The sequence below is a fragment of the Armigeres subalbatus genome, chromosome 3, assembly GCF_024139115.2.
Source record: "Armigeres subalbatus isolate Guangzhou_Male chromosome 3, GZ_Asu_2, whole genome shotgun sequence".
NCBI lineage: Eukaryota > Metazoa > Arthropoda > Insecta > Diptera > Culicidae > Armigeres > Armigeres subalbatus.
Window position 1 is genome coordinate 23,857,780 of NC_085141.1, and position 109,141 is coordinate 23,966,920.

Consider the following 109,141-nt stretch of genomic DNA (forward strand, 5'->3'; position numbering starts at 1 on the left):
GATCGGAAGTGGGGATGGGTCAGCCACACACTACGTAGGGGCCGAAACAAAAACTGTTAACAAGCATTAGACTGGAACCCAGCGGGACATCGCAGCAGAGGTAGACCCAGAGGCTCATGGCGGCGAAGCCTCAATAAATAAATAAAAGAAGTCGACCGAAATCTTACCTGGCAACAGGTTAAAGCGATAGCTGGACATCGCTCAAGATAGAGATCTTTCAAGTCGGCTCCTTGCACCACCGGAGGTTTACAGGACCCATAAGTAAGTAAGATAAAAACTATGCTTCGGATAAAAGTAAAACATATTGTTTTTTTTTTCTTAGAGCTTTATTTTTCGATATTTTCCTTTTTCTGCTTGCATGTATGTTGTTGCTGTTTTTGTTGGATGATTTTTTTTTGTTTCTGTCGATTCCGCGTAAATGTATATTAATTTATTCACTATTGTGGTTTTCATCATGCTCAACCCTCTTTTATCTTGCTTCGTAACTTGTATATTGTTGTTGCCGTTAATTGTTTACGCCATTATTTTATCCTTGCTTTTGTTTCTGCGGATAATGAAAATGCTCTTTCTTTCTCTAAATTTGTGTGTAATCTCTTGATTTTTTTTATTAACTGGCTCCGATTTCATGTTCTTCGTCGAATTAAATTACGTTTTCTGTTGCTGATGCTGTGTGAATTCTTTTTATTTTATACCGATTATAGCATTTTTTCCATGTACATTGATTTTATTTTATTAAATTTCTTCGAATAGTAAAACTTAAAACGAAAAAATAAAACCTTTTTCTCTTCGCGCGCGCAAAATACTTTCGTTAATTGGATGTTTCCTTCCGTGTTAGTCTTTCATTGTGTGTATGTGTTTCACGTTTTTTGTTTTCATGAGAAATTTGATTAACTGCTGTTCGTGGTGAATTGCGAGCGTTTTTTTTTTACTTTATCTGGTGGAAACCTAAAAAGGAACATAAGATTACCAAAACAAAACCTGTACCGAACATTGAAGAGGAAACAAAAGTTTTTTTTTTGTTTTCGATTGTTTTTATATGCTCTGAAACCGATCGAATTGTGCGACTTAACAAACATCGCCAGATTCCGGATCAATAGAAACAAACGAGAAGAATAAGTTGGAAAATGTCGAGATTCTACTAAACGTTTTGGAAGTGCTGATTCGTTTCTAATGGTTATAACGTTTTGTGTATGGATGTTTCATCTAAGTAATTCACTTACTAGCGCATTTTGTTCTGTACTTGTAGGATTCAGTTGTTTTTGCTTCAAGTTTAAGTAGTTTTGCATGGGTCTCTTTATTTCAATTAAGTTATCTTTAAATTTATACCTCTACTCATAATAATCAATAGGTTTTTCTTGTTTTCTTTTAATAATTATTATTCTGTTATTTTTACCGCCTTAAATTTAATTCGGAAATTGATACGTCGGGTGTTTGCTATCTCTTGCGTTTGGTTTCCTTGTGAATGAAAATGGAAGTAGGAACGGACAACTGAAAGAGGAAAGTAATTCTGTAGGTGTACCCTGGGAAAAGAAATAGGATTTTATTGAGGTTGGGTGTGGGTGAGGATCAAGATGGATTTGGGAACATCAAGTATAGTTTAGGCTATGAGAAAAACACACGTAAATACAGATTTAGTAGCAATTCAAAAGCTGCATCCAATGGCTACTACTAGAAACATTTTTTTCCAATATAATTTGCTGATTAAAACATAGCTTGCATTTCTTCAAAAGACGTGATCAATGATCATTCGTTTATTTTGTTGTTGATTCGTCATTAGTTGGTGTGTAGTTCTCGTCATAAATGTTATCCTTCTTGTTCAAAATCGTCAGAATGTGTAAGTCGTCGAGAGTGTGATAATAAATGCAATGACTTTGTTTATGTTCGATAATTCCCTAGACTGATGGTTCCGTAATTTCCTAGTTAATCGGTCAGATTCGACAAACACTTTTTCGCACTTTTCCCTTAAGTTGTTCTCGAAGGATATTTATACGTTCGAAGTGAAAGGATTGTGCCGATTTTATCCGCTTCATTTTCCCTTTCTCCTTGTGTTATGAAGGTTTGTGCTCCTTTTTACCGCGTTACCCAATGGAACGGATAATATCGGCGTCTCCCAACACGTGGAAGGTAATTAATATTCATCACACTCATTTCCCTGCATTAGTTAGAGTTTGGTACGTTCACTTTCAGCCTTGAAAGGTTCAATGAAATGGCAGGCAATACAATAAAAAATGGGAAAAGCAACAGTGTGCGATAAAAGAAACCAGCGGCCAAGTGTTTTGTGATGATATATTTTTATGGTTAACATCTATAGATAACGCTAACGTTAAAGGATTGGTTTTCAAGCCATGCGCGGGGCGGAAGGCATCGAATGAATGGAAACATAAAAATGTGTTTCGACTTCAAAGACTGGGGATATTCGAAATGCAGGATTTCACGCAATACCACAAACAATGGAAAACCGGCGACTACCAACCCCACCGAGTCAATTCCCTTGTCTAGCAGCAGAACACAGAATACTCTAGGGAATTGATGAAATCGGAATACTGATAATACTTACACAAGACTCCCGCAAAAACATTGCATCGACTCCGGTGGGGAACCGCCAGGTCATTTTCCTGGAAATTCGCTTTCACAATTAAAGGAATGTTTAGCAAATATAACAATTTGAAATTTGCTACTTTCCTGCCCTGCCCTCTCCCTGAACCACGACTTTTCCCAAAGTCGAAACACCGCACAAGACGAATGCAAGTTGAAAACGGTTAAAGACACTCCTCCGTTAATAATATAGCTTCCCCTATTATACTTCCTCCTCCTCTTTTATCTGCTGCTGCTCTTTTGTTACCTTCTTTTAATTTAGATTCCATTTTTATTCTTTTTTGCGGATTGCTCCTTTTTATTTTTTATTAATATATATTGACAAAAACAATACACATTCAATGGATGATGATTTTCTGTTTTCTCTTTATACACCACTCAGCTGATTTTTTGTAGCTTTTTTACTAGTAGTAGTTGTAGTAATCAATATGCTCTAATACGCTGCTTTTGTTTCTTTTTTGATGTAGTAGTAGTAAGTATCTGTGTCTGCTTGTTTGTGTGTAATTTGGTGTGCAAATTGCCATTTATTGGTCATTCAAACTCCTAAATCCAGATGTTGCCAGAGAGAAAGATGAGTGACGTGCGACGGATATTGAACAGGGGGACACTTTCCCTCTGTACCGAATTTTGTTTCTTCTTAATTGCGTTTTCCCAGTAAGATTTCGACATTTTGTAGCTGCTTTTGTTTCACTCTCTCGCTCATCGCGTACTTGTTGCTCTCTTCGGTTCTATTTGGGGTGTGTTTGTCTGCTTCCTGTTTTGTTGTGGAGTGTGTTTATGTGTATGCTGTAGTATTTTCTTTTTTTCTTTGTTGTTTTCTTATGTATAGCTTATTTAATAATGCTTAATCTTATTTTCTTTAATTAATAAAATAAATTCACACATAAAAGGGGTCGCGTAACAAATTACGAAACGTCCTGATCTTCGACGTCCTGAACCACTTGTTCTCGCTGTTCACCCCCTTCACCTGTAAAAAAGTAAGAAAAATAGTAATAATTAGAATATATATTGTTCCCACGAAAACTAAGTGTTGATGAGAGGGAAACAGAATATAATTATGAATGTTGTACGTAAAACAAATAACTAAAAATGGCTTAAAAAACGAATCATAGTTCAATTTTATATTTTCAAATTAATTATTTCCAGAAACTAGTATAAGCATATCGTTTATGGAACGTTGGCAGATCTCACACAGAACGAGGTATAAATATCAATTGGGATACAAAAAGTAGTAAAAATCAATGGAATAATAGAAACTTTCAAATCTGAACTGTAAGACAATCTTCAACCATACATTTGCATTCAATTCCATGACTTTCTGATCTGTATCGGAACTGGCACATAGTAGTCTATATATGCTAATCCACCCATGCCTATTCGTCATTGTATTCTTATCTTATCTCGAACCTAATAATTACACGGTATAGCCAGAACGCTTAACAAGCTCGTTCACGCGCGGCTTTTTACAATTACCTACCTAAAACCAACAAAGCGAAGTGGTAATCATACTGCATAACAGCTGTTGAATCCTTCGTTTCAGCAGTGCCCGCTCTCATAATATTGATGAAGCAACAAACGCACGAGGAAAATTATATAGATCATATGGAGTAGCATCTTAATTACAGTTCATAATTTATATTTACATGATCGAGAATCAATTGAACCCACTCTATTGGGATTACAGTAATTACTTTTTGACTTGCAGTTGTTTTCAAACCAACGATGTTTTTTTTCCTTTCTCGTATACTAAATATACATAAAGGCTATAATGATCACTCCAAAACAAAATATTTGATAGAAGGCGCAGATATCCATAGTGTTATATACCAATCGACTCAGCTCGACGAATTGAGGTGATGTCTGTTATGTGTGTGTCGAATTTCTCGTATTAAGTTCCATTAGACGGGGAGTTTGCTATTGATAGTTGGCCAGATTGGGCTGAGAGATCAGAAGTTATGGCCAAAATACTATTTTTAATACGTATTTTTATACGTTTTTTTTGCACGAAAAAGGCACCAACACCGCTAGGAGGATAGATCGATTTTTTTTTCATTGATAGCTTTACGTTTCTCTATTTGTAAAGATAACAATGCTATTGAAGCGTGGTTGACGCTTTGAATTTGATCGTCGAAGATACGCTGTATGTGTGGTCAAACCTCCATGAGTCGATATCGACTCATGGAAGCAAATTGTCATATTTTAACAAATCTGGGTGACTGTGATGGTCCCGCCAAAGAGCTTCCAATGATTTTCTACTCGATATTACCAGAGTCGTTGGTCCCTTCAATGTCGACTCATGGAGGTTTGAGTGTAGTTGAATACACTTTTTGTTTTTGGGACAATTTAGATAACTCCTTGCGGTATCGCCGAGATGAGCCGACCTAGGATGCTGGGTCATTAGGCCGAATGAGAACCGGGGAGTGAGAAATGAAAAACGAAAAAAGGAAGAAGGAAGAATGAAGAAGAAAGATAGAAGAAAGAGGGAAGACGGGAGAAAGAAGGTAGAATGAAGAAGAAAGAAGTAAGAGGGAAGAAGAAAGATGGAAGGAAGAAGAAGGAAGAATGAAGAAGGAAGATGGAAAAATGAATAAGGAAGAATGAAAAAAGAAGAAGGAAGAAGAATGAAGAAGGATGAAGGAAGAATGAAAATTGAAGAAGGAAGAATGCTGAGGGAAGGAGTAAGAAAGAAGAAAGGAAGGAATACAGAAGAAGGAAGAAGGCAGAAGGAAAAAGGAAGAAGGTGGAAGGAAGAAGGCTGGAGGAAGGAGGAAAGAACAATGAAGCAGGAAGAAAGAAGAAGGGAGAAGAAATGAAGAATAAGGAATAAGGAAGAATATAGAAGGGGGAAAAAGGTGAAGAATGAAAATCGAAGAAGAAAGAAGGAATAATTGAGAAAGAAGTAGAATAAAAGGAAGAAACAAGAAGAAAGCAAGAAGCAACAGAAAGAAAGAAGCAACAAGGAAGGAAGAAAAAAAAGAAGGATAAACAAAGAAGGAAGAATGAAAACAGGAAAAAAGAAGAAGAAAGTAGAAAGAGGAAAGGTGGGGAAAAGAAGAAAAAAGAAAGAAAAGCGGAAGAAGGAAGAAGAAAGAAGGAAAAACAAAGAAGAAGAATGAAAGAGGAAGAAGAAGGAAGCGCGAAAAAGAAAAAAAATGGAAGGAAGCGCTTATGTCAAATGGCCTTCGTCCTAATGGCCTGGCACCCCAGCCTAGGGCTGCAAGTTTCGTTAATAAAGACAAAATACTCCTTGTGGAAGATTATTAGCAAGACGGCGACCCAGGTCACAAAGCAAATATTTTTCAGTCCCCTCCCGATATGAACCCATTAGATTTTTTTTGTTTGATCATAGGGGAACTGTTCCATTTTCCATCTCACTGAACATATATTCATCTCATCGCAAAACAAAGAAACACAGCACCAATCTCGTCGCTTCTTTTTGCTAACATACGTGCTCACTGGTGAAAAAATCACAAAAATAAGAAACAAACCAAATTTCTTTTCATTGGTTTGTTTTCGATGTTATGGAAATAGGAGCTATGGGATGAAGTGCCGAACCGTTCCCCTACATGTTATCAACTCGGAAGGACTGTAAAATCAATATTTATGATTTTTTTTCTTGGAGATAACACAAGATTTTGACGTTTCAAGCATTTCTAAGACATTTGGCATAAAAAAAGATTTCCCCCCCTTGGAAAATTTTTTCGTGTTCCGAAACATTCAAATTTTAACCGGTTAAACACTTAACGAAGTCCGATTGAGCTGAAATTTTGCATAGGAACTTGTTTCGAAGAGATGAAACTTTTGAGCACTACCCGGTTTTCAAATTCGAAAAGTCGATTTTTGTTGGCACTCAATTGGCATATAGGCACTCTATTGGATATAGTTGATTGGATCAATTTGGTGAGATTGTTTCAATATGTTTTTTATATGATTCCAAAATTAAATGCGCGCTGGATTAAAAAAATCCGGAAGTTTGTTTATGGATCCATTATCCAATTGATACATAAACAGGCGGGGCTTATTGCTAGTGAAAGTGACCTCGGACTGGACGTGAGTTACCAGGCAGTCTGAAATGGGTCACTGGAGCTGCAGTAGAGCTAGCACCTTCTAACTCCCGGGCTAAAGCTGACTTTATTAAAGACAGCTTTCTTCCATAATACCACTGCCGGACAGTGGGGGTTAGATTGAAGATACACACACACTCTATTGGATATAGTTGACACATGACGCTATGAGGAACCTCGACCCCGCAGGTGGTTAAGGCGTGATTTTTGCAAAAGTTGGAACAGCTTGGATGTGGCAGAGTGGGGGATGCGTCTCTGGATGCGATCCCGGAGGACCGAGTTTGCCCATTAGTTTGTTAAAATGGAACACGAGGCAATTCGAAAACTTCACTTGTGACTACCACAACCTTCGCGGTTGAATAATTTTTTTTCTTTCTTACTTTTTCTGGCAACATAAATGTTCCAAATGTGTTGCCTAAATCGAATGGGGTCTGTTTCAAAAACATTTTTTCTAAAATTTCAGATAATTTAAGAACATAACGGCGTAGTCGAAAAATGGCTACCCTTGTTGGCATTGGTAAAGTCACGAGAAGGACATAAAGAAGTGAGAAAACGAGCAAATCAACTTTTCAAGACACTGACAGTGAGGGAAAAATAGTTATCGTCAAACGGGGTGACTTGCAACAGCTTCAAGTTTCTCTCTCAATAATTCTGAATTAAAAGGATTTATTCATTCTACTAGTACATGATACTTTGAATGTGCCCTAATATTAGTGATTAGACATATAATCAGACATATAACAATAAAAATATGAAAATAATATCAAAATGATGGGTGTTGTAAGCCACCCCTACTGCGGGGTGACTTGCAACACTTCATCGAATTCAATCATAACATGTTTTAGAACAACTTAAGGTGGTTATACAACAAAGCCACAAATCAGCCACAAACAATTTTTTTAGTGATTTTTCAAGAGCACGAATTGAGAAAACCTCAATGCCCATAGGTATGAAACATCCGTAGATCGTTTGCTTACTCATGCTTAACAATCGACTTTAATTTCAGCATTGTACAAAAATTATAACGCTAGATTTGAACTTTTGACAATAGGAGTAGAAAATCGTGTGGTGAATTTGAAATTCACCACATGGCTTGATTGTATAATCACCTTAATCATAGTAATTTTTCATGCTGGGTCATTCTTCATCACTGCACTGTCAATGCAGGGGCCTTACTTGAGGGATCCCCTCCTTTTATTCGGATTTTTGTACGATTTCTACGGATCGATTGATATTTTTAAGTCATCGGTTTGAAAGTGCTTTATGTCGGTTTAAGAATGGTGTGCACCATCACCATTCCCTGGATAGTTGTTTTTAAAACGGTTATCCTTTCTTTCCCCGCCATCTAAATTACCACGATTATGTTAAGATCATTATTTTGAAAAGGCATTTCCGCAGCAAGCAGCAAAACATCCACAAGTGTTGGATCTTCTTGGGGATTCAACACTGTTTGACCACCGTAAGTCTTAGTTTTACTGTTTTCTGTATAAGGATAATGTAAAATTGTTGTTAGGGACAAATCGTACCGCCAAGCAGCTTCCTGGCTAAACAATTTGTTTATAACTTCTACCGCTGCCTTCATCAAAGTTTTCTTTGAAAATTAACATACATGTGACTTCCTGCAAGTTTCTTGTAGTTTCGCGGCGTGGTGAAGGAATTCTGTAACATAAATTCAATGCTACTTTGAAAGAAAAAATGTTTGAATCAGCAGTTTTCGAAAAATAAAACTATCGTGTATCAGCTGTTGCAAGTCACCCCGCAGGGGGACAAATTAAAAAAAAGTTGATATTTCAAAAACAAACAATTTTCTTATTTTATAGTTTTTACGGAATTACATACATAGTTAGGTACTGTTACTGGAGAGGGGATCGATTTTGGTGAAATAATTTTCAGTTTGCTACACGAACTTTCGATTTACGACGTTCGACTTTCAATTAACAAAACAGTTTCACAAAATAATACAAAAAAAACAACAGTGAGCGATATTTTCACCTAAATACCAACTAGGCACAACAAATACAGTGTAAACTAGGGATGCGTGATGACATAGGTCAATGTTTAGGTATATTTTTATTGTAAAAAAACAAAAACTTGTGGAAAACCCAAGTGTTGCAAGTCACCCCGTTTGACGGTACTGCAACGCTGCAAATATTGAAAATTAGTTGTCCCTGGTTTCTGTATCTTGCTTTTTGAAATATGTGCTTATGTTCTGATAGCGTGGTGTAGTTTAAGAGCATCCATAAATTACGTAACGCTCAGAGGGGGAAGGAGGGTTTCCCGGAGTGTGACCGGGGTTGTAAATATTCGGCAGCACTGGATGAATAAATGGCCAATTTCTGCGTTACGTAATTAATGGATCTTCCCTTTCGAAATTGGATTCAAACGGATTTCACTTTAAAGCAAATACACGATTCTAGTAAAACGACATGGAAACAGGTTCTACCTACCTACAGAGAAAGGTAATAACACCGCTGAATTGATGAATTAGAGCTTTTACTATGCTACAAGTAGGGTCCCACTTTCTGCTAATGTTGAATAGAAGTAATTGATTGATATCTTTTACCTATGATATGCAACAATTTGAACAGCTTTGCATTAAGACTATAGCTAATTGATATTGAACACCAAAATGTTCCACAGCGTCATGTGGTTTGTATGAATTCAGTTTCTGTTTGATTAAGTAATAAAAAAACATGATAGTACGATGTACGAGTAATTGCAAGCGACGTAATTCCATTTATCGAATTCGTTATCATATATTTGTACATTTGTGGCGACTACGAAAGTTGTGCCGCATAGCTGTTGTTGTTCGCATAACAGTTCTATGTAAATAGGAAGTCAAGCGAATCATGAGACGTTTATTCAAATAGAGCCGCCAATGTTTGCTGTGTCGTCGAGTTTTGGGAGTTCGGTTGACGTAACTAATTTATATCCACATAGTAAATGTGCAAGACGTCATATTGTTAATTACATAGACGTTCAGAATCAACTTACAACAGCGGAACAGCTTGTAACACCTTAAAACAAACTTCCTATTTTCTGAGTTTAACAAATACTATTTCGAAAATTTGTATTAGGCTGCACATTTAGTTTGTTAAACAAGGTGGCGAAAAGTAAAACGAATGAGAAGTTGTTTAAATTGTGTTAGAAATCTAATGTTGATTTCTAGTTTACATATAAAACTACCACAAATAGCTTGCACCACTACATTTTCATTTAGTCTCTTGAAAATGCCTTTGTTTTCGCTGCCGTTCACGAAAACCAAGTCCTATCCAAGTCGAGTCATGTACGAGACACTGAAGACGGCCTTACTGTTGAGGTCGAAATACGTATCAGTCAAGATACAATTAAGTGGTAGAATTCAATGGGATTGTACAAACTCGTCTTATGACAGATGAAGACATTCCACTAAAAAGCTCAAAATAATTTTCTTAATCCTATCCAATGTTGGCAACATGTCCGATATTTTCATGTTGTCAAAATCAAATGATTTTGTCTTTCTTATACAACAAGGTTTTTATGATACTCCATATTTGTTAGTGATTCATCAGTGCATCTGTTATTTAAAGTTTCTAAACATGACTCATCGCCCAAGTGACGAAACGTAGTTACCACTAGCTTGATTATGTAAAATAAAAAGTAATGAACCATCACGTACTGTTAATTTGAAACCTCTTTATGACAACAAAGACGTCTAAAAATCAATTCGAACACTCACCGTCACCCTGCATATCGGATGTCCATAATGTAAGGTTGTCCCGCAACAGCTGCATGATTAACGTAGAGTCTTTGTAGCTTTCCTCGCTGAGGGTGTCCAGCTCCGCAATTGCATCGTCGAACGCTGCTTTCGCTAGGCGGCAGGCACGGTCCGGCGAGTTCAGGATTTCGTAGTAGAATACCTGAAGTAATACAAAAGAAATGGCATTCTTATCGTTTTTCCCGACGCAAAAGATGCCCGCGAGATACTCACTGAAAAGTTGAGAGCGAGTCCCAGCCGGATGGGGTGCGTCGGTGGAAGGTCAGTCATTGCGATGTCACTGGCGGCCTTGTACGCGACAAGCGAATTTTCGGCGGCGTCTTTACGGTCGTTTCCGGTGGCGAACTCGGCTAGGTAGCGGTGATAGTCACCCTTCATTTTGTAATAGAATACTTTACTCTCGCCGGTCGTCGCACACGGGATCAGATGTTTGTCGAGCACTTCCAGAATGTCGGAGCAGATGTCGCGCAATTCCTTCTCGACCTGTGAGCGGTAGTTTTTGATCATCTCCAGCTTCTCCTCGACGCCCTGCGGGAAAAAAATCACGGTTATTGAATACACAGAATATATTTATTTTCAGGGTAGCAAAAATCCAACCTTGTTCTCTTCCTTTTGTTCAATGGAGGAGATTATCCGCCAGGAGGCGCGTCGTGCTCCGATAACATTTTTGTAGGCAACCGACAGGAGATTCCTCTCCTCAACTGTGAGTTCAACATCCATGGAAGCAACCTTCTTCATTGCTTCCACCATTTCTGCAGAAAAAAGGAGAAATAAATCGATCAGTTTGATATATTTATTATGTGTTTGGGAAAAAATTGTATGGCATCGTTTTCTATATGAGTTTAGCTGTTCATCTTTTCTACCCGTTTGTGAAAATATGTGGCGGAATGTTGACGGAATTTGCCTTCAGGGAATGTCGAGGCAACCACCGTATGGCAAGTAGAGATGATATATATCTAGGAACTTTTTTCAAATAGGCGTAACTGTATTTGACCTTGAAATTTGAAACGACTCCTACTCTCTCCATTCAGCAGATTTCGTTCAACTGACGTTACTACGTGATAGATCGCAATCTATTCTTTCTGTTCGGTACAATAGCTGACCAAAATAGCTTGAATTAAGAGCAGAATCGGAATTCTAAAAATCAAGGTCAGAATCAATTACGCCCATTTGAAAAAAGTTCCTAGATATGTTTGTTCTGAAGAACGGTATGCGAGGAAAATACGTGGACAGTAAGTTTACTCAACCAATGTCGAATTTTGTTACATAGCATATTATGTATGTTTTCTTGCACTGGTATAGCCAAATGTTTATGGGACCTTGCTTTCAGATTATTAAATAATTCCGGTAGAGACCAATTCATTTTATATGAGCAGTCATAATAGCATTACTTGCCTTGCAAAAATAAATGTTCAGTAATAGATGAGGATTGAAGAACCCCTTATTTCATCTAGCTCTTTCTTTAAGAGCCGTATCAAAATTATTTAATGGATCGGAAACAATGACTTATTAACCAATAAGTACGGTACTGGAGAATAAAAGGCATTTTTTTAAGGTTTACTGGCGGGACTCTGAATAGAGTAGAAACCTCTGCACCAGGCCTTTGATGATACCGTAGCATAATTCCATTCGAAGCAGTTTGCCAGCCGTACACGGAACATGTCGTCCAAGAAGACGCTGTTGCAACTGAATCAGAGGGATTTACGTTCATAAATAGTCAGAGAGGTCTCATGCTAACTAACATCGTAATAGTTTAAAGTCATTTTTGTCATTTTCTTGTCAGATTCAAGTTATTGAGCCAGTTTTTATGCTATTTATACGTCTATTGTCATTGTACGCGCTCAAAATCGACCGAAGCAGTTTATCCGATTTACATGTTGCCCAATGCTTCATCGTAGAAACTGAGCCGGAAGTTTTTATTTTCATCAAGGGCCCGTACACATATTACGTAAGCATTTATGGGGGGAGGGGGGGTCCGTCATTTTCTTACGCACCATATAAATAAAAAATCATTTGTATGAAAAAAAATCTTACATGGCGGGAGGGGGGGTCGAAAAACCCAGAAAAAATGCTTACGTAATATGTGTACGACCCCCAAGGATAAGAAAGTGTTCAATCTCCGATTTATAAAAAATGACAAGTTAATAACTTCTGAAGCAGTTTTCCAGCCGTACAAGGATCATGTCGTCCATTAAGACACTGTTGAACTGGCTTAAAAGACATTACATTTACAACTCTTATAGATACTCTCTCCCATTATCTCATTCCTAATCATATAGATTTTTTTAAATCTAGATTAATTACACATGAATTAATGAAATGAACATCTGATGACATTTTTCCAGATTTTTTTTTGTATAATTTCAAGAAATTCCCGACTTTTTCCCGCATTTCCCGATTTACTCACTGACCACCCTGATTTAGCGACCAAGGCTGATAAAAAAAGGCCCTAGCGTGACCTTCAGTCCAAACTCTTGGACGAATCGAATCAAATACGCGTCAAAGACGCCAAACTCATCTCCCGTCTCCCAGATTAATTACGTCCAGATATACTTTTTAGTAAGAGAATGGTTAGGTATGAAACCAATAAAAGAATAACATTTCCCGGTGCTCATCGGAGTGAGGAGGTGGATAACCGCAAAAATGTATTTGTGAGCCGTTAAGGCAGCCATTGGGGCCCTCCTTAGCCGTGCGACAAAGCAAGACCATGCTGAGGGTGGCTGGGTTCGATTCCCGGGGCCTCGGGTAAATTGCCTCGACTTCCCTGGGCATAAAAGTATCATCGTGTTAGCCTCATGATATACGAATGCAAAAATGGTAACCTGGCTTAGAAACCTCGCAGTTAATAACTGTGGAAGTGCTTAATGAACACTAAGCTGCGAGACGGCTCTGTCCCGGTGTGAGGATGTAATGCCAATAAGAAGAAGAAGAAGGCAGCCATTCGTAGACGTATGATTGCCAATCCGGAGATGGCGAGTTCAATTTTCGGTCCGGTGTAGGATGTTTTCGGGTTGGAAACTTTCTCGACACCCTGGGCACAGTGTATCCATTGTAGCTACTTGCCACACAAGATACATTCTCATGCAATGGCGCGCATTGAAAAGCTTTCAATTAATAACTGAGGCAGTGCTAAGTGCTAAGTTCAAAAGCCGACCAAGTTCCAGATGGAATGTAGAGCCATTGAAGAAGAAGAAGAAGACATTTTTATTCTTAAGGTATAAGGTTTTACATCAAATAAACATAACCTCAAAAACTCAATCGAATGAACTCATTTTGACATTTATCGGTGGTAGGTTCATGTGGTTCATCCTATCTCCCGCAGCAAGCGGATGAACCTTTGTTTATATACAAACCACCGATACCTGTCACATATGGAAGGAATTCATCAGAACGCAGCCGTGGATTCATACGTGTGACGTCACGCTGTGAAACCAAATTCTTCTTCTTCTTGATTCTGGGTGACAAGTTTCACAGTTTCACTTGCCAGGAGTAAGGGCCAGTTGCCAAGACTATATCAGGGTGGCCACTGAAATTCGATTTTCAAATTCCCGGTTTTTCCCGCTTTTCCCGATAAATTTTGTCAAATTTTCCCGGTTTTTATTTTACTTGAAAACTTTTTGAACTTTAATTAGGTGTTTTATTTTCTGACCAAACCGGGGGTCAATTTTATATCGAAGCAACTGATAAGATTTGTAACGAACCTTTGAAATAAATTCATTAAATTATCAACAATGTGTTATGCGAAATGCTTTGATCAACAGTCACACTGAATTGTGTGCTTGGTTTATATGTAATGTAGTTAGTGTCAACTGGCCCTTTATCAATGTACCACCATCGGGGGTGACAATGGGTCATCGCTCTTACCGGCAGTCTGGAGGTCGTACAGCAAAATCGTGCAAAAAGGTCTCTTATATTTTATTATTCTTGCCCTCGGATACATTCAATATATTTTACAAGCATTCTAAGTAGTTGAAACAGTGACCCATTCTCACCCCCATTTGGCCCATTGTCACCCCCGATGACGGTACTAATACCACATTAGCACCTAATTACAATTTATTTTTTCCTCAGTTACAAAACATTCGTACTTTTTTTTCTTGATTGAAATTCTGACAGATCCAATGGACATTTCAAGGTAGTCTAGTGTGGTTCTGTTTTCTTTGAGCATAATGTTCACAAAAAGCATTGAAATTTGAATTCATGATACCTATTTAGATGGCAACTTTTCGTTTATTTTTTTTTTTTTATTATTTTTCTTTAGAAAATCAAAAATCCAAAGTAGCCCGGAGTCAAAACAAACGACGGTATCTTAAAGTATAGTCGAAATATTTTTAATGTTCAGCTCTCGGTTTGATCTTATACAGACTACATATTTAAAAACATATATTTCTGGATAACTGATGTGGCTTTTCAAATTATCGCACAATTATGTGAGCAAATACGGTTGCGCATAATCATGCGCGTCAATTTGAACATTATTTAAAAGATAAAATCATTTGTAACTTGAGCAATCCTAAGTATACTACGATACTGCTTTATGATAGCGTGCATTGGATATGCGACCCACCTAGCACAATCCCATAATGCTTGCGACCCACCAGCACCATTGGTATCCATTGATTTTGTAAAATTGGATAAAAATGAGTTCGCGTTAGATTGGACAAATTATAATAAATTTCTTTATATCATTGTATTTGTCAAAAATCTGCCATTTTTTTGGATTGGATATGGGTTGTATTTGAATTGAAATTGAATTGAATTGGGATTGGATTTGGATTGGATTTGAAATTTATTCAGATTGAATTTGAATTGGATTTCGATTTGATGAGGATTGGATTTGGATTGGATTTGAATTAGATTTGGATTGGATTTGAATTAGATTTGGATTGGATTTTAAATAGATTTGGATTTGATTTAGATCGGATTCGAATTGGATTAGGATTGGTTTTGGATTGGGTTTGGGGGCTTACATTTGGATTGTATAAGACTTCTTTCCACTTGCCCAAATATCGTATAACAAAAAAGGCCGTTGACCTCGTCATGTTTGTTGTTCTTTAATCATCCAATCATTGGTTAGATCCTAATTCAAAATCTTCTATATAATAAAAATGAAATGGTCTGTGTTCGTATCCGCATAACTCGAGAACGCCTGGATGGATTTTATTCATTATTTCAGCAACTACATTCGTTATAGTTTCCGACAGGTTTATATGATATTTCCTTAGTCGAAAATCATAAGTAAAGTTAAGTAAATCGTGAAAAACTAAAATAAAGATTCGTATACAAATTTTGCATGGGCACTTCACGACGCGCATTTTCGTCTACTATGCAGGACAACGTCTGCCGGGTCAACTAGTATGGAATAGATTTGTGGGACGAAATAGTAACAAAATTATAAATTAAGATTTGTCTTTCGCGACCCACCTCTGAACAGCCCACGACCCCCCTGGGGGTCGCGACCCACAGTTTGGGAACCTTTGGACTAGACAGAACAAGAAATGAATTGCGATAATGAGGAGGTGCATGCATTGCAGAAAATGTATATTTATTACATTCTGTCACCTAATTAGTGAGTAGTATTGTATTTATTTTATTTGTTTGTATAATACCTAAATCTTTATTTTAAAGCTTTGTAGCTGACCCTCAGGCAAATATGTGTCTCATTGTGTCTGCTGAAAGAATCGGGTCTATCGGCACCTTCCGCAATCGCAACAAAGACATAATTCACTCTTATAAAATAAATAAAATTAAATCGATGTTTTTAACTTAGAGAACTTAGAAATGAAAAAGTAAAGCAGTGTATAACCTCATCGAAGTTAGTGGCACTGATTTTCTAGAAAAATCACACAATTATGAAACAACTTATTTGAACACAGGTTTCACTCGAAGACTTGTTTGTGATCTACATACCTAATTATTTTGTTTTCTAAACAAAAATTAAGCACATTTCGAGCAATCAGAACATACGATTAGTAATTGATTCAATTTTACATGTTAGCTTTCTAGGATATTATTTTCTTTTTTCAGTGTTCTATCCATTAAAATAAAATATTGAATTTATTATTGAAAAGTTTGAAAGTTTCCCCATTTTCAAAGAATTGGATCATATGTAACAAGTCTTTCACCATCATAAACTTTTATTACATTAGGTTGGTTGTGGAAAACAACAAATCAGCTTAAATCATATAATTCAGATGGAATGCGACTGAGTAATTATTATTGAATACTTAATCTTTTTGTTATCCCAACTACATTAAAAACTTTGAAGAGTTTTGAATGTAACTTAACGAAAATTTATTTTTTCCCGGTACATGTCCTGAATTCCCGGTTTTTCCCGCTTTTTTTCCCGGTGACTTCAATTTCCCGTCTTTTTCCCGCTTTTCCCGTTTTTCCCGGTTCGGTGGCCACCCTGCTATATGCCCTGTTGCTTCGATCGTCTGACCACAGCTGAGGGTTCCTATAAATCCAAAGCTGCATCCTTCACGAACTCCACGATTTTCTGATATTCGCGTACGCTGTTCGTTTTGAATATTTCGATCACGTTGTTGTATTGTTGTATGGAGTATTTTACGCGTACGTTTCGGTATTTTTCGCAGTGCAGAATTAAGTGTTCTGCTGTTTCAATCTGATTGCATTCGTCGCAGGTTGGGTTGTCTACTAATTTCATTTTGTATCTCCATGCTTTTGACCAGTCATGACCGGTTATCAGGCGATTAAGTAATCGAACTTGTTGTCCGTTTAGCTTTAGACCACTAAACCATGGTTTTGATCTGAAATCTTGTTGGATTTGGATTTTGTCCCTTTTCAATAGCAGGGCTGGTAGTGATCAATGCTGCTCAAAATAGTGACCTTAGTGACCAACACTGGTGAAAAAAGGGACCAAATAGTGACTTTCATCTGCAGAAAAAGTGACCAAATAGTGACTTTTAATCGCATTTGCAGTGATAGAAATGGACTTTTATTTAAAGTTAAAAAGGCTGAAACAAATAATTTTCAAAAATTATGTCTCCCCCTAATATCTTTTGGTCGAAAATTTCAATTTGAATGGGCAATAAATTCCAAAAAAATATGAATTGCCAAAACATTATTCAACAAATCCGATGAAAAGGAAATTGACAAGTGAAATTTGATAAGTTTGTTTTATTTGATTCTTTTTAATATTTTTTTAAATTTTCCACTCCCTTCACCTCTGGAAAAGCACAACTTTGAGGCAAGTCATACAGAATAATGTGCAATAATGTTTATTATGGATTCGAACTTATTCGGAAAATCTTCGCTTGTGTTCAAAAATAGCACTTTTTTATGGCAGAAATTTATATATAAATTTATTTTTAGACATAGATTTAATTCGACTCACATAGTTTATAAATCTGAAACCCAAAAATTATTTCAAACCCTAAAGAATTTTTTCAGAACTTTAAAAATCCTAAACAAGAAGTCCGAACTACCAACCAATAAATTACCGATTTTCCTCGATAGAATATCCTAAGTTTATGCAGTTTCAAATGCTTAAATCAGAATATATTTTGAAAAATTCATAAGTATTTATCTGAGCAGATGTCGATTCATTTTGCTCCTTACAGAAACAATAATCTTTCTATGGGGATCCCTTACACACTAAGTTTTTATTTCTGCAGCTCGGCAAAAATTCGCGCAGCCGTGTGCCCAGCACGTACTGATGCAGAGTGGCAAATTTTTCCGTTTTGATTTAAAAATGAATATTTTTATTTTATTTTTCAAAATATATAGGTGTATGTTATAAAAAAAACTGAAAAGCTTGTTTGTTTTGGGTATGCACTAATGAGCATTAGAGCAAGCCCTCGCTCACTAATGATTTCCCCGAAACAACAGGAAATGTGTCTAAAATTAAAAAGATCAATCTGAATGATCAACAGTTTAAAACCTCTATTAAAAACTGTTAAACTCTACACTTTATCAATTAATAAAGTGTAGAGTTTAACAGTTTTTAAAAGAGGTTTTTAAAACTCAGCCGAGTCAGCTATTGGCTTTGTGAATATATTTAGATCCTCAATCCGCTGTGCCCATTCTGCGTTCATTACTATATACCCAATCATAAACTGTGACACAAAACCTCTTCAATTGATTGCTGTTGAAAATCTAATGACAACACCGAGATTCACAGCGAAAAAAAGCCAAAAAGTACTAAAACCACTTGACCACTTAGGTCATTTTTTTAAATTCGTCATTTCGTGTCCGTCGTGAATAAAGCATCTTTCGACGAATAAAGTTTCAATTTTTCAACATTTTTTCTTATTTCACGACGTTGCTCACGGAACATAGTCAAAAGTATCAAAATAGTTAAAAATAGTTACTTTTTCCCAGAAAAAGTGACTTTAGTGACTTGAGGTCGAAAAAAGAGACTTTTTAGTGACTGACCCGAAAAAAGTGACCAAGTCACTAAAAAGTGACCCGCTACCAGGCCTGCAATAGCGTAATCCTTGCACCTTTTGTCTATTTTTAATGATTTTCGGCGTTTCAGGATACAGTACACATCCTTGTATGATATTATATTATCCGGTATCGGCTGATCGTTCGTAGTGCTTTCCTTTACCAGTTGATCTGCGATCTCGTTACCACTCACTCCTATGTGGTCGGTATCCACTGCATCGAAACACTCCACTCTGCTGTTAATTGTTTTAACCATTGTTAACCCTTTCCCGCCCACGACTTTTTTCAAAGATTTCAATAGGAAGGAATCATCTTTGAGAAAAATGCTAGAACAAAAGTTATTTGGCATAGCCAAAATTAGTGGAAAACGAAAAAAAGTTTTTGATTGTAAATCAATAGTTAATTGATTGTTTTCAATAGTTTCACTATTTGTACTCAAAATTGATTATATTTCCAGTCTAATGGAACCATAAAGATGTGTCCAATATTCCTTTTTGTTGTTGAAACAATTCGATGAAGGTTAGAAGGTGCAAAATTTGATGGTGCACCACAGACACCATGGGCGGGAGAAGGTTAAAACTTCGTCTAGTAATTCTTCTCGTTCCTGTTGATCTCTCGCTGCTTCCAGAATCTCACAAGCCGATTGCGAGTCCGTGTAGATTACAGAACCCGACAATTGTTCTTTCGATATAATATCCATATCCTCCAATTCCACATGACTGTCATGTCTTCGAGGCGTCCGTGAAGACTGTTCTGCGTCCCTTGTAGGTGCCGTTAAATGCAAACAGAACTAGTTTTTTCAAGTGTTTAGGGTTCGTGTTTCCTTAAGGTCTGAGCGAAGGGTTTTCCGTTAAAAAAGCAGACTGGCAACAATGGAGAAGAAACTCATCACTCGTGCAGTGGATCAACGAGAGAAAAACATCAGCGTCGACCAATCACGGAATAGGGAGATTAAAATTAAAAACCCGACTTAATCCACCTACAGTGAACGCAACCCTTCTTACACTTTTGAATGATTGTGTGTGCCCAGTGCATATTACAATTTCTATGCATATGACCTTCAATTGAATGTAAAATAACTGATATTATCATGCTTTTAACGATTTCAAAATAAAAACCCAGATTAATCCACCTAACGGTGATGGCGCCTTTCTCGCGCAAAAAGGTAATAAATGTAGCCTTTACGCTTACACCTCGATGATGTACAAGAAAGGCAAAACAGTTACACCGTCTAATGTTATGATAGAAAATTTACACTACTAGACGACAGATGGCGCTGCCAAAAGTTTCTCGAATTTCCTATGTTCGAAGTTTGACTTTCGGACAATTTCATAGTACTATGAAACTGAACGAAGAGCATACTTACGCCTAAATGCGTGCAACACGAGCATCTTTATAGTGCGATGAAACTCTTAATGGGAAGCCACGGATAAAATATTCATAGATGCAAGGCATTTTTATTGTTCTATGTGACTATGTCTCATCACTATTTTAATATTATATATTTTTTGCAATTTGCAATTATTATGAAATTCAATAGTGATCAACAGCGTTTTAGTCTCTGTCGGATGCAACTTGTTGCAAGAAAATCGTTCAAGAGTTTCTATGTGAAAATTTGGCTAATGTTTTTTATGGCATTTTGTGCACACACACACGCACACACATACACACACACACATACGCACACACGGACAGACAGCAGCAGGGGGGGCAGCAGGGACAGCAGGAACAGCATGATGTCCAAGGGCTTGACGACCCCTCCCCAGCTGTCTGCGAGTCAGGGAGAACTGCCTAGGGCGTGGTGGGATTTAGCAGTGGGCTCTGCTAAAATCCTCCCAAAAACCACAAGTGCCCGTAAGCGGACTCTATCAAAGCGACTGTGTGCCGCTTCAAAAGCACAAGCCCAGGGAGGGAGTGCCAACTGGCATGTGGAGTGTCCCTACTTCGGTAGGGTAGTGCGTGAGCTGCTTCGGCAGGGAGCGAGTGATCTGTTTGTGCTGAGGCAGGAGTGTCATAGCGAGTCGCCGCCGCTATGGCCACCTCGAAGCGCAGCAGAAGTCTGAGTATGGACTGCACATGCTAAGGTAAGAGTGTCGTAGCGTAGTATCGTTGATTAGTCCCCACATACCGCTATCGACACCTCGAGGCATGGCAGTGGAGTGTTAGAATAAGTTGTGGAGTGTACCTACTTCGGTAGGGTAGCGCGTGAGCTGCTTCGGCAGGAGTGAGTGATCTGGTTGTGCTGAGGCAGGAGTGTCATAGCGTGTCTCCGCCGCTATTGTCACCTCAAAGCGCAGCAGAAGTCTGAGTATGGACTGCACATGCTGAGGCAGGAGTCGAGGTATCCCATCGACACCTCGAGGCATTGCAGTGGAGTGTTAGAGTGAGCACCCGAAAAGGGTCACATGGAGCGAATGGTCTTTGGAGAAGCTGCTTCGGCGGCAGGGTAGCAGTGGGTTGTACCCACACACCTACAGTTGTGCACATGTGGTGCATGGGGAGTGTCCCTGCTTCGGCAGGGTAGCGTATGGTCTGCTTCGGCAGTGGTGTGATTGATCTGCTCGTGCTGAGGCAGAGTGTCGTAGCGCAATATCTGTAGGCACAGGCAGTTACCGCTATTGACACCTCGAGGCATGGCAGCGGAGCGTCCGGGAGAGCATCCAAGTAAGACTCAAATGGAGTGAATGGGGTGCGAGCACCCAAGTCAGTCTCGCGTGGGACGAGTGCCTGTGTGAGCGATAATGAGTGAGTACGCTTAGTACTGCCGTCCCCCCAGAAGTAGTACTGCGAGGTAGTTCCTGGGGGAAACGATGGTGGAGCCCAAGGGAGTTTAGTCGGTATTACCGGTATGGTCGAGTCCGACACTCCAGTACACTTCCGTGTGGTAGTTTGGCAACTACAATGCACGTGTACTGGGTTAGTGTGTAAATGCATTCTCCCTTGTAAAAAAAAAAAAACACACACACACACGCACACACGGACAGACAGACATCGTACAGCACATCGAGCTGAGTCGAATGGTATATAACACTATGGATCTCCGGGACTTCTATCAAAAGTTCGAATTTGGAGTGAAATGATAGCCTTTCGGTACAACTTAGTTGTACGAGAAAGGCAAAAAGGGATATTTCTGGAAATTTAATAATTTTTAAAAAATACAAAAAGACTGCAGATTTGATTTGCCGCCTTAAATGGCAATATTACAGCTTCTGTTTAAGCCCAAAAGAGTTCAAATCGGGTCATTGACGGCTGAGATATTGGTGTGACAATTCTTCATTAGTAGTCTGGAAATATGTCTCATATTCGTATTTCACAGATATCTCTGAAACCGAATTTCCGATTGCAGAAAAAAATTAATGAGTCCAATGACAAAAACATAGCTTTCGTTTAAAGATAAAATCGCACAAATCGGTCCAAGGACGATTGAGATCTTGTTGGGACATATTTTACCAATGTGTGAAGTTGATACGTCTAATGCTTTATCTTCGTATTTCAGAGATATCTCCGGAACCCAATGTCTAATTGCAAAAACAAAATACAATGGGTTCAATGGCAAAGTCATAGCTTTCGTTTAAAGATAAAATCGTGCAAATTGGTTTACAGACGGCTGAGATATTCATGTGACATTATTCTGTTAGTTTTCTGAAAATGCACTTCATGTTCGTATTTCTCACATATCTCTGGAACCAAATGTCCGATTGCAAAAAAAAATGAACTCGTACAATGACAAAGTCATAGCTTTCGTTTAGTGTTAAAATCGTGCAAATCGGTCCACGGACGGCTGAGATCTTGATGTGAGATTTTTGTAACGCACACACATACGCACACACGCACACACACACACACATACATACATGTGCTCAGTTCGTCGAGCTGAGTTGATTGGTATATACGACTTGGGTCTCCGAGCCTCGGATAAAAAGTCGGTTTTTCAAGCGATCTTTATACCCTTCTTAGGGTGTAAGAAGGGTAAAAAACAGATGATTTAGGAATATGAAAACATGTGCGTTTTCTGGAACAACATTGGAAAATATCATAAAAGATGTATTGTACGAAGGTTACAAATAAGTAGGATTCGAGTGATGATCGTGGTGCTGATGAAGTAAGCATGTGAAATATAAAAGACAAATAAGACATATAAGTCAAATAAGACAAATAAGACAATTGAGATAAATAAGAGAAATAAGACATATAAGTCAAATAAGACATATAAGACAAATGAGATAAATAAGATAAATAAGAGAAATAAGTCAAAAAAAAACAAATGAGACAAATAATACAAAGACAAATGAGACAAATAAGACAAATGAGGCAAGTAAGACAGTTAAAACAAATAAGACAAATAATCCAAAGGAATTCTTGGAGTAATATCTGGACAAATCCTTGGACGAATATGCGGACGAATTCCTTGAAGACTATCCGGAGGAATATGTTTTTGCTGCTAAAAATATCATAAACCTGCGAAATGGGAATTGAAATTGTGATGCATTTTGAGCGGTATTTCCTCAATGCTTACGTTATGGATGTAGGCCCTTTTCACATGTCAGGCGAGAATCGGTGAATCCAACGCGGCTTTTCAATCCAAAACCAATGTTTGTATAGAGTTTGCATGGTCAGTCTGGAAGAAGTTGTTAAGTATCGAAAATTTCTCATAAATTTCTTCTAGTGCTTCAAGATGCAACCAAAATTAACTATGAAACATTGAAGACGGCCTTTCTGTTGGGGTCGATATACGTGTCTGTAAAATTACAATCATGTGATGGAATTAAATGGGATAGTAATAACCCATCTGTGTGTTCCAAGGCTCCCACCTTCTCCTATCGTGTGTCAGAGAAAAACTATTTTCTCCTAGTTCCAGTAGCATAGCACGACTATAACTCACCGCTCTACCCTTCATAAATGAGCACAAGTACATATTTCATTCCTCATTATTGTTACAATCTACTACAAAACAGTAGTGCCTGAGTGACTGGTCAGCCTCGGCGACAGTTTTTCATTTCATTCATACACCCATACAAGGAATTCTGAACTCGGTCATTGCTGCTACGTTCGCCATCATAGCCATCCCTCCAGCGAGGAAACACCCACTTGGGGGCAAAAGGAACTATCGTGTCGTTCAACGCGCACCGTAGTAGAACTCCCCGTTCCTGAGCAACGGTTCTATTCACCTATCTTCGAAACAAGCATGATTTGAGGGCATTGGAAAAGGATCACAAACTTGAGAATATTATGCAGCGTTCAGATCGACTTTTAAGCCCTACAGATCAGAAATCCCTTTGATTTTGTTGGAAATGTTGCTTTTTAACGGGATCTGTTAGGCATGTCAATTAACAGTTAAAATTCAATAACCCACTAAAACATTTTCAAAAAATTACGTAACATTGTGGAATATTTTGTTTGGCAATAACCACTGTATGTTACACGTGTTTGCGTGAGTATCCTGTATTCGATCAAAAAATGCATTCAAACAAACAACCTTTAAATCTGGGGAAAAAGTAATCAATTTGTAAAATAACTGTACTGCCCGTAAAAGCATAATTGTCCCATACAGATAGGAAATCAAGCCAGTATGAGTCAGTTATGCTGGCAGCGGTAGTCTAGCTATCCATCATTTCATCACCGCTTCCCTTACCACACCTTAGATATAGATACAGCTACTGCTTGATTTGCCTTATCGATAGCCGAGAAGCACATAAAGATATTGGAAGCATTCAATCAAGTGCATCAAATTTCGTGTTTAGATTTTACTCGCCGAACCATACGGACGACGACGACGACGGGCATGGTGGGCTTTTTTTCAGGTTCAGTAGTGCGATGATAGCAATTTTGAGTGCAGCAGAGCAAAGCAATTATCGGCGCAGTTCTGCCGTCACAAATTTCCTCTATCGGCACCACTCCCCGTTGATGCCTTATTCACACTATTGTTTGGCGCAGCAGCTAGTGGTTGTTGTTTGCTCAATGGAGCGGAAAATTGAGTGCAGAAAACGAGGGAAACAGTCTACATTATGCCGTTTGCCTAAAACTCGCTGGGTGAATTGCTAGAAACCCAAGATACTTAACAGCACCCATCAGAACACACGTCGTGTTCTCGATGACGGTTTGTAAAACAAGAAAAAAAATGTGCAGCTCATGTCAACGTTTGTTTCTCGACTAATCAATCGAAATAATGCATTGCTTCTCCAACCAAACAACAGGTGCATGGTGCACCTACAATACGCCGGTCGTCGCCGTACGAGTCTGAATTAATCATCAGCGTCAGCTGGATCAGATAACCTTGACGGCGACCTTGAACTTGCTTCCTGTAGTGCCATTAATTTGAGACATCGTCGATCTGTAGTTTCATTGTGCGAACAGATTGCAGATGAAATTGCTTAGATTAGGGTCGTGTGCGGGCACCAGGTCTCGTAAACTGAAGCGCCAAACCACTCAACAGTATCTACTATGTACCGCGACTGAACCGGTTGTTCGGGGTTCAAGTTGCGAATCAAGTTTTTGCTCTGCCCATCAGCGCGCTGCTACTGCCTGAGCACTCACACTCCGTGGACAGTTCGATTTGATTGCTTTCTAACCAAGGCGAAAGGAACGAGGAGCTATAGAAGAAACAGGGTAACAGATCTATCCCACTAGGTGGAAACCGTTCTTGTTTCACTAATCTTCTTATATGAGTGGAGAACGGTATTGTTTGAATAGCATAGGCCGATCACTTGGGAGCACGATGCCACCCGCTCCCGTTTGTGACTGTAGTGTGCAATTTGACATTATTGCACAAGAGTGTAGTGGTTGTATCTAGTTGACGTACAGCCGGAAGAATCGATATTACGAATACTAATCACTAGAGAAATGGCACCAACACAGAGACGATATTATGGAAAAAATACCTGTGTTGGAGTTTCTAGAGTAGGTGGAAGTGTAAGACTGCGAGGAAACCTTCTTCGAATAAAGCCCCTTCGAACGAATCGTGGGGAATAGCATGTAGAAGCCAGTATAAAATTATGAATGGCGTTGGGTTTGTTCATACACAACTTGAGGGCATTAATTTATGTTTTCAATTATTTAAAGAAAAGTATTGATTTCATCATTCCGGTAATAGTGGGAATTAATGATAGCAACACTGTTGTTGACGCAGTTTGCAGGAATATACCCGCGGAGCTGAATGCGCGGCAACCGATACACCCACCAACACATTTGTGATAAAACTACATCAACGGGTGGCATTCGGAAACCACGTTTTCAAATATTTTGGATATTTGGTTCTCAGGCTGTTTTTTTTTTTTTCAAATAGAAATGCAAACGAAAATATTTTGAGCATAATTAATAATCATACGAAACACACCCAATCCCCCCTTCCACCAAATAAATACGTAATTTAATTATTGCCCCATGATAGTCTTCTGGCATAATTGATTGACTGGACCTGAACCTATCGGTAGAATGCCATTCAAGAGTTGGTATTCGATAAGGACATAATACTAATACATGTCGATGACTCTTCTACATTGACGCATTAACAAGCGAAACAAGATTTTATGCAAATTTCTAGGATTTAGAGCTCTGCATGTTTCCGCAGTATTTTGTGAACCTGAACATGTCTCATCGCAACAATGAACCAGAATGTAAATTCTCGAGTATCAAGTTCATTGACTAGATCGATGATAATACCGTACGTAGCACCAAAGTAAACATCAAAGAGTGAATTCATCGTTGTCACATGAACATGTAGAAGACAGTTCCACTGTCTCCAAGTGCTCATTGAGATGTTCATCTTTTCATAATTACGTAATCGCAACCACTCCGTTCATGACATAGAGAATAATGAATGGACGAGTAGTAGTGGGTGGACCCCTCGTCAGGCTTGACCTCTTCAATCATGTGACTAAGCGATCGAATGAACGGTTAAAGTAAAAAGCGGGTGCAAATCTCGCCCGGTCATAGACTGCACTTCAATATAGGATTTCAAAAGCCATAAAAATTCCAGAGCAAATTGTCACGCTCCAACGGTTCCCTGCAACCTTCCACGCTCCTCTGGTCATCTCCTCGCTATAACTACTCCACACCCCCCCTTGCATTTTCATGGGATTGCAATCAATGAGATCATGTGTACCACCGACGTATTATGAAACCACGCGTGTTTGGTTTGCGATTTTTCTCACAAATATTTACATTTACGTTGGCTGATGCGAATAGATTAGGAGCACACAGAACGCCGCTTTTTGTCGAATTCCAATTGCGAGTCGTTCGCTGCATTAGATAATGCTTTCGATCCGGTCGCAGGCGCGCTGTGCTTCTGCCTACAATATACATAGTAGGGTATCTGTGCCAATTATTAACGACACGCTGCCTCAATCTCTTAGTCGTATGCATTAGTTTGTGAACAAACGATTTGGGACCATGAATGCTCCCTGCTAACAAAAAGTTACCGATACACACTTAAAATAAATCGCCGAATTCGGTAAAATTTTACCGAAATCTCAACAGCAGAACTGTTCGGTAAATAATTTTAATAAGAAAATTATTTTGAGCTTTTTAATTTTACTGATTTTTGGTTGTTTTGACAGTTGAACAATGGAGAAAAATACAAAAAATCTGTAAAATAATTACCGAACAGATCTGCTGTTGAGATTTCGGTAAAATTTACCGAAAACTGTAAAATGAGTTAAGTGTGTAGGAAACACATCATTTAGCGCTTCTGTTATCTGTTCTTGGATGAAGAATCATGGGTAAAAGGTGAACCACAAAGAAACAGACGTGCCACTTGATATATCGCTCAATTTTTGCCTTTCTCGTACACTAAGTGTAGGTAGAGGCATGTTTAGCATTTGCATTAGCATTTAGCAGTTCGCACAAATTCGTAAGTGGTACAAGCCAAGACTATTGTATGAGAGTAGCATCGCTTTCATCCGTTACCACAGATATTGATTTGGGACTAATCACTAACTCTTAGATGGAAGCAATGTACTCTCCAATAGTCTAGATCTGTCCTGGCCACGTCCTTGCGAATGCTGAGGAAGGGGAAGGATGGTTTGTTGGACACCTACTAAAGAAAGATGCAGAGAACTTTGGGATTGTGTGGAAGGTTATAACAGTAGGAATCGTTTTGGTATAACGTGAAACACCGAGAGAACTAAGATAGAAATACAAAGTAGGAAAGGGACGAGCCTGGAATTGAACCCACGACCTCCTGCTTATTAGGCAGAAGCGATAGAGACTAGACCACTGAGCTCGTCTAAGTGTAGGTAGAGGCATGTTTATTCCAAAAATGAACTTTTTATAGGAGACCCAAAACCATAGTTTAGTCCTCTTTTTGGACACTAACCATTAATTGATTTACTTACAACAGGTTTGATGGGGAATCCAGTCCCATTTTTTTTCTATTGAAAATTGGTGTTTGGTGTTCATTTTCACGTATAACCCGGCAAGCTCTTACTTTGCTCAAGCGTCGATATCGAACCGTAGTTTTTTTTGCCTTTTTCCTTTTTGAATCTACCCACTGTTTTGACTAAAATTCCGAACATGACTCACATTCCAAACACTCGCTTTTAAATGGCCACTTCAGCATTATTCGCGTTGTTCTACCCAAAGAATATTGAATTCGTTCGTAATCTTGATCCCCTGTACTACAAACCGAAAGAAAATTTAGTTTACGAGTGCTAAAACGCCAGTGTTCGAAATAGGAATTAGGAATATTCCTTCAGGAGTTCCTTCGGAAATATTTCCACGAGTTTCTCCAGAAATGCCTTCAGGAGTTCTTTCGGAAGTACGTCCTAGAATTCCTCCGGAAAGTCCTCTAAGAGTTCCTACGAAAAGTCCGTCAGGAGTGCCTTCAGAAATTTCTCCAAAAGTTCGCCTTTCGGAAGTTGATCGAAATTCATCCAGAAATTTCTCCAAAAAATCCTTCAAGAGTTCCTACGGAAAGTCTGCCAGGAGTACCTTCAGAAATTCCTCATGAATTTTTCCGGAAATTACTCGATAAACTGTTTCGGAAATACCTCTGCAAATTCCTCCAGATTTGTCCACAAATTACTCCAAGAGCTCTTCCGGAAATTCCTTAAGAAGTTCCTTCGGAAATTTATACAAGGGTTACTTAAGAAAATCTGCACGGAGCTCCTTCGGAAATATCTTGCGATATTCTTTCAGAAGTTCCTCCTTCAAAAGTTCCAATAGAAAGTCCGCTAAGTTTTTTTTTAGAAATTTCTCCAGGGTGTATCAGTTACTTCAAAAACCTTCCGAAATACCTCTGCAAGTTCCTCCAGAAGTTTCTGTGGAAATTCCTACAGTTTATACGTAAATTACTCTAAAAACTCTTTCAAAAATTGCTCCAGGAGTTCTTCTACAATTCCTGCAGGAGTTCTTTCAGAAAATCCTCCGAAAATATCTCTAATAGCTGTTCAGAAAACTCGTTCAAGAGCCTCTCCGGAAATTCCTCGAGTACTTCCTTCAAAAATTTTATCAAGAATACCTCCAGACATTCCTTCAGGAGCTCCTCCAAAAATTTCTCCGGGAGCTCATCCCGAAATTCCTCAAAAAGACCCCTAGAAATTACTCCGAATACAACCTCGAGATTCCTCCAAGAGTTCCTTCGGAAATTCATACAGAAGTTTCTCCAGAGATTCGTATAAAAGTTACTCCAGAAAATCTGCCCGGAGTTCCTCTGAAAATTCCTGCAAGAGTTTCTCTGGAAAGTTCTCCAGGACATTCTTCGGAAATTTCTCCAAAAGCTCCAATGGGAGGTCTACCGGGATTTCATTCAGAAATTACTTCCTCTTCTCCTTAAATGGCTCTACATTCCACCTGGAACTTGGCCTGCTTTTAGGCTTAGTATTCTTAGTAGTAGCAATTCATCAGTTATTATTTGAAAGCTTTTCTATGCCCACCATTGCATGAGTACCGCCATCGGGGGTGACAATGGGTCTGGGGGGTGAGAATGGGTCATCGCTCTCACTGGCGTCCTGGAGGTCGGATAGCAAAATCGTTCAAAAAGGTCTCTTTAGCCTTCTTGCCCTCAGATACATTCAATCTAATCTACAAGCATTCTATGTAGTTGAAACAGTGACCCATTCTCACCCCCATTTGACCCATTGTCACCCCCGACGACGGTATGTATCTTGTGTGGCAAGTACAATGGATAATCCCGAAAACCCGAAAACATCCTAGACCGGACCGAGAATCGAACTCGCCATCTCCGGATTGGCAATCATACGCCTTTGCTCTCAAGGCTAGCGGAGACCCCAGAAATTACTACAAAAGTTTTTTCCGGGAGTAACTTCAAACAATGTTTCCGACATACCTCTGCAAGTTCCTCCAGGAGTTTTTCAGAAAATTCCTCCAAGAATTCTTCCAGTAATTCCTCCACGAGTTTTTCCGGAAATCCCTCCAAGAGTTCACTCGAATATTCCTCCAGGAGTTCCTTCGAATATTCCTTCACGAGTTCCTGCGGTAATTCCTCCTGGAAATAGAATTTCCTATAGGAGTTTTACCAAAAATCCTCCAGGAGTTCCTTCAAAAATTCTTCCGAAAGTACCTCTAAGAGTTATTCCGAAAATTCCTTCAGGGTTTCTCCGACAATTTCATTAAGACAGAAGGTCATCACCACCTCGGCATGATCTGCCAAGGATTCGACGTATAACACGCGTCAATACCGAAGCTCCATCACTGCTAGAGATTCAAACAGCCATCCAAAGCATGAAATCGAATAAAGCCCCAGGGGTCGATCGCATATCAGCCGAGATGCTTAAAGCTGACCCCATGACATCCGCTCAACTACTGCATCGTTTATTTCGTAATATCTGGGACACCGCAACTTTCCCGGTCGACTGGATGCAAGGTATCTTAGTGAAGGTGCCCAAAAAGGGTGACCTGACTGTATGCGATAACTGGCGAGGCATTATGTTGCTGTGTACCGTTCTCAAAGTTCTGTGCAAAATTATACTAGCCCGGATTCAAGATCGATGCAACTCTCCGGCGGCAGCAAACTGGATTCCGTGCCGGAAGATCCTGTGTGGACCATATTGTCACGCTCCGCATCATTCTGGAGCAGGTCAACGAATTCCAAGAGTCCCTTTACTTGTTATTCATTGACTACGAAAAAGCTTTCGACTGTCTCAATCACGAGAATATGTCGGGCGCCCTGAGACGCAAGGGAGTTCCTGAGAAAATCATCGGTCTCATCGAGGCACAGTACGAGGCCTTCTCGTGTAGAGTGCTGCACAATGGGGTCTTGTCCGACCCTATCCGGGTCGTAGCTGATGTGAGGCAAGGATGTATTCTATCACCGTTACTGTTCCTCATCGTAATCGACGAGATTCTGGTAGATGCGATTGACCGTGAACCAAACCGCGGGCTGTTATGGCAGCCTATAACCATGGAGCACCTAAACGACTTCGAATTGGCTGATGAAGTTGCACTCCTCGCGCAACGGCGCTCTGATATGCAGAGTAAGCTTAACGACCTTGCCGAGCGCTCCTCTTCGGCAGGTTTAGTCATCAACGTCAACAAAACCAAATCGTTGGATGTAAACACGGTGACTCCTTCCAGTTTCACAGTAACCGGGCAACCAGTGGAGAATGTTGAAAGCTTCCAATATCTTGGTAGCCAAATGGCGTCAGACGGCGGTACCAAGATCGACATAGGCGCATGGATCAAGAAAGCAAGGGCTGCCTTTGCGAGTTTAAGAAATATCTGGAAAAACAGGCAGATAAGTGAACGCACCAAAATACGAATTTTCAACTCTAAAGTGAAATCTGTGCTGTTATACGCTAGCGAAACATGGTGTGTATCAGTGGAGAACACTCAACGGCTGCAGGTGTTCATTAACAGATTTTTTTTCTCCAGGAGTTCCTCCAAAAAATCATCCAGAAATTATTCCGGAAATTCCTCTAGGAGTTCCGATGGAAAGTCCACCAGTAGATCCTCCATAAATTCCTCCCGAAATTCTTCCAGGAGCTCGTCCGAACACTACACTAATAATGCGTCCATGGTATATGTTCATAGTCATCCGAGAAATCCCTGGAGTAAATCATCTGATCTACACACGTAACCTTTCGGCTTATTTCAAAAGTGGTACATGTCCTTTGTGGTACATAGAATAGAATGTGACCATTGTACATGTTCATGATCATCCTAGAAACCCTTGGAAAAGGCATCAAGAACTGCACGCGTAACTAAAGATTTTAATTATAATTATACAATATGGTCTATGTATATGTAAACAAATTTTCTACCATTATTGTTTCACCCCTAATGCGAATTTTGAGTCTCTCAGCTCGTGCTCTTAAAAAATATTTGGAAAAAGCATGTAGTTCCAAGATGTTGCATCAAAGTTAACATAAATATACAAAATATTTCTAGCTGTGCACAGACATCATGGCTGTTGTATGAGTGAATATTTATTATCTTTTCTAGTGCAAAGCGTAAAGCAAATTTTGCTCAAACTACACTTAGCTAAAATGCTAATAACTTTGCCGGGAAAACTTCAATCTTCTCGCGGTTTTCAGCATAACATTCTGTATTAAATTATACAAGACTGAATAAGTGTCACAGTTTTTCATCGTAAATGCTGCATTCTAACTGCAAATCACCGTTTTTCGATTATTCTCCATATTTTTTTCATATAAACTTCCAACGAGTTTAGCATCGCCCAAACGTTGACCAATTTGGCTGAAATTGGGTGCAGAGCATCAGGTCATCAAACGGAACGGGATAAGAGTGCGGCTCCTAAACTAAAAAGTTATTTTTATACTAATTTGGGCCACCCTAATATCAACAAACAAAAAATGATTGTATTAAAATCTTCCGAAATTGTAGATGCCAAAATTTTATACAGTTTCTTTGAATTTCTTATGCAGAACTGTATTGAAATCTACCATCCGCTCTTTAGGTGTACATATTAACTTCGTTGACTGCAGATTATGAGACCATGTTTGGATATTGAAAGATATTCAGAGTCAGAGACTGTAACCCATCTGTTTGGGTGGCTAATGTCGCTCCAAAAATTGATTTCACGACAAGTATTCGAATTGATATGATATGCACTAAATGTTAATCGAATTCAAGTGTTTGCTGCTATCAATTCAATGGACAGCAGCTTCTCAGTTGAGATGTCTAACACTTCTTGACAGATCAATTAACAGAACTGTAGCGTCCTACTGGATAAGTGCCGAATGACGGTTGAGCAATGATAGTGACACGTTGTCTGCTATCATTTTGGCACTGAGTAGACTGTATTGATTGTGCAACTTTTATACATAGGGAGAAGGACCATATATTCCCGTCTGCAACGTTTTTGACTCAATCAAATTTCAACTAAATGACTTATTTTTTTTATACATCATAAGAAATCTATAGATACTAATCATCACCGTGTACACCCAGGTTTTTTTACACGGTTTGGTTTTGGTCGTTTAAGACCTTCAGGGTCAATGAAGCAATGAGTTAACCCCACCAAAAAATTCACAAAAAATCAAAGAAAATTCAGGGGGTATTTGAAAAGCTGTAAAAGTTCTGATTAACCGTGAAATTAATGAATTCCAACCGCGTAAAAAAAAACCTGGGTGTACGTAAATTATTCGGCTGTAATACGCCCGAGTGATAAACATTGGGGACGAAAAAAGGGGGTTTGACCTTAATGGTCCCTCTCTTCCTATGTTCATTGTTCGTACAACACTGGGACAAGGGTTTGTCGCTTTTCCTCCAAGCGAATCGCATTTGCTTATAGGGTTGCTCTATATAAAGTCCTATAGCTCATAGTCTGAACACCCTATAAGGCTCGTGATACATTACACCTGAACCTGACGATACGGCAGAAAGAAAGAAAGCTAACAAAGCTAGACTGTGTATGTGTCGCGGGAGACACTCGCAAAGCAAAATTATTGCGATAGCACCCCAAGGGGGAACACAGCTAAATGTGTGTAATTAGGGATCGCAGGAGTGTTTTGTGTGGTTGCGTAATGATGTGCGAAATGACGGAGATAGTCGGTTCGGTCGTATATGACGGTCGGTTCAACATAACGACCGACTGATAATGGCCGTGCTCGAAGTGAACAAAGTTTGAGCTAGCTGACACCGAACGGTTGAGTCACACCAGCATCAACAGCTGTTGCAATTGCTTGACTATATGAAAATAAGTAGCATTGCAAGATGCGCTTTATGATTGCTAGAAGATGCACTGCAATGTTATATTTTCTTAGAAATCAAGATCTGAACTGGTTTTAAAAAACTTTTTGCAGTCATTCGTAAAAAAAATAGAAAAGCATTTTTTGCTCAGCGGCGAATAATCAAGTTATGTTGTTTATGTTGCACCTAGTAGTCATTTATACATTTGAGCATGTGGCTAGTATTCTATCATTCATTACTTTCACGTGGGTGTCATTCACATATCTGCCTAACAACAACTTCTTAAAGAATGTAGAAAAAAAGGGTGGTGGCATTCCAACCCCAATATATTCCGGACGCGACAGTGACACCGGAGGGTCTAGAAGCGATCCGTGTCGAAGTGTCATTTTTTTATCCATGCTGAAGCTACCCAACTGGGTAGAAAAGCAATGGAGAGCTATTTTTAGATTTAGTTCAAGCTTACAATAACGGCTATGATAAATAACAGCATCTGGAAGCTCTGGCTGGAGAAACCGAGAGCTAAATAAAAGCGGACCCAGCAGAAATAAAGGACCGAAAGATTTACTCGCACTAAGTCCGACTACCAGTGACAAAGTTGAAGCTGATTTCATTAAAGCTTATTTCAATTTTATTGGTGTGCTGTTTGTATTTCAACATCCCTATCGGAGACAGCAAAGTGTACATGAGGATACGTCCTGTTACAACTCCGGACTGATTTGAAAATCGGGAAGGGGTGATTTAGTTAACCATGTGCATTATCGTCGTCTTAGCACACTGTAGCGGTAGCTAAAAAAAGCATTAGGCACTGCAGTCGATTGTTGTCAAATACTTAACGCTTAAATCACTTCTGAATTCGAAAAGACAATACACAAGACAAGCTTGACACAAGATCTATCAATCTAATGGTCGATTTCTTCACCTCCGCTTAGGGCCTAAACCAGGTTTAAGCGTAGGTGAAGAAATCGGCCCTTAAACCAGAAACGACTAGCAAATTCTTCATTGGTTTTACCTTACAAAATAGAGACAGTAACATAAATAAAAACCCAGATTAATCCACCTAGTGTTGGTGGCGGCTTTCCCACGCATTATAAAGAGAGGTCCAAATAGCTCTTTAGGGGGATTTTACTATGTATTTTCATCAATTCATATCTGTTTATGATCATTTGAATAAATCGCAGCAGTTTCTGCAAAAAAGTAGATTTTGTTCTATCAGCCTTCTATCAAATGTTCGATTTGAAGTGATCCTATAGCCTTTACTTATACTTTGTATACAAGAAAGGAAAAAACAGATTAATTCATCTAGTGGTGTTATTACCATTCTCGTCTGTTTTTCGTCACTCTCTCAATCGATACTACTAAGATGATGTCCTTTTTTTCTTCTGTTGGCATTATACCATCACTAGAATATGTATTGCCATTTCACAGTTTAGTATGTTGAGCTTTTTAGTGAAATGTCTTCACTTGTCATAAGACGAGTTTGTACCATCCTATTTAATTCCACCACTTGATTGTAGCTTGACAGATACGTATTTCGACCTCAACAGTAAGGTCGTCTTCAGTGTCTCGCACTTGACTCGATTATTCTTTATTATAGTGATTTTTAAGTGATCACTTCGTTGAATTGTGTGGTTTCTAGGACAAGTTACAATTTCTAAATGTGTATATCATAAATTCCGAACTAAGATTTGCTAGTCAGGTACAGTCAAGCGTATCCAGCCACCTTAAGTATGGTCTTGTTTTGTAGCCACGCATTTTACCACAAGGCTGAGGCAGTATTATGCTGGAAGTTGCTGAAAAAATAATGTTTTTTTTTTGTCGGAAACGTTACGCAGGAGCAAAAACATTTTTTAAATTTTAAAGTGATATTATAATCTTTTTCTCTGTGTACGCGAAAGGTAAAAAGCGAATGGGGTTTAGTTAACATCTACAATCGGGTCAACCTCCCATCACTATATTTCTATTAAAAATGTGCACGACGACGCGGTCGTCACCACGGTTGTTTATTCCAAAAGGCAACTACCCTTAGGGAAAAAAGTTTTTCCTTCTCCAGCAACCTCCATTGTTCATTTTAATTAGCGGGGGATTTCTTATAAATCCTAAGTAATTGGTTCCTATCAAATGGAAAGCTTTATTTTTCCGAATGAAATCGATAACATCGTTCCGTTCGCTATAACAACAGTTGCTTATTTCTTGGGTTCATCTTAAGGGTGTAACTATATACATACCCACGCAGATGGAACGAAAGACAGTGGGTTTTGGACTTCATTTAGCTTAATTGTAGGAAATTAGTGCAACTTTACAACTTTACATGGGGATGCGTTTCATGTAAGTTCAGTTCAGTTCAGAATTTGAAAATTCATGTAAAACAAATTTCGGCGAATGGAATCACTTTGTAAAAAAATGTTTGAGATTGTTTTCAAAGATCGTGTTAAAAAATCGTTTAAAAACAAAATCGGGCGTATAATGCTTGACCTTCTGGTCATCTGCCTTTCAGGACTATCGAAATAAAAAAGTATTAACTTTATAGAAAAAAAAAACAAATAACATACTTTGAAACTCCACCTCTGGAGTGAGTTATTGACAAACGACTAAATGTTCGTACCTGAGAGAGCCAGCTTAATGACAGACACATCGATTTTCAGATTCCCGATTTTTTCCAGGTTGAAAAATCTTACAGTGAAATTATCATATTAGCAGAATTGAAAAGAAAATTATGCAGGCTTGGGCATTAAAGGGTTTATGAAGTAGCCTACAAAGACTTGTTTAGCTTTTCTCAGAGAAGCTTGAGCTTGATTGACTGTCCGTAGTTGCTACTCCATTATGACCAGATCAGCTGTTCTTCCACAGAGAACCAACAGATGTTTGATTGGAACTAGGCACCCATCTTCAGTGTACAAGTACTGGTGATCTCATTTGTTAGGCCACACTGGCGCCTATCACGTCAGAATACAAGTCAATGTAGGGAAGTGGGAGGAAAAGATGATGCAATCACTTGCCCACTGCAAGCCGGATATACCTGTGCACTTGCCACGACCTCATGCGTCAATTTTTGGGAATTTTGGTTAGGTTCGAGGGGCAGAGGTTCGTCTTGGTTAAGGTCACTCCTGACGGAATCCAAGTTTCAAAGTGCTCGCGTTTTCGGGAGCACACTACTCGATTCAGAGGCGGCGCACAACTGTCATTTTTGTTGATTTAGCTTTGCTGCGTCGCAGCATGCGTGAAATAATAAAAATGACAGTTTTGCGTTGCTTCCTTATCGAGTGGTGTGCCTTCGAAAACGCGAGCACTTTTAAATTTGGATTCCGTCAGGAGTGACCTTAACGAGCTGCTATAATGTGACAGATAGGAGAAAGCAACTGATGGATTTTCTTATTGGATGTAGAGGAAATGAGCTTTTTTCGTTCATTTCCAATTCTAGCAGTTTCTACTAGAATAGTTAAGTTGAAGGTATAGTATTGTAAATCCAGTTAAACACCGAACTGAGCTCTCGCGACAATCCCCTTTTCTTCCATTTCCGGATGTCGCAACTGAATCGCGAGTAGTACGCATCTATGCAGCCGTGCGCCATCATGCGCACCACTCGCGATGCAGTTTTGAAATGGAAGAAAATGCTATTGTCGCGAGAGCTCAGTTCGGGTTTCAACTGGATCTACAATATAGAAATGGAAACGGTATGGAAGTCCATTTCCAGTTCTAGCGATTGCTAGAACATGAGAAATATAGAAAAAGATATAAAGTAGAATAATGTAACTGCCCTGGCATTGAACCCACAACCTTTTTCGTGTGAGGCATAAACAGTAGCCATATGGCTACCAAGTCCGATTTTGTTTAGTTTTTATCAGATAAATCCAAAAACTCCTATTGCAGTCCCATTTAATGTTTCTTTATTTCCTCCTGGCCTTTCTCTTAATTTCGCTCCAGATTTTTTTATTTACAAAGGCTCTGATGTTTTACCACAGCAAAAGTCTTGTCATAAATCTTTCCAATTCAGAGTTTACTATAATTCCCTTTGGATTACCTGTCTTTTAATGAAAAAATCATTAATTTTTTTTCTAAATATTATTTGAATTATTTGTAGTAGTAATTTCCCAATTGATTGGATAATTTCCCAAATTAGCAAGAGACCCGTTAAGCAGCCAAAATTTTGGTTCGAATGCTGAAACCGGCTAAATTATGAAATAATATCAAACGGCCATTTATGAAATAAACAAATTTGAAATCATTTGACCAGTTGTTAGGCTCTAGGTTTGTTCGGTGTGGAATCAGATGCGAAGGAAAAGCGGAGCAAAATAAAATGTTAAGTACAGGATAGAGTCCTAGAAGAAAAGTACCGCCATGCTCCTCGTTTGATAGGTCTCCTGCATTTGTATGGAAATGTCAGATGATAATCGAAAATCGAAGTAAAAATCGAAAGTGCATCAACAAGCAATCAGCATGTTCCTTGTTGGTCAAAAATATACTGGACCTAATGGAATGTGGACCTAGTGGAATGGACCTAATGCAGAACAGCACCTAGATGAGCGACAGTTACACAGCCGCAAAAATAGCTCGAGTGGTTTTATTGAAGCTTAGATTTCAATATTTTCAACAGTATTTGGTTCCTCATGAAACAAGGCATCCATAGGTCCATTTTGTGTGAAGCAAACACATCTCTGTGTTATTGATTTTAAGCGTGCAGACTGTCGGTGAGAGCGATGACCAATTCTCAGTTCTCACCCCTAGACCCATTGTCGCCCCCGATGACGGTACATAATGTAATCTCAAAATTAATATTGTAATACCGTATAAAAATCAATTTTAAACGCAATGATTTCCCTGACTATCTTGAAAATCAAAATCAAGTTATAATTTTACCCCTCTTACAATACTTCCCAGTCGTAGGCTCCTGGTTGGCCGTGACAGGTTCTCGTTGACACTAGGGTGAATGTAGTTCATTGATGCCAGTCGTCTTCTCTTCATCAGGTTCGAACCAATCTTATTTATTTATTATATTTTGGTTCTTCCTCATGTTCAAAATATCACCCCTGGCGACTGCGTTTAGCTTGATCAATGCACATCGCATAATAATCGAAATCAAAACGATGCCAATCCCACCTGTACTCTCTCACGCTCCATTTGTTACGGACTAGTTACTCGCTGGATGACCGATTGATCAACGGGCTCTGTTCTACATTAATCAACGTACAGGTTGTAGTAAAAAGTAGTTTAAATCGCACGGGAGCCCTTCGAAAGTGAAACCCGGTGAATGCAGCAACAAACATACGAGGGATGTGTATTTTTGTTTGACATGTGGAAAAACATCGATGAACTAACGTGTGTATAGTTCATTCATATATACTTAAAGGCATTGCTACGCTCTGATTTGTAGATAACTCCACCCAGCAGAAGGGATAGTTTGCAGAATATTTTTAGGTTGCGAGAGAGTGTTTCCTTTGTCCATTATCTTCATTTGAACAAAATTAACCAGCAATCGGTTTGTTTAAGCTTTGCACCCAAGAAAGAGCTTTGTCACAAAATAACCTATAGATTGTTAATACAAAAAAAGGAATGGACTGTTTGTGAATGACATGAAAGACTGTTTGTGAATGACATGAAAAGTCTTTAAATGTCATTCGTATTGCTACAGAAATTGAGAAGGTTGCATTTGATAGTCATAGCACATCATCGATATTGAATCCTGAGGAATTATTACATAGTGGAGATCGGTTGAAATCGTACAACAAGAAGAATCTATTTCCATTTTCGACTGATGCAGAATTAGTAGATTTGAAGTTAAAACAGAAGCAGTAGATCGAATGTAATCTGTCCTGGACCCGAGATCAAGACTAGCGAGTAGCCGCTTAGGATATAGATCTATTACGTTGGCCCTAGTACCCCTCAATAGTTAGTGATTGTAATCCCTCAAGTAGAAAAGGAAATGGCCTTAAGACGAATAACCATTGAAAAAGATGGAAAATTTGTTGAATTAATTACAATATTGAAAAAGAAAGAAAAAGAAGGGTCTGTTCTATTGAAGATGTAAAGATGGCAAACTATGCTTTTATATATGCTGCAATACAAAACAAACGTTATGTGTTCAAAATTTATATTGCGCATATTTGCAAACTAGTACAACGCAAGCTGGAAAGAGTTGGAAGCCAAAAAAATCAATAATTGCGGGAAATGCATACGAGTAGGATCAGGTATGAAAATAAAATGTTTGGCTTCGCATTTTATTCCAAGGCTCTGTGTAAAAATGTCCAACCCCATGTGAACAATCTCTGCGATAATTGCTCCTGACCTTGTTTTTCTTGTGCTCCTAACAGAAAGTTATGGAACAATCGTTGCCATGGTTGGAAATATAACCAAAAGTGTTCACGCTACCACTAATATCGTTAAAGTCCCAAATACTGCACAAAAAATAATACGAACGCATTGACATTGGATTCGATCGATGACCTTCGACATGTCCACTGAGCGGGTGTTGGTTCGGTTATCAGGCTTTCAACTGTTTCAAAAAATCCCTTTATTTTTAGCTTTCGGTGGTAACCCCTACCGTGCAACTGAGAACCAAAATCGATTGCTAATTTTCGATTCCGATGGGGACTGCCTGTTTATCAATGTATATATTTTTTACAAAACACTCACACACTGTCATACACATTTCCATGGATGAAAAAAAGGGTGTTCACGAGACGTATTGCCACTGATAGTGATAATAGGGAGAGAGTCTGATAGGATTTATTTGCCGACTGATGAAGGATTTGAATATGGTAAAAGAATGAAGCGGTAGCGGGGTGTTGGTTGTGCATGCATTTGAAAAAAGAACAAAACAGACAGAAAATGTTTCATCAAATGGTTATCGACAGACAGGTGTCAGTTAAATTGGCACTACACTGATGTAATATTTTTTACCGTACATTTTACCGTTTATGTAAAAGCTTCAACAGCGCACTCGAAAACGATATTGAGAAGAATGTAATAGAAGTGAACCTTGAGCTTATTACTACTGCATCATTGTATTTGCTGCAACATAAATTGTCTTATTGCATTTTATTTGGCACGTTACAGATTTTTTCATTGACACTGAAAGCTTTGAAGGCTGATGCATAAAAAGCAAATTCCGTACCATTCATACATTTTACAAAAAAAGGTCATAAGATAATAAGAACAAATCTTAATATTGGAAATAAATCTTAATATTGGTCTAAGAACATTTCGGGTTGGAAATTTTCTCGACGCCCCTTAATGAACACTAAGCTGCGAGGCGACAATGTCCCAGTGGGGGGATTTAAATAATGTGTGGTTTAAAAGCAGATAAGATAATGGTGAGGGGGCTGCTCCGGTTTTAACAAGTACGGTAGCCAATATATGCATTATAACATAGTATCTTGGCAATTAATAATTGTGGATGTATTTGATAAACACTAAACCATTTCTTCTTTATTAAAGTGATTTTACCAATGTTACTGGCAAAGTCCAATGCATTAGCATTGTTACGGTGTAATTCGTAGATTGGGCACTAGTGATACTCATGTTTAACTTTTGATATCCTTATCTAGAATGCTATCAGAAATCAAGAAGGGGAGTGGTCCTTGATTCCAGTCTTAAACAAAAATAACAAAAGCATGAGGATTACTACTCCTGGCCACGCCCATCTTCCCCGTAATTAGGGAGAGGAAGGAAGTGTTGATGTGGTACTTACTTAACGAGAGGTCACCGACTTAGCGACACCCTAATAAGTACCACGAAGTTGGATAATGAGGAAGGTATTCGTTGGGTCAGGATTTGCCTGTAGCTGGCAATGTACCCGTGGTAGATTTTACCCCGTAACACACCACGTAAAGGTGTCTACCCAGCGTTACGGGTCAATGTCACTGGCCAAGTCCAATGTCAGTGAAACTAAAAGTGGCTCTTCTGGGTTTCTTCATTGGAATAAACATCATTTAGGCAACGATTCACCGTGCCGGACCAATGAAGGGATGGCAAACATCATTGATTAATTTTTAATTAAAATTCGCTAGCGAAACAAACAAGTTCAGTTTCAGAACATTCCTTTGTATCCCTTTTTTATTGAAGATCGGGAGTTCCCGGGACCAATACTCGTACGTACCGGTAAACAAGCCTACAAATTGTGTCGATAGAACACAATTTGATTTGCTGTTATATTCGTTCGCCATAGAGAGCCATGTGATGATTGAGGATTTTCGCCTTCAACTATATACTTTCCATTTGATGAACGATAGCATCGTTCTGCGCCGGAATGTTCAGCTCTCAAATTGGAGCTTGGTATCGTACAGAAACGAAGGCATATCCAACGTCTATTTGTGACCGACCATTTCCGATCGAAACGCCGACAACAACTCAATCAATCATGCCGCTACATCAGCCCCAACTACATACTAAAAGCACACTTGAAGTGTGACACGCGTACACGAGAGCACTCGTGGCCGGTGGATGGCAGAACACGAGCAGCTAACTCATCGGGGACAAACAATTTGTTAGTCAAACACAACTTAGGTATATGAAACCCAACCGGCTACAATCAATTTTCGTTTTTCCAGACGCAGAAGAGCGAGAGAATCTATCGCTGTTATGGGGCCTTTCACAGATTACGTAACGCAATGGGTGGGATGTGGTCAGCCCGAGAGTTACGATCCACGCAAAAAAATTAAATCTCCTATACAAAAAAATGGAACGATGGGGAGGGTGGGGGTCCAAAATCATCAAGTTTAGCGTTACGCAATTTGTGAAAGAACCTTTTCGTCCGTCCGAATCGGGTCGACCGAAATAGAGACTGGAAAACAACCGCCTACGTAAAGGTGCACGTGTATGACATCAGCCATTCCAAGACTACTGACCCGCTTCATCTACGCTGGTATTGTTCTTACAACAATCGATAAAAGACATTAAATTAAATTACCTGAATTTTTGATAGTGGCACCATATCTGAACCTTGCGAAGCAGGATTGTTGTTCTTGCAACAAGATTCCCATACTGTAGTTCCAATGTGGAAGTCTGGCAGCCCATATGGCAGTACTCATTCATCAACAATTCATTAACCCCTACCAAGTAAATGAGCCTCTACCGTTTACTCGATGCTATTCCCAGGTGATGGCACACCTGTTTCTGTACGAAACGAAGTTTGCCGTATGAGATATTGGTTTCCTCTAATATTTCATTCATTTGATTACGAATATAGTCCCAATGAAGGGGCAAGGATGCAAGAATTAGAATTCGTTTTCAATTGATAGCGAACGACGATAAACGAGAGGCATAAAACTCTATCGATGATTACAAGCCATGAAAACAAGTTTATCGTAACCTGACAAGTGACAAGTGCAAAAAAGCAGCCCCCGCCGACAAGCTGTGATAAAACTTTTCGTCACGCTTATTTGCAGTTGGGGACCATGATGTGCACTACACACATGTGGAAGCGCTGGTCTGAGAAATGGACTGTGAGTGCTTCGACTATGCGTCCGGTTTGGGCATAACGGGCTCATTCAGTAGCCGCTAATTTGCGAAGGCCGCCGGCCGATATTAGTGAAGAGAAAGCGCGAGCCATTTTTAAACTCTGTCGTGATTGTCCTTAAAACATTCTGCCAAAAAATGCTTCCACAAACATAACTTAGCCGTTTATTATGCATCATGTTGTAGTGCTGCATGCATTGTTTGGTTTCATTACAAACATCGGTTTTACACACGGTGAACAGAAAACTTTGGCTTTCTTTGGGTAAATGTTCGATTTTGAACCCCTAGAGGAAGAAGTGCTTACCAATATATGCTTATATCTATCAAATGACAAGTTTGATTTCAACGGAAATCACACCATTCTATAGATAGAAGTTTTATTTATGAATATATAAATCGCTGAGAATTGCAACTTTCTGAAACGAAAATATTCTCTGTTTTGAACAGTGCAACATATTTTGGACCTCCAAATGTACACATTTTGGACACCCCCAATTTAGTCTGTTCAAAGCCGAATTTTCAATTGACGCTACGCTGGTCAATTAAGCCGAAGCAAAATTTTATCTATCGAATGGCATGCTTTTTCTTCATTGGCATTACATCATTCATTAAGCACTTCCACAGTTATCAACTGCGAGGTTTCTAAGGCAAGTTACCATTTCTGCATCCGTATATCATGAGGCTAACACGATGATACTTTTATGCCTAGGGAAGTCGAGACAATTTCCAAACCGAAAATTGCCTAGACCGACACCGGGAATCGAACCCAAACACTCTCAGCATGGTCTTGCTTTGTAGCCACGCATCTTGCCGCACGGCTAAGGAGGGCCCCTTCGAATAGCATGATGCACAGGGTTTGAATCCAAAAGAGAATGGAAAAAAAATCTCACTCATTATCTTTGTATACATTTACGATATGCAGCATACCGTGAAAGACTTCTTTCGTAAGCTATCATGATGAACAACTAAGTTTGAGCTTGATTGACTGCTCGTAGTTGCTACTCCATTATGACCAGATCAGCTGTGCTTGCACAGAGAACCAACAGATGTTTTGCTTGGGACTAGCACACATCTTCAATGTACAAGTACTGGTGATCTCATTTGTTAGGTCATACTGGCACCTGTCACGTCAGAATGCAAGTCAATGTAGGAAAGGGGAGGAAATGATGATGCAATCACTTGCCCACTGCAAGTCGAATATACCTCTGCACGAGTTCATGCGGAATTTGTTGGAATTTTTGGGTTAGGTTCGAGAGACAGAGGTCCGTCTTGGTTACCGAGCTGCCAATGTGATAGATAGGAGAAATCAACTGATGGAATTTCTAATTGGATGTAGGAAAATAGCTTTATAGTTCATTTACAATTCTAGCAGATTACTGATAGAATACTCAAGTTGAAGGTATAGGAATAGAAACGGAAATGGTATGGAAGTCCATTTCCAGTTCTAGCGATTGCTAGAACATGAGAATCATAGAGAGAGCTACAAAGTAGGAGAATGGAACGGACCTGGGATTGAACCCACAACCTTCTGCGTATGAGGCAGAAGCAATAGCCATATGACTACCAAGCCCGCTGCTACCATGATGAACAACTGACCCCATGATAAATTCATTTTAAAAAAACGCTCCAAACGCAGGGGCACTGGTTCTGATGATCCATTTCAATTTGTTTTACACAGCTGTGCGAAAAAAATATGGTCCACAAAATGTGCGAGAACAATGCGTTTTATCATCACTTCTTGGTGGGGGCTGCCTATCCGGTTTTGTTTTTTCGCAAACCGATTTCTAAACTCACAATATCGACATAAACTAATTGTGTACGTTTTGAGATTTTCAGTGATGTATGCTTTGAAACGTAACGCAGTGTAAGGCTTGCCATATCAATAAAATTGATTTCATTAAAATTTCACCTGCAGGACATATTTTTTTCGTGTAGCTAGTGATAGAATTAGTAGCAGCATTAATTTCATTTTTTTTTAAATTCATTTCTTTATTTGACAGGCACTCTGTGTTATTTAACCGCTACTGTGCCGAGATCTACTGTGGTATTCTGCTGCCAGAATCCACACAGAATCTATTTTTAGATTTCATTGTTGTTGTCGTTGCTGGTCCATCTCACCGTGAGTCCATTGTGTCCATTTGTCCGTGTCGTGAATCCAATAATCGTTGCGCATTGTTTGGTTGCCATTTATCCGGGTACGTTGGAGGAATGCCTCCGAGAAGAACAATTTATCAGTCGTCTTCAGGCAGTCGTAACGGTAAGGGCGCTCCCCAATACGCCACCGTACAGGCTGCGCATCCGGCGACTGACGAGGGTTTGGTGGAGGGGCTGGGAATCGAACCCATGACCATTCGATTGTAAGGCGAACGTGTAGCCAACTACGCTACGGGACCCCCAGCATAAATTTCAGTTCAGAAAACAAGAAAATGTAGCCATGAAGGTCCAAAATGTGAAGGGGTCCAAATCAAGTTGATTACCATATCATCTTCCAAACATAGACGTACGTACATACATACATACAAAAGCGGAAGAAGAGCAATTTTATTTTTGTGACGATATAAATCTTACAATCTTACTTCTGCCAAGCTTCCGTATGCTAATTCCTTGTGCTAATCTCAAAAAATACCAAACGTGCACTAATTAATTTATTTACCGCGTACTTCTCGAAAAGATTAACACTTACTAATTAATTAATTAATCAAAGCAGAGCAAATTATTTTTAATAATCTGTGTACTTCTCCAAAACACGAACAAACACAAACATGCACTCTTTGATCGGTTGATCGTATTGCGAGCAGCACGCTGAACGATCGTCCGAAATACTTTGTTCTGCTTTGTATGATCGGAAAACAAATTAATTAGTGCGCGTTTCATCGTGTTTTCAACAGCATTCTGAACGATCGCGCGATCGTTTTTTTTATCTTTATTAACAAGATTTTTGATCTGCTTTGTTCGGCCAGGGAAATAAATTAGTTCCCGTTTGGTCGTGTTTTAAACCGCACTGAAGGGTTGCGCAATCATCCAAAATATTGTGTTCTGCTTTGTAAGGGCGAAAAATAAATTTATCAGTGCGCGTTTGGTCGTGTTTTGAAACGGACCCAGAACGATTACGCAATCATCCGAATTATTTTGCTTTTTGTATGTGCTGCTGTAAAATAAATTAATTCGTGCGCGTATGATCCTATTTTGAACACAACGATGGGACGGTCTTATTGAAGAATTTATTCATAGAACAGAATAAGCCGTCAAATTTTTGTTCTCATTCAAAATCACTACAGTGTTGACCCGATTTTATCACGTTATTGACCCGATTATTTCGACTAAAAAAAAAATTAAAATTCTAGTGGTTCGTTTTATTCTCGTAAATAATGTCGCAAACAACTATAATTTTCGTGAAGTAACTTTAACCACCTGTTGATAATGTGTGAGTGAATGTCATACCGTTCACGCATTTTGCATATTTTTATAATGATTTAAAAAAGGGTAAACATCTGGATTTTACTGTCACTAAAATTACGTTTAGCGCAATTTAAAATATTACAGTTTTGAATTTTTAGTATTTTGTTATTTCAGTTTTACATCCATAGAAGTAATTTTTTGAATCTATTCATTACTAGCTGTCCCGTCGAACTTTGTATCGCCAAAAATGAATTGTTTTGAAAAATTGTGTTTCATTTGTATTGGAACCCCCTCCTTTAGAGCGGGGAGGGGTCTCGAACCGTCTTAAATACATTTCTTGCCTTCAAAAACCTCCACGTGCCAAATTTCGGTTCCATTTGCTTGATCAGTTCTCGATATATGCAAAAATGTGTTTCATTTGTATGGGAGCTCCCCTTTCCAGAGAGGGGAGGGATCTCAAACCATCTTAAGAACCTTCCCCAGCCCGGAAAACATCTGCAAACCAATGTTCCGATCGGTTCAGTAGTTTCGGAGTCTATAAGGTTCAGACAGACAGAAATTTATTTTTATGTATATAGAAGAAGATTGCCGATTTCTCACCACTTTTTTAACTGGGATATCTATCAGACATTTTAAGAGCTTTCATCGAGATGATTCGCACAGCCAAACATATTTTTCGCCGAAATTTCTGTCAGTGACATTTCGTTGTTGCAACAATAATTTACTGAAAATCAGCTAGCAAACGTTGTTTTTACCTACTAATAGCTACGTAGATGCCTGTGCAGATTTTGTCGAGCTGCAGAAATAAAAACTGAGAGTGAAGTTCCGAAACTCGACCATCTTAGAATTTATGTGATTTTTGCAGAAATTTTTCAAGAGCACAAGTTGAGTTGAGAGAACCATAACATGCGAAAAATTAGTAAAAACATAAGAAAAATAAGCGAAATGAAAATAGCACCACTTTAGAAAAAAAAGCATCCTTTAATAATTTTGTTTTGTTCGTTTTTAATTTGAATCGGCCAACGCGAAGAGTGATGTGTTATACAAAAACTGATGAAACAAAGCATTTACGGCGAAAAAATGGGGTAGCATCAACTATATTCTGCTTCAGATCAACAATATTTTTGTATTGATTTATGAATAACAATATTTATTGTTGATACAACCACAAATAGGGTTGAATCAATCATTCACGATAATTGATTCAATTCTTGTTTATTTTTGTTTCAACTATGGTTTCCAGCTGTCAAAGTCAAACATTGCATTAGATATTAGAAAACAATAATATTCATGGTTATTCTATTTTTGAAAATGATGCGAAACTACTTTATCGACTATACGATGACATAAACAAAAACTCAAAAATCAGGGCTGGTAGCGACTGAAGCCACTCAAAATAGTGACTTTAGTGACCAAAGCTGACGAAAAAAGGGACCAAATAGTGACTTTCAGTTGCAGAAAAAGTGACCAAATAGTGACATCCAATTTCAGTTGCAAGTTCGATGAGACGAAATCAGGCGTTTTTGGGTCGAAGGAGAATATTTTTTTCGAAATTTGTGGCGGAAAACATCTTTCACTCACCACTCTTTTCTCTTAGAACGAACTCAGAAGAAAAACGAAAATCGTACTAGCTAACTTTTATCTACTTAGTGACTAAGTAAATTTGTATTGCCCTCTCTTTTAATCCCACGGAAATTTTACTCAATATCTGTAAAAAGCAGGACAACTCAAAACTAATAGTCTGCCAGCAAAAATCAAATTTTTACGCCACTGGAAGTGAGCGAAATATGGTTATCACTCTTAACACCTGTTTTTCTTTTCTGAAAATTATTTCTCATTGGATTAGCTGAACACCTACTTAAGAAAGATGCAGAGAACTCTACGACTTGTCATAGGTGAAACGGATGTTTTTTGAATTTTTAGTGGGACAGGAACAACATACAAAAATTATGGAGATTCATGTACAACGAGCCTGGGATTGAACCCTCGACCTCCTGCTTGTAATGAGGACCATGCTCTCTGAACTTTCAAATATTTCTACTTTCTATGATATCTATGATACTCAATAAATATTTTTTTAGAGCAAACCCTTCATCACATCTGTCAAATCTACAAAAAAATAGCCGCTTGAGAACAAATTAAACTTTCTTAAATTTTTTAGACAAATTTTTATATGGATGCCCAATAAGGGAAGTCTGCTCAAATTGAGACAACAACTTAAAATCCAAATATCCTGAAATTGTGGTGGAATGATAGCATTTTTTTCAATGAAGGTCATTTAGCATATTTATTAGACAATATTCGCCAGCACTGCCAAACTACGTGCACCAATAATTTAAATGAGTGTTATTTCGAAATTATTGATCTTATAAAGCTTTGGAGCTAATGGGAGTTATTCGGAATTATTTCACAAAGTAAAAATTCCGACAAGAAAGAAGATGGGATTTGTTCTCAGACAATCTCAATGCTGGCTGAAACATTGATTTCTTGCATATGGTTTGAACAAGCAGTTTTCGAAGCGTAATAACATTTTTTGTGGACCTTCCAGCTCCATACCTTTTTGGGCAAACTGTGTTAGCATCTTTAAGACTATCCAGTTTTCCGCGAGCGGTAATGGCCGCCAGCTTGCCTGCGGGTCAGTCTCTGATTTGACGTTTCTGGAGGTCAACTGCACCCACCGCTCCGAGCATTTTGACCAATGTTGCATATAAGAAGGTGCTGATTCAGTGAATTCAAGCCTTCTTATATACCACATTGATCAAAATGCTCGAATGGTGGGTGCAGTTGACCTCCAGAAATGACAAATCAGAGACTAACCCGCAGGCAAGCTGGCGGCCATTACTGCGGAAAACTGGATATGCTCACGTATTGAGTCACGTGATTGAAGATAAATTAAGGCCGCTAAGAGCAAAATGCAAAAAGTACGTTTTCCTATACTAATTTCCATAGAAATTAGAAACGCGATGAGGAAAGCGAGGACGCAATCAATCGAGCCCATATTATACACAGTTGATTGGGATCCCAAAACGATTCAGAAAAAAACCATGATCTCACTTAATTGGATGAAGTTTCCATACAACTGCGCCCCACTCTATGGATTATGGATTTGTGCTGTGAAAAAATGATAGCATTTGGCATATTGGGAGAAGTTGTTCTAATTTTGCGTGGCCACCAAAAACATCTGTAGGAGGAACAAAACACAGTAAATAAGGTCGTCAATTAAAAAAAAACTCGCAACATAACGATCATATGTCTAGAGGATCTATTATAAAAATACACTATAACAATACTACTTTAGTTCTTGGTAAAACAGGGGAGAATCAAGTCTCCCCACCATCCTCTACTGCATAAAGTTTGAGTTAAAAAAAACTCGAAATCGACCTCCTTGCATGACTGTATTTATACCAATTTATAAAATGTGACGTAAAACACCTTCAATTAGCTACTGGTGAAATGCCAATAAGAGCAGCGAGTTAAATGGCTGTAGAAGTTACAGAGCGATCATTTTTCCAATAATTTCATTTCCGTCATGAACAAAGCATCTTCCGATGGATACATAAAGCCTTATAAAAAAATCTTAGTCAATAGTTTCAAAATAGTTGAAAATAGTGACTTTTTGCGAGAAAAAGTGACTTTAGTGACTTGAGGTCGAAAAAAGAGACTTTTTAGTGACTAGCCCGAAAAAAGTGACCAAGTCACTAAAAAGTGACCCGCTACCAGGCCTGAAAAATACACCTAGCAGTGATGGTGTTATTCTAGTGCATTATAAAACAAGAAAACACAAGAGTAACAAGAAAAGCACATAAGAGAGGTCAAAATTGCACTTTAGGGAGATACATTCAGTTATTTCCATCAATTCTTTCAGAGAAGTCTGCCGTAAAAACTTCTCATCACATACCGTAATCGAAAGATTTTTGGAAAATGCCGATAATGGCGATGACAAAGAAAAACGAGGGACGAAGACAATACTTTGGTCTGTTCTGGCTGGTTACTCCTCTTATAGAAACTGTAAACAAGTCAACAACATAAACGAAACTTCCTTTTCGGGAATGCTGTGAGCATTTTAAGCCGAACACGCTTGCACAAATGTAATGAAATGTCCTTGAAATTACGGATTTTTTGAAGGATTTCAAGAGTGGCTCGTACTTTTATCACAAAATTCTTCAGCCAGTATGAATCTTAAGGTGTTTTTTGTTAAAATATGTATTACCAAACTTTGATGAAAATCCAAAGTAGTGCTATTTTTATTTCTCACTTTTTTACACGGTTTCTCGAAATAACACGGATTTAACACGGCACGCATTCCCCGTGTAAAAAAAGAATCGGGTGTATTTACTTTATATTCGAAATGAGAATAAACTTGTTCAATTGCTATTTTATACGGACGTAACAGACTCGAAAAATTTCAACTCCCAGAAAACAGGTAAATTGCAATACACGAATACCTCAACATGTAAGTCATCGTTTTGCGCTTCTACCTTCTCCTGACCTGGATTCGTTATCAAAGGAACGACTCCAGGAACATTGTATGCGTGACAGTATCCTACGAAATGCGATGATTGTTGCTCGGATGGATTGTTCCCCAACTTTCGACGAACGAAAAGCTCGAACCTAAGGATACATCATGGGAGCGGATAGGGTAGCCGTACTTTTAGTGGAAACCCGAAATAGTACTCATACTTCCAGACTTCATTTACTAAAGCGGTGGTTGGTGACAATTAATTAATTTGGCTATGAAGTTTTTGGAAAATTATAGAAACATTAATTTTCTGGTGACAAAACCTCACAGTGGTAGAGGTTTCCATAATGACAATGGCCAACTAGACATTCTTTCGTATTTGATCACCCCTTGAATATCTAGAGAGAGTTCACTGTAGCAAAAAAGAGTACAACACAGTTTTATAAAGGATGTTTATTTAGGGGGAAATACGGCTTTGGCAGGTTTTGTTCTATTATTGGCAGGGGGGTTTTGTCGACCAAATTTTATGAAATTTGGCCACAATATTCTTTGATATGCAAAGAATGTTTAGGCCAAATTTGAGCCTAGTCAGTCATAAAAAACCCCCTGCCAATAATAGAACAAAACCTGCCAAAGCCGTCATTTCCCCTACATGAAAATTAAATTCTTCTGTTCCTTCATTTTATTGAGCTGTGCAAATCATACATTTTGTTTGAGTAACAGTAATTTACCCAATATTGTTGATTATTTACTAACACCTTCATTATAGGCACAGTTACCCTGCATGCTGCTAAAAGTTGATACTCATTAGGGGCAGCCGAATGGCTGCTGAAATGGGTTAGTAGCGAATGATTCCTCCCCTTCCTATTTTTTGTTGTTGTTGGCGAATTGAAGCTCATTTTGGAACAGAAAATAAGGAACAGATGGATCGATAAGATTTAGGCCGTAGGTGACGCAGATAGGAATAAACTTTCATGCTGTGGATGTCGCAAGTAAAAAGTAGACTTGTAGACTATAAATAAAATTATGCTGTCTGTGACCGATGCCGTTTTGTAGAGTGTAATGTACAAGAGGCTCCTATAATGTAAGAATCCATATTAAATAGAACATATATTCAGGGCTACTGCTTCTCGGAGCATAATCCTTTGAATCCATATCAATCATATTAGGAAATAAATAATTATAGTGCAAATTGTTTTGTTTTGAAGAAACAGAATAAATGAGCTCAAATAGTGTGCTTTGAACATGTAGTAATGTGGAAGCGCACATGCAGCAGATACATTTTTAATTTATACAGACAATCAAGTTCGATAGATGCAATTTAAAAATAATAATATTACAGCATTGAAATTCTATCGAATTCATGAGCTTTCAACAATTTATATGTGCAATCCACCTATCATTGATCTCATAAAAACACTAAAATTAAGAGGAATAATGATACGAGAACATATTGACCAATCAATCAACTTCACATTTTTTTTTATTCTCTATTACCGAGACTTTCAGTCCGAGGCTGGCTCGTCTCGAATAACTTCACAAATTCCTAAATTCGTAATCCCCATATACGGATTGATCGATTACTTAATATCATTCATCTACTAAGACATATTCACATCGTACAAGTTATGGAACTCAATCAAGATAACCCGCTACGGGTTTCAATTTGCATACACTGTCCAAGATAACGAAGCACCCCGAATCGTTGATTTGCATTCTTCTTGTTACCAAAACAGCTTCCAAAGTTCCATTACACACATATTAAACTTTTCAATTTCCTCGAATTTGGACACAAATTCTATTATGTCAATTTCAAACTTGGATTTCTTGACAATCGTATAACATCATTTTGGTATATATGGGATTGTTAGATTGATGTCTTCATTTTTCCTCTGGTGGTGCATTTTTATTCTCGATTTCACACGATGTCCCAATCTGTTCCAATGAGAAAAGGCATTCTCACCGTGAGGAAATCTCCAACAGCCTCCAGAGCAAATGAAAAGCTTCATTAAAATTCATTTCAATTGTCGCTATGCCAACCAGAAGACAGGTGCACGATAACAGCGGCGGAGCTCCACAGAAAATAAATTTGTTGCGATGACACCATGTGGCACTTCCTTCCAGGAAAATCATGCCGCATTTTCTTGGCAGTTTCTCTTTCTTCTTTGGGGGTCGAGTACCGGGGAGATCTCCAGCGGCACTCCATCCAGTATCACGCCACCACCAACTTGATGAATTTCGAAAGTGAAGAACAGTCATGCGCAGAATCGAGAAAGTCGCCAACTACCGTCGTCCTCGGCGTATGGCGAGGAAAAAGAGGACACTTTGTTCTTCTTGCTGCTCGCCGCCAGCACGGCTTAATGACACGACTTTTTACACGTGAAACACGTGAAGAAGGATGCAAGCAAACTACTTAGGAGCGACTCGTGGTGAAATACTTGAATTTGTGCAAATTTCAAATTTCATTTGGCATCAAATATCAGACTTTGTTAGACGTCATGTGAGACTGAAGCTCACGATAAATGGTTTGACGTATTGTTAGGACGCACAGTCCCAACACAACACAGAAAACACTGGTCACGATCGAATGCGATGAGGTTGACTAATGATGACACTACTGTAATATAGATAGAACTAGAACATCATACAAAGCGGCATGCTAACTGATAAGAAAACACCGTAGCACGCGTTTCAACAAATTAAACTGTTCGCCCATATGATGATTCAACTTTTGTAAAGAAATGCTGCATTCGTAACCACACAAACGTGCTATCGTTCGGCGTGGAATGGAACAACGATCATTTTATTATACTACTTGGAAGGTAGATGGCACACCAGCATTGTACCTTCTTTTCGTTTACTGGAGAACGAACCTGAATCGAACGAATGTATTTGTGAGTTTAAGTTACAGGTTGATTCTAGAGGTGAAAGAGAGATTGGCAAAATTGTACCGCAATGGGGTGAAGAATGCAAAAATTGTGTTCTTTCTCGTCTCTTGTTTTCAACACGTTGATATAGCTACGTAGCAAGCGCGCAGATATAACTTCCTGTGTCACATGTTGCGTAGTCGCGCCGGGACACCTGGTTTGGGTGTGTGCCTGCAGCAGGGTCATATAGGTGGAAGTGTGAATCATCGTTTACCTAAGACCATTTTCACGCCGCCATCGGCCTCGGTGATAGCCACGGGATGCACTCTAATGCCAAGGTGAATCTGCGCCGTTATTCAGCAATGCTCGAATCTTCCGGAAAGCTGATATGGTTAACCTTGTAGGATGATTATGAGAGCGTAACGGTGTTGGGCAAATGACAGGCACATGTTCCTGTGTCACCTCTTCTCGCATACACAGCATGTTTGTGCTTGGAAGGTGGATATAAATGTTGCCATTGAAGTTTTCCGTGCGAATATTGGGATGTGCGTTGCTTTTTATGGTGGAAATGATTAATGAAGTATCAGCAAATACAAGATAGAAAATAAATTCTAAACTAATCTAGCCATACAGCTTTTCCCCTAGACAAAGAGATGGTTTCTCTGGGGAGGTACAATCAACGGAGCACGTGCTATTTGCATGCCAACGATTTGAAATTGAGCGAAATGCCATGCTACATATTAGCGGCATATTGGGACGAAGATATTTGAAATATAGTGAAAATTGCAGCCCAACAGATCATGTCTAACCTGCAGCGTTGGTGGCGCATCACCTACACCAATAGCTCCTAAAATGATGTAGTTTCCCGTAACGCTGAATAATTTCTTGAAGAAACTCTAAAGAATTTCCTGTGGAATTTTTGAAAAGATTTTAGAGGAAATTCCGAAAGATTTACCGTTGAAATCCGAAGAATTTGGGTCAAGGACACAAGGACAAAAGATGTTTGGCCGAATGTCCAAAGCAACATCACTTGTTTCCCAGTTAGTAGCATTAACTGTGGTATTACTAAGGGTCTGAATTAGGTATAATTAGGTGTCATATGAACCGGGACCAGCGAAAGTAGTACATATCACATTGAGTAATTTTTACAGGAGACGCATTTTCCCGAAAACTTTGAATTTTTTGAAGCAACAGAAATCGAAAATCGTTTCGTAAAAGGTATGTACATGCACATTTATAAGATCATTCTAAAGGGTAGTGAGCTATGTTGACAATCAAAATAGTGTAAAAATCTGTTGAGGAAACACCCTTATTGACGAATTTTCTTTTAACACGCCGACTAGCGTAATCAGAAAATCATAAATGTTTAAACAGCTGTTTCTCTGTCGTCTTTTGATCGATTTTCACAATTCTTTTACGAATGCTTTACCCACCTCATCTTGTTTCACTATACTGGTGAGTTAGGTTTTTAGGAACGCTCACTTTTGCCTAAAGGGGCGTGAGTAAGGAGATTTTTTTTAAATATAATAAATTTCGATTTACATGACATACTTCAGTGTAAGCAACATTTACAGTAACAGTAATTAATGATTTTGTGTGTGTTACTTCTACGTGAAGTTAAACGATTTACAATGATATGGAAATGCTAATATCATCTTCCAAACTTAGACGTACATGTTCATGATAGAATTAGAGGCAAAAGTATAGAATTGATAGTTCCGTTAGGATACGGCAGGCATGAAGAATGTTTTTATAGAAGTCGATTTGAAAGCGAGCGGAGGGCAATATTTGTGATGGCACATATCGCACGACCTTCCTTCTGCCAAGCTCCCGTATGAAGGGGGCACTGATATTCTTCCCTCCCCCTTCATACGGGAGCTTGGCAGAAGGAAGGTCGTGCGATATGTGCCATCACAAATATTGGCCTCCGCTCGCTTTCAAATCGACTTCTAGAAAAACATTCTTCATGCCTGCCGTATCCTAACGGAACTATCAATTCTATACTTTTGCCTCTAATTCTATCATGAACATGTACGGAAAATGATATTAGCATTTCCATATCAACATTTACAGGTTCGAATAATATCTTATAACACAAGTCTAGAATTGACATTACTTTGTGTGAACAATATGTGTCTTCTGAACATCCCTAGCGAGTCTCTAGTGGCCTACTGGCCTCTATACTGATGAAAGATGATATGCAAGAAAACTACGGAAACCCGTCATGTCCATGCTGGTCCTTACGCGTCCCTTTGCAACTCAGTTATACCCCAAACCAGATGTTCTAGGTTCTCAAAATTGTTCTAGAATTTAGATGAATTTGTCTAGCAGATCAACGGCGCTCGATACGAATCTGACAGGAACCAGTCATGTTCATACTATTTTCAACTCAATTATACCCAAACCAGACCTCCTAGGTTCTCCAAACTGTTCTGGAGTTTGGATCGATTGGTCAACCTGGTAGGGCTCTAGGGTAAAAGTGAGCATCCCTAGAAAATAACTTATCAGTAAAGTGAAACTAGATGAGATGGGTACGACATCCGCACAAGAATTGTGAAAATCGGTCGAAAGACCGCCTGAGAAACAGCTGTTTGAAAATATAGTTCCCATGATTTTCTGATCACGGTATTCGTTAAATGAGCTGATTTTAGTGGGTAGAACTGTACATGTACCACTTTTGCTGGCAACGAAATCGCCATTGTGATATTCTACCAGAAATTTAAAGGTGCATATCTCCGGATTTAATAATCAAAAATTGTTTTGTTCGTTTTTACCTTACCTTAGACCTTTGCTAGACCGTTCTATAAAAAATAAAAATTGACAAACATGGTTCATGTACCAACATTTTTTTTCTGGCAATGGTTCATATGTGGAACTCATTTATAGCACAAAAAATACAAGAGGTGGAGTCTATTTGATTAGAAATGTTTCAGAAAAAACGCTTAGATATCAAAATCCGCGTAAAAAATTGTCACAGTTAGTCTAGTGTCACAAGTGCACTACATAAACAACAAAACTATTCGTAACTTCATTGTAGGGGAACGATTTGGCACTTCATCCTATAGCTCCTATTTCCATCCCATTAAAAACAAAGCAATGAAAAGGAATTTGGTTTGTTTCTTATTTTTGTGATTTTTTTCACCAGTAAGCACGCGTGTTAGCAAAAAGAAGCGACGAGATTGGTGCTGTATTTCTTTGTTTTGCGATGAGATGATGTTCAGTTAGATGGAAAACGGAACAGTTTCGCTACATTTTAGGGGCATGTTGGGAACTGCTAAAATAGAAAAGCAGCTATTTGAAATTTGTTGCGCGTGCTGCGTGGGATTCAGTTGACCCTACTTACAGTCGAAAATGACGTTCGGCCGTTCATTTGGCCGAAATGGTCGTTTGTCAAAAAGAGCAGTTTGACCGAAAATGTCATTTAGTCCCGTACAGCAAACGACATTTCCGGCAGTATGACATTGTAGGCCAAAAGACATATTCGACCAAACGACCATTTCGGTTGAAGTGTTATTTAGCCAAATGGCATTCGTACAATTGCCGGGAAGGCCCGTTCGACCGAATGCCATAAGGCCGAAAGTTGCTTGGCCGAATATGTCATTTGGTCGAATAAACCATTAGACCAAAATACATCTGACCGAAAATATCATTTGACCGAAATCGGCAAAAGGCTGAAAATGTTGTTTGGTCGAACTGAGTATTTGGTCGAAAAAGTCGTTTGGCCGAAATGGTCGTTTGGCATAAAACATTTTTTTTTTTGCTGGAAATGTAATTTGATCGAAGATGTCGTTCGGTCGAACTGGTCTTCTGGCAGCAGAAGTCGTTAGGTCGAATAGGTTATTTGGCCGCAAATGTCGTTATTAGCAGAAAGAATAATTTCACCGAAAATGTCATATATGTTTGTTTACAAAATAAGTTACGCCCAAATCGCAGATCGCTCCCGATATTACCAGTTCAGCAAATGACATTTTTGACCGTATACCGGTTCATTTTCGTCCAAACAACTTTTTTGGCCGAACGACATATTCAAATATAAGACCTATTCGGCCAGACTACCTGTTACGACAAACTTCATTGAGCGCCGTTGCCGATGAAGCAAGTGTGTAGTAACACGGTAGATCACTTTGACGTAGTGTGTTGCGGTGTAAGATCTACCAAACAGAGCCCTAGCCTAATCCATTTTTCTAGCTAGGGCAATAAGTTGTGGTAATTAAGGATTCATCGTATTTAGTCCTCGCTACCAACAGCAGTCTCAGAAATAAAACATAATTAATGTTACCTTGCAGACAGTTGAAAGACTCGAATTCCTCTTGTTTGAGGATAAACTGTATGCAGCGGAAACAACTTTTCAAGCAATTAGTTAAAAAACCTCGGTACCCGGCCCTAGGCTGAACTGACTGCTGGAAAAATCGAGTTAGGGGTTTAAATACGTACTAACTCTTCTTGAACTGGTGAACAATGGTAGTGAGAGGAACACACGGAAGTTCTTATTACTGAATCCCGCTAATTCCCGGGTTTTAAGAGTTTCACTGGTGATATTCTAGAAGCAAGACAAGGATGTGGCTAGAGCTCCGATGCATGGCCAAAAACAGTATTACTGTTCTGTTTTCTCAAGAAAGGATTGATTTCCTATTGATAAGGGGCGCGCCTTCAATGGGATTGCTCTCTATGAAGGGTCTAAATAGCGGGACCTTGTCATGGTGGTCTTGAGAAAACAAAACAACAACTGTATCGAAACCGATACTGCATTGCTTCTCAATAGCACTGGAGTAATTCGACATGCACTTAAACACTAAGGATACACGGGTAACGCTACAATAGATCTAATAATTGGTCGCAGTGGCACACCCGAACAGGAGTGTGTAGGAGCCGGACAATATTAAATACTCATGCTACTTCGTTGGCATTTGTACAAAAATACATATGAGAGAGTTAGTTCTTAAGATATATTGCGATATTTCGACTGATGCCCGGTGCTGGGAATGTAGCTTAGTAGGGAAAGCACCTGTCCAGCGTACTGGTTTTGTGGGATCAAACCCCACCGAAGGGGCGGTTACCCTTCAATACCTTTTCCAAACTAAATCTATCACATGTTGTGCATATGCATAATCGAGTTTCAGGCATAGTAATGAATCTATCTCCATAAAGTGCAATTTTGACCTCTCTTATGTGCTTTTCTTGTTTTATAATATACGAGAAAGGCATCATCACCGCTAGGTGGATTATTCTGTTTTTTTCTGTAATAATCGCAATTGAATTTCCACATTTTCCATTTTCCCAGAAGAATTCCCTGGAGGTAGGTGGGAGTTGGGGTTTAGAGGAATTCCATGTGAATTAAGAAAGTAATCCAAAGGGAAATTCTGCATAATGTTCGAGCAAAATAGTGAAGAGTACTTACAGTTTGTCAAAGTTGACCATTTTGTATGAAAATCGACCTCCGCTGCTATTTTTTCGAATACAGGTGTAGTGACGGATCATTATGTACTACGTAGAGCAATTACGGACTTCGGTGCTGCGGACAATACTCGGCGGTAAACAGGAGAACGGTATCTGGCGGCGTCGCATATATCACGAATTGTACAAGGTGTATAAAGGGCTGGATATTATTAAGCTTATACAACACGGCAGACTACGGAGGGCTGGTCACGTTGTTCGTAAGCCGAAAGAACGTCAATCTAATGTCGTTTTCGTTTTTGAGGTGTAGGGACACCGTTTAGTGCAGCATTTTGCACGGCAAAAACGAACGTTTTGAGTGCAGTTGGGTTTGTTTGTTATGGATACCTGTTGGATACCATAAAAAGAAAACAATAACAACGGGAGAAACTTGACAACAAACTACACTACACGGCACACTCTGATTTTTTCTGGTGCTACACTGCTTGTTTCAGTGCAAGAAAAATGCTACACTGGTGTAGCACGAAAATCAAAAACGAACATTTTTGGTGCAAAAGTGTAGCACGAGTGTAGCTACACCGCAAAAACGAAAACGACATAAGATAATATTTCTCGGGTACTTCCCGTGTTTACTTTCGAAAACTGCCGTAAAGAAAGGGTCTATGAATGACAAGCAAATGCAGAATGACTTATCAAGAAGGCCTATTCCGGAGAAAAAAAATGAAAATAGACTTAAAATTTTATTTTAACGATTTCGATACATTTTTGCATGTTTTCGATGCAATTAAGGTTATGGATGGATAGATAGTGTTGATTATGTGCTTTTATGAGTTTTAGCTGCCCAAAATATCATAAACCTGGGAAATAGGAATAGAAATTGTGATGCATTTTTTTCGAACGGCATTTTCTCAATGTTGTTTTGGCTGTAGGCCCTTTTCAAATGTTACGCGAGATATCAAGCATAATTTTTCATAACGACGTATGTAACAATTATGAGGATTCGAGAAATCCTTTGCAGAAAGTTGGCAAAACTTTTTCTAAAACTGTTTTAAAACTAAATCTTTTTTCAATACTTTTTTCCGCTGGCATGCATCATTACATGACACGTAATAAGCGTGCTTCACAGCAAAGCTCAGTTCATTCAAATTCACTGTGAAAAACGATAAAATTATACATACACCGGTATGCTACACGTACGTCGGTGTACATTGGTCGGTTTTCCATAGTTGCACGATTGACGCAACTGCAGTTTTGTTTTGTTTTGTTTTTTTGTTACATAGGTCGCTCTCAGTTCCCATATGTTAAAGCGACGTATGTAACAGTGAGACTTCAAAATAGAAATTTTTACACGTCGATTCGCAAAAGATCGAATTAAAGAATTTTAAGATCTAAAATCAGTAAAATCGATGCGTATTATTTAAAGCCGCGTGTGATTGTCACGTTGTATTAAAAACCCCGTTTTGTTTACTTTTGTTACATACGTCGTTATGAAAAATTTTGCTTGATATGTCCTTTGGAATAAGTACCCGAGATTTAGTAGAGAACCCGGAAGATGCCGCAGGCTTCGTGGAAGGCCGCGTACAGTGGAGAAGGATCAGAGCTTAAAATATTCATCTTCATGAAGCAAATTCAGTTCGAATTTTGATAAACATCGCATGAATATTCAAAACATAGAAAGACATAGTCAAACGACTGCTCCACCATAAAAGTATCATCGTGTTAGCCTCATGATATACGGATGCAAAAATGGTAACCTGGCTTAGAAACCTCGCAGTTAATAACTGTGGAAGTGCTTAATGAACACTAAGCTGCGAGGCGGCTCTGTCCCAGTGTGGGGACGTAATGCCAATAAGAAGAAGAAGAAGAAGAACAAAAAGGTTGGGATAGGCAGTTCAAATCAGTATAACTTTTGCGTAGAATAATCCGATTTTGATAAAACCGGGACCAAGTTTTCCTATATTTGAGATTCAACTTGTTACGAGTAAACCAGTTGAGGATATGTGCTTAAAAGATTTATTTATTAGGCGGCTAGGCGATCATTACTGAATTTGATAACGATAAGATTTGCCAAAAAGTGTTACAAAGTGATTACAGTCAAACCTCCATGACTCGCTATTGAAGGGACCGTGGACCGTCGACTCATGGAAATATCGAGATTTGGAATAGAAAATCCTTGGGAAGCTATTTGCGTATTAACCCAGAAAATATGTTTATCTGGCATAGTTTGCTACCGAGAGTCTGACTCGTGGAGATTTGACTGTATTTCAAAGTTATGAGGAGAATGATGAATTTTTCACTTAGTTACGTTTTAAAGCGTTTGTAAACGCCGTGAGGTGCGCAATTATTGTTGGTTTGTTGTAATACATACTGATGAATTGTAACAATTATTTCGAAAAAAGACACACGTAAAGAAAAAAAAACCTTATAAGTTATGGCAGAAACCCATTCAAAAATACCAATGCAATTCAGTGTGCCATCTAATGAATGATCTCATACTAAAAAGCTAATAAAGTCAAGCTAATAAAAGGTATAAGTTTGGAAATGTAAATGAAATTTTCTTATACATTCTATTAAAACTCTGCCTTGCCAAAAATATACAAAATATAAAATAAACAATGATTTTTTTGTGCATCATCACTGTTAGATGAATTAATCTGAGTTTTTTTTTAATGATTTTGAGCCCGTTTGGTGTACGAGAAAGGCAAGAGAAAAAAAGTTTCGATTTCACGTTTTGGCATCACTTCCAACAAACGCACACGACTTCCAGTCAATCATACAACTACAGAAGCGACACCGCTTCCAAAACCTCTACACTCGCGAATATTCCGTTCGCGGAACACGTGCAGCTTTGTGTAGGTGAAAAGTTTCATTAGCAACCTTTCTACATCGCATCAAACCAACACTCCTACAAACCCGTCAATCTTTTTTTCGCCAGCCATAATCCTTCACTACTAGAGAATATTACCGATCAAGGATCCGGACAACCCATGTTTCACGCAATGGGAATGCTCCAATTCCAGGAAGTTTATGCACATTGGCTGTAACCTGTTCGCCTAGTCATTCCTCTGCGACAGTACATCAATTTTCTGTACCGTCATTCAATTCGATCTCTTGCAAGATCCAGGGAGTAGGAAAAGTATGACAACAGCTAAGAACAAGAAACTCACACTCCTCATGGATGAGAAATTGAAAAAAAAAGACGGAAGGAAAAATGGACTTACCGTCGTATCGCTCCGCCTGTTCGGCCAACTTGGCCTTGTAGATGTTATTTTCACGTTCCGACATATTGGATGGATCTGGTGTATCGGAAATCTCCGGTCGACAAAATCGAAACTTGCTAGTTTTATCACACAAACGTCACTCGCAGCACACTCACTTCCAACTTCTTTTTCAGCCGAAAAAACTAATCCAGACCAATCCGTCGGCGTACACGATTTCCAACAAGGTTTCCGGCTTTTCCTTTATACTGCCGTCGTACGAAACTACTCTGCACTTCGCCACTAACCAGATTGGTTTCTTCTTTCTCCGCGTTCAGCGCAAAAATTGCCAACTCTCGCGCTTCTGCTCTCGTTCTTCCTCTCTCACCGATTGAGATGACGGCTCTCTTCTTTTCCCTTTTCTCGGGTGGAAACGCCGAAAAAACCCAACGCGGCGCACAGCGGAGGAAGAAAACTGAAAAAACGGAACTTCGCGACTGACACGGCGCACTCCGGCTTGAACTTTGGAAAAAAGTTCTCAACGAACCAGAAAGGGAACCCGAGATAAAACCGGAAACGGCAGTGTCGGGGAGCTACTCCGGCGGTTGCTACGTTAATCCGGAATTAGCCTTCAACTCTCTGCACAAAGGGCACTCTACTACTTGAGACACTTCCTGCTGCTAACGATCTGTGACTGCTTAGCTGAAGAAGAAAAATCACTCTGATTCCATAAGATTAATCAATATGGCCGCGCCGCCGCACCCGATGTTCTCTTTTTCCGATACTGGAAAATGAGCACCACTTGAACCGGTTGAGTAACATGGAAGCAGGGTTGGCAGATTTTTTCAACGGAGTTCTTTGAAAAAGTTGAGTTGAACGAATTCGGTTTTTTAGTTCGGTCAACTGACAGCCATTTGTACACGTGTGTATTTCGACTGGAAGATCACAAATGATGTCCAGTGACGCTCAATCCTGTTTTCCGTGTTTACATTAAATTTTGACGTAAGATTGCATTTTAGTTGGACCGGTTGGACCATGACCCAACCATCAGCGGAGGCCCAACTACACTCTGAAATAAATTTAAACTAAATAGATTTGAAGTTATTGTTGAAGGATAACAATCCCCATATTCGACCTTATGTCGTAACCCCTTTTTGAGCAGACTGTCATTAATGTATATCAAATGTAAACACAACATAACCAAACGTATAAATAAAAACGTGTTTTATTTCTCTCCTTAAATATTAAAGTTTAAATCCTTATTATCACGGAATAACCTGTTTCCCAATAGGTTATTGGCCCAGGTTTACGCGAGTTATCGGTTCGGTAGTGTTTATCGGTCGGGAAACGTAGAATCCGTGAGAAATGGAGGAGGAAAAGGATGTGCATCGTGTGCACCTGTTTGACGGGACCAACTTTTCGACGTGGAAGTATCGGATGGAGGTAGTTCTGGAAGAACACGATCTTCTGGATTTCATCACGACGGAGGCACGAGAGCGGAATGATCTGGTCGTCAAACCAGAGGACACGGCACAGGAAAAGGATCGCAAGGATAAGGAGATGGACAAGGTGAAAAGCGGGAGCGCAAATGCAAATCGCTCATCGTTTCGCGGATATGTGACAGTCAAATCGAGTATGTGCAGGGGCACGATACGCCAAAAGCAATCTGGAGTGCACTATCCCGTGTGTTCGATCGTAAAAGCGTTGCGAAAAGAATGCATCTGAGTCGACAGCTGAAGGAGCTCAAACACGAGGGCGGATCGTTGCAGCAACATTTTATGAAATATGAATCGCTCGTTCGGCAGCTGCGCGAAATCGGAGCGGTGATGGCTGATGTGGATGTTGTCTGTGGATTGCTGCTCAGCCTGGGTGAAGAGTATTCAACTGTTGTGACGACGATGGAGTCGCTGCCGCAGCAAATGCTCACGTTGGATTTTGTGAAATGCCGGCTGCTGGACCAAGAAATAAAGCAGAATGCATCCGGTGGTGCTAGTACGATGGCAAAACAGGACTCGGCGGCGTTCAGTACCAATCCAAAAGGAAAGTTTTCCGGTAAACGGAAGAAATTCAAGTGTTTTTACTGTCAGAAAGTTGGCCATAAAGCTTCGGAGTGCCCGGATAAGGAAAAAGCGAAAGAGAAGCAGAAACCGAAGCCGACTGCTCATTTCACCAGGGAAAGTAAGGGTGTGTGCTTCGTCGGTGTTGAAAAAGCGTGTGCGATCAATAAAATCCAATGGTTCGTGGATTCGGGTGCATCGGAACACATAGTGAACAATCGAGAACTTTTTGTACATCTCCGTCGGTTGGAGCAACCAATGGAAATTGCTGTTGTGAAGAACGGTGAAAGTGTCGTCGCCAAGTATTCGGGAACTATCGTCGTAAATTCCGTCGTTGATAAGAAGAAGATTGAATGTCAAGTAAAAGATGTGCTCTACGTGCCCGAAGCACGGTGCAACTTATTCTCAGTAAGAAAAGTTGAAAGTGCGGGAATGTCAGTCGTTTTTCAAAACGGAACGGTAAAAATCTTAAACGATTCGAAAGTGGTCGCGGTTGGTAAACGTGGACATTTGTTGTACGAACTTGATTTCTATGCAGTTGACAAGTTGACCAAAGCGTCGTCACTGTACTCGTGCGGTGAGATTCGTAAATGTGACGAATTGTTGCATCGTCGGTATGGGCATCTGAGCCAGAAGAACTTGCTGTGCCTGGTTAAAAACGAAATGGTCGAAGGAATGGACAAAACTCTGAAGAAGAAGAACAGTGAATCGGTCGTAATTTGTGAACCGTGCGTCGAGGGTCGGCAAACCCGGAAGCCTTTCGAAAAGGCACACGTCGGGAAGCGTTCGTCGCGAGTTCTCGAGTTGGTGCATACCGACGTTTGTGGACCGGTCACTCCCATAAGTCATCATGGTGCAAGGTACTTCGTGTCCTTTATTGATGATTGGAGTCGTTTCGTGAAAGTGTACCCTATTGCGACGAAAGATCAAGTACTACAGTGTTTCGAAGAATACACGGCTGTTGCAGAGGCGCAGTTTGGCCAGAAAATTTCTCGTATTCGCTGTGATAATGGTGGCGAGTACCGAAGCAACGCGTTCGTCAAGTTTTGTCGCTACAAGGGCATACAGGTGGAGTATACCGTGCCCTATACGCCGGAACAAAATGGGGTCAGCGAGCGCATGAACCGCACCTTGGTTGAAAAAGCTCGTTCGATGCTCGCCCAATGCGGAATCAGTAAGGGGTTTTGGAGTGAAGCGATTGAAACTGCTGCCTACTTAACAAATCGGAGTCCGGCGAACGCGATAGAGTGTAAAAAGACGCCATTCGAGCTGTGGAGTGGATCGAAGCCAGATATCTCCAACTTGCGCGTATTTGGTTGTATTGCGCACTGCCATATTCCCAAGGAGCACAGGAAGAAGCTCGATAGTAAATCGTGGAAAGGTACATTCGTTGGGTATGCCAAGAATGGGTACCGTGTATTCAATCCGAAGATTATGAAGGTGGTGATCGTTCGAGATGTGGTCTTCGACGAGAGAATCGATAGCGATGGCGGTGGTACTGTTTTTGCTCATAAGGAGCAACAAGTGTGCAACGACCTCTTAAGCATTCATCGTTGTGAGTCAAATGATTCGTTAGATAGTGTTATTACCGAAGTGTCTGGTGGCACACCCGATCATCAAGAGCGGTTGTCGGAAGGTGAAGTACACGCGAGTGATGAAGAGTTCTATGGATTCACATGCTGCGACGATGATGAAGTTTTAGAGGATAATCAAGAAGCGAATGAAGAGCCGGAACTGGTGGAGCGAAGTCGTCGTATTCGGAAGCCTCCAGTGTGGCACAAGGACTTCGAAATGGACTTTGCTGGATTTGCTTTGAGTGCTATCGGATTTGTTGAGGATCTTCCGGATACCTTGCAGGAAATGCAGAAACGCGACGATTGGCCTAAATGGCAGAAGGCCGTGCAGGAAGAGATGGATTCATTGACTCGTAATCGAACATGGACGCTGATGCAGTTGCCTGCTGGGAGGAAGCCGATATCTTTCAAATGGGTTTTAAGGTAAAACATGGTGCAAAGGGAGATCCGGAACGTTACAAGGCAAGATTGGTGGCCAGTGGGTTCACTCAGCGCTATGGGTATGACTATACCGAAACATATGCGCCTGTGGCCAGGCTGAATACCCTACGAGCGGTATTAGCAATAGCAAATCAGCAACGACTATTAGTGCATCAGATGGATGTCCGGACCGCCTTCCTAAATGGTCAATTGGAAGAGGAATATATATGGTCCAACCAGAAGGGTTTCAGCAGGGATCAGACCTGGTGTGCCGTTTGAATCGGTCTATTTATGGCCTAAAGCAAGCTTCGCGGGCCTGGAACGACCGGTTTCACCGATTCGTGACCAGTATTAGATTCATGCGCAGTGACAACGATCCATGCCTGTACATTCGGGAATCTGGACTGGAGAAGGTGTTCCTCGTTCTTTATGTGGACGATATTCTAATCGTCGGCCATAATTTGAAGGTGATCCGAATAGTAAAATCGCTCCTATCAAAAGAGTTTGAGATGGTGGACTTGGGTGCTGTGAGCAACTTCCTTGGCATACACATCGAGCGCGATGTGGACAGAAGGATTATGCGAATTGGTCAACAGGCATATTTGAAGGAATTGTTGAAGCGATTTGGCATGGACGAGTGCCGACCGGTGTCCACACCGATTGAATGTCATCTTAAGTTGCAGAAAGGAGAAGAAAGTCGACGTACCGATAAGCCCTACCGTGAATTAGTGGGTTGCTTGATGTACGTGACCCTTGCAAGCAGACCTGATTTATCAGCTTCTGTGAACTATATGAGCCAGTATCAAAGCTGTCCAACAGAAGAGCACTGGGTGCACCTGAAAAGGATCTTGAGGTACGTTAAAGGAACGTTGAACCTGGTGTTGGAGTTTCGTGGTGACGATCGAGAAATGGCCCTGGCTGCCTTCAGCGACGCAGACTGGGCAAACGACGTGAACGATAGGCGTTCTGTGACCGGATATTTGTTCAAGATTTTCGGGAGCACGAGTGTTTGGCTAACTCGGAAACAGCCAACCGTATCCCTTTCTTCAACAGAAGCAGAGTTCGTCGCACTATGTACAGCCGCTTGTGAAGGAATATGGTTAGTTCGTCTTCTAGCCGATTTGGGAATCAAAATTGATCGTCCGATTACTTACTATGAGGATAATCAATCTTGTGTACGAGTAGCGGAGGAACCTCGCGACAGCAGAAGGATGAAGCATGTAGAAGTCAAGTACTATTTCATTCGTGACCTGATTAAGAATCGGAGCATTCATTTGGAATACGTTCGTTCTGAGGATCAACTAGCCGATATTCTAACGAAGGGATTACCGACTGCAGCGTTCGTGAAGTTACGGGAGATGCTTGGTCTAATGGAATATAGGAATTGAGCAGGGATGTTGAAGGATAACAATCCCCATATTCGACCTTATGTCGTAACCCCTTTTTGAGCAGACTGTCATTAATGTATATCAAATGTAAACACAACATAACCAAACGTATAAATAAAAACGTGTTTTATTTCTCTCCTTAAATATTAAAGTTTAAATCCTTATTATCACGGAATAACCTGTTTCCCAATAGTTATAGGGTAAAACGACCTATTATGGAGAGGTTAAGCACAGTGTGAAAACAAAGTTCATTACAAAAATTCTTCACAAATTACCTGTTGGTCGATTTTCACATTGTAGTAGTTACGTCAATTGTGCTGAAGTTATGTTGTTTTGTTTTTATCACAATAAAATCAAACTACCGCAACAATAGGACGCAGTTGCCTATCGTTGCGATATTTGTTGAAGGTCAGTCCTATTGTTGCGGTATTGCATGTAATTCTTATGGAGAGCGATTCCGCAACAATAGGACCTTAGCACTACCGCAATAATAGGCTCAAAGGATTCAAATTTTTAACGAAAAATGTTGATTTTTCATCATTTTTAACGGAATTTTGTCAAACAAAAGATGTTCTAGTTGTTAATCCGAAGAGTTTTAGCGTACCCACAATTGTTTTCAATGGTATTATATCCAGAATGGACTATTTAAACACTACCGCAACATTAGGGCATACCACAACGATAGGACGTTTTACCCTACCATGTTATACTAAATGCAGCCACCCGGAGTGGAAATGGAGGTGGTCCTTCGTCCTTAGTAGCTTAGAAGGGAAAGCACCTGTCAAGCGAACTGGGGTCGTGGGATCAAACCCCACCGAAAGAGCGGTTACCCTCCAATACCTTTTCCGAACTAAATCTACCACATGTTGTACATATGCATAATCAAGTTTCAGACATAGTAACTAATTTCCACTCCGGGTGGCTTAATACCCGGCATATAGGCAATTAACTTTGAATGTACTGATCTCAAGTGGCGATCTCTCTTCGCTTGTGTGGTCGGGTCGGGATCTGACGACCAAACTGGCACACCTCACACAACCCTACTTCATTGAGCGCCGTTGCTGATGAAGCAAGTGTGTAGGAGCCGGACAATTCTAAATACTCATCCTACTTGGTTGGCATGTGTACAAAAATACATATGAGAGAGTTGGTTCTGAAAAATGTATTGCGAGAGATCGGCTGGTACCTGGGGCTGGGAATTTGGTTTCATCAGTACCCGCTAAGCTGCGGTGGACGACGGAGGTCCTTCGTAGCTTAGTAGGGAAAGCACCTGTCATGCAAACTGGGGTCGTGGGATCAAACCCCACCGAAGGGGCGGTTACCCTCCAATACCTTTTCCGAACTAAATCTATCACATGTTGTACATATGCATAATCAAGTTTCAGACGTAGAGGTTATTGTACAGTCGCGATTCGCTAGTTGGGCCACGACCTCGACCCAACTAACGAATTCGGTTTTTTGGTTGGGCCAACTGACAGCCGTTTGAACACGTGTATTTCGACTTGAACATCACAAATGATGTCCAGTGACGCCCAATCCCGTTTTCCATGTTTAAATTGAATTTTGACGTACGGTTGCTTTTTAGTTGGGCCATGACCCAACCAGCGGAGGCCCAACTAAAAAGTGGCCCAAGTATTAAGATCCCAACCAGCGAATTCCGACTGTATAAAACAGTATCAAAAGAAAACCAAGGATATTATTTCCTTCCTGGACATAGTGTATCCTTGTACTTGCCACACAAGATACATTCTCATGCAATGGCGGGCATAAAAAAGCTTTCAATTAATAACTGAGTGAATGCTAAAAAGAATACTAAGTTGGAAGGCATGCCAAGTTCCATTTGGAATGTAGAGCCATTGAAAAAAAAATCGATAGAATCGAGAATAATCGATTAGTTACTAATCGAATAATCAGGATTTTACGACATCTCTAAGATGTTGCAAATTATTGTCGCGTTCTTCTAAAACGCTCAGCTGTGGTAACGCGCAAGCAAAGATTGCGCAGCAGTGCGCCCATGAGCTTTTACACAGAGTGCGTGTCTGTGCTGTTAAATTTAATTAGCCGCCGAATGGGGTTGTCATAGCTGAATAGTCACCGTGTGTGAAGTAAATGCAATGAGCTAGACTTTACTAAGGTGGCGCAGATCAGCGCTGCGTGCCACTAGTTCTCTCTTTTACTCTCCCGCTGATCTTATGCAACGCAAATAGTGACGTCACTATTTGCGTTGCATAAGAACAACGTGAGAGTAAAAGAGAGAACCAGTGGCACGCAGCGCTGATCTGCGCCACCTTAGTAAAGTCTAGCTCATTGAAGTAAATGGGCACGCTCCAGCGCAATTCGACGTAGGCTGATTGAGATGATCATGATCTGATCGCGGATTCATATCGTTGTAATAATTGATTTATTTTGAATCGATTCAACGATTAATTGATTCAATAATCGTTAAGAATCGAGAATCATCGATTAGTCTTCTTCTTCATGGGGGCCCTTAAGGCTTTCACGGAATACAGCGGAACGGCGACGGAAACGGCAGATTAGACAGTTAGGTGCCCGCCGTCGCATCGCTCGTCGCGTTTACTCTGGCTTCACCCTTAGCCCATATATTTTCTGCCAAATTTTCCGTTTCCGTCGCCGTTCCGTTGAATTGCGTTTGGGGTTTTAGCCACTAAACGATTAATCGGGATTTTATAGCATCTCTAGTTTCGTCTTCTCTCCCTGGGTACAGTGTCATTGTACTACAGATGTCAAGTTGTTCCCGGGTTGGGCAAAATCATATGGGACTTTATTTTCAACCACAAACCGTACGTTCAAATTTTCGGCGAGAATTGGGAAGTTTTTTTTACATACTTTATAGCGTCTTTTATTTTAGTGTGTTATGTTATCGCGCATCAGTTTGGAAACTCTCACTCTCTCGCTCTAGAAAATCTCTTTTGCGTGTCATCACCACTCACTGGAATCGGTTTATCAAGCAAGTGATGAAGAGTTGCCAACTCCTTTTTCGCACTCATCGCATCACACCTCGAGAAAATTGGATTCGCAGATTTTGTCTCCGCATGTATTTTTTTAGAGGCGAGATTGACGGGATTTAGTCACGGAAAATCAAAATTCCGGCCCACGCATCTCGGAAATCGAGTCAATAATTATTATTAGATCTAATTAAATATTAGACTTCGAAACATTTACCTGGACTAAAAAGTATTTTAAGGTCCGTATTTTAATATATATTTCGAGTGAAACACGCATATAAATTCCAACTTTAATACGCCAGCATATGCTACAACCGATTGAGCAGAAATTTCCAGAGAATGATTTTCGTGCCCGAAGGAGGGGGGTCATTTTTTTTCCTTCTCGTAGACTGGGCCAGTCTAACGTGAAATTTCTGGCTGTGTATAATATATACGTCTGCATGATAATTTTACAATCTTGTAAGGAGCCGTTCACAAATTACGTAACGCTGTATTGGAAGGGATGAGATTGGACCAAGCGTGAACGTAATTACGGCTCATTCAAATAAATTAAATCATCCATACAAAAAATATGTGGAAAAGGGAGGGGGTCCGAATTCGCCTAAATTTGCGTTACGTAATTGTGAACGATTCCTGTTCAGATAACGAGGTTTCTTACGTAACGTCAAATTTCATATTAAATGAATGAAGGGTAAGCTTTAAGCTCATCAAACTCGTATTATCTGAACAGTATTGCCTATTCAGACTACAAGCCTTGCCATAAGATAGTGACTGTCAATGCATTCGACAGTTTTAACAAAAATAATGTATCAGTTACTAGAAAGGCAGAAATGATTTTTCTTTAAATAAATATACGCAAAATTACTATGCGAAGATTATTGAATTTATTAATCACTAGTTTCATTATAAAAATGAGTTTAAAATCGTACTGCCTACGATTTGCGTTTAAGCTTATTGGAGGTGCGCAGGTGTATGTAATTAAAATCCTATGCATTAACGGACATACTTGCGTTGCAGTTGAACGTCCTCTCCTTTCAGGTCGAGCAATGTTCGTAATCCGCATTGAGTTTAAAATTCTACTTAAAGTATAACTCGCCAAGCAACTCACTAATGCTAAGTTTCAATTTCACTTTTATCGTTATCGTTTTCACCGTCGAAAAATTCGTTCTTCGGTTCCACATGCTTGTCTTCCTCTTCCTGAGTCATTCGCGCTTCCGGATTGGGTTCTTCGCTTGTTTTGACGTCCTCCGGCAAGGCGTCTTCAGGGATGTCGAACATTTGCACACTGGGTGCATGTTGACACATTTTGATATTATCGTAGACGTGCCGCGTGATGGCCTCCAAGTATTGTTTGCTGTTTGCATTGTCCTGTCGGCTGGGAATGTCCGGGTGAAGAGTAAAGTCCGGTGCAAAGAACTCCAAATAGTCATTCATGGGAATCTCGTTGGAAATGGTTTCGTCTATAAGGAGGGAGGTTTCATATGTCCAACATCGAGCAACATTGCGAAGGGTGTAGCCACCACCGCCTACGACAAGGGTGGGTACGTTCAAATCCTTTACGAATTTAACACACTCTCCGTGGCCTTTTGTACTGAGGGAGAAGCAACCCAGGCGATCTCCAGCTAATGAATCAGCGCCGCATTGTAGAACGATTGCCGTCGGTTGGTAGAATTCCATGACGGCTGATATGACTGGTTTGAATACTTGCACATAGCTCTGATCATCAATGCCTTCTTTCAAGGGAACGTTCACCGAATAGTACCGTCCGGATTCAGCTCCTATTTCGTACATATCACCCGTACCAGGGAAAAAGTAGTTGCCATACTTGTGAAATGAGACCGTCATCACCCGGTCCGTCAGGTAGAAAGCCTCCTGCACCCCATCACCATGATGTACGTCAATGTCGATGTACAGGACACGTGGATGATACTTCAAAAGTTCCAAAATACCAATCACAATGTCGTTTACGTAGCAAAAGCCAGAAGCTTCGAATTTCTTTGCGTGATGCAAACCACCGGACCAGTTAATGCAGATGTCGCTATGATTGTGGTTCAGCTTCTGTGCACCTTCGAGGGACGCTCCAGTGTACATGGCGCAAAACTCGAACAACCCGTCGAACACCGGGCAATCATCGCCCACGTTGAACGATGTTAGGCACTTCGTGAAACCCTGGATGTTCTGAGGTGTCACTCGCTGTAGGAACTCGATGTATTCATCGCTGTGAAAGCGTGACATATCATGTGCGCTTGCTCTGGGGATAGAGAATTAAATAGCGTATAAATGTTAATATAAGAATCAAAATTGAAGAGATATAATGGAAAATTATTTACCCTGAATAAATCAAGTACAGGCGAAACCATATAATATCAACTCCTCTACAAACGTAACCAGACTAATTGCATATATGTTAGGATCAGACTATGACTATGTAGTCTGTTCATATTACGAACTTTATCACTTGAAACCATATACTAGTTTTATCCTCTCTATTATTGTAAACTTAACTAAAAGAAACAGTTCCACATTATTGTAATAAATGTGAATGAGATGTGTGACTTTTTACCTCAAAATACTTTATCAAGTGATAAAGCTTGTAGTCTGTATAGGCTATGGCATGTTATTTGGCTATCTTTACGATAGTTCTCTTGTTTATTTTAATAACATGCTCTTTATTCGTAGTTTGAAATTAGAAAATATAAAGCCACAACAAATCGATTCAGATTCAGAAACAATAAAAAATCTAATTAATAAGCAACCCCCACCTGCCCTGGTATATGGCACTCACTTGTACGGCCGGTAGATCTGCATCTTCTTGTGTAACCCGTAGTTCATGACCAGGTGATGGATCACCGATAATCGATGCGGCTTCATCGGATGGCCCGGACCGTAGTGGAAATTTCCAACATCCGGATTGAAGAAATAAGATACCCGCTTAGTGCTGCCCATCCTGTTGCCAAACCCAGTTCTAGCTCCCAATCGATTTTTCTGCCTTTTTCTCTCAAATGTAAATTGTATCGGACTCTTCGTCCTCGTCAATGTACTGCTTCCAAGCGTAAATCACGAGCAGAAAAAATACCGCCGCAAGGAGTCGCTTCGTCAAACTAAAATCCAAAGATTTAAATTCTAGATCAAAGTGCTGCTGCTGTTGTTGGTGATCTTGGTCTAAATCCCTATCCTCTAGGAAGCGATGCTGGAGCGGATTATGTTGGTGCTGGTTGCGAAGCTGCTGCTGTTCATGTAAATGCAATTGAAGCGAATGATGAGTACGAGTTGGATGCCGGAGCTGGATCGCTTCAAAAATCATCCAGCAATTGAATTTGGGCGCCTCCGAGGAAACTTTCGTGACTTCCGACACGGCCACGAATGGACTCCATCCGGAACAGTTTGTTTGTTGGTTCTGTCTGTTGTCGAACTGCTGATGCGGCTTTATGTAATCCTACACTGCCAAATTGATTTTTTGTTCCTATCCGTTCATACACTACCCGTTCCTCCGCCCCTTTGGCACTACGCGGAAACGCTGCAGATGAAAAATGCACCAAAATTGCAAGCCAGAATTTGTTTTTTTTTCTGCCGCGAAGAAATTACGGGACTTGAACACGACAAAACGACGCTTGATGGTCACTCCGGTCACTCCTGACTCCGTGCACTCGTATATGAGAGCCAACAAGACTGACATTGACAGAAGGCAACAAAAAAGGGTTAGTCTGATAGGACAACTGGTAGAATGATCGTAAAAATATTATTTCAAGACAAAATTTTCAAAACGACTTATCTGCTTTTGTAAACAAAGATTCAAACGATGATTTGACGAATCTGATAGCTCTCCCACGGAAACTAACACCATCAATAGGTAGGTGAAGGTTTCCGCTACCTGTTGATGGTGTTGGTTTGCGTGAGAGAGTTATCAGATTCGTCAAATCATCGTTTGAATCTTTGTTTTAAAAGCAGATAAGTCGTTTTGAAAATTTTGTCTTGATTTACAAAGATAGTACACTGAAAATAATCGAAACGCTCGATTCAAGAATTCTTGCACATGTTAAATAACTGCAACCCCATTCTCCAAGCGAATTACTAATAAAATATATATCCAAATAAACTTTATGTGTGGTCTCGAATTAGCAATTCTAGGAACTTTTTTCAAATGGGCCTAATTGATTTTGACCTTGATTTTTGGAATAGCGATTGTGCTCTTAATTCAAACTATTTTGGTCAACTAATGCAACCAACAGAAAGAATAGATTGCGATCTATCTGGTAGTAACGTCAGTGGGACAAAATATGCTACATAGAGAGAGTATAAGCTGTTTCAAATTTCAAGGTCAAATACAGTTACGCCTATTTGAAAAAAGTTCCTAATTATTATTTAATTTATGTGTGGTTCTATATCGATTATATTATTTAGAGTGAAATCAGTAGTGATTCAGTTTGGTTGCAAATTTTCGAATACTATTCTAGTTTGAATATGAGCCAAAATAGAACAAACTCACAGGCTTCCCCAGCAGTGTTCTATTCATGTTTGATTGTTTTTCCATTAAATCTCATTAAATGAAATGATTATGTTGCTGCTGAGGAAGGCGCGGTAAATGCAAAGTGGATTGATCCGTACATAAAACGACGCATTCATGCACCAAAACAATTGAAAAATATTTGAATATCGTGATTTATTCGTGGTTCAAATCTGCAGAATATAGAACTCACGGATAAACACAGAAACTCATTAATGAGTAAAAAAGTACTCATTTTTAGTTCAAGTATGTAGCTGTCAGAAAATGGGGAAAATTTGACAACTTGAAATGTGTAAAAAAATACCCATTTTGAGAATGTTGTTTTGGTTGGAAAATGATTATCTTTTACTCCTAAATGGTTGAAAAAATACTTAGGAGATAAATTTGAGCCCAACAAAAAGTAAAGTGTTTTTGTATATTAAATCTATAATTTAAATTTTATTTGAGTTGCTCAAGTTTAATATTACAACCGTCAACAACATGGGAGAGCTAGTACGTGCAAAAGTAAGTATGCACTTTGTTTTTCACTTCGATTTTATTCCTCATGTTCGATATAATTTGTTTCAGCATGCAGGTGTCACGAGAGCCACATAATAGACACAGTTCAACATGGATCATATTGCTGAATTTTCTGCGAAAACCCATCAGCGGAACGACACAAGGATTTCCGGGTCGAAATTCAGGAAAAAGACGGCACATCCCAGAAAAAAGATGACAAAAATTCGCCCAAGATATGCCGTCTTTTTCGGCTTGGGAAAACTTGGCTCTTGAAACTCTTTGGCAAAAGCATATTTTAATTTATATTTATGTGACATATAAATAAACTTATTGTGTTTATCTTGGTGTTTATATGGTTTCATTTGCTTTTTTATTTGAAGTGAGAAGAATTCTCGCTTAACTTTTCAAAAGGTCCTAAGTAACATTTTTTTCATGAATTAATTTGAATAGCGCAATCAACAGACCAATATGAAAGCTTTTGATTGCACTACTCAAATTAATTCATGAAAAAAATGTTACTTAGGTCCTTTTGAAAAGTTAAGCGAGAATTATTGAAATTATCGGTAGTTGCCTAAAAAAATATTCCCAAAGCGAGTAAAATTTACCCATTAAAAGTTCTGAATCATTCTCGTGAATGGGTTAAAAAAGCCCCATTTTTTGACATATATTGCGTTTACTCATTAAAGAGTAAACAATGTTTTACTCATTTTATGAGTAGATCCACTTATTCTTCGAAAAGAGTGAAATTTTACTCATTAATGAGTTTCTGAGATTGTCCGTGTAAGCCGTATAACAGTTTTAAGCTTTTGAATCTAGACTGTTATTGTAGATCCAGTTGAAAACCGAACTGAGCTCTCGCGACATTCGCATTTTCTCCCATTTCCGAATGTCGCAACTGCATCGCGAGTGGTGCGCACGATGGCGCACGGCTATGGCATAGATGCGCACTACTCGCAATGCAGTTGCGACATCCGGAAATGGGAGAAAATGCGATTGTCGCGAGAGCTCAGTTCGGTTTTCAACTGGATCTACAATATAAAAAATGAATCTTGAGCCACTGCTGGGAAAGTGCATGATTCAGATTCATATTCAAACTGACAGCCCCGAACGATTTGAATCACTGCTGATTTTACTCTTAGGGTGGAGCTATTGCAAAAATTTATAACGGCGACACATATATCTTATATAGATATTTTTGGCAGTGTAGGTTAACTGCAACCCCCCCCCCCCACATCTTGACATTTGGCCTTAGTTTCGCGTACCCACTTGCAAATCGTAGATGGCGCTTCGAAACATAAACAATGGGTCATCCTACACTGCCGCCACACTTTTCCTCCGTAGAAACCATGTTTTTTTGTTTCGTCATTCGTTTGTCAACAAACAACTGACAGGAGCGTCATACATGTTATTAAATGGCTGTCAGTTGGCCCAACTAAAAAACCGAATTCGTTAGTTGGGTCGAGGTCGTGGCCCAACCAGCGAATCGCGACTGTATGATTATTCTTTATCATCCAAGTAGCACATGTAACAACTCTTAAATATAAAAAATAAATGAAAGGTTACATAATGGTCGGATTTAGGATGCTTGAAACATTCCAAGTCGCGGTTAATTGCATTTGGGTCATTTTTCAGTCATCCCCGCATGAAAAAATATCTAAAAGCGAACAGGAATCTACCTGAATCAGACGCAAACCACCTTAGTCAAGATTCCTTTTCATCTTGGACACGAGCCAAGTCCATTTCATGTATATATGTATGTGTGTTCAACGGTACATTTGCCTAGCAAACGAAACGGTTCAACGAGTTCAACCGTCAAAACCTTGTCGCCATCGCCATCTTTTTTCACCGAAAGTTTCTCTGGCCAGTCGGTGGTGGTGAGCTAAAATCATTTTTTTCCGAGCCATCGTTCATGAAAGCCTATAAAAATTATATATTGGTCTTAAGGTAGCCTCACACCTCGGGAATTTGGTTCGCGGATTTTTTCCCCATGCATTTTTGCATATGCGATGTTTTCGGAATTTGGACACGGAATATCAAAATCCCGGCCCCATTTAAAATACACGGGGCTCAAAATCCGCTGGAAAATTTTCCCGAGGTGTGAGGCAGCCTTTAGATCATGGTCGGATTGTAGAAAATCCGACTGGAGGCGTCCACCCTGATACATCGAGTGATACATCATGGTCAGCGGACATCCGGATACATCAAGGTCAGCAACACCAGGCTGCTTTGGAGGCCAGTATGGAGAAAATTTACACGATGAACTTTCACGGCCATTTTGATGAAATTATTGCATGTGCTGGCATCGCTCGGTACGAAGCAGAGCAATTTGTTTTTAGCCGACGCTTTGCAAGCGAAGGGTTAAATAATTATTTAACACTCTGCTGCTAAGTTATTGGAAATGGCACAGCTTAATACAATTTACCTAGCAGACAACTGGACAACGGCTAGGTGGATGGATCGCCGGGTGTCTATCGGGACCCATCCATCAATTTTCCTGGAAAAGGAACGCTCCGCATCTAAGTTGAGGGACCTAGGTTGCATTAGGTGGATGAATCGCCGGGTGTCCATCCGGTTCGTCGACCTGATGTATCCAACCATCAGCGAGGAAGCAACAGTTTCCCTTGAGGAGGAATGAGATCCTGCTGAAAATTCATTTTACAACTGAAACGACGGTAAAAGTTGCTCAAAACATCTTGCACGCAGTGAAATAAACGAATACATCTCCATCTAAAGTGACAAGAGTCTCACTATGGGAAAATCCGATACAGGTAAGCAGCAGAATACAGTCGTGATTCTTTCTATAAGATAGTCAACCAGATTCCTTAAGAACTAGCTCTAGAATGCTGCCCGCAGAATGCTGATAAGGGTTATTTCTGAAATCCAGTCGAGATTCCATTGTGGAATTCAGAATGATTTTTTTTCCTGGAATACAGTACTTCCCGTCTGGAATCCAGAAACAATTTCGGCCAGATTCCAGAAGGAATTCCAACTCGACCCGAGAAAGATTCTGAACTGGATTCCAGGTCTAAATTCTACTATAAACCAGTCGAAATTCCTTTTAAAATCCAGTTGAAATATCTTTCGGAAGCTAAAAGCAATCCCGATAAAATTCTGGATGCACCTAGACTGGATCCCAGAAATAATCTCGAATGGAAGTCTCCAGAAGGAATCACAACCAAGGATGTTAACGATCATTCAGTAATTTGCGTTCGATCATTTAGTAGTTTTGTCAATAACATATTACAGAAGCTTGAATTTCAAAATATGTTGTATGGTGGACTTCTAGCGTGAAGGTTTTTCTACAACTTTGCCTAATGGTTCGTTATTAGAATTCAACTAATAACGGAGTTAGAGCGCTAGTTGCAGTAACTTAAACTAAATGATTGGAATTTTGTTATCATTTAGTCTAAGTTACAGAAACTATAGCGATAACTCCGTTACTAGTGGAATTCAAACAACGAACCTATAGACAGAGTTGTAGAAAAACCTTCGCACTAGAAGTCCACCATACAACAAAATTGGAAATTCAGCTTCTGGAATGTGTTATTGACAAACTACTAAATGATCGAACGTAAATTACTGAATGATCGTTAACATCCTTGATCACAACTGGATTCCAAGAAGGGTTCTGGTTCTTTCTGACATCCAGTCGTGACTCTTTTTGGAGTACAGTCCAGATTCCAGTCAAACCCATTTTTCTTCCCGGAAGAATCCATACTGAATTTCTCTTTCTATCTTCCAAACAGGTTTGTATTTATAATAGACCGCTTTCCCCCCTTCGCAGCACGACCGAGAACGAGACCTCCAGGGCTATCAATCGGTCATGGAATAATGCAGAGGTCTGCTGCCACGATATGTCAAATCCTTTCCGGTTCAAACGGTTTACTCGTCTAAAATTTGAGGTAGACACCGGTTGAAACGGTTGTTGCATTTGAGGCGGATTTGAGGTCTGACAGATTCTAGACATCGTAGAAAAAAATCTAGGATACTCATTTTTTTGTCTCAGAGATATCATGGGAGACTTCTAAAAGATCTTTCCAAGCAATATTGATTTATCCCATTGCTGCAAATATGCATTATTTTTCTTAAAATTTCATTGTTGAACGGTATACTTTTTTCTAACCGTGTACGTTTTAAGCAGCCCCGTGGCAAGAGATGCTTCTCAGCGTAGCGAACATCTTCATGAATATGTCCAGCATACATTTTGAAAAGTACTTCTTCCGAATCGTGCCTTTACAAGCAATTGGATTTTATCCAAAATATTGTTGGCTACACTTTTTCAATTTGGTCAAAAATAATACCAGCTATTATGGGCATGTAAATATAATCCTAAAACATCTTTCAGCACACCATTTATTTCATTTCAATTTCACTAATGAATGTGTTTGATTTGCATCCCCGGACCATTTCAACTGTGATGCTCAACACAGTATAAACAATAATAATATCTTTTGTTTGATTCGGAGCGGGAGAACAAGTTACGAAAAATGATTTCGTGTAGTAAGGGTATGCGATAACACACTTTTTCCTAACGAAACGAAACGAAACGAAATTTAAAATGTCTATGTTCATTCGGATCGAAACGAAACGAAATAAAGATTTCTTTCGAGACTTCGAAACGATACGAAATCAAAGTTCATTTAAATCGAAATTTTTCGAAACGAAACGAAATTTTAATTTTTTTTCCGCGGAATTTTTATTAAATTGGTTTTACATTATGTACGCAATTCTGATTTCACTTTTTCGAAGTCGAATAACTGTTTTGCGGGCAAAAGAGTTTCAATAACAGAAAAGGCAATCTGTGATAAATCGCCATATTCTCGCCGTATATACCGCATTGGCGATAAGACAATACCCCAGCATTTGTGCCGTTTTCAAAGGAATTCATCGTGGAGCATGTGCTCCCGAATCTGATCAATTTTATATCAGTTTTATATCAGTAAGTATATAAAAATAAAAAAATTGTGGGATTTTTCATATACGGATTCAAATTTCGTTTAAAACCTTAAGAATTATGTTAAAGGTTAAAGAGAACAAAAACACTGCTGTCGGGAGACCTTACGGGTCACCTCAGCATACTAAATGAATTTGCCATAAATCCCGCAATAGGAACTTGTAGTGACTGGATGGAAACGGTAGTCAATTATGACTTACCTTACGAGGTGTTCATTCCTTCCCGCCAGGAGTGGGAAGGAGGTGGACCCAGCGTTCCAACAGGCTCTATAAATTTCTTCACAGATGGTTCGAAAATGAATAATCTGACAGGATCCGGAATCTATGGCCCTACAACAAAAATTTCTGTCCACTTAGGACAGTGGCCCTGTATTTCAGGCGGAAATATATGCAATATTAGAATGCGTGTTATTATGCCTGAGGAGAAAGTATAGATTTGCAAAAATATGTATTTTCTCTGACAGCCAAGCGGCACTTAAGTCGCTTAATAACTACACTCGTAACTCAAAGCTAGTGTGGGAATGTATTCTGGCTTTGAAAAACTTATCCATACACTCACGTAAAAAACCTTCCGAAGTTTATTAGTTTACCTTATGAAAATTAGCCACAAGAAATCGGTATGGAAATCATAAGGTAGCCCTATGAACCAGAATGAACTCTGGATGAACCAGGTCCATAGTATACATGTATGCTTATCTTGTGGATGCCTAATGAATTCCATTGAGCTACCTTATGAAATTTCATAAGTTGCTTCAATGAAATTCTTATTATATCGGTATAAAATTTATTGTACACACATATTAAATTTTGAGTCTACTTAAAATTAGAAATAAATTGTTTTAATTTCAATTCCAATATTCTTTCTATAGTGTTAAATATATTTTGATTTAATAAAATACAGATATACATTGACGCATTACAGATATTTTGAAATATACAAACATATTGTTCAACGGTTTATACGGATCGTCTAGGCTCGCTATTAGGCAACTTCGTATTCTTGGGGCATATCGTCGTTAACGACGAACGCTCCGGTGACGAGCAAGCGGAGATCACTCAATGAATGCCTACTATTACGTGAATGTATTCCATCATGCTGATTGTGGAACATCAGCTCAAAAATTGACAGCCACCAGAAACTCTGAAATATACAAAAATAAATAAATGTTAGGTGCGTAGTACACTCTATCTCATTATCAAATATTTGCATAGTTCACACAGGCATCGGACTGATTCGACATCGACATGAATTTCGGTCTAAACCTAATCTGAACCTAAACCTAGTGCCTAAACCAGGTTGAGGGCTATGGGTAATTACCACTAAAAGACGAATTATCACGCTCTAATTGAACACCACCACTTAGTTGTTACTTTACAGATTACCAACTTAAGGCTGCCTCACACCTCGGGAAAATTTTCCAGCGGATTTTGAGCCCCGTGTATTTTAAATGGGGCCGGGATTTTGATTTTCCGTGTCCAAATTCCGAAAACATCGCATATGCAAAAATGAATGGGGAAAAAGTCCGCGAACCAAATTCCCGAGGTGTGAGGCTACCTTTACTTCGACATCAAAAGTAATAAGTACTAAAGACAGACTTGTGGTACAATCACCAAGGTATCGCTAGTCAAGTTGAAAACCGAAATGGGGGACTATCGAAGTTGGAGGCGTAGAATTGCCAATCCGGAGATGGTGAGTTCAGTTCTCGGTCCGGTCTAGAATGTTTTCGGTGCGAAACATTTTCGGCACCCTGGACATAGTGTATCCATTGTACTTGTCTTGCCACACAAGATACATACTCATGCGATGGCGGGCATAGAAAAGCATTAACTTTATTTCTGAAAAAAATGCTAACAGAATACTAAGTTGAAAGCAGGACAAGTGGACAAGGTGGAATTTAGTGCCATAGAAGAAGTAGAAATACACTAGTAAATACTTATACAACGGATCTGCCGTTGTACCAGCATGGTACAAGGTGTCTCACATGTATTATAACTTGTACCATGGTATGGATAGGTAGCACGGGGTACACTGCCATTCTACGCATAACTGTCCCATGTGACCATTGAAATAAAAATCAAACGTCAATCCCAAGTAACCAAAAGTTCCTTTAAGAGTACGTTTTTCGCTTAATCAGCTTCACTAAGAACTTTTGGATTTGTCCCACTAATTTCAGAATCGATTGGATCTGAAAATTTTACAAATATTTTTGAAAAGTAGGGAGGGTAGAATACACATTTCCAGAACACAAAACGAATTGCTACTTATATAAACGTTTTTCAGTCTACATTATCACCAAACGACTACTTCATTTTTCCAGTAGGACAAATCGACTCGAGTTTGGATTTTTACATCAATGGTAACATGGGACAATTATGCGTAGAAGGGCAGTACAAGTAATGGAGCATTAAAATTCAATGCTGTTTTATACGAGGGGCGGATCACTTTGAAATTTGACTGAATCGAAAATATGTATTGAGAAAAATGCGCAAAAAATGTGCGATTCAATCTAATGCGTTAAAAAGTGCATAAAATACCAAATGCTCTGAGAAATGGGAATAAAAGCATAATGCGTTTGAAAATGCGTCAAAATACTAAGTGCGTTGAGAAATATTCACTGGTATAAAATACAAAATGCATAACAAATGCATTAATTCGTTAAAAAAATACGTGTTTTCTGGAAGTACGTTTGATAGATTTGACAGATATAGACGCCATGTTTTGAGATTGTTATTTTGACGAAGCGGTAGTAAACATTGACTTTTGCAAATAATTTCAGGATAATAGCTTTTAGTTGGTATACTACTGATGGTGTTTCCCGAGGTGTTTCCAGCCATTCGGCATAAGGCGCTGAACTTTACCTAGGCTGGCTGGCAGGGAGCATTCCAATTTAATGAGGAGATTGCAGGAATATGTCGGAATGTAGGTTCGTTGTCTTTGTTGCCCACTTTTAAAACAGTTTGTTTGAAACCTGCGATGTGACGTTTCAAACTTCATGTTTTTGCAAAATGGCACGTATTCTAAAGCCCCAAACGCAATACAACGGAACGGCGACGGAAACGGAAAATTTGACAGTTAGCTCATATATTTTCTGTCAAATTTGCCGTTTCCGTCGCCGTTCCGTTATATTGCGTTTGGGGCTTAAGAGTATTTTGTCCTAAATATGAACATATTCTGTAACATCCAATTATGCATGGTACACCGATTGAAGTGGACACTTTTTAGTCAAACCAAAAACCTGGCACATATAATCTGTAGCAGGCCCTCTACCAGTTCCCGGTGATGATGAATTTGTGGAATAAGTCAATGTTTACATATGCCTTTCCGACTTTTGATCTTTTTGTCTATCAGTTGTCAATGTCTATTCATCATTAAAAAAAACCACACCTAAACTTCGCCATTCAGACAGCTAGAATTCAGGGTGACTCAAGGGGTGACTCTTGGGCTTGCTCTTGGGGCAGTTTATGAGATTTTTTTAATTACGACGGATATTTGTACTCCAAGAAAAGAAAAATCATGTTTTCTATATGGGAAATAAACAAAATTCCAACCGAAAGCACAACAAATATACGTCAAAATTGAAATAAGAAAACAAAACTTAATCGAAAGCTGTTTTGATTATTAATGCATTGAAAATATTCAAATGCGTACACCAATGCATCAATGCACTATAAAATGTACCAATGCGTGCTCCATTGCATCAATACTCAAATGCATAAAAAAATGCTCAAAAATACGCAAATGCGTTCATCAATACGTATGACTGCTTCGAAAATGCGTGAGTGATCCGCCCCTCGGTTTTATACTAATGCAAGACATGTGGTACAAGTACTATGATACTAGATGACAAGAAAGTTACTTGAAAACTATCTTGGTTAAATGGATCACTTAATAATTCGACAACTCTGTTGTTTAAATGATTGTAATTTTGTTATAATTTAGTAAATGTTATTGCAATTAGCGCATACATTTTTGAACTGGTGAAATTTGAGCTTGAATTGCGGGAAATAGTTATAGAAAAAAAATCCATCACATATTTTGAAATTCTGCATCTGATACGAGTTTTTGACAAGCTAATAAATGATCGAACCTAAATTTCTAAACCATCCTTGGTTGAATGTAATGTAATAATGTAAATGCAAATTCACAATCAGGCGGTGCAATTATTTTATCATAAATGAATCAAATTTGATCAACTAGCGCATCATATTTAAAATTATATTTATAAGCAAAACTCATTAAATATGCACTTATCCCACCGATAACTTACCCGTTGTCTGGAAGAGATTAAATTTCAATATGGTCCACAGCATAGGTTTGGTCACTCTTCATACAGACATGTTCCCATTGCGGTTCAGCCAACTTCTAAAACATATTAGAAATACATAAAGTAGGTATATAGTCCGGCAATAAACCCATTTCCCTGCTTACCACATTATCCTTTAGGTTAGTTGAATTCATTGACAAGCGATACATGTTGACACCATCAGGTAGATGATAAAGAATGAAGGCAGTGAAAGTGATGAGTGTGATGAAGCTTCAAATTCTGCGAAGTGAAGATGTGGGTACGGGCTAACGATGGTGTACGTGGTACCAGTACTATTCTAGTAAGCGCAAGCACTTGACTCGTTCCATGATCCATGGTCCTCACCAACCTGTCTTACGAGTGGATGCAATGTACCGGGTATCTTTTGATACATTATTCACCAGACCTGAAGATAAACGCACAATCTTCGAGTCCAAATTGTTGCTTTCAGTAGAAATTGTCGTACAGCGACTAAATCCTCCGTCACTTTTGTAACTTCTGTATATCGATACCTGAAAATTATTATGGAACCAGTGAATCAGCACATTTGGTCACATTTAGTAATAACGAATGCAAAATGGAACTCACCTTGTTGCAGCTTGTTATCCGTGAAAAATAATCTTGATTTTGTCATCCGTCGTGCAGACGCCACCCTCATTATCAGATCCACCACACTTGATCCCAGGCTTGTTTTTATCAGGTAGGTCCTGCACTAGACATCTAATTGTCGCATTGTGCATTGTAGATTATACCGAGATTCTTCATAAAAAAGCAGTTTCATCGATCGGGGTGCAATGATGTGTGCTAATCTAGTGTCGGGTAAGCTGATGTTCTGCACCATAGTGTCGCGTCGCACCCGCGTCGGGACTGTTTCATGGAGCACGAAGCCATTCAGCAGGTTCTTATTTGTGACCTCCAACCTCGGGACATTGCCGTACCTGTTAGATCCATCAGGGCTGTGGCTCTGGTAATTGGAAAGTTGTCTTTGTTGTCACAGACCAATAAATACACATTTTTCGAAGCAATTTGCATTCATGGAGTTGATATAAATGATGTAAACGTCGGAGTTTAGCACATAATGGATAATGATCCGAAGCAATCAGCGGAACTCTTCCGAATTTCATCCCAGCAGACACGACACACAACCAATATTTTCCTATTTATATTGAGCTTGCAGAAATGGTGTTTTTGTTGCAAACTCCGTTTAAGATCCAATCTGCACAGTAGGTCATCCTGTCCTGAACCGCGGTACTTTAATCATCGTATTAATTATTTATCTGGAATTTAATTTATACAAAATTGAAAAAATCGGTGTCGGTTGAATGAAAGAAAAATCGTTAATATTTTTCTTTGGATGAACACATGTCAGTCCATAAAATTACCTTATGATTTTTATTCATAAGGATTTGTTTTGGAATTCATAAGGCATAGCTATGTTTTTCATACGAAGGATTATAAGTTTTGTAAGAGCCTTATGAAACGATTATAAAATGAACTCTTGATGTTTCATAAGGCATAACTTATAAATTTCAATATTTTATTTACGTCAGTGTACGCAATCGAGTCTACCTATATTGGATCCCAGGACATACGGGTCTAGAGGGAAACGAGATTGCTGATGAGCTAGCCAGGAATGGATCTAATGAAAGGTTCATTGGCCCTGAGCCCTTCTGCGGGATCTCAGACTGCTCTGTAAAAATGGAACTGAACAAATATATGGTCAGTCAAATCACATCAAACTGGAATGCACTTCCCCATACGAGCCAATCCAAAAGGCTCGTAACGATTAACCCCAAGAAAACCCAACAACTATTAGGTCTCAACAAAAGGGATCTCAACATCTACACCGGTCTAATAACTGGACACTGCCCCTGCAGATACCATCTACAAAAGATCGGAGCAATCCAAACCTCAAATTGCCGCTTCTGTGACGAGGAGAGAGAAACATCAGAACACATCCTCTGCTATTGCAGTGCACTCACTCAACGTAGGTTCAAAGTTCTCAGCAAGCCCTTTTTAGGGCCTGCTGACATATGGATCTTATCCCCCAAGGACGTGGTTGGCTTCATAAAGCTAGTCTCGCCAGAATGGGGGAGTCACATACTGTAACTCAGGATCTCTATCCATCAATAATAGATGGTCTTGAGTTCAGTCGATACCAAGGTATCTCAGTGACAAACATGTTACTGAGATAACTTGCGTATTTCACAGCAAAAGGGTATATCACAATAGTCCTAAAATCTGGACGCAGTGATCTTCACCCGACAAACGAGGAGAAGAATTATGTAATTATGCTGAAGCATACTTCATATTGTCTTGTCAGCGTGGATTAAGTACTGACTTGCTTAGCTTGAATGCTTAGATTTATTTTTTATTTAATGGGATACTCAATTATGTATCCACATCTGCCAGGCGTATACGCAGATAGAGAATTGATATTACTAGACCAACATTTGAAAAAAGCGTATCAGCCAAAATGTATTCCTTCTTATTCTTCGTCTACATATACTGTATATGTACCATACATTTGCTCACTACAAGAATCCTGTGCACATTTCTAAAATGCACGAAGATATGTATTTCCGATTGAATTTCACTCGACAAACTGAGCTACTGTCTATGTGTCCTTGGCATATGTGAACAGCTGTTATGGTCAGTATAAGCTGAAAGCAATCCTAAGTAAAGAATTATCAGCAATGTTAATGATCTTTCAACCCGTTCTGGATTTTTTTGCAAATTCCATGCGAAGATCTAGAAATGCCCACAAATCTGCAATGTTCCTTACATATTGTGCAAATAGTCAAAGAAGAGCTTATTAGCTTGATTAACTGCACACATCGTAGTTGCTAATCATGATTGTCCGAGAACAGCAAATATGCACAGCCCATCAATTAAATAATATTTTTGGGATACCAAAAAGTTATTCTTATTGTATACTTGCTTCGGAGTTTCCAATTCATGACCAACAATGATGTTGGTCACGTGCTTATAGTCAATTTAGGATTAGGAGAGGAAAATTAGTTTAACACTCATTGTTATAAGAGACCGAGGAATGCTCTGCATCTCCGTGAGCGCTACTGGAAAAAAATCGTCGGTTAGTTGAGAAGGTAATTCGTGTGAAACCCCTTGGTAAATGACAAAATATTTATTATAAACGAAGTTATTTTGAAAACAAGAAGACGAAAACTGTGTTTTTAATCCAACGCAAGATCAATGTGCTTCGTTTAATAATCTTCTACAACACGATCGATTCCGCACTAAATAATTTTGTGCTCTTCGATGCAGACATTAGTCTTATCACTTCACGTTCTCCCACATTAGCTGGCGTGATCAGCATCAACACGATCCATTGCACACTGGTTAAACTAATTTCTGCAACGAGATTTTTTTCACTTCGCGTTCTCCCGGACTAGCTGCCGTCCCATGACCAGCATCCACACGATTGTTTCCATACGAAAAAACTACATACGGCGGAGACGAGCCAGCCTCGGGCTGAAAGTCTCCTTAAAAAAGTCAAAAAAAAAAACTACATACGAATTTGGCGAATAAGAATGGGGTTATATAGTAAGCGTTAATAGGAATGTTGTATCACCTTGAGTTTTGAAAACAACTTAACGATTTTGTTCAGCGGCGCAGCCAAAATTTTTGTTAATATAAAGTATGGTTTAAGTTTAAATTTGTTTCGAAATTCCGCGGAATTCCGTTAAATTTCGTTAGAAGCTAGTTTTTTCAAGCGAAATTTTTGCAATTTTACGAAACGAAACGAAATCAAGAAATCAGATATCGCCATGCTCAAATTCCGCGAAATTCCGCGGAATTTCGTTTCGAACCACCTGAAACGAAATTTTTCGAAATACCGCATATGCTTATCGTGTAGCGCTTGATTTCACCTGTAGATTCCCTCCAACTCGTAAGTTTATTATATTTTATCATCAAATAACATAATTCCCATGGTCAAAGATATAAACCTTGCAAATTATTTAGAAAACAATTTTCAGATTTAACCAAAACAAATAGTAAACAAAACACATGATGTTTATTTTCGTACAATAACAACGGACGGTAATGAGCTACCGTCCGTGGACATGGTGGCTATTGTCAAACCCCTGTGATCCTGTGATAGTATTGACTTCTCCAAATGAATGGAGGTGTGCGTGACTTCGCTGTATTCCTGTCAATGTGTGCTGTCTTCCTCCAAAAGTATTCGTGATATTTTTGCCGCAACAAGATTACCACCCACTTTTACTTTATATAAATATTCTGTACAGTGACGTTAGTGTGCGAAAAACTGTGCTTGTAGAACTCAATAGAACGCCAGGGGGGTGGTTTTAAGCGACTTTGACCACTGTTGACCTAACATCTCGAGCCCTCAATCGTGAGTTCTTTTTTGACAATTTGACATTCTCGACATCAGAATCCATAAACAAACGCTCGCACGAGGTTTGTTCGTCAAAAACAAAATCAGTGATTTTTTGCGCAGTTCTTTTATTTTAATCGCAAATATCTTCATTTTTATGGAAGGATTATAACCGATTTTTGTGAAATAACTTGAAGGAAAATTCCGAGATGGGAAAACTAAACGTGACCGTCCTACGGTACCTGAGCAAGGAAGATTTTCGTATTCTCACTGCCGTAAGTTCTATTTATATGGTGTGCCGAATTTTATTCTACGTTATTTTATATTTTGTTTCTCTTAAATCATAGATTGAAATGGGTATGAAAAACCACGAGTTGGTACCAGGGGCACTGGTTGCGGCCATTGCCAGCTTGAAAGCCGGAGGTGTGCACAAATTGCTGCGTGAATTGTGCAAACACAAGTTGCTTTCGTACGAACGTGGAAAGAGATGTAAGTTGTTGTGGCAGGGCTGGGAATGGATGACTTTATGAGTACAAACATTTGGGTCTTGATATTACAGATGACGGTTATCGTCTGACGAACACCGGATACGATTATCTGGCACTCAAGTCGCTGACGCTGAGAGGATCGGTATCCGGTTTCGGGAATCAAATTGGAGTGGGAAAGGAATCCAACATCTACACGGTGGTCAACGAGGAAGGAAAGCCGCTTTGTTTGAAGCTTCACCGTTTGGGGCGGATATGTTTCCGGAATGTGAAGGAGAAGCGAGATTATCACGGCAAGCGCCACAAGATGAGTTGGCTGTATTTGTCGCGCATTTCGGCTACGAGAGAGTTCGCCTACATGAAGGCACTGTATGATCGAGGGTTTCCCGTCCCGGAACCGATCGATTTCAATCGACATTGCGTGATTATGGAACTGGTTGACGGGTATCCGTTGACGAACATATGCGAAGTGGGTAACGTGGAAGCGCTTTATGATGATTTGATGAATTTGATTGTGCGGCTGGGCAACTGTGGCGTAATTCATGGGGATTTCAACGAGTTTAACGTTATGATAACGGAGGACCAAAAGCCAGTGTTGATTGATTTCCCGCAGATGGTGTCGACTTCACACCCGAACGCTGAAATGTATTTCGATCGGGATGTGCAAGGAGTTAGAGAATTGTTTCGTAAAAAGTTTGGATACGAGAGCGAAGAATTCCCGAAATTTACGGATTTGGAACGGGAGGATGAACTAGATAAGGAGGTGTTGTGTTCTGGATATGGCTTTACCAAAGAAATGGAGGAGGACATTCTGAAAGAATATCATCAGGATAGTGGAGCAGATGATAGTGATGAAGCCAGCGATGATGATTATCAGGACAGCGTAACAGGGGATTTGGATGAGAAGGAAATCGAAGAATGTAGGAAGAAGCTTGAAGATGAAATCAAGTTCTCGGAGGAGAAGCCAGGTAGGTTATTTTGTGGGTCAGGAGTGTTCCTGACTAGTAAAAGTGTCTAGTTAATAAAAAATATATATTTTCGCCGTAGCATCCAAACAAGAGGACAAGAATTCAAGTATTCTGAAATATATTGCCTCTATGTCAGCTGAAGAAATGGATAAGCCTTTCAATGATGATGAGGAAGAGATTTTCAAGGATGCACTCCAAGATAATTTGGCATCTTCCCCAGTACCTATTTCAGCAATAGAATCAATTCTTCCGCACCCAGAACAAACGCACGAAAATCTTGCAAACAATGACGCCGATGATGGCGCATCTATCAGTTCGGACGAACTGATCACTAACGAGCAGGATGACAAGTTGGCCGAGCTTGATCCCAACTCTCGTGAATATCGTATGATAATGGTTCGAAAATTGCTGGACGATGCGAGAAGTGCGCGGTCATATTCCACCACGGCCAGCACCATTGCACCCTCTGTGGTGACGGACCGGGTGAAAGGAGGTATCCGACAGCAGGAAAAGAAGGATCAAAAGAAGCGCGCCGTTCCAAAGGGAGAGGCTAGTGCTGTTCGGCGAATGCGGAAAGATAACAACTGCATTGTCAAGGAGTACCGAGGGTGGGACTTTTGAATTAGGTAAGTCAAGTTTAGTTCTATATTGTTTATAATTATATATTACGTATAGAATAATGGTTATAATTGCACAGTTCAATAGGAAAGAAATCCTTTTTGGTTGACTTATTTAGTGAAAGGAATCGGGTTGTTGGTGTCACGTGGGATAAGATGAATCATAATTTTAACTCCTTCGCCTTGACTGGCAACACGAAATGCTTCATGAACGTTGGACAAATCGAAATGATGTGAGACTAGCGGTTTGACATTCACATAACCACTTGCAACGATTTCCAACGCGGCTGGATAACTATAAGACAGTAAAGAGATAAGAACGGTTATGGTAAAGTTTTAAAACTATAATCTCGGCCACTTACTCATGATTATACCGCATGCAAGTTATTATGTCGATTTCCCGGGAAATGGCATCGACCATGGGCAACTGAACGTCCTTGTTTCCCAACCCGACTAAGCAGATTTTGCCTGCATTTCTCGTGGCCTTGATAGAGATTCTCATTCCGGGCTGAGAACCGGTGCATTCCAGAACCCTATCAGCAGGTCCTCCCAACACAGCATGAATCTTTTTCACCAATTCATCCTCCGTGTCTTCCTTCTTAATTCCAATGACTCCTGTTACGCCCAGCTGCTTAGCCACGTCCAAACGATGCTTAGTATGTTCCAAATCCAAAATCACAGTCCTCGTAGCGCCCATTGCCTTTGCCGCAATCAAACAAACCAGTCCGATTGGCCCCGCACCGAAGATCACCACTTTATTGCCCAGACCAATTTGCGCCCGTCTTCCGGCGTACACTGCCACGGCCAACGGTTCCAGTAAAGCACCTTCTTCCATCGTCATGTGATCCGGCATTTTAAAGCAACAGTCCGCGTATTGGGCATAGTAGTTGGAACAGTTTCCGTCGTGCTTCTGCGTCGTACAATGCTTTCCATCCAGACAGATGTTATACTTGCCCACCTTGCACAGATCGCACGTTCGGCAGCCGGCAGCTGGTTCAATCGCGACCCGATCACCGACCTTCAGGTGCGTTACCTGACTGCCAACCTTGCGGACCACTCCAGCTGATTCGTGGCCCAGAACGATCGGTTTGACCAAACGTTGCGCTCCGAATCCGCCGTCCTTGAGGAAGTGGATATCCGTTCCGCAAATCCCACAACTGTCCACTTCGACCACCACCTCATTGAAGGCCGGCTCCGGTATGGGACGGGGCTCCAGGCGGAGATCGTTTGGGCCGTAGACCAGAGCGCATAGATTTTCGTTCTTCGGTGCCATCGTTCGATGATAAGCGGCTGTTGGAAGTTTCGTCTGCAGTCGTCGAAACGTGAAATGAAACTGATTGGTTGTGGACGCGTTCAATCAGCTTCTACCTTATGGCGTTTATGAAGATTAGACATATAGCGCCAGTAGCTTGAAAGGTTTGCTCTATCTTTAATTGGTAATACATCATTAGTAGACCAGCGTATTTACTGTGGAGGATTATTTTACGCCGGCTTGATTAGATAAGTGTGTTGTAGGAGGCGCAAATTTGCATATAGAAAAGAACGCTTGGTCAACAAATTCAATGCACATATGAATAAACATTAAACTCCATTGGGCTAATTGAGATTCACTTTTTATCTGTCTCAACAGATGGGTACTGTAAAGCTTGATAAAGGCTAATAAATGTTGATAAAGGAAATACTATTTTTACTATCAAATCGCAGAAACTTTTACTATTGATGCCTGTTGTCTGCTTTTCTACAAGAATGACAAATATGAGCCAGATGAAATTTTTAAGCCTTTAAAAGCACCGTACTTTGAGTGATTGCGACAGTAATTAATTTTCTTTTAGATATGGTTCGGTGGAAAGTGGGTTTATTTAAAAAGCTTGATCGTTTTACTTCCCGCCGACAACTTTTGTTTTTTTGTTCTATGCATATCTGTTAAGATACTCATAAATACATCGTTAACAGAGCCGTGGCGTAGAGTCCTAGCGTTCTTGGCGAAACCATCGTTGGGCGCCCTTCTCTTACTAAGGAAATGAAAAGCGCAAATTTTACCTTCACGGGCTAAATATTCGCAAAATTCCTAGAAATTTTTACGAAAATGAACAAACGCGTTTTTTTCCTCCAGAACCCACGCCTCGCTAGACCTAGTCTGCCGTTATATGCATAACTGGCCCATGTACTGGCCCTCAAAATGCAAAATGCAGACGAAGGCTCCGCGGCTGCATCCGTCATGTGGCCGACCGAGGCCGACCCCGTCATGTGGTTTGCGCAAGCGGAGGCGCAATGCCATCTTGTAAAAATCGTGAATAACGAGACCACATTCTACCACGTAGTCGCAAAAATAGATCAATCGGTTATTTGTCACATAACCGATTTGGTTGCATACCCCCCAGCTGCTGACAAGTATACTGCTGTGAATTATCGAATGATCTCTCGTTTCGGTCTTCCTAAGCAATGGAGGGGGAATCTGCTCAACAGACATCCTGGGTTGCCCAGGAAGTGCGGGGTTAGGGATCACCTCCAACAGCAAACGAGGGAGGCAGGACTACATCCCCGACCCGCTAAACCGTTTCCATTGCCGCCAAGCCCATAGTCCCTTCGGTACAACCAGAAAGTAATGCTTTAAAGGGGGCCAGTGCACAACGCACCCTCGAGGTTAGCTGCGTGTCCTTGCAGCACCAAACATCGTAACTCGCTTTTTTAGAAGAACACCATGGTATCGTGCCAGCGCATTGCCGGCTTTCCAGGTGGCCTTACCACGCCCTATGTCCTCGGAAGGTGGGAAGGGTCGACTTCGCGCCTGCTTCCCTCTGCACGACTGGTATCAAGAATGATGATGCCGCGTGCACCCCAAATTGACCTTTCTGCGATAGGGCCTATTCGCCAGCACACAGAGGGACTTGCCGACGCGGTGCCTACGCCTGCCCCAGCCTTGACGAGGACCCCTTTCCGTCCTCGGGCTCGGAACCCGCCCGGTTGACCGACGCCGCGAAAGCGAGTATACCATGTTGTTCTTCGCGCGGCGACTTGTTCGATAAAAGGATCGAGTTCGACCACAGAGCATGACCACCGGTATGACCCATGAAGCCGACTCCGATCCCTTGACCACCTCTTATTTGCGTCTGAACTAGCCATCCTTGAGTCCACGCGCCACCTTCTGTGTAGCTCCGAGACGATTTGGGCGATAGCCGATAAATCGGCGTTCCAGCCAACTTTAAAGATGAAAGATGATCCTCCGAACTAGGTTGTCCGGGGTAGTGTCCAGACCACATGTGACAAGCATGTGGTCACGCATTGCGCGAAAACGTGAACAACACGTGTTCCGCCGTTTCCTCTAAACCTGCGCACACCAAACACTCGGGCGAGGCCGAGCAAGCCAGCTGCGTTACCTGCACTGTGATTTTGCAGCACGCTTAAACGCCGGGCACATCGAACTCCCCATAGTGTGCTTGCTGTTCACAGCTTTGCTGGAACAAATCAAACAATTGGGAGGGTTCGTGCAGCATTGTGCCTTATGTCCCTCCAATCCACAGCGTCGGCAGAGATTGCTTCTGTCAGGGCCTTTGCAGTCCCATTGCTTGTGCCCCGGTTCCAGGCACTTGAAGCAAACTTCGGGTTGCTCGTATATGCCCACAGGGCATACCGACCATCCCACCTTGACGCTCCCTAACTTGACTACCTTGGAGGCGTCCGCTGCAAATAGCCGAACCAATGCTACCTGCGTCCCTGCCGGACCTTTCCGTAGCCGAACGGCTGCGGTGGGCGTCTCCACTTCACACTGTCGCCGCAGTGCCGTGACGAGCTCTTCGACTTCGGTGATCTCGTTCAGGTCTTTAACCTTTAGATTCACCTCCGTCGTGAGTGCCCTCACCTTGACCGTCTCGCCTAGGACTTCCTCCGCCAACTTCTTGTAGGCGGCGTCCTTTTGCGAGACGCCCCGCTTCAGCTCGAGGATTATCTCGCCCATCCGGGTACGTCTTATTCGACGTACGTCGGCGCCGAGTTCACCGAGCTTGCCGTTACTCCTCATCGCCTTCAAGACGTCCGAGTACTTAGCCTCGTCCGCCGTGATGACTAGGGCATCGCCCAGTGATTGGCGCCTACCCTAGACTTCTTGCTACCCTCATTCGCCTGGGCCTTCTTTTCGGCCCTTGACGTCTTTGGTTTCCTCTTGTTCTTGACCAGGGTCCAGGAGGCGTCATCCCCCTCTATTTCCCTGGTCTGGTGCGGCTGAGAGCCCTCAGCCTGCCGTAACCCCTTACCACCGTCTTTCCTGGGTGGACGGACCTTTCCAGGTCCTTCCTCCCCCGGTTTTGGAGGTACCTGACCGGGGTTCAGCTTCCCAGCCCCACTACCCTTGTTCATCCCCTGGAGACTGTCTCCCCCGTTTTTGTGTCTGCTCCGTTGGCTCCAATGGCTCCAAGTGGAGGCATGTCCCGTCGGAATTGAATCCAGCTGATCGTATTTCTCGAGGAATGATGGCATGTCAGATCTCGACGGACGATTTGTGTTGGCATGTTTTCCCATTATTTTATACTTTGGTTTTTATTGTCTGAAAAATTATATCATCAAACTTGACTTGACTAGGAATTTGGAGCCACAACATAATTTTTCGTTGACGTATTAGCAGAACATCCTCTATTTTAGTGCTAGTAATGGACCCTTTAACGACTAAAATTAACTTCAGTGGCTCCGCTAGAGCGAGCCTCTTGACTAATTATAGTTCTGCTGCATTAGATGCCAAGCAACAGGTACCAGCATCGTGTTTCGTACATAAAACTAGCCAAAAAATTCATTTTTACCAATAAAGAAAGCATTTTAAAATGATGTAGCTAGCATGCCTATTATGGCCACCCCCGGGTCCATAATACGCAACGTCGAGTTTGTTTACATACGTATTATGGTCTCCCTATTTGATTAACATGTTCCATTCCCACATGTTCCTTGTGCCTATAATGGACCCCCCTTGTGTCCTAGTAATGGACCCTCTAGCATATTTACATTTACAAATTAGTAAATATAACTAAATTTCTGTTTCCCTTTCTATAACAAATGTATGGAACTGCTGTCCTGTTACATGAAGCAACTTCACCCGACGGAGGTCCATTATACGCACGGGGTCCACTACTAGCCCTTACTCCCTATATGTTCAATGAGATGGGAAACGGGTCAGTTCCCTTAAAATAGCTCCTTTTGACCATGTCTGAAAATTTGATTATTAGAATTTATAACCTTTAATTACTATAAATACTATCATCAATAAGAAATCTATAAATGCCCTACATTTGCTTGAGTAAATAAAAACCTAATAGTTAGAAACAAAGCAATTCTGATTATGTATTTAATTATTAGTTTTATTTCCAGACGTTTTGAATAAACAAATTGCTAATAATTCTACACAGCATGCTGTTTCCAAAAACTAATATCTATAATCAAACCCCATAAATTCAAAAGTTAAATGTAAATAAGTCCTACGTCTACTCGCGGTTATGTTTAAAACATTATCCATTGCTCGTTTTTTTATTGTCAATGCAGCGAACTTGAAATCCTTCCATAAACAACTAATTTATAGCGTAGACGTCAGTGTTTTATTTTATAAACCCTTTACAAGGCGTACTGAGGGTCGTGGGTTCGAGTCCCATCGGAGGAAAGTAGTTACCACCAATACATTTTTCAAATCATAATCTTCCACACAATGTACATATTCACATCTGAGTTTTCAGAACATTGTTAATAAGAAAAACAGGTTGAATCGTTGAGGTCCGTAACGAGTGGTGCAGCAAGGTTTGATATTAATGTAACTCACATCTTTGAGGTATTCATGAGTCGTTGTTAAATAATCTTAATCCTAATCTTGCTGTTATCGCATATTATATAGGTTTGTGGTAACTGAACTCATTATGCATTAGTTATTGATAGGATAATATAGAGTTACTATTTCTGGTTATTTCTCTTTTACCTTCATTAAGTAGAAAGTATTCGGCACTATACTGCCGCGATTCGCATAAGAGTCCCATGTCGATTTTTGACGATTTTGATTTTCTTTCAGAAATAAGCTTAAAATGAACTCATCTTTAAGAAAAACTGATAAAATAATAAACTTTATTCTAGAAATTTGAAAATTAAAACCCACTTGTTTTGTCCCATCTTGCTATTTATTCGCATAACAGTCACATTCTAGATTTTGATACACTCTCGCACAAAACATCAATGTAATTTTGGTCTTTTTAATAGTTCCATAGCAATGTATACAGATAAAGAACATTATGCCAAATTTTCAGAAAGATTGCTGGTTTTAACGATTTATTAGATTTTTTTTAATTTCTCCATGTGAAACGGGTTTGAAAAACTCAACGGCATATTTCTCAAGTTGAAGAAAACTGACATGGGACGCTTATGCGAATAGGGGCAGTATAGAGCATTGAATATGTCTGAAAATGTCTGTCCACTGTCTGCCGTATTTTATTCACACATCAGTAGCGGTAATACAATACATTTTTGCCTCACACCAGCTACGGCCGGGTGGAATTAGACATGATCGCGTTGTGTAACTACGAAATAGTGCGATTCGCCAACGCCAATTGTAATAATTTCCAAAGACTCTCTAGAGTCTAGATGTCATTATTTCATTATTTAAATTAATTTAATATAATTATAAAGGGGCATCGTTCTTAAACACCAGTCCACGTTCTTTTAACGTAGCTTTTATTATCAAAAACTCTGTTTAATACCGGTGATAACTGACAGGCCATCAGATATTATTATTATTGGTCAATCGTATTACAAACAGCGATGCAGGAGACGCCACTCATCCAGGAGAGCGTTGGGGCCGTGTGAATTTTGTTATTGTTCATTGTTGCAATAATGATTGCTCTATGGAAATAGCGTTTATTATAGATCTCACCTACGGACAGGGCGCGCTGATAAGAATGGAAATGATAATGGGGATTGCTCTTGCTGGTTGGTTGGAACAGCACGCTTATCATCACACAGACGAATGCTGGTTTTCTTGTCATCAGAATAGCTAATGGTTCGCAATTTATATTGATGTTAAACTTTAACCCTTTTCTTTCCACGACTTTTTTCAATCGTTCAAAATATACTTTTTTCCTAAATAACGGAAATCATAGAATGTTCAAAATCCACGTATTGAATAAAATTAAGTTATTCAATTTTCACTGGATTTTCAAGCATTTGAGAAAATCGACTTTTCGCATCTCTCGTACATGAGCAACTGAGTATGTCTTTCAGGGATTGGGAAGCCTAGGCCTTGCTCGCAAGGCTAACTGAAAACGTATTTGAATTTACCAATTTATCCTGATTTCAGAACACCTTGAAGATTTTAGAACATCTAGTTTGGGCATAACTGAATATTACGGCGGTTATGATATTGCTACCACCACAAAGTTTGTAGTAAACGCACGGATCGTGACTGGAACGCTTGAGTCAACTCGTGTCAACTTTACGTCTTACTTCACGTTCCACACGCGACTAGCTTGATTTTATCCGTAATCGTAAAGTACTTTCCGTAGTCGATACATCAGGCTATCTCTATGAAGTCTTCTGGTTCATTTCATTTATTTACTTTACATCTGAACAGATAACACTGAATCAACAATTTGACGCCACAATACACGGTTCGAGGCCGCATCTCTCCATCCACGAATGCGCCCCACGCTCGCCAAGTCGTTTTGCACCTGGTCTGTCCACCTCGCTCGCTGCGCTCCACGCCGTCTCGTACCTGCCGGATCGGAAGCGAACACCATCTTTGCAGAGTTGCTGTCCGGCATTCTTGCAACATGCCCTGCCCATCGTACCCTCGTTGTTCATTCTTCGCCGCCACACACCGTCTTCTTGCACACCGCCAAAGATGGTCCTAAGCACCCGTCTCTCGAATACTCCGAGTGCTTGCAAGTCCTTTTCAAGCATTGTCCATGTTTCAAGTCCGTAGAGGACTACCGGTATTATCAGCGTCTTGTACATTACACATTTGGTGCGGTGGTGAATCTTTTAGACCGCAGTTGCTTCTGGAACCCGTAGTAGGCCCGACTTCCACAAATGATACGCCTTCAAGACTAACATTGTACATTTCTGACACCTTAGCAAATGTTCGGCCGACAATGTCCATGTCATCCGCGAAACAGATGAATTGACTGGATCTGTTGAAAATCGTACCCCGGCTGTTATACCCGGCTCTCCGCACGGCACCTTCTCGCGCAATGTTGAACAACAGGCACGAAAGTCCATCACCTTGTCTTAGTCCCCGGTGCGTTTTAAACGAACTGGAGTGTTCGCCCGAAATCTTCACACAGTTTTGAACACCATCCACCGTTGCTTTGGTCAGTCTGGTAAGCTTTCCAGGGAAGCTGTTCTCGTCCACTCTTCTGGTTGTACCATATAAATCTCTTTTTCGGCAAGGTCATCCTGGAGGAATGCTCCATCCATCCAACATCCATCTGAAATACTTTCAGATCCATTAAGAAGTAAAGAATGCTGGTTTAATGACTACAGGAGAATACGTTTCGGTGTAATCCAAACCTTGAATTTGATGACCCTCTTATTCTTCATATTCGAAGCTGGAGATGCATCGACAGTTTCGTCAGCATTGTTAAAGTTAGTAAAGAAGAATCCTCTGAATCCATCACTGGCACTGGGTGTCGATGGATCTCCATTTGCAACTACACTACTTGATCACTTTCGTAATAGCCTCTACTACTTCTAGTACTATATCAGTAACAATACTCATTAAGGAGGGCAATACTTTTCTAGTGTTCTAGTAAACTAGTAACAAAAGATAATAGCGATAACTCTTTGTCCTTATCTGCAGAGGATAAAGACATTGTTGCGTTCCATTTTATTTGCAACAAACATGGAGAGGTAATTGTTGTGAACTTTTCAAACTGTGATAACTTGTATATTTCAGAAGTAACAGATGATTAAGTTTATGTCTAAACATTGATAACTGATATTTATTTAACCAAAAACATAATCGAAAACCGACTACTTCTCAAAATGCGCGGCAGGCCATCATTGTCCTATTCTGTTGCAGTTTGGGACAAACGCTCATTGCGAGTTGAGTTTGTGGAGCGCGTGGTGGTGGAGCGCTCGCCCATAAAACCTGCCTGGTACTGCCTCACGAACTCCCTTGCAATTGGTCACATAACATAAGTGGATCTTCGAACAAAATCCAATCCAAAAGTTGACCCAATAGAGGTAATAACTATAGAGGAAGACTGTCGCTGTCGTCACTGGCGAAACATCTTTTGCTGGCGAGGAGAGGTCACTAAATGTCAACGAAGGAAAAATCAGTACGTTTTGACAGATAGATACCCAACATGTTTGGGGACGATAACAAAGGGAACCGCAGCGACAATCGTCCTCTATAGATTATTACCTCTATTGTTGACCCCCTTTTGATGGGCCAAAACTGTTATAATTGGGAACGGGAACATTATTCTGTCATTTTCAAGTATAAACAAATCAAGACAAAATTTTCAAAACGACTTATCTGCTTTTGTAAACAAAGATTCAAACGACGATTTCACGAATCTGATAGCTCTCCCACGCAAACCAACACCACCAATAGGTAGGGGAAGGTTACCGCTACCTGTTGATAGCGCTGGTTTTGCGTGGGAGAGCTATCAGATTCTCTAAATCATCGTTTGAATCTTTGTTTACAAAAGCAGGTAAGTCGTTTTGAAAATTTTGTCTTGAAATACCATGAACTAAACCGCGATGACGTCACGCGTCGATTTTCAGTAAGAAGAAAACCTCATCTGAGGGCAAAGTTTACAAAAAATGAACATCAACGTGAACATCCGGTGAACTAAAAGCTCCGAATTCACTCAAATGTTCATTGGGCAGCGGATGTCATTTTTTTGAGCGAAAAGAAGAAGAATCGTGAAAAAAAGACGCTCGTGGTTAAGTCCATATGATCAAAAAATTATAACACTTTTTCTTAGACTACAAAAAGCAAGATCTGTAGCCGAAGTATAATGATATTTATTTTTCTATCATCAATTTTTTACATTGTTTTTAAAAAGGACGGATTCCATCCAAGAGAAGGTCTCTCATATGCTGTTACTAACCAATTTGTATTTGATGAAATCTAATTTGATCTATTTGTAGGGTAAACTTCTATTTTCAGGCGATTTTTGATGAAATTTTCGTCTTGTATCCATTTTAACTTATTTATCATACGAAAATAAAATTCTTCTAAAATTAATACCGTGGACCCCCGATAATTTGAACGGTACCTCATTCAAATTAACGGGGTTCATTTTTAATTTAAACTTCTGGTTACTCTATTTGCATAAGAAAAACTGGTTTCTGGCCGCTCTCTATGCTGGTTTGTTTTGATTCTGCGTTCCGTTTTACGATGTTCAATTTTTCTTTTCTCGATTCCACGTGCTAAATGACGTTTGAACCATTTTTAATTTGAACGATGTTCAAACTAACGGGGTTCAAATTAAAAAGTGTTCAGATTAAAAACGGTCATATTACCGGGGGTCCACGGTTTATTTTTTTTGAGTCAGCATGGTAAAAATCTAGATTTTATTCAACATGTGTAGAAAAGGTTATCCCTTAGAACTGTTCTACATTGGGAAAGCATCTTTAAATACGCAGTCTTCGGTTTTTTTTCGAAAGGATGACGAGGGATACACCAATGTTTGTCTCCGATGCGCAACAATCACAAAACAGATAGATTAGAAGCAACATTATAAATTATTAAACTCGCTTTTCATAATGCAGGAGAGCATCGCAACTGTGAGGTATTTCCTATTTGGATATCTTGTCTTGTCTTGTCTTAGCACATGCACAGCCAGTATTGAAAAGCATCCTGGAAATGTCGGTTGTATTCCCGAGCATTTTCTTGTCTGCATTAATATTTGCAGCATATCATAAATATGACACAAGTATTAAAACGGCCAGGCCCACCGTGCAGGCTTGAATTTGGGAGAAAATCCAGAACTCCCCGGCAATCAGATTATTTAGTAATAAATAACATGATCAACGAAGAGTTTTGAATCTACGAAAGGAAGAAACGGGAACAGCCGTACCAACCGTTTCACATTCAGGGGGAAAGATGATTGACGAATCGTTGGGAGTGACTTTGCTAAGAAGATTAATGTACACTCCATGGGTCCTCGACGTCTTGGGATGGGACATAGTTTTTAGTCTAGTGACCTGGCTTATACTCTAAATTTATGTATTCGCAGATTACTATGAAAACATGACGAATACTAATGTACATAAGTGTATATTTAGACCTAGGTTTAAGCGCCATTACTCGCTCTCTGGAATAGACAAACAAAAAGAAACAAAAGCGATGAAAACAAGCGAAACTCAAGGCGATAATTTTTTTTTTTTTTTTTTTAACTAATTTTATTTGCTAATTATCTAATACATGCATTCTTGTCTTAGACTAGGTGTTCCGTGTTTTCTTAACACTATCATCCTTATTTGTTATGTTATATTTTAAGTTATTATTAATACATTTCAATTGCCTCTGGCAGTTAGAATTTTTCCTCTGGTTGAATTGAACCATGTAGGAATTACAATGTTTTCAACTTAAACTAATCTTAACCTATTTTATACTAAGGGTACAAGGAGTTAATCGTTGCAATAGAAGATTGCAACGCAGTGCGTGATCTCTCTTGTTCCGGACAGCAGAACGATCGTGCGGTCGGCCGAATTATTGTGTTCTGCATTGCGCGGCCGGTAATAAAATTAATCAGTTCAGTGCGTGATCTCTCTTGTTTCGGACAGCAGAACGATCGCGCGGTCGGCCGAATTATTGTGTTTTGCATTGCGCGGCCGGTAATAAAATTAATCAGTTCAGTGCGTGATCTCTCTTGTTTCGGACAGCAGAACGATCGCGTGGTTGGCCGAATTATTGTGTTCTGCATTGCGCGGCCGGTAATAAAATTAATCAGTTCAGTGCGTGATCTCTCTTGTTTCGGACAGCAGAACGATCGTGCGGTCGGCCGAATTATTTTGTTCTGCATTGCGCGGCCGGTAATAAAATTAATCAGTTCAGTGCGTGATCTCTCATGTTTCGGACAGCAGGACGATCGCGTGGTCGGCCGAATTATTGTGTTCTGCATTGCGCGGCCAGTAATAAAATTAATCAGTTCAGTGCGTGATCTCTCATGTTTCGGACAGCAAAACGATCGCGTGGTCGGCCGAATTATTGTGTTCTCCCTCTTGTTTCGAAGCGGGCTTGGTAGTCATATGGCTACTGCTTCTGCCTCATACGCAGGAGGTCGTGGGTTCAATCCCAGGTCCGTTCCATTCTCCTACTTTGTATCTTTCTCTTTATTTCTCATGTTCCAGCAATCGCTAGAACTGGAAATGGACTTCCATACCGTTTCCATTACTATTCCTATACCTTCAACTTGAGTATTCTATCAGTAATCTGCTAGAATTGGAAATGAACTATAGAGCTCGTTTCCTACATCCAATTAGAAATTCCATCAGTTACCTTCTCCTATCTATCACATTGGCAGCTCGTTAACCAAGACGGACCTCTGCCTCTCCAACCTAACCCAGAAATTCCAAAAATTCCGCATGAACTCGTGGCAAGTGCAGAGGTATATTCGGCTTGCAGTGGGCGAGTGATTGCATCATCATTTCCTTCCCCTTCCCTACATTGACTTGCATTCTGACGTGGCAGGCGCCAGTATGACCTAACAAATGAGATCACCAGTACTTGTACATTGAAGATGTGTGCTAGTCCCAAGCAAACATCTGTTGGTTCCCTGTGCAAGAACAGCTGATCTGGTCATAATGGAGTAGCAACTACGAGCAGTCAATCAAGCTCAAGCTCAAGCAATAGAAGATTGCAACGATTTTTGTCTAAAATTGGAAATTATTTTGTTGGACATTTGTTGCAATGTCTCAATATTAGAAATTCTATGAAGTTCATTGGTACTATACCACGGAGGCAACTTCAGAATCATTTTCAAAATTTTATTTTGAATCCTCTGCAGTGCCTTCTTTCTGGTATTGCAGCAACTAGTCCATATTGGCAGGTCTAAAAATTTGTTTGTAAATCAAAAGTTTGTTCTTAAGACAAAGTTTTGATTTTCTGTTTATAAGTGGATATAGACACTTAATATATTTGTTACATTTGGCTTGAAGGCCTTCAATGTGATTTTTAAAAGTTAGTTTTTGGTCCAGCAGAAGTCCTAAGTATTTGGCTTCGCTAGACCAATTAATTGGAACCCTATTCATAGTGACAATATGTCTGCTAGAAGGTTTCAAATAAGAAGCTCTCGGCTTATGTGGGAAAATTATAAACTGAGTTTTGGAAGCATTCGGGGAAATTTTCCATTTTTGCAAGTAAGTGGAGAAAATATCCAAACTTTTTTGCAATCTACTACAAATGACACGAAGGCTACGCCCTTTGGCTGAGAGACCTGTGTCATCTGCAAACAAAGATTTTTGACACCCTGGTGGTAAATCAGGTAAGTCAGAAGTAAAAATGTTATACAGAATGGGCCCCAGTATGCTGCCTTGGGGAACACCAGCTCTTACAGGTAATCTATCAGATTTAGAATTCTGATAGTTAACCTGCAGTGAGCGATCTGATAAATAATTTTGGATCAGTTTAATAATGTACAGAGGAAAATTAAAATTCATCAATTTTACAATCAAACCTTTATGCCAAACACTGTCAAATGCTTTCTCTATATCAAGAAGAGCAACTCCAGTCGAATATCCTTCAGATTTGTTGAGCCGAATTAAGTTCGTAACTCTTAATAACTGATGAGTGGTTGAATGCCCATGGCGAAAACCAAATTGCTCATCAGCAAAAATAGAATTGTCATTAATATGAACCATCATTCTATTTAAAATAATCTTTTCAAACAGTTTGCTTATTGAAGAAAGCAAACTGATTGGGCGATAACTAGAAGCCTCAGCTGGATTTTTGTCCGGCTTCAAAATTGGAACAACTTTGGCGTTTTTCCATTTATCTGGGAAGTATGCCAATTGAATTTGTTAAATAAATTAACCAAAAAGGATAAAGAGCTCTCAGGAAGTTTTTTGTTAAGTATGTAGAAAATACCATCATCACCCGGGGCTTTCATATTTTTAAATTTTCTAGTAATAGATCTCACTTCATCCAAATTAGTTCCCAACGAAGGGTCAAAAACATTATCTTGGTTGAGAATGTCTTCGAAGCTTCGTGTAACCTGATCCTCAATTGGACTAGTGAGACCTAGACTAAAATTATGGGCACTCTCGAACTGCTGAGCAAGGTTTTGAGCCTTTTCGCCATTTGTTAATAAAATTTGATTTCCCTCTTTTAGCGCTGGAATTGGCTTTTGAGGTTTTTTAAAGAATTTTCGTTAATTTCCAAAAGGGTTTCGAACCGGGATCAAACTTCGAGACATTATTCTCAAAGTTGGTAATTTTCAGAATAGCGAAACGTTTTTTAATTTCATTTTGCAAATCTCGCCTAACAACTTTCAACGTGGGATCGCGAGTTCTTTGGTATTGCCTTCGCCTCATATTTTTAAGACGGATCAGTGGCTGAAGATCGTCGTCAATAACAATGGAGTTGAATTTAATTTCAAATTTAGGAATTGCAATGCCTCTGGCTTCGACAATTAAATTTGTCAAAGATACGAGCGCATTGTCAATATCACTTTTGGTATCCAAAGGAATATTAACATCATATAAATATATTAACATTTTATATAAATCCCAATCAGCTCTATGATAATTAAAAGTAGAGCTGATTGGATTGTAAATGGTTTCTTGTGAGATTTCAAATGTCACAGGAAGGTGATCAGAGTCAAAGTCAGCATGAGTTACCAATTGGCCACACAGCTGACTTGAATCCGTTAAAACTAAATCAATTGTAGAAGGATTTCGACTGGAAGAAAAACAAGTAGTTCCATTGGGATATTGAATAGTATAATATCCCGCAGAACAATCTTCAAATAAAGTTTTGCCGTTGGAATTGCTTTGAGCATTATTCCATGAACGGTGTTTGGCATTGAAGTCACCAATTACGAAGAATTTTGATTTGTTGCGAGTCAGAATTTGAAGATCAGCTTTCAACAAATTCCTTTGCTGCACATTGCATTGAAAAGGCAAATAGGCTGCAATGAAGGAAAATTGTCCAAAATTTGTTTCAACAGAAACTCCCAAGGTTTCAAAAACTTTGGTTTCAAACGAAGAAAATAATTTATGTTTGATACGTCTATTAATGTTAATGACAGTGGCGACCCCACCACAGGCGCTGTCAAGACGATCATTTCTGTAGATAAAATAATTTGGATCTCTTTTAATGGAGAGTCCGGGCTTTAAATAAGTTTCTGTTATAATGGCAATATGCACATTATGAACAGTTAAAAAGTTAAATGATTCATCTTCCTTACCCTTTAAAGATCAGGCATTACAATTTAGAATTTTCAAAAAACTACTGGGATTCATTAAAACGAAATCCAATAACAATTTTTGTGTGAACTTTATACCAACTTGAACATCTTCTGGTATGGTATTTGCTTTGAACATTGCATCAATCATGTGATGCGATTGTTCAGTTAAAAAATCAAAATCGGTAGCAGTCATGCTACCTGAATCGGCAACATGACCATTATTTTCCGTTGGGACATGGGTATAAACCTCATTTTGAGAAGAGAAATTTTGTCTACCAGCAGCGATGTTTGCATACGTAGGTACATTCGAAAAATTGGAATTTACTGAAGTGCTTGCTACCCGTTGACGAGCGGCAAAATTTGTTTGTGAATTGTGGTGGGTATGAATTGCTCGACCGGTAACTGGTTTCGAAATTTGAGCGTTTGAAAAATTTCTACCCGTCGAATCTGGGATCCGATTGGAATTTCCTGTCATCAATTTTGCACGGAATTCAAAACTTTTTGCGTGAAGGGCATTCCCAGAAATTGGATTTATGATTGCCCCACAGTTTGCGCACTTAAATTTATTGGAATCTTCTCTCACAGGACAGGCGTCCTTGGCGTGAGAGGTTTCACCACAAATCATGCATTTAGCAACCATGTGACAATGTTTGGTTCCATGACCCCACTTGTGGCACTTACGGAACTGAGTGGGGTTTTTGAAAATTTCCCCCAGGCCTGCGGAAATGTTCCCATGTAACACGGACATGGGACATAATACAGGCCTTTTCCAAACTTTTCATATTATTTAGTTCACTTTTGTTAAAATGAACTAAATAAAATTCTTGAGAAATGTCCCTCTGGGAAGTACCAGAGTGGGATTTCTTTTTCATCTTAATTACTTGGACTGGTGAAAATCCAAGTAATTGAGAAATTTCAATTTTAATCTCATCCATTGGATTTATCATCACTGGGGAGACCTTTCAAGACTTTGAACAATCGCTCAGTTTTGTCGTCGTATGTGAAGAATTTATGGCGCTTCTCAGTTAAATACTGAAGAAGACGTTTGCGATCGTCAAAGGATCCCGGCAAAACGCGGCAGTCACCCTTCCTCGCAATCTGAAATGAAACCTTGATCCCCTGAAGGTTACTCAAAATCTCATTCCGGAAGCCAGAAAACTCGGCAACAGATACCACAATTGGCGGAATCCTTTGCTTTTTCGCATGAATCGAATCACCTGGGCTAGGGGTATATTCGATTTGGTCAATTTCATCATTAATCAAATCGAACTGATTGCTCAGTTCGATTGGAGAAGAATTATTTCCGATATTAGAGTTAGAAGGAATATTTGAATTCTCCAGCTTCCTTCTATTTTTTCCGCGCTTTGGCAGGACGGTCTTGAAACCTTGTTTCTTTGAAGGAAGTGGAGAATTCAGAGACTCCCCCTTAATGCTCATGGCTGAGCGTGGAGACGTGACCTTCTAAGAGGTTTTTTTCCCAGAACGGTGTCCCTGCAGGATTACCACCGCTTGTCGGAATTTTACTTCCGCAAACGGGTCCAACGTAAAACGAAGGCACGGGTCCTTGCAAAGATCGTAACGGGATCAGTGGGTACAAATAGCGCTAAGAAGCACCGTTGAAATTAAAATAGCTTCGGGTAGTATTAAAAACTTCCTTCCGCAAAGAGAGAAAATAGAACCGCACAGCACGAAAGCATGATGTGGTCTGCTCAAGGCGATAAAATTATATCATATTTTTACTTATACAATACAACAGCTTACAACATCTCCATATTTTCCGTGCTTGGAAGTTTTTTTTTATTTTTCCCGTCAAAATACAATTTATAGGAATGGCGTATCACAAATTTTTGCGAAAAGTGAATGAGGAGTGAAAATGAAGAAACGGAAGAAGAAATCATCAAGAAAGCTGATTTTCGTTTCTGAAGTTCTTTCTTTCTTCGATTTCTGAAGTTCGTCGGGTTTGCTAGTGTT

The 109,141-nt window shown here is 39.7% G+C and overlaps 4 protein-coding genes and 1 long non-coding RNA gene across 6 annotated transcripts; 1 reads left to right on the top strand and 4 right to left on the bottom strand.

The window, feature by feature from the left end:
- Positions 1-304: 304 nt before the first annotated feature.
- Positions 305-63,424, bottom strand: LOC134220656 (14-3-3 protein epsilon). Its single transcript, XM_062699760.1, has 5 exons — positions 62,724-63,424; positions 11,014-11,168; positions 10,630-10,944; positions 10,378-10,558; positions 305-3,562 (listed from the first exon to the last, which is right to left on the bottom strand). Exons 1-5 carry the CDS (start codon positions 62,785-62,787, stop codon positions 3,501-3,503), a joined length of 777 nt encoding a protein of 258 aa, XP_062555744.1. The 5' UTR covers positions 62,788-63,424; the 3' UTR covers positions 305-3,500.
- An 8,541-nt stretch (positions 63,425-71,965) lies between these two features.
- LOC134227626 (histone deacetylase 3) lies at positions 71,966-74,762 on the bottom strand. The gene is made up of 2 exons (XM_062709240.1): positions 73,890-74,762; positions 71,966-73,355 (listed from the first exon to the last, which is right to left on the bottom strand). Exons 1-2 carry the CDS (start codon positions 74,048-74,050, stop codon positions 72,218-72,220), a joined length of 1,299 nt encoding a protein of 432 aa, XP_062565224.1. The 5' UTR covers positions 74,051-74,762; the 3' UTR covers positions 71,966-72,217.
- Positions 74,763-81,928: 7,166 nt separating this feature from the next.
- Positions 81,929-86,633, bottom strand: LOC134219157 (uncharacterized). Of its 2 annotated transcripts, none has more exons than XR_009981499.1 (4): positions 85,952-86,633; positions 85,489-85,875; positions 85,328-85,419; positions 81,929-82,200 (listed from the first exon to the last, which is right to left on the bottom strand). It is a non-coding gene; the product is annotated as an uncharacterized LOC134219157 (long non-coding RNA). The 2 variants fall into 2 exon arrangements; XR_009981500.1 differs by having other exon boundaries at positions 85,328-85,422.
- A 3,132-nt stretch (positions 86,634-89,765) lies between these two features.
- On the top strand, positions 89,766-91,853 carry LOC134226712 (uncharacterized). Its single transcript, XM_062707668.1, has 4 exons — positions 89,766-89,995; positions 90,068-90,209; positions 90,280-91,173; positions 91,253-91,853. The coding sequence occupies exons 1-4, from the start codon at positions 89,930-89,932 to the stop codon at positions 91,792-91,794; spliced, it is 1,644 nt and encodes a 547-aa protein (XP_062563652.1). The 5' UTR covers positions 89,766-89,929; the 3' UTR covers positions 91,795-91,853.
- On the bottom strand, positions 91,810-93,148 carry LOC134226714 (sorbitol dehydrogenase-like). Its single transcript, XM_062707669.1, has 2 exons — positions 92,153-93,148; positions 91,810-92,085 (listed from the first exon to the last, which is right to left on the bottom strand). The coding sequence occupies exons 1-2, from the start codon at positions 93,061-93,063 to the stop codon at positions 91,902-91,904; spliced, it is 1,095 nt and encodes a 364-aa protein (XP_062563653.1). The 5' UTR covers positions 93,064-93,148; the 3' UTR covers positions 91,810-91,901.
- Positions 93,149-109,141: the final 15,993 nt, after the last annotated feature.

Excerpts from the sequence above, each read along its gene's own strand:
- LOC134227626 (XM_062709240.1), bottom strand. The coding sequence starts at position 74,050 with ATGGGCAGCACTAAGCGGGTATCTTATTTCTTCAATCCGGATGTTGGA. Across the intron at positions 73,356-73,889 it reads CAGATCTACCGGCCGTACAA|AGCAAGCGCACATGATATGT; the intron begins GTGAGTGCCATA and ends CTCTATCCCCAG.
- LOC134220656 (XM_062699760.1), bottom strand. The coding sequence starts at position 62,787 with ATGTCGGAACGTGAAAATAACATCTACAAGGCCAAGTTGGCCGAACAG. Across the intron at positions 11,169-62,723 it reads ACAGGCGGAGCGATACGACG|AAATGGTGGAAGCAATGAAG; the intron begins GTAAGTCCATTT and ends TTTTTTCTGCAG. Across the intron at positions 3,563-10,377 it reads ATCCGATATGCAGGGTGACG|GTGAAGGGGGTGAACAGCGA; the intron begins GTGAGTGTTCGA and ends ACTTTTTTACAG.
- LOC134226712 (XM_062707668.1), top strand. The coding sequence starts at position 89,930 with ATGGGAAAACTAAACGTGACCGTCCTACGGTACCTGAGCAAGGAAGAT. Across the intron at positions 89,996-90,067 it reads ATTTTCGTATTCTCACTGCC|ATTGAAATGGGTATGAAAAA; the intron begins GTAAGTTCTATT and ends CTTAAATCATAG. Across the intron at positions 91,174-91,252 it reads GTTCTCGGAGGAGAAGCCAG|CATCCAAACAAGAGGACAAG; the intron begins GTAGGTTATTTT and ends TTTTCGCCGTAG.
- LOC134226714 (XM_062707669.1), bottom strand. The coding sequence starts at position 93,063 with ATGGCACCGAAGAACGAAAATCTATGCGCTCTGGTCTACGGCCCAAAC. Across the intron at positions 92,086-92,152 it reads TGCATGCGGTATAATCATGA|TTATCCAGCCGCGTTGGAAA; the intron begins GTAAGTGGCCGA and ends ACTGTCTTATAG.